This window comes from Falco biarmicus, chromosome 8, assembly GCF_023638135.1.
Source record: "Falco biarmicus isolate bFalBia1 chromosome 8, bFalBia1.pri, whole genome shotgun sequence".
NCBI classification, from domain to species: Eukaryota; Metazoa; Chordata; class Aves; order Falconiformes; family Falconidae; genus Falco; species Falco biarmicus.
The window spans coordinates 21,158,846-21,303,024 of NC_079295.1; the positions used below are offsets into that span (position 1 = coordinate 21,158,846).

Sequence of the window (144,179 nt, forward strand, 5' to 3'; positions counted from 1 at the left end):
TTCACAACACACCACTATGTGATGCCTTCCCATCGTCTGACTGAGATCATAGGCTGGTGCATGCAAGGTCTTACTCAACGTCAATCAGAATATCAAAATATAGCTTTTTCTTCTGACATCTGTCCTCACATTACAGGCTTTCTTTCCACATTTGTACCAGTACTATAAATTAAATAATTCCATGCCATTCAAATATGCTAATTTTTATGTGAATTCAGATATTCAGATCAAAATATTCCAATATGAGCTTGAAATGGCCTCTAATAAATACTTCTATAATAAACCTATGACGAAATACTAGCTGTATAACCTGTAATAGTAAATCCATTACCTGTACTATGCTTGGGAAGTATGACTTGGCCTGGCTTACCCTCATGTTTGAGGATGTTCTAACAACATTTGAGCTGAACTGAGTTGCAGACACACTAACCCAAGCAAGGTTAACAGATGGTGTGATGATGACCTCACATTGTGGTCTAGACAGGCTAATGAAATGATTGCATAACAGAAAGAAGCCTCCAGAATAGGATAAAATACAGATTTTGGTAAACAATAAAGCTATGGGGTATATAATAAATTTACACAATAAATTTAAGTATGTTCTCTGGAATGGTAGTTTTCATTGAGATGTAATGAGGCCACTTGGATGGCTGCATCTGCTGGAGGGCTGAGTAGGTTTTCAGACTTACTATCTACACAAACCATAAATCTTCTCCATAGTCCATAAACCCAGCAAAGACAAGCCAGATACACCTATTGACTTTAAATCTAGCCTGTGTCTAAGTGACTTCCTTTGCAGGGGTATTTTCTAAGACTGTTTTTCCCCTAAGTAGCAAAATCATGGATAGAAATAACTGCCATGGGAAGATGATAATTTTGGTTCTTTTGATGATTAAAGTTCTTCTTAACAGTTAATCATCAAAAAATTCAGCTCATTCTGAACTGAAATGTTCTTATTTTCTGTCTCTAATTCAATTAATTTTGAAGTAAGAAGAAAAATATTTTCTGATTGCTTTTGTCCTGTTGCCTAGCTCACGGCTTGAAGCATGAGAAGCATGAGAGAGGTGAGGTTAGTGGGCAGCTTACAAGGTGCAGAAAACATAGCAAAGGCTATGGCTGTGATTGATCACAAATTTTTTCCACATGAACATCATCATGAAGAATGGGTGACTAAGTATTTTTGCCCTGATTTGAAGGAGCTTTGAGTCACAGTATCCTATTTTAAAGAGGAGATGACACAAAGACTTCCTCTTTTTTTATATAGGCAGGCTGCATAAGTCTGCATTAAAGTACAAAAGAAACTTTGTGATGCAGCACAATACCAACTTTTTATGACTATAAGCTTTTATTACCTAGGAATAAGCTAAGGAGAACAATGAAGAAGCTATGTAGCTCTCACTGAGTGACATCTAATAAAGGCTTTATATCTCACTATGATAGCAATCAGGCAGGTTTAAAGAGAACACTTTACTCTCGCACTCACATCCTGTACTTTTTCTATACTTCCCTATACCACAGAAAGGAAGGGTCACATTTCTCCCTGATAGCTATGAGTGTGGTTCCAGTCTCTTGGCAGAGCCATGCTCATTCCCATCACCTGAGATGGGTGTGAAGGAAACTACCTACACCAAGGGCAACCAGCACAAAACTTCTGCCTCAGTTTGTGGAATGTGAGCTAAGCTTTTGTGGCAAATAGAAGAGTACTACTGCATGGTGAGGCCAAATCTGCGGAGCAATTCTAGTAGAGTTAACTTGCTCATATTATGAACATCTGCGAAATCTGAATGTTAAGCAAATCAACTTAGTTTATTAGTAGAGCATGGCATATTTCCATTTATTTCAATTCAACTTATTTTCCATATCACATGCCTTTTGTTTATTTCATACATGCTTGAAAGATACTATTTTTAAAATAGTTTTCAAGGGGCTTGCTATGTTTAAGGGACTGATCCCTCTCTTTTTCCTGAAAATGTGGCTAGTTAGACCTTCGTGTGCAAAACTTTCACAACAAAGAAAAAAGATCAAATCAATGAGAGTAAAACAATCCAGAAATTACCCTGCATGCATTTTATTAATTTAAAATTCTAACTTTAGCCTGTACTGGAGAGCCTTTTGGGTCAGAAAATAAATGCTGAAAAATAACAGTAAGAAAAAACTCCTGTTTCTCAAACAATTAAAGCAGAAGTAGACACATTACTGAGCTTTTATTACTGCAGAGCTGAACACTGCCTAGTCTGCATCTCAGAAGTAATTTCAGGAAGAAACTTAGGAGCTAGGAAGCAAGAAATATTTTCTGACTATTACTGATACTAAGAAATGGGCATCTGCTTAAAAACGCTCAGTGGTTTGGAATGTCAGCACGAGCACTGCAGAATGACTTGGTGGAAATGTTCACAGCCAAAATCATCCAGTGCACATCCATGCTTCCAAACCAGGCCTTCCAAAGGCATGCTAGGTTGTTGTGTGACCTGGAAATGAGACACATTAGCAGCATACTAGGACTTGGTTTTTGGTTGTAGGTCCAAGTGTGTAGACAGATACTTCCAAAATCTCATTAGGATACCAGTCTTTGGAAAGATGTAATTATAAACACGGCGTAGTTTACCTTGCTGGCACACTTTACTACGAGGCTGTGATCTCCAGCTCTCTGGTGTTTGGTATATGAATATACACCTAGAGCTATAGGTACAATAAATATATCAGAGATAGATTGTCCCTCAAGGCAAATATTCTGTTGATACTACTGACCTTCCTGCTACGCCTCGTGATGTTTTGCCATACCAATAAACTCACCCCATAAGACATCCATGTGAGCAGCTCTGTGGTTTTATTTTCATTTTTAAACCAAGTTGCCATAATCAGCTTTTCTGTAACTTAAACTGCAGTTGTTATGACCATATTAAAGTACAACTTTGCAGGCTAAATCTGTAACTCTGCTATGAGAGGTTTAAACCTCAGTATAGAGAAAGTTTATAATGAAAGTGTAGTTCTCTTTCACTTCCTATGATTCAGTATAGCTGTACTTCAGAATCACCTGATTTTGCTTCCCATGCTGTGACACTTGAGACCTGTCCTCTGAGCGCTGGTGGAAGGCTGCAGACTCTCCAGCTCAGCATTACAGATGATATCGCAGTGATGGTAATCCACGGCCTCAGTGCTGGCTTGGAGGCAAAGATACATCAAATGGGTGTGTGTGGCACTTTAATTTCAGAGGGAAGGTGGTTTTCCAATTATTTCAGTGTACTTTAGATTAATCCCCAAGACATTCTTCTTGTTTAAAATGTTAATTAAAATATTAAGGATCATGGTATAAGGAGGTACTAAATGCAGGAACAGAATCTTTTGAAGGCAGTAACTTGCTTTATGGCCACTAGTAGTACTACATTACTATTTAAATAAAGATACAGGAACAAATGTTTTATCCCTTATATGAGTACATCCCCACTGAATTTTGCTGTAAGAATAACACTAAGCATGATATAGGAGTGATCTTTTTAACAGTTTGTTTCTAAAGCACATTTAGTGGAGGTTCGCTCAGTTTAGTAGTTACCTCTCAAGGGTTTCCTACATTAAAAAGTCACTGTGAAGAGCCTCTCACCCTTCTGCTCCAAAAATAAGAAGTGCAAAACAAGCTGGCAGCTTTGCAGTCAGAAAGCTTAGGAAGCAAGTTGTGAAACAGCTCCAGTCATGATGCCTAGGAAATCAGCCAGTCTGGTTTCAACTCCTGTGAAATTAGAAACCTCATTCTACCAATAAAAGGAATGGACACTTTGTTTATCTTCCCAGAGAGTACTGATACTCATCTTAAATATGTCTAATTGAATCAGTATACTGTCAAAGTGAATCCCTTAGTAGTAGTTTTGCTGAAACAGTGACAATCCACCAGTTGCTAATGACGTTCTTGAAGTTATTCTATAAGTAACACTTGAAGGCAAAGGTCTGATGGCAGTTTTCAAATTAGATCAGATTTAACAGGCAATTGGCAGGTCTTTCTCCTATGCAGACGGAGTTAATGCCTTCTGTTCACCAGGCACTATTTTTTCAGTCCTCTTAGAGTAGCATGAAACTTGGTGATTGTTTCTGATAGATCGCTTCTTTTCTTGTATTTGGGGAATTTAGGTTTCTTTTTTCCACCTGCTTTAGGGTTTATGGTAGGAAAGACTCCAGTCATAAGTTTGCTATTTCTTGGTACATCTGGACAACATATTATTGGATTCAAAAGCTAAATTAAAAATGAGGGGGGAAAAAGGTTCTGTTCAAGTGAAATGCAGTTTTTTCTATTTTTCTAAAAAAGAAAATAAAAATCAGTCTCTGTTAATGCAAAATATTTTCTTTAGCCTAAATGTTTCACTTTATAGTTACTTTGTCCTCTAAAGTATTTTTAAATGAGAACTTTATTTTCAAAGTACACACTGAATGTTTTGATTACAATTCAGATCAGGGATTGCACTTTTATTCTATCGAAACCCTTTGGGTTTTGTATAAAACTGCTTGGTCGTACAGAAGCTAGTACATCAGAATAAGAAATTGTGCTGTGAACTACATAATTAAAGAAGCCAGTTACCCTCCCAATATGTGTTTCTTGGTTGACTGACTGTTTTTAAAAAGATGCGACTTCAAAATAAGGCTTTCCTTGTGACTAATACAGCCATCAGGTTTCAGTCTTGTGTGGCTTATACAGGATTCTCTAGTGGCTAATAGAGGGTGATCTCTTACTGTAACCTTTCCCTCAACTGATCTTGCAAGGTCTTTCTTTCTCCTCTCTCTCTCCGGCTGCCTGTTTTTACAAAATTGGTAGGAACATAATTATTGTTGAAAACTCTTATCCTGTGTCAAATCTGGTCAAACCAGTTGGCCAGTTTTCAAAAGTCCTTGCAGAGCAAGAGACAGAGCACACAGAGACAGTACAACAGCATAAGCCTTCTTGCATTGGAAATCAGTAAAATCAACAATAGCCACAAACTTTATTTCCTAAAATCCTGTAAATTTTATAAAGCTGTGTCAAGCATACTCCAGTTATCAGGCTGGAAAATGCAGTGACGGACGGACCTTTAGTACCGACAGCTTTCGGTGGGGTGCTCTTATTAAGACCTCCTGCCTCTTTGTCACACCAACAATTGCTTATTGTGCAGGGTCTTGAACCAGTTTCACAGAATTCTACAATGTGGTCATTTCTTTCCTGCCCTGTTCTTTTTCTTCCATGAATTTGCCCATGTGCCAAATGACTGATGGTTTGGACACTTCAGGAGTGGGGCTTGTAAGGTGAGGAAAGTCTCAAGTGTCTTCTGTTCAGCCTTCCTGGCAATAAAGATTTATTTCTTTTAATGCAGCTCTGAAATTCAACTGCCAATATTTTACCTTGAGGTTCAGGAGATTCTGGAGACTCAAGACTCAAGAGAGTCTTCTAATTTTATCTCTACATATCTTAGACCTGTAATGTAAGGAACCCTCCTTAGTTCACAAGGACCATTGGTAATGTGCTGGCAGGCCAGCTGCGCTCAGTGCAGGTTTCGGTGATGTTCCACCAATCTTCATTTAATGTTTGTGGTTCTGTGGCCAGAATATGTGGTCATGGTATTAATTCACAGCATTTCTGGGGAACAGCATCCTGGGTGGGCTGTAGAAGTAAGTAATGGAACTAGTCGTTAATTAAATTCACCCTTCTACAGACAGCCCTATCCTTGAAGGACCTGACTCTTAGTGAACAAGCAGCAAAGAAAATACTGATTTATGAAAGTTAATTCAGCAAGATAGACACTGGTGTGTTATACACCAGAATGGCCCCTCCCTGGAGCTTTGCATGACAGACATGTTTAGGAACAAGAGAGGGCAACCCTCCTTTGCTGGAGCTGCTTCTGTTTCTAAAATTCTACTTAATAACCCATGTTTAATGTCTGCTGTGGTGTAAATATTACTGCAATGAGAGAGAACCAGGCAAGCTGAGGGTGTGAGTCCTGAGTATCGATGCCTTGTTAACAGCACTGCTTGGTATGATAGTTTCCTAACTAAAGTTTGCTTGCAACAGTGCAGGTTTTTTTACTTACTTGCGCTAAAATTAAATCTTGTTAAGGTTTGTACTAACAGTAAATTTTTTTCTTGATCAAAGTGCTAGTTATAGGATATGTATTTCATATTAGGCCTGTAAAATACGTCATCCTCCACAAAGCACCGCTCTATTCAATAGGCCTTTTCTTTATAACTTGGCTCAGCTGACCATGGAAGGGGAGAATGGGGGAGGCTGAGAGGTGGCAATAGCAGGATAAACCAAAAATAAAGCTGCAGGATTACAGCATTGCTATTAGCCATTGCAACTTTAACTACTGTATTTTACCAATGGCTTCTTGAATGTTCTGGGGACCAGTTTGAGGAAAGGCTAACAAAACCTGGCACAAGCACTAACTTACCCAAAAAACTGTGGCTCTAATTTTAGAAATTAAAATAAATATTGAACATATACATCCTCATATACAATGGCAAAGATAAACACAATGATGTCTCAGGCTTTCTCTGTGGCACTGCTGGCATGCAGTAGAGTAATTGCCACATTATTCGGCACAATTTGAATGGAACTGAGTCAAATTTAATTAGCTCCTGTCTTTAAAACATTTTTTCATTCACAGCGTTTGCAGTCTTTAGGGTCCTGCTGTGCAACTGTAGTGTTCTACACAAAACACAAGCTGTTAGGGGAATCCCATTCTGAAATCTGCCCTAGTTTACCATTACATACTGTAAATCCTGCTCTAGTGGTGGTCCTTTTCAGATACCTTTCTTCTAAGGTATCTGAACATCTTTATTTCACACAGTGCTGTATGGCAGCCTGGCTGGGCCTGCCCTTAAGCCTTGGAAAAGTCCTTCATAGATTTTACCATATTTAGACCCTGAGCGTTCTTCTTGCAGATTTTTGTTCCATATTTGTCCAGTTACTGCCACACTGCCTTGACCAAATGACTTGTACCTTCATCTGCTCTGAAACTTTTTGCTTTTCCTTCATTGATTAAGCGCTATTGACTATTAAATACCAATTTGGATTTTAGTTCTGCTTTATTTTTGTGAAGAAGTGCTAGAAAGTAATGAGTTTAAAATGCTACTTTATTATTTCAGTTTTGTATTGAACATAAGTACAGTCTTCTAAAATTACAGATTGCTTTCTTAATTCTAATGATAGACATTGCAAAATTGCCCACCAAGCTTATAGAAGGTGCTCTATTTCAAATTCAAAATTACTGTTCAAATTATACTGCATACAACTGAAATACTTCCAGAACATTTTAATTACTCCTAAATGATAGAAAAATATCTTCTTAAAATACAACTTTAAAAAATCTACAGAAATAATTGTGGAACTCTAATGCTTAATTATTCTGTCTATTCCTGGCTTTCTGCAAAAGTGTAAAAAGACCCACTGACTTGTTCTACTTAAAACTGCTGACATAACTCATGTTAAACAGATTAAACACAAATTTGGTGAGACTGCATTTCAAAATACATGATAAAACTAAAATGTGGGTAAAGCAGATAACTTTTAAAGAGTAGAAGTCCAGAGAATTAAGTTTTGCAATGAATGGTAGAGATGTGGTTTTGTCTCACAGAGGTTTCCTCGGCTCAGCTGATCACCAGCTTTAACAACATTCAGCTGTTTCACAGGCTGTTGAGCTCTCCTCGCCTTGGGAGGCACTTACTCCTCCTCAGCTGCGTTCTGACCAGGTAGTTGTAGGGATCAGTAAAGCAGCAATGGAGAGAGAAGGAGCTTGACCATCCAGCCCCCAGCCAAAGCTTTGCTTGCTCAGGTGTTTTGCTTTCTAAAGACTTGACCAACATTTTCATGAGTTGATTAAAGTATGTTAATGGGGTGATGATACCAGTTTCAAAGTTGTTTGGCATAGAACATGTGCTTAATGGTTTCTTATGCTTATCTTCAATAAACAGCAGCAATTGAATCCACCAGTATCAATAAATAGTAACCCAGACCACTGAATACATGCCCCATTTTAGCTATATTAGTCATTCAACTGAAGTCTAAAAGAATGCCTGTCCTTAGAAGCTGAAAGAATATAAACCATTTAAGGAATGGGTTTATCTGAGCTTGTATATTTACGTATTTATTAGATCTTTCTTAGAGGGTAATCTCACACCAATAACAGAATATCACTCTCATCCAGACCTCCTGAGAGTCTCTTTCCTTGCTTAGTTCTGCTTTAGACACTCTTCTGATCTTCTCATAGGGAACGTCTGTTGTTCCTCTGTCAACATCTCCCCCCAAATCATAAGCACAGGCATGTGTGTGCAATAGGGGAGGGATTTTGAAACGGTTGAGACAAGTAGTCACAGGAATACTATTCCATTCAGAATATGCTTGATCGCTTTCTGATGACCATCAGAATGGATCCCTTTTGTGCATATACGCCTCATAATTCAGAGCACGTACTAAGATAAAAACACTGTACCTCAGTAGCTGATTGAACAACTGAGTTTGCAGAAGTGTCCTCAATTTTATTTTTTTTCTTCTTCTTCTACTTACTTTTCTCTTTGTCTGTCTTCACTAGATTCATGCGTTCATATACTGCTACACTTTTTTCCTTTTTCCCCAAAAAGGTTTTGAGTTGCTAAGGTCCCACATGAAGCTGCTGTTTTTGAAATAAGCTTAAAGGACAACATATAGATGCTTCTTGCTCAATGCAAACCATCTGCTTACTCACTGTTGTTTCACCACCTTTCAAGGAAAACACCACGGCCTGAATGCGTAAGAGACACTTCCCAGGTTTTATTGCAGTTATTTGCTATGAGAAATCATAAACTACGTCACCTTCCTAGACTTTTTGCTCAAGTTCCAGAGGTCCTTACCTTGAATTCTTCTGATCTTTTAAATCATTGTTTCTGTAAACAATTCTATTATTTCTTTCCTATCAGTTCACCTAGAATGCAATTCAGAGTCTTTCCTCACTGGAAACTAATCAACCCTGATAAATATTGTCCTTCCTAAGCAGCATGGCTAGCCAAAATAACCTATATGTTTTCCTAGCTAGGATAGGAAATTGTAAGGAAATGAGTACTTTGATGAAATTAAACCGTTTTCAGGATCTGTAATTACAATTCCTGCTTCCTCAAGCATGGGACAATTCAAAACACAAGAATATCTTCCTGCGCCATCTTCTTTTGGCCAGTAAAAAGGGCTCTGACTTTCCTGGATGTGTTTAGAGATGCTTTGGGCTTTGTTATTACGTTGTTCCTGAGCTCTGACTAGGTTTTTTTGGAACCCTCTTCTAGGCACTGCCAGGCTCCCTGAGCGGTATGCAGAACATTCTCTGCCCGCAGTGTCCAAACTGCTGAGCAACCTTGTATTTTGGTCTGTGAAAGAAACTTTTGCTTACTATTTCTTGCAGCCCTGTTCATTGAAAAGTGGTGGTAAAGTCCTGCAATTTCAACCCAAATTACAAACACTATACGAAGGACTATCTCAGGAGCACGTGGGAGAGAGATCACCACTGCTTGTTCCAGGTAAGTCCTATGTGTTATTAAAATAAGAAGCATTTGTTGCTCTTACAGTGAAACAATCTGTATTAAGATTTCATTCAAAATGGTGTTTCCAACTGTATCCAAGACTAGCGGCAGGTCTCAGTGAAATGCTGTTGTCCCTGAGATGTTTGAAAACCCACAAGAAAGTCCCAACAAGTTTGTCCCTGCTTTGTATTAGAAAAACAAAGCATTAGAAAAATGTATCTATAACAAGATTTTATTTTTATTGCAAAATCATAATTAAGACTAATTTGAAACTGTATCATAGATTTTGAATCAAGCTGTGAAATATTCCAGGTATTGCGATTCCCAGTTAAGCCAAAGTCAATTGGGATGTCTCAGAGAATGCGTAAATATCACCATTGATTTGAGTAATAAACCAGTGAAACAATTATTTTCAAAGAGTTAAGTATTTAGACTTCTGAATAATTGTTACACAACCTGGTAATAACAGTTGCCTAATAACTGGTAACTACCAGTGCTCTTTAGCGCTCTCCTAATTATTTTGTGTGGTTTTCACGTACGCTCTGTGGGAATAGCTACACTGGAAGCCAGACGGTCACGCCAACCCTGCCTTGAACCGATCGATAGGCTGAAGCCAGCTCGTTATTTGGAGCGGCGAAGCAGACGCGCGCAGCCCTGCTTGTGGAGCCGCAGCTCCTGCTGCCCGAGGCTACCGACCGCGGGTGCGCGGTCAGCCGGCAGCGGCCCGGGCCGCGTGCCCGTGCTTGGGGTCGATGCCGGCCGGCGCCGGGGGCGTAGGAACGACGTGATTTTTCAAAGGAAGAGGAGGCGAAAGGCGCGCTCGGCGCTGCTGTGGCTCCCGCCTGTCAGAGCCTCGGCCGCGGCAGCCGCCGCTTTCCCTCCACGCGGGAGCCACGGCTGAGCCGGGGCTTTGAAAATGGCGCGCAGCTCCCCAACGCCGGCAGCTCGGTGCCCGCCGCCACCCCTCGGCGCCCAACATCCCCCGGCGGCGGGGCCGCTGAGCGGCGCCGCCCCGCCCCGCGCTGACGGCCGCCAGGGGGGCCCGGGCAGCCGCGGGCGGCCCCGCGCCCGCTCGCCTCCCCGACATGGTATCACCCGAAACCCGCATCCCGCCGCGGCGTGGTACGTCCCGGCGCGGGAGGCGCTTCCCCGGGGCCGGGCGCGCCCGCCGCCCCCCCCCGGCCCCGCGCTTCCCTCACGCGGCGAGGGACAAGGGCGCGCCCGCCGCTCCCTCCCTTTGTGTGCGAGCGAGGGAGCGCGCGCGGGCGGGCCCGGCACACAGCGCGCGGAGGGCGCCGAGCGGTGTGAGAGCCCCGGGCGGGCGGCGGCGGGAGCGCCGGGGGCGGGGGGGGTGGAGGTGGAGTGAGGAGCGCGGGGCGGCGGCGGCGGGGCGGGAGTGGGAGGGAGAGGGAGGGAAGGAAGGAGGGCGGCTGGCGGCGGCGGGTAACGATGGCGTGGTGTGCGCGGCCGCTGGGCGGCCGGGAGCGCTGAGGGGAAGGAGCCGGCGGGACCCCCGCCCCCAGGTAGGCTGGCTCGGAAAGTTTGGGGCGAGGTGCCGGGGCGGCTCCGCTGCGCGCCCCTCGGGGCCCGCCGCGCAGGGGCGCCGCCGCGGGGAAGCCCCAACTTGCGGCCGAAACTTGCGGCTCCCCCCTTCCGGGCAGCGGGGCCGCGCCCGGGCGCCTCCGTCCCGCCGAGCCGCGGCGCGGTCCGGCCCGGGCCCAGCCTCCCGCGGGCGGCAGGAAGGGCCGGGCGCTGCCCCCTCCCCCGCCGCCCGGCCCGGCCCGGGACGGCCGTTGGCGGGAGGGAGGGAGGGAGGGAGGGAGCGGCGGGGGGGGGCTGTCCGCCGCCGCCGCCGCATCCCCGCTGCAGCCGCCAGGTCGGTGCCGGGCGGGAGCAGCCGGGTCCCGGCGGACACAATGGGCTGTATCCCGCGGGGCGGCGGCGGGCGGCGTCTCCCTCCCCGAGTTTCGGATTCGTGTCACAGCCGGCTAGGCCCCGAGTGAACGCGGGCTGTGTCTCTCCGCAGATGGCTTCCCGCACGCCGCGGGCCGCGCTGGGATAACGCCCGATGCGGCCGCTGTCGCGCCGTGATTCCCCCCGCTCCCCGCGCACTGCCCTGCGCTCCGTTCCGGCGCCAGCGCGGCGGCTGGCCGAGTGAGAGCCTGCGCCTGGGATCCTCGGCGGGATCTGCTCTGCCTGCTGCTGGAGGGTGGAGGCTTTGTGCCTCGCCGTCGTCCTTCCCATTCTTCTTCAGGAGTCGAGGGGGCTTTCTCTCCGACGATGATGAAAACCGAAGGCAAAGGGGAAAGGACTTTAAGAAGTGCTTCTCCACACCGAAATGCCTACAAATCCGATTTCCATGCCATCAAATGCTCTTTCGATGGCGTAAACAATCCTGAATACACTTCCAACAAAACGGGCTTGCATCAGAAGCTGAGCACCTCTTCCAATGGAGGGGGAAACGACCCCCACAGTCGAGGCAGAGCTGCCACTTATGGCAATAGAGTACACAAGATCAAAAATATGTTTCTGCAAATGGGAGGCTCTTCTTCCACAGCATCTTGTGAAAGCAGCCCACCTGCTGAGACCAAATTAATCAGCCGGACCACAGCAGCAGAGTACGGACCTTCTCCAGGTAGCCCATCTTTCCTCATTGTCCAGAAAAACAATCTTCTCAATACCAGCACCAGCCCCTGCAGCAGTCCTGCAGATTCATTGTCAGTGCCTTCTGCTGCCGACAAGGTCATCCGTAGCAGTGATGAGGCAGACTTGGACAAAGTTGCCCTGGCGGAAAAGTTTTCGGAGACCAGGAAGCTATTTGAGCGAAATATAAAACAACGCAGCTCAGTAGACAGATACTCCCCCAGCAAATGTGAAAGAAGTGACGATAAGAGGAGACGCAGTTCAGCTTCTGATTGCAGCAGTGTGGTGGACCACTGCAGTTTTAATACAGAAGCGAGTCTTCCAATTGCGCTGGAGAAGGTTGAAAATCAAGGTGAGGAGTTAAAGCAGCAACATCCCAACAGTGGTTCCAAATCCTCCTTCCTGAATGCAGGGCCCATTTCTAGAAGGCTGGAAAGCTTTCTGGGTGACAGTGATACTGAAGAATCCAAAGAAATGTCCAAAAATTATAGTCCTCTGAATCAGGACCCTTTGAGAGGCCACCACAGTTTGGGTTCATCTGCTGTTGCTGAAGGATGTCCAGAGAAGGCTGCATCCACCAAAGTGCCTATGATTCTCAGAGACGAGATGAGCGAGGTGCTTGGGAAAGACAGAAGCGAGCAACTGGTACTTGAGAGAAGCCTGTGGGGTATGGGCACAGCAGAGGCTCAGCAGAGATCAGACAGTGTTCTCTCCCAGGTTTCCCCCACAGAGAGGAGCTGTGCAGAGCTGGTTGCACAAGATGAAACCTCAGGGCATGAAAAAGGTTTGGAGAAAGTTCGTGTTGGTCAAAAGGATCAGCCACTCAGATGTCAAGTACAGGAAGAGAAGAGGAGCGACTACTCTTTGGAAGTGGTAGAAGAGTTTACGGAAGGCGGTGAGACCAGTTGGGAGGAAGAAGGAGATGGGATGTCTGTGGAAGATGGTCCAGTTACACGAGCTTATGATGTAGAGCAAGAAGGGGATACTGAAGAGGAGCAAGTGGTGGAAAAGCGAAGCGGGAACTTCAGTGCTTTTGGAATAGAGAATGTAGCTTTTGATGATGGCAAGGATACAGAGCCAGAAAACCAAGGGCCTGAAGGCAAAGAAATTTTGGAGGGAGAGGAGGATGAGGATGATGAATATATGTATGACAGTGAATATGAGGAGTTTCCTGGACTTTCTGAAGAGGAAGATCCTGAGCCAGACCGAAAAGTTAAGTTCTCAACAGCCCCTATCAAGGTAAGTACATTTGAATTTTCTTTATTTTGTTGTTTTGCTGTGAAAAATACCCAGGAAATATATTCCTGTGGTGTTTTTTTTCAAAGCTTTAAAAACCATTAAAGTGTATGTTTATGGCTTATTTTCAAAACTGAGTAGAGATAAAATTTCTCTCTTGTTCAGAACATTTATAAATTACAAGTGATTTCTGAACCACAGCAGCTTCATAAGATAGCATAGTGAAACACGTGAGATTTTATTTTACTTACTGGACATTTTCAGGAGCAATAAGCTTTTAGTAATAGATATAAACGCATGACCTTTAATACTTGCCTTCATTTCTTTAAAATTGAGGCATTGCATTAGGAAGGATTTTTTCAGTTTTACTTTTTGTACAAAAGTTTTAAAAAAACCCAAATGAAACAAAACTGCCAATAACAAACCTTCAAATTCAACTCCAGATTTGTTTTCAGAATTGATTGAGAGAAAATACTAAATGACTGGTTGCTGTTGTTTGAGATTTTTTTTAATTCTGTCTAATGAATAACCATATACATGTTGTCAGGAGGGTTTTTATCTACTGGCTTGGTGAATGAGCTGTAGGAGCATTAACATGAGCGTTTTGGAGTTATGAAGTTGCAAAAGTAGAAGTTACAGGGCAGACTGGATAATGAGGAGTACTGTCAGTTACAGCACTAACAAACTAAAAAGGTTTAGGTGTCTGAATTTCCCTTGCCAAAGATACAAAGTCAGTCATTCCACAACTCGGACTGTGTTTCCTGTAGTCTCATTGCAGACTTAAGTGATTCTAGTCGCTCTTAAAGTTTGGGAGGAGAACTGGGAGATGCAGACCAGGACGGAATGGGAAACTGTCCAGGATTTCTCAAGCATACTTCTGTTCTTTTACTATTACATGAATGAAAAACATAATCTTCAATAAAGAGTTTTTATACTTTGATCATACAGAGTCAGGACTCACTTTTACAGATCAGAGGGATGTAAAAAAAATATGTTGACTCCTGTGCTTCCTGCAGCAGAGAGCTGCAAATTCCCAGTTTGCTAAATGCACACCAGTGCTGTACCCCAAAAATATTTTGGGTGTGGCAAAATACACGTTTTGTTGCATATGGGGGTTTTGTAGTCTCTCCTGACTTTATATGGCTTTCTTGTAGTTGATGCTGCTTTAGTGGTGTCCTGGAGCACTGAAAGCAAGAGTGCCACTGTTGGAAATTGCGTAATGAGCCTTGTGAGGCTGAGAGAGGGCCCGAGGGGCATCTGTCCATTTCCCCTTTCATTTGTGCACTGGGTATCTGAGGAAAGTGCCCTGTAGTGTCTCCTGTAAATGTGTGTTTGATTGAGTGATTGCTGGTTTCCTGCTGTAGGTAGGGTTTTACTGATCATTGCTGAAATCCTACTGAAGCAGTGGCCATAACAGACTTTTCCTGCCTTGTCTGTTACATCTATGCCAGACTTAGTTGAAATAATGAGTAGAAATCTGTGCCACCTGTGATGGAAGCTCTTGCTAGACGAAACTCACGTTTTGGTAACTAGCACTGTTTAGTTACAGCTGCTTCTCTGAAAGCCATGGAAACCAACCTGTACCAGATTATCAATTACACAATCAAGAGATGGACCATTAGTAGCAACTGTTAGTGGTTTTCCATTAGAAATAACATAGCTCTTGCCATAATGCTTCACTTGGATTGGCAGAATAAACTGTACTTCACAGTAGTATGGTCAGTGAACTTTCTTTTTAAGCCCCTAAAATTAAAGCTTGTGATACTTCCCTTTCTTTATCCCTTTTCAGTGAAACTTAGGACTTATCTTTCCTATAATGGGTATAGGATCTCTTTCTGTATGTCATTTTCAATAGCTTTTCCCCCTCTGTTCCTCGTGCATAAGCAATGATTTCTTTCTGCTTGTTTGCCTTTTTGTTTCATATTTTCTATGGTACTTGGTGGGAATTAGTCCTGGTAGATGGGTTTCAGCTTTTGTGCTCTGTACAATAAAGAATTCAAACATTTTTTGCACTTCCCCAATATCTTTTTTTAGTAATGTACCTTTAATATCTCATTAACTTTTTAGAAAGTCTCACTTTCACCTCACAGGAGGAAATACCCCTTTTGATTTCATGTGTAGATTTTAGTACATCTTAAATTGGAAAAGAAAAATCCTTAGTGGCAGCAAAAGAATATTCTTGGTCCTTACCGCATTTTAGAGTGGTGCCATAGTAGTGAGAAATGTATCCTAGTAGCTTGTTTTTTCAGCTTTATTTAGACTAGTAAGTTGGGCTGAAATGTGAGTGCCATTCCAGGCATCCACAGCCACTAGAGGAGATCTGTGTTTCTCCTCCTCTTAGATGCTCCAGAGAGAGGCCAGGCTGACCTTGGCATTCTTGCTGTTTTCCTGCTGCACCTCTCTAGGGATTATGAAGAAACCATCTCTGTCTTTTGCAGCTGCTGTTTAGCGGGTGTCTGGTAAGACTGGAAGAACTCAAAACATTCGGAAGGTGTTCTCAGGGTTCTGCAGTGATGGAACTCTGACCATTGTACTTGATATACCCAAAAGGGAAGTTGGATATATGAGTAGGTGATGGATATAACGTACACATGGGCACCCTAAAAAGTGTATTTGCGCTGTAGCTGCAAGGAGAACTTCAAAGTTTCTAGTCAGCTGTAAAATTGCCAAGGCTTTTGAGTAAAAGGAGGCTGTGGAGCTTCCAGGGATGTATAAGGTAGCTGACACTGTTAGTACCCCATCTGACCTGTGCTAGAGATCTGTAATTAATGGCTGACATCTGTAGCAGGGTTTAGGAACATAATTTCATCTGATAATCTCAAGAAAGATGGAACATAATTATGCAGATACTCCATTATTTTTTGTTGCCCTGTGCCTGTGAAAATAAGCTTTGATGAGACTTTTTAAAATAAATATTTCAATTCTGTAGAATCTGGTGATAAATGATGTGTGGGAAGATTTCTTACTTGCTGTGGGTGACCTGACTCTGTAAGTCCTGCTGCTGCTAGATCTCTGCAGACCTTAAGGAACATTGTGTTTCAGTTGCTTGTTTTCCCTACAGTAGTGAAGAGTGGTACTGTAGAGTTATTAGCAGAACTTCGTAGACTGGGTTTGTGTTATGTTACATGAGCTATTTTTAGTCTCTTGTTGCCATATATGAAGCCTGTAAGGAATGTAAAGCACACTCAGCTGTCCAAGGTATTTGCAAGGGAACTGAATTAGTCTGTCTTGAAGTTTTCTCAATAAACTGTGTAAACAATCAATATTACAGACAGTACAGATAACATCAGGTAACTGTGCTGTCATCCCTTTATATTTCACTTTGCTTTTGTAACCTAAAGATTGAACTCGCTTTCAATTATGTGATTACCTTGAAAGGCTTTAATTAACATAAATGTAATGACTGAGTACTGTTTGACATCTGTGATTTTGAAACTTTCCATTGGGAAAACAAATGCCTGTTTCCAAATTGACTTCTTGAGATGCTTTTACCTCAGACTGTGTCAAACTTTGTCTTCAAAACCTTTAATAGCATTGTGACTAACTTCTGCAATGATTTATGATCCTTAGAAATTCTGCAGCTCAGGTAAACTGAAAAGATAGTGCAGCTATTTGCTCCTCTAAGTCTGTTTAATTAGTAGTTACCAAGTTTATGTTGCGTGGGAGTGTCTGTTCCCAGCTTTTTGTGAATAATACTTCTTTTAAGATGATTAAGTCAAGAACACAGGTAAAAAAAAAAAAAAAAAAAAAAACAAAACAAACCCAAACCCAAACCTTCATAAAGGCTTTACTTTTATATTTGTCACAGTCAAGCAGAAGTTTTAACTTATTCTTAAATAAGGAAACTGAAAGCAGTTTCACGGCTTGTGTGTTGTCCTAACCAGCCAAGTATCAGCTGCTTCTGTCTTGCACAGCAGAATAGAGCTCTTTTATGTATAGCTGGGGCACTGTTCAGGCTGGCATACTCTTCAATCTTTTTAGTACAGAACTGCTTACTGTGGAAGTTAATGAAGCAGTAAATGAAGATATACTTGAATTGATCTCCTGTATAACAGCGTATCTGTAAATGCTGACCACTTCTAGGAGATGCACAATTTTTCTAGGTCAATGTGTAGTCTCCTGAACACTGTTTTAACAAAATGTTGCAGAGTAGTGCTTCAGCTTCATACATCTTCTCATTTTTGAACTGTAACTTGTAGACTTAGAATGTCAGACATGGAAAGAGATAGAAGATACACTAACTGATGGAAGATACCCAAACCCTGGAGTTTCTTCAGTAATTAAGGGAATTGATGACTGCATAAACGGACAATTGTTTTTCAGCCATTGGTCAAGCACTTCAGTAAAATACTGTTGTAGCATTAAGAAAGAAGTACGTGACACGGATGCAGGTTGATCTGGGAAAACAAGAGATCTATGTGAGAGTAGATTTAAGCAGAATTGACTTGTATGTGAGAAGTCATCTGCCTTTGTTTTTCTTGACCCAAATAATGTAAGTGTATTTCCATCCTGCTTTGTTTGGTATCTTTTGCGATGGCAATTTATTTGTTTATAACGCATAGATTTTAATTGTTTTGAAGCTCTGTTTATCACTTGCATCAACATTAAAACATTCTTATCTCAAATTTTCCACGGTACTTTTACTGAGTTTTCACAAAAAGTAACCCTGTTGTGTTCTGTCCGCATCTGAGAGTATGGCATTTCCAGCTGGTTAATTTCACAGTATGAGATGTTACATTAACTGAAGGAAGAAGGTACATATTTTCACACATGCTTTGTTATTTGTGGTTGGTTGGGGTTTTTTTGAGGAAATGCAATCTTTAAACTCTTACTAAAATTTCTTTCAGTATTCAGAATATTCAGAATATGAATATTTTCAGTAATTGATATTATTCAGACAATTCTCAAAACAATATTCAGACATGCCTTTCTGGTTTTTGTTATATTTTGATTCCGTGACCTTTGTTCCGTCCAGAAAGAAGCACTTTCAGCTCTAGATTTTTTGGCTTTTTTTTATCGTACATCTTCTGTTGTGATTCTTAGGAAATATTTGGTATGTGAGTTTTACAATGGTAGATTGTTTTGGTGCTTCAAGAGTCTTTGGATGAGAGTCCAGTGCCAGGATATGGGGCTTTAGAGCAGAAAGCTAAACCAGATCAGAAAAAGCAAATAATTTCTTTTTATATCCTGGCTCACTGCTGGAGCAGCTTGACTCTTTACGTTAAGATATTAACGTATTTCTTACGGAATTATTCCCTGGATGCAGTTATGTAACACAGTGGTTGCCCTGTTTGATGTACTTGATGATGCTGTCAAACTATAGATAAATAAGAGAACACGGAGGTTATGGATGTCAGGTGAGGTGACAGTGAGGATGACAGGCTATCACCTATCCATCCTCACTCCTTTTTCAGCCCCTCCAATTTCTAACTTCCTATCAGTTTCACCCAGATTTGACAGGAAGGGAGATAGATACTTTTCTAAAGGTATTTTCAGAATACTATTGGGCTTGGAAAAAAAATAGCACTTCTATCAGAGTTGCAGATTCATGCCCTTGTTAGTGGCAGGGCTGCAGCTTTAACTTAAGTTACTTCTTCTTTTTGACTTAATGTTAGCTGGTCTCTATGCATGTCCAAACTGTGCTGTATTGCTCTGAGAATAGCTATGGGGAACAGGAGGGAGGAAAGGGGCTGAATAGGAGGCACTTGAGGGTTTCATGGGAGATGTAGTCAGAACGAACACTGAGGAAGTGGCAAGGGTCAGCAAAGATAAGCAAGTTTGTAGGAGAGTTCATTAACTCAACAGTTAAACTGCTGAAAGATTCAGCATCTTTGTGATGATGATTCCTGTTATGAGCACTTGGGAATACTTAACCTAGGTTGATAAAGAATGAACAGGCAGTAGCTGAAACTTGTTTGTAGTTTACTTTTTGAGAAATGGAATAAATAAATTTTCCCTTTTCATATAATTCTAACATAGAAGGTGAACACTCAGAAGGACATCAGTAAAAAGGAGTGTGCATCTGTTCTACTTAGTTTGCAGTCTTGAGATCATGAAGGTGCAGTGTAGCAGAGGTTTTTTACAGGGTTCTTAGATCTTTATTGAGTAGTAAAGTATTATTCCAAAAGGCAACATGCAAATCCTTTAGGTTTATTTCTCAATCCCTTTTGCTCCATCACCCTCTGATGTGTCTTGATATAGTGAGATGATCCTCCTTTTCAGACCTGGGGTATTGATCATTGCTAGTGGCAGTATTACTGCAGGTTAGTTAATTGAGTTAGTCTGGTATGGCAAGGTTATTTTCTTGTTTCTTCTTACGGCCTTTAGAAAACAGCCAGGTGGGCTATTTTTGTGTTCGTTGTTACTCTTTTGAAGTTACTCATACCAGTTTGCTTGCTATTTAGATATGGTCAGGTCAAGATTTTTGTTTTGGTGAATACTAAAGAACTACGCCTATCTAATTCTTCTGGGTTGCCAGGCTTAAATTGGTGGTACCAAGACACTGTGAAGCTTATGTATGTTCATAATTGAATTTCTTTATATACAGTGTCTTTCAGGAGCCAAGATTTTTGCAGGTCCCCCTCTTAAGTGGTTTTGTGAGTAGTTTTTGCCTCTTCTATTTGGGATCCCTTTGTCAGTCAGAGAGCAGTGCCACTTCAGCTGAGAATGGTGGTGGAGTACAACCAGGTCACAGTGGAGCTCCAGTTCCATGGAGTGGATCAGCTGTCAACTTCTGCTCTGAAAGTTTGATATTTAATAAGATCAGTGTACCGAATCTGAATAGGTGCTTTTCTCTGTCTTCAGTATTTCTTTCACTGGTATTTAAAAGTAAAATACCTGATAGTGAAAGAGTGTTTCGTCTTCTGGAGCAGGTAGCTTAACCTGACTGAATCAGGTACCATGTTGTCTTGGCTTTCTAGCTAGCTCCAGTGCCTTTGCTGCTGCAGTGAAATACAGAACCAGAGAAAAAAATTATTGGTTTTATTGAGAATGAAGTAGAGAGTAGTGAGACTGGTAAAAGACCTGGTTGATGTGTGATGGAATTACCTGTATAAAGTTTTCTGTACTGTAGATACGAAGCAAGGTTGCACTGCCTTTGTGAACTGACTTGGTTGGGCGTTTTGATAAGCCATGCAAAGCTACAGGATGAAGTCCGTAAGTGTGCACAGCCTGCCTGTCCACCTGTTTGCTAACCAAAACGGCTCTATTGAGTGTAATGGCTTGTAATATTAACCTGTTTAACAGTTACTAACATTCTGTTATGGAATGTTAGTTATAAAGGATACTTTTCGAAGAAGACTGAAAGTGTAAGTGTTTAAAAAAAAAAAAAAACCCACCAAAACAACAACAAAACCCCCCTAAAACAACAACAACCAATGACGACGACAACAAAAAACCACACCAAAAAGCAAGGTGTTTCTGTTTGCTGATTAGAGGATTTTATAACATGAATTGACTTAAATCAGGTATAGTCACTTTTCACTTAAAATATAATAAGTAGTGGTAATAAAATAGTAACCATGTAGATCTCGGAAACAGAGGGAAGAGTGAGTAATGGTAACAAGATACCTACTTTAACTGGAGAGTACTATGAAGTGTACATTATACTTCAGTCCTACTGTGTGAAATGATTATTCATGTTTGCTTAGGCATTTCACAATTTGCCAGGCATTGCAAAGGCGATCAATTTGAAAAGCAGAAACTTTTCACTACTAGATAATTTCCCCTGAGCTGTAACCTGTGTTCTGAATATTTGGCGTGTTCAAAGTAAGAATTGTTTCAGAAGAAACGTGAACCAGCTGGTATAGTCCTTGCTGGGTGTCAGTAACACTGCAGTCCCTCTCTCAAGCTGCAAGGTGTTACTTCAGCTGCCTGTGCGAAGGGTTGTGAGGCTTTCCAGCCAAAACTGTGGTATTACATGAGAATTTTAAAGGGATGTTGATATTGCTTCCGTTCCAATTAGTTGGGAGCCTTTCTGGGCAGTTATTGATTCCTTAATCTTACTGTTTAATGACTTCTGTAATGTTCTGCTCTCGATCAGAGACAAACAAATCTGTCTACTAGAAATGAGTATGGGAGTGGAGGTCTTTGTGTCTTATGACTGTAGCAGTTTTATGTAAACACGTGGTAAATTAGTTGTTACCCTCTAACAAAATTAACATTCTGCTAAAACTAGCATAGTTCTTAAGTAGACCTTTTTATGTACTGCTAAGAGTTTGGATTAAGCAAGGTCATTGGTTTTCTGTGATAATGCTGTTTTCTGTGATAGCACTAAGTTGATACAATGGAGATATTTAATTCTGTATGGTAACAGGAACTAAGCGGTGGGATCTTTTAGACAGTAGGCTTTGTTGGTTTTTTTGGAGTGCTGATTCTGATAATGTTGATATTAGCATCTTCATAGAAGGAGGCAAACTGACTTTTGCATTCAAAAAGTGATTAATTTTCATGGTGCAGAGAGTGCTGTGTTTTTCTGTCTCCAAATAAATACATTTGCTGTCCAAGGACTGAGAATATATTTGAAAATTAACAGTTTAATGAAAATAATCCTTAAAAATTCAGCACTCTCTTATAACTTTTTTTGGATTCAAGTTATTTTTATTCATTCTGAAGAAAAGAGATCTTGAGCATAAAAATAAATTAGTTTTTCATAGCTTGACAGGGTCCAGAAGTTATTAATGCTAGATTAACCACCTAGATACATAGCAAGCTGTGGTAAAAAGCTTGTAAAACTCACATGGTTTCCACAGCAGAATTAATCTTGTTTCTCCTATGTTGAGACAATTAATTTGTGTTTGCTAAAGCATATCTTTCAAAAATATCACTTGCACACTAATAATTTTATGACCTCTGGCTAGCAGTGGCCTCGAAATAGTAAGATTAGAATTTCTTTTGTCCCTAGTGTGATTCAATGACTAAACCCCAGCAGACACAGCACAGGGATGAACTGTTTAGCTTTCTCATCAATCTTCTAAACTGTGTAACTTGTAACTTACATTATTTATTATCCACATTTTAACTGTGTTTAATGTTACTTTTGCTACTTGGCAAGAACAACTTGCTGAGCAGTTCTGTGTTTTCTGTATTAGTAGCAACAATTTTACTGTTTCAGTCTCAAAAAATGAATAGCACGTTAGGATTCCTGTACACATTGTGTACATGTACACAATGAAAATTTCTGTCTTTTGCCCTTGACTCTTTGGCCGTATTTTTTTTAGTGTGCTCTTGCTTTTCTTTTTGTTATAGCAGTGTTTGGCTTCTGGTTATATATCAGTTTTGCTTTTCCTCTTTTCTTTGTAAATATGTGTTTTTCCTCAAAATTAGGGGTTTTTTTTGGGGGGGGGGGGGGTGGGCGGAGGAGTGGTCTTACTATTTCAAAGTGGATCTGTCTTGTCTTAATTGTGAGGTTATGGTTTTTAGAATATTACCTGAATGTTCTCACACACTTGCCATCTGTCACTTTAAGAGAAAAGTATGTATTTATTCCCTTAGTGGATTAGTCAGAATTGATTTCAGGTAGGTTTTTCTTAAAAAGTTAGTGTGCACAAATATTAGCAGTCTTCATTTGCATAGATATGTTTATGCTGTTGTTTTATGAATAACAATTATAAACATCACTGGAATCTAAGCCACCACTAGTTTTAAATTCTGTGATCCACTCCCAGCAGATGATCAATTCCTGTGATCAGTTTTGTGTCAAAATGGGCAAATTCCACGAGACTCTCAAGTACAATGCTATTACTTCCAAGCTGGAAAACTATTGAATAATTTTTAGACATTCCAGAAGTATTATATTGCTGGCAGCCTAAGATTTGAAGTATATGTAACGATGGTATGATGGTGCAACTTTGCTTCCCCAAAATTTCCAGCACTTTATAAACGGTTGTATAAGGAACTGGTCATCCCTTTGCTGATGTAATTCTTCAGTAGATAGTGACTATTTGCATAATCTTCTGCTTGGTGAGTTAGACCACTGAGTTAAGAATCAGGAAAATACAGTTGTTGGTGTCTCCAAAATGAACTGCTACCATCTTCCACATTTTGTTCATTCAGCTGTTAGATAGTTAGTGATCTTTAACATTTTAGTTGTATTATTAACACTAGATCATATGCACACTTATAAATAAGCAAACTTCTTTTTTTTCATGCCAGTATTTTATTTGTTCTCCAGAACTCAAATAGTCTCATTAACAAGTTATCATTTGTCCGTTCGTGAACTTCCTTTTTATTATTACTATTAAATTATACTTATTATAACTTGACTATATTTTTAGAGAGATTGATTTTTTTGTTGGGATGGAAAGGAACCGAACTAGACTGGTCTTGTTCCAAAGGGAGAATAGTGCTTCATTAAATGCTTCGGCTTCATATCCTATTTACTGTTTTGGCCGGGTAGGGACGGAGATTAATTTGAAGAACTTGGCCACCTTTTTTCTGATATTGATAAAGTAAGGGTACTTGAGACCATTTGGTTAGCTTTTTTTGTCTATATTTTTCTGTAAAGTTTATGGAAGGCAGATACTGTAAGTGCAGCCCTTGTTGTCTTTGTGTCCATTTGTTGCCTACTGGTATCTGCATGATAGTCCAAAGGAGTTTATTTACCTTTATGCAAGACATAGGAAGAGAAAATTTTCAGAAAGGTTCTTTTATTGGGAGAAATATAAGACTTCTGAGAGTGGGTTTCTTCCTTCCCTTTCAGCCCAGTGGATCTAATCTTCTTTACTTACTAGACTGCTGTATGGCCATGCCATGTTTCTGGAGTAGTTGTTTTGCAAGATTTGGCAAAGAGTTTGTGAAACTGTTCTTCAGCTATAGCCTGGAGGTGAAGCAGTAAGCTCCCCATGGGAAATACTGAGTTATATTAATTGCTTTTTGGTAATCTGTGTCAATAACCATTTTCCTGTGTCTGAGGCTACTGCCATGCAGAGCTAACACCATATACTAGTGGATGTAAATTCACTGGGAAATTTTTTATTACATCTGGTTACAGTTCTGTCTTACTTAAATGATTGCAGTTACCTGTCTAGGATGTCTTAGTGGGAAAATGCAAAAGTTGCAAAAATTTAGTAGGCCAGTGTAAGTTAACTTTGTGTTCTTGATAAGGGAGACGGCTGCTGCAGCTGCAGTCCATAACTGTTTTCTCTCTTACAGCGATGTTGAGTAAAACACTCAGTGCCTGCAAAAACTAAAGCAGATAAACCTTGTTTTTCAGATAAATGGGGATGTGTGTGTATATTATTCTTTCTTTTTTTTTCTAACTTATGAATTTAAGTACCATTAATGAACATGATGATAAGGGAAATTACTGTTATATGTAGCACATTTTTTCTTTCTAGATTTCTGTCTTAATTCATGTTGTTTGTTTATCTTTTTATTTTTAACAATTCAGAAAATCAGCTGGAGTGATTACTAAAAATAGTAATGTATGTAACAAGGCATTTCCTTTTCCTGGGAAACTGTCTGATTCCCTTGCAAAATCAGAAAACTACATCTGTTTGAAGCACTGGGATTGGCAGATGGTGTGGGGGGAGGGAAGAAGAGAGGAGGAAGGATTTGGGGGAATGTAGTCCTTAAAAAAAAAAAAAAAAAAAAAAAAAAGTCACTATATCAAAGAGATGATGAGTGATTTCCTTGACTGATTTTTTTAACTATTTGGTGCATTTACAACACAAAAAATCTTGAAGGAATTGTTTTGAAGCTTTTATAACAGTACTTCTGTGCAAGTTGGAAACTGTCTTACAGCAGCAGTATTTATTAAATTGATGGTTGTTCATAAACAGGATCTCTAAAAATACCACTTCAATTTCCGTACTGATTTTCTTTCAATTATATCGTGTTTGGAAGGGGGTGGGAAAGCACTAAAAAAAGTCTTCTGTTACCTTTCTTAGGTCTTCAGTACTTACTCAAATGAAGACTATGATAGACGTAATGAAGAAGTTGACCCTGTGGCAGCCTCAGCTGAGTATGAACTTGAGAAAAGGGTGGAAAAAATGGAAGTGTTTCCTGTGGAAATTGAAAAAGGTGCAAATCAAACCTTGAACATTTGCAAGAGATACTATGCAGAGAAAAGATAAAACAATTTTAAACTGTGATTTCCCTGAACTTAGGTCTTAAATTTTTGAATGTGTGTTCAGGCTTCCATTTGTGGCTAGTTCTGTTGAATTCAGTGAACGTTAACTGGATAGGACTCTACCAAGTGCAAATTGTCATACTTAATTGAAGTTAGGAAGACTGCAATACTGAGTGACAGTCTCCACGAAAATATATGCAATGCATGCATCATACTGACTCCTCCAGATAGCATGAAGCTTTGAATCTAATGGGCAGTCATAACTACAGAACAAAAAGGCTTTAAGTAGTATCTAGAGAACATGTTGTCATCTTTTTTTTTTAAAGTGAATTTTCCCATCTTTTGTGTGGAAGGACTTGGAATGCTTTGAAACTGCTCACTAAAGTGTTACGTCTTGTGTTATACAGCTAATGTTAGATTTTTGAATCCCTTAGGTGACAGTGGTCTGGGCATCAGTATTATTGGAATGGGAGTTGGTGCTGATCAGGGACTGGAAAAACTAGGTATTTTTGTAAAAACAATAACAGATGGTGGAGCTGCTCAGAGAGATGGACGGTGAGTTTTTCATTGAATTGAATTTGCTTTTCACAAATTTCTAACTGAGCCAAATTGTTTTCATTGAATATGCTAAATAAAAAGTACAAAAGCTGAATGCAGTGAATAAATATTACATTACTGCTTTATGTTAATTTTTCATGAAACAGGATTTTATTTAATATAGGACATTTTTTCAAAATAAGCATACAGCATATATGAGAAAAGCTTAGAATGTGCCCATGTGTAAAAGTGCCACAAAATCATGTTGACACCCCAGGACGCGAATCACTGCAAATAGTATGCAAAATACTAAGGCAAATACTGTGTAAATTTTATTTGGTGATCTGTGTAGTAACAGAGCAAGAGATTGTTTCTAAGCAATTATTTCTTGGGACTCAGAATTTCTCTTTATAAATTGTAGTGAGTTTTAAGTGATACTTCCTGTGTCAAAAATCTGTCAAGCCAAAGTGTCTGTTGACCAGATAGTTAAGCATTTATTTGTTTTGCAGAATTCAAGTAAATGATCAGATTGTTGAGGTTGATGGCATAAGTCTAGTGGGAGTTACTCAGTTCTTTGCAGCCACTGTATTAAAAAACACCAAAGGAACAGTGAGGTATGTATGTCCTCTACAAAATAATACTTTATTTTTGTCTTTTTTCATTAATGGAGAATACAAAACCATAATATGGAAGTTTCACAAAGATGTTGTTAAAGGCAACAGGATGGTAAACTTAATTTCTTAAGAATATCTTGAGCTTTTTGCTGCAGGGTAATTTCTTTTTCTTCTGTAGGTTTCTAATTGGGAGAGAGAAGCCAGGGACTCAGAGTGAAGTAGCCCGCCTCATTAGTGAGACTTTAGAGCAAGAGAGATGTCTGTATGAGCAGCACTATGGTCATGATGATACAGAGCAGGTAAAACGTCATACATACTTAAATATTTTTAAAATAATGTGATTACCATTACATGTAATAACTTCTGCAAATGGAATAAATGTGTTTTGAATCAAATGGAAGCAAAAAAAGGGTAAAAAGGGCAGCTTGCTAAAAAGAGAAAATGAAAACTTCATACACTACTGTACTCTTATCAAGGCATATGATTATCACTACTACTATACTTCCAATTTATCAATAATCCAAAAGACGTTTTAAAGTATCGGCTGTGCATGATTGTTTTGTATATGGCTTACTTGGCTCTCTTTTGTGTAACTTTGATGACAGTGTTTGCAAGTCATCTTTGAAACTTAGTGTAGGTATGAGAAACTAAAAAGGAGTAGTAAGTGGTGGACAAGTTTTGCAACAGTTTGGATTCCTTGATTATGTGCTTTTGTTATTACTGCTACCATAATGCAAAGTATGTGTGTTACAGAAAGTCATTATTTTCCCATCTTGTCAGGATGATGACTATGATGATGATGATGATACATATGAGTCGCATTTACATGGAAAATCTGTAGAAGTTTTTGATCTTCCTGAAAATGAAGATATTGGTTTACCATTGGATATGGATTCAGCACAATCTCTTCTTAAATTTAAAGAGGTATGATAGCAGTTTCTTAAATATTTTTTGTGGTGCACTAGGGAGCATCTGAACCTTATAAGATTGAAATATAATCTCCTTCATGTCCCCCTCACTGTGGTTTTGGGTTTGTTTTCCCAGCATCGCCAATAAATATATCTGGTAAATGTCCCTTGAATTGTAGGTCGTCTTTAATTTTCTGATCCCAGCCTCCCTGTGCATATTTATAATATCTGGCCCTTTGATTTAAATTAAATTAAAAAAAAAGCCCTTGATATTAGAACCCAACACCACCTCCCTCCTTGTGATGTCTGAACATTGCATTAAATAGATGTGATGCTTCTCTTCATTGTCTTTGGCCCATTGGACTTTGCATTTATTTGTTGCATAGTAGAATGGCTTTAGCTGGGAGGGGGAGCATGGGAGAACAGGTATGCCCATTCTGAATGGTCTTGAGTGTTGTGGTTAGATCTTCTTCAGGAAGACAAGAAAAACACATCTAATCTTCTACTCTGTTTCTTGCCCTGAGGTCTTCTGGAAAATGTCTGTGTATATAAAAGCACTTGATCTGTAGATAGGCAAGTTTTTGGCTTGGAGGTTTTTTTTCAGGTGGTCCCTTCTGGAGTTTGTTATGGTGTACTTCTTGGAAGTAATGAATTCGTAAACCCAATAGGCCGTTCCAGACTGTGAATCCCAAATTAATATAATTGGAAAATCTGGTTCCCTTTCCCCAAGGTTTTTTATGAAGTAATAGTTTGCGTTATACAGGTCTGTGGAATTTAGTCAGGGATTTAAGTGGTGCAGTCTTTGGCCTTTAGGGGTCTGGGCAGCTTTGGTAGATTTAAGTCCCTGTTAGTTTCACTCTGGAGGAGAGAAATACACTGCAAAGAAACTGTTTCATCAGATGCCATTTGTGCATACATCAGCTTATTTTTGTAAAGGATCAGTATTCTGTGGACCTCCTTAAGTTTGCTCTCTTGATAACACTGATGATGTCCTTGAGAAAGTTGAAATTTCAGGCTGTTGATCACTAGAGAACATTTATGGTTTCTCTAGGTTAGGAAGCATAGCAGCAGGCTACAGCATCTCGTAAGTGCTGTGTTTACTTGGGATACAATTAAATTCTCAGCTAGAATCATTACTATACTGTTACTAACATAATCTAAACAAAGGATAGTAATGAATTCATTTGTTTTAATGTGTTTGGTGCACTATGCCTTGCCAAAAAAAAAAAAATAATCCCCCTAGGGTTGCAGATGGAAAGTGAGATACAAGAAATAACTATAGTTGTCAAAAATTGTGCTTTTGCACTCATGTTCTGTTTTCTTAATATATGTTAACGATTATCTTTGCATTTGACTAGGATATAGCTTTTATGCATTTCTAATAATCCTCTGAAAATATATGGTGTAAACTACAAGGCTTAATTTTAAAACAAAGCCAGTACATTTATTTGTAAGTTCCAATAAGTAAAAATATTTAGCACTGTTAAATTTTTACTTGATTCTGTGTACCAGTTGTCATCGTAAGTGCATTGCTGTCTTTTCATGTTCGTGACATGTTGAAACATTTGTTTTAACCTACTCACTTTTCTGAATGCATAGACAACAATGGGGGATTTTTAACTATAGGTGGTTGTGTACTGATTTTTGTAACAAATAGAATACTGTGGAACTTCTGGGGGGTTTAATTTGAATTCAGCTTTTTTTTAAAAAAAAAGCTCATGATCAGTTCTTCTGTAATTGACAAATAAGTTGACTATGCTACTGTAAAAATGGTTTGAGGAAGAAGGGAATCGTGGACAAATAATTCAAACTACTGTTTCAAGTGACATTTTGTGTATGCTCATACAATTTTTTGTTGCAGCTGCAATTAAAGCATGCAGTAACAATAGCTGAAGTGAATCAACTGAAGGAGAAAGTAAGTTTTCAAAGAATCTTATAATTTGGTGATGTGGGGTTTGTTTGGGGTTTTTCGTTATTTTTTTTATTTCTAACTATGAATTTTACCAAGAATAGGCAGAATGCAGAAGGCATCAATCTGATTTAGGCCTCAGGCTCTATGTACTCTGTGCTATGCTAGACAGGCATCTCTGAACTGAAGAGCTGTGCTCAAATTAAACAAACAAACAAAAAACCCCACCACAGAACAAATAAAGCCCCAACCCCAAAATCCCCCCTGTGCCATTATAAAATGAATGCTTCAATATTACTGCTTAGAGTAGAAGTGAATATAGCGGAGTATTGTATGAAACAAGCTCCTGAACAAATAAGAGAACGTTTTCAGCAGACAGAACTTGTCTTACTTGAATGTAGATTTAGCCCTTACAGACAGTGGTTAGTGGTTGACTTTCTGTTAGCAGAAAGTTATTTCTGTTACCTTGTTTCCCCTCTTTCTCTCCTCAAATTTCTGACCTGCTTTGGGGAGAGCATGATTTCCAGTTGGGGGTTTTGGTTTTTTGTCTTGTTTTTTTTTTGTTGGCTTTTTTTTTTTTAATTGTTCAACACTTCTATTTTCTCTGAGAAAGGATTTCTTGTTCTTTTTGCTGCTTTTTTCCACTGATGGAGATCTGTGCATGGCCTTTTTCTGGAAATATTTGTTGTAGGTGAGCAGCTTCTTCTATTCCATTGCCCTTCTGTGTTGCCTTGCTGAGAAATGCGTACCCTAGGCCATGTTGCAGCGGATTGCTGGAGGCAGGTAGCAAGTGGTGAGGAGATAGTGCTTCAGACTGCAGTAATCTTGAATAACAGTATCTGTTGGGGTTTATTCTTGCACTCTGCAAATGTTCAGAGCCTCAGGTGTAGAGAGGCAAGGCAGCCAACATGATCTTATGATAGCTTTGCTTTTGGTCTCTGACAGTGCCCCTCCTCCTTGCAGTATTCTTGAAATTTGGCCCAACTGGATTGCTAAAAAAAATGATGTTCAAAATGTTGGTGTCCCATCTTGGTGCCCCATTTACAATTCAAGAAATTCTTGGTCCTTTCAACGTCTCTGTTCCATCAGCAGATGATGTTAACTGGCTTCAAAAGCAGTGATTTCCTCAGTGTAAATGGTGTCCCCAAAGAAGGAGACGTGGACAAACTAAGTGGTATTCTGCCTTCTTGCTCCTCCAAGGCCTGGAGAACTTCATATGTTAACATTCCCTTTTATAATGTGGCTGCTGTCAAACTGAAGGGGCCCCATCCCTTTCTTCTGTTGAGGGAATGTTTGGCATTTTTATACATTAGCCCCAGAAGAGCAAACCATAGGTACGTCATAATTTATTGGAAAGACCAGTGCCTTATAAAGTAGCAGGGGAAGATCAACTCATTAGCTTTATTCAAAAAGCTATTGGTAACATAGTGGTAGGACAGTGAGCTTGTCTTATACAGGTTAAGATTCTGTATCTCTGGTTGCTTTTGAAGGTAAACAAAATAGGTCCCTCCAGAGGTATTAAGATCTTGAACAAGTCAACATAAGCTAACAATAAAGGTCTTATTCATTTTATCTCTTTAAAAAGAAGTAGTACAAATGAGGAAGTAGTAAAAGACTCTTAGGTTTGAGTTCTAAACCTGCTTGGACTAGCAAGGGTTCAAAGAGTTGATAAGATTTCTTTAAAAGTTTGGTGTCTTGTTTTAATATTACTGATAAGTATTTAATTGTTATGAGCTATTCTTTACTTAAACATGTATAAACAGCTGGGTTTTATTTCATCTTTTATTTTAATTGCTTAAGTATTAATCTTTTCAGTTAAAAATCGTTGAAGCAGAAAAAAATGAATGGAAACTGAGTCGAGCCCAACTTCAGCAAAACTTAGATGAAAGCAAAGAGAAAATTAAAAAGTTAGAGATGTACTGGTTAGAGGCACAGAGTTTATGCAAAACAGTAAACGAGCGTCTTAAAGAAACTCAAGAACAATGTGATGCCCTTGAAAAGAAATACAACAAGGCCAAGAAATTGCTTAAAGATTACCAACAAAAGTAAGTACCCCAAAGTACCAGGTCTGTATTTCTTGCTTGTATGTTTTGTACATTATGGGGAAAACTGACAACAGTACCTAGGGTTAGGATTTGCTTAACACCCTTTTTTCGTTTGTCAGAGCTTAGGGAAGCAGTGGGCTATACATGCTGAATTCTTCCATACCGTAAGTGACCAGCTTCTGGAAAGGTTCTTCAAAAATTTTGCTGCTGCTTTTGTTTCTAAGCTTAGGAAAAATATCTAATATTTCAATAAAAAATTTTAAAAATAACTCAGTTAAGAAACTGTAATGCATCTATACTTTCAGAATGTCTGCTTGCAGTTTGGCAATGTTGCTGTTTGTGAAAAACCCACTTAACAGGCTTAAATGTTCCAGATAGGGTAGGCATCAAAGGATATATAATGAGCCAGATACACTGAGTTAGGAGTTATATCTTTTAGGGGGAGTAAAAGGAATTCTGAGAAAAATTGGAGTTTGGGATATGTATCTAGCACATCAAAATGTCAGCACAAAACCAGTATCTTCAATCTGTTAACAGGTTTGGGTTTTTGGTAGGGGTAATGCTGCTTATTAGATATACTTGTGTAAGCCTTGCACACTGGTGTCATGCGATTGTGTCTGTTTGTCCTGCCTTCTTTCTTCTTGGCTAAACAAGAGCTAATTGCTAAATACTTGTATAAGTGTCTTGATATTGCGAACCCAACGGTTACTTTTGATAGTTACTGTAAGTGTATACATTTCTTGTCCCCTATTTCTATTTATGCTACTTACTGTTAGACAGTTAGCATGATTTTTTGCTTTGTAGTCCACATCCAGAAATATTACTATTCACAAGGCAATTTTGTGCTGTTTGGTGAGCTTTGTAAAGGTCTTGTTTTCCCTCTCCTCCCAAGCTTATCTGCATGGAAGTCCACTGCATGGAAGATGACTGCTAACACTAGTTTCCATTTCCTCACTGTTTAGCAAGTTCTCATTACTCCTTTGACTGTCCCTGAAGATTTTGCGTTTTGTGTAGATGTACACATTTCTGGTCCCGTATCTGACTTGCAGGAAAAGCAGCTTCTGTTTTTGTTTCCTCCTTGTAAGTGTTTCTTGTAAAACCCAACCGTTGCAGTTTCTGTGGGATGAACCAAGCAGAAACTTGAAATGCAATTTACTTTCCTACAAAGTGTTTTACCGTAGCTTTTGGAAGGAGAATACTGTTCGTGCACGTATCTTTGTGGAAGAGAGTAAGATGTAATGACTGGTGTTGTGTGTATGTCTCATGCTTTTCAGCTCAGAGTAAAATATAGTATCATATGTATTTCTTTTTGAGGACCATAGAAGCATAAAAAATACATAGGTTGTTTTGTGATGTTACAAGATTAATGAATCAATTATACCTTACAGACTGATATTTTTTGATGTTTACTAACAGAATGCTTTTTAGTAAATGTAACTGTGCATATTTCTATTCTATGTGATTTTCTACATTTCTATATATTACTGTTTCATATATACAAATATATTTCACCAGAGAAATAGAATTCATGAAAAAAGAGGAGAATCATTCGAGGCTGCTTGAAGAGAGAGACCAGGAATATGCAGGACAGCTGAAAATACATCAGGAAAAAGTAAAGTAGTGTTATATTTTTGAAATAAACTCCTGCATTCTTGGAGAGTTGTATCTCAATTCTGAATTTTAATTCTTGCAGATTTCAGAGCTTGAAAGTAAATTAAAAGTATATGAGAGAATGCCATATATGTTTGGAGGTGGCAGTTTATTGGAAGATGGTTATCAAAGTCCAGGCCAATATAATGAACAGTCAAAGATAAGAGAAGAAAATGAGAAAGAAACTGAATCAACAGAAGAAAGACTAAATTCTTCAGATATGTTGATTTCTGGTAAGTAGGTTGTAGGATTTTTGATTTGCATTTAACAAAAATTAGGAGTAGTTATGTGTAGTGGCTTTTTCACTGTTAGAAGTAGTTAAGTGTTTGCTGTTTCCTGCTGACTGGGTAAATGTTTGACCTGAGCCAGTGTGGATTTTGTTGTTCAGGTCCCTGCATGTTTTCAGTATTGTAATAGTGTATTTCTGAAGTGCTGTAGGGAAGAAGTAGTAAATGGAGAGACATCCATCTTCACTGTTCCTCAGATTATTTAATAATGAAAACGATAATGTTAGTGGGACCAAAACACTGAGATACGTCAGACTTACACCAGAGCTTGCTATGATTTTTTTTATTTGTCTTGTGATTTTATGCCCAGATACAAAATATCAGATGGTGTTTCAGTTAAGAAGCATACTCTAAAAAGTTTTGGTAGATGTTTATGTACTTCGTAAAAAGTTTCTATCTTAAAGAACAAATATAGGAACAAATATAGGGCACAAATTCTTATCTATTTGAGAATAAAACTCAGTTTTCAAGCCATAATACAATTATTTCCTGATGGATTTTTTTTTTTTAATTGAATAAATCGGGTAGAAATTAGAAATTGCTGTCACAGTATGTTAAAATATTGTTGTATTATATAAACCTGTATTTTTCATATAGTAATGATTAACAGGTAGAATAATTCTGATTTAACTTCTGAATATTCTTCTAGACCTTGCATATCAAGCTTTTTTTGTTTAAAAGTACATACTTGTTGCAGATTTTGATGCTTTTGTTGGGGATACTCCCAGATTAGACACCAGTGCCCACAAAGCAAAAGCTCAGCTTGCTTTGAAAGTAAAACGCCAGCCACCTTCTCGATCGAAGCTGAAAGAATCTCTTGGAGCTGGACAACAGACTGCAAATCTACAGGTACTGATATTGGTAGATAATTACACATTCAGGAGCCTGAATGTATGTTCGGTTTTATCTGTGTTTGCAATTGCAATTGTTGTCCATGCTTCGTTCAGACTGTGCCAAAGCATCATATTTTTATGCTGTATCAAGTGAAAAAAAAGTGTTCGGGTTCATACCACATATGTGACCTCTGACATGTTCTTTGTGGCACAGTTTATCTGAAGTTAGCAAAATAGTATGCAAGCTTGTTGTATTCTACTTGCTGAAAGATTTTGATATGGTGACAGTGGTATGTTGTAAAATGTGCTTACCTATCTTAGAATTCCTTAATCTGAAACAAGTTACCATATTTCTTCAAAGACTAAACGCTTCTGAAATGCTTCATTATTCCATAAATAATCATTTAAGTCCACGAAAAGTATACCAGTATAATGTTCTAGCATATTTCTGGAAAACAGTTGAAGAATTGAGGTGTATGTAGTTTGGTATGTGGGAGAACCTGTCATAGAGGGAGAAGATTGAACTACTTCAGTCAGACTGAATTGCATTGAATTGGAATGGCTAAGATGTACCAGAAGGTTTCTGACTTGGCTAGAGAAAGATGATTTGGGATGTGCAGAAAGATCTGTATAGGGGTGGGTAAAGGAAAGCCTGTAAAATCAGCTTCATGTGATTTAGGTGGTGTCTACACGTGGTTAAGTTAAAATTTTCTAAACTGAGGAAGTTTGTGTGTAGCATAGCATATTCTTATATCCTGGTAAAAGATCAGATAGTAAATTATTTTATGTCATGTTTATCATAAAATAACTTTTGACTTTGTTGAAGGATGAGGATTCAGAAGATACTGTTCTCAACAGAGAACTTTCCACTGTGTACCTAACCAAGGCCTTAGAAACAAGTGAAAAATTAACTTTCCCACGCCTGGATGACATAGATCGAAAGAGTGAAAAGCCTGAACAAACAGAAAACACAGAAAGTCCTCTAGAGTCAAGTCCTTCTGCTTCCACACACTCTTCTCCAGTACACAAACCAAACAACGAAAATAGCACAACCACTACTCGTTCACCTCCTCCCGAAGAGATGGCTCCAAATTCTCCTCAAGGGTATCCCAAGAATGTTAAGCAAAGAGAAACAAAAGGGAAAGGGGCCAAGGGTAAGACTTAAGGGTGTATTACTATTTTAATCCTTCAGGGTTAAAGTATTAAGAGATTTTAGATATAAATGAATATTGAACAATAAACTTAGAGGGAAAATTAATTGACTACAAACTAGTTTCCTGTTCTAAAACCACTTGTTAACTCTTAAAAAAAGTATGCAAGTTCATTGTATTCTATTTTTACTTACTGAAAGATTTTGGTACAACAGTAGTATGTTCTAGAAATACTTACCTATCTTTTAATTCCTTCCTTTGCAACAAGCTAGTTCTCAAATTTCTACAAAATCTCAACATTTCTAAATTAATTTATAGTGCCAAGAATCTAAAAGGTGCCTGCAGAATAAATGCTGTTTCAATTAAGCAGTTGTGGGAAGGAATCGGTCCAAGTCAGTTTGGTAAAAGCTCAGACCTGTAAATCAGTCTGAATGGTTGCCTTGACACAAGCTAGAGGGGAGCTGAGTCATTGACTGTGGATAATCAGCAAAGGTCCTAACACATTTCTGTAAAACACTAGCCTCATATGTAGCAATGTATCGGAGAGTAAGTTTCACTGATTTCCTGATTCGCAGAATAATTCATTGTTGGCTTTGAGCTGCCAGAACTTATCCAGGTGTTCAAACAAGATACAGATTCTGAATGTTATGGGAATTACTGCATTATTTATTAGGCTTAGGGTATTTCTCACTAAGAAAAGGTTAAAGGTTTTATAATCAGCCTAGTCACTACTAATCATTATTTGCTAAAATATTTGGCTTTTTTTCTTACGAATAACAGAAAAGGGATCATATAAAATATTTCAAATGCTTTGTAATTCCTTTAGTCACCTAGCACAATATATAAAGGCAGATTATACTTGCTGTCTTTTCTGTACAGCCTGGACAAAACCTTTCTTTCAATACCCTGAAAACAGAAGCCGTTATATACTGTTCTGATTCTATTTGTTTGTTTTAAAAAATCTTATCAAAACAAGTACCTAATATACAAGTGATAATGCTTTCTTTTCTACAATTTTTTTGTGGTGGTTGAAGCATTGCGAACATTTTCTTAGAACTGGCAATCACTGAAAGAGCTAATTAATGCAGTACATCAAAAATGAGGATTAGTATTGAAAGCTTGCGCTTTGTATGCAGAATGACACTAAGTGCTACTTTCTGCTAGATTGTTGCTTTCTAACTGTATCGAAATGTCTACCTGTTATTCCACTGAAATAATCCTTTCTATTACCTTTCCATCCACTCGTATCAGTCTGTGATTTAACCTATTGTACTGTGTTTTAGGAATTACCTCTTTTCTTAAAATATTACCTCTGGAGAGAAAGGTGGAAACAAATGTCAATATTAATTCTTCTGGGTTTATGCTTAAGCTGACAGGAAAAATAACCTGTTTGGCTGGTAGTTATAATTTATTGGATGTTACATGTTTAGAAAGAGTGGTTAACTAATTAGATAACAGAGATAACCATTATATGTTTCAGGAAGGATTATTAGCTGATGTGGGTGGTGGGGAGTTGTCCTGAGTTTTGCATAGTAAACGTGATTTCTGGGTTTTACCATCCTTGAAGGCATCTGTGTACATAAGTTCATGTCAGGAGTTGTCTTGAAGGCAGAGCTTAAAACCTGCTTTGTCTCACAAAAATCAGGCTGCGTCTCTTTCATAGGCAGCTTAGCTGTGAAACACCCGATTTGCAATACGAAAAGTATTTCAATTATTAAAAAAAAAATCTAGTAGCCTGAGAATTTAAAAGGAATTACATTCAGGAGTTGCAGTAATCTGTCACAATCCATTAGGAAGAGGTAGTGTGATGCTTAAGTCTGTCACTTAATTTCACTTAACTGAGCAGTTTGCATTGAACATACTTCCTCCGGTGAAAAGTAGGATCCTAGCACATTGTAATCCTATTTTGAAAATACAACAGTCTTGGAGGAGCTTCAGAGTCGCAATTATTTCTTTAGAATAGTCACAGTTGATACACTGTTCCCAAGAAACTCAGCTTGTTAGGATCTGTCTGCTCTCCAGGTACTGGCTATCATGTTGGTTAGGTGCACTCTCTGGAGCTAGCAGCTTGCGTACGTAGCTTGTGTTCCACGTAGGTAGCCTGGACTAGCTACTGAACCAGAAAAAACGCAAAAGGAGCATCTTTCTTCAAGCATAATAAAGAACGATTAAATGCTGTATTTAACTGTTGCTTTAAAACTGAGTTTCATTCATGCATCTTATACTAGTTATCTAGTTAATGTATTTTGAAGTTGACACTTTGCAAAAGAAAGGTAGAAAGAGGTACTTTTTTCTAAAGCTGTCTTAAACTATCCTTTGGTTGTATTTCCCTAAAGCAAAATACTGTGGTAAGCTTTAGCTTTCTGTAGACAGTATAGAATTCCTGGTTATCAAAAGCAGTATATTTGAGCAGTCATAAGCAACTGTTGCTTATGTGTTGCCATTTCTCAATGGCACGGCACAGCCAGAATGATGGGAAGATGCCATAGAGAGTAACTTAAGCTGATACTACTGTAGTATTTTCAGCTGGTATCTGCATGTGTGAATGTGAATTTTAACACTGTTACTGAGGGTTTAGTATCTTATTTACTTACAAACGTCATCATAAGTACTTGAAACTTGCAAGTATTTTTAGAATAACATTTTTATTTTTCATCCCTCTGTGAAAAGCAGAAGAAAAGAAAAATGAAGACAGGACTGTAGAAACAAATGAAGGAACGTCATCAGGGAAGTCCAAAAGGAGATTTCCAGATTTTGGGTAAGCGTTTACTCGTGTTTATTTGGAAAGAAATAATTTTCAGTGTTACTTTTGGAGAATATAATGTTCTCTATAAACAAAAAAATGTTGAGGAAATCAGTAATGCTACTTCATAGCAACACTATGGGGCAGAGTCTTTTTCATCTTGCATTTGTAATGTTTTATTCATGTTTCTACCACATCTCGATTTTATTTTTCTGGGCTTTTCTTCCCCTCAAAGAATTTCTTGGGGTTCTTCAGTTTTTATCTGAACACACATTTTCTCTATGAATTACATTGCAAATCTGTAAGTAGTTTTATGCCAAAATATTGTTGGAGCCTAGGCTCTAATGTTATGTCCTGCTGTTGTTATAGTCTAAAATAGATACCTGTCTTGCCTTAATTTCTTCTACAGTAGAGGTGTCGTTACAGAAGGTTTGGCTATAGTAGCTGCTTACTGAACTGTTCCTTGTAGGCAGGCAGCAGTGACTAATGGATTTCTGAATTTCATTTAAAAGACGAGATTGCAAGCAGGGGTAAAAAAAAAAGTGCAAGCTGCATATTGTCTGGAAATGAAGTGTGGCACCTGAACTCTGGAGATTTCAGAGAAGAGTTGCTACATTTTGCAATAAGCCTTGCTCCTTTGGAGCTACGTGTAAAACTTGTTGAAGCAAGCCAACATCAAAGACTCAGATTGGTACTGCAACAAATAAATCATAATACGTAATGTAAAAATGATAACTTATTTCACACACAAAGAATGTAGGTAGTGACTTAGTTCAAGTCACTCTGCATTGCATATGGACAGCTATATAGTAGTAAAACTCTGTTCTTCCTCTTGGTTGTACACTATATGCTAAGTTTCTTTGGGCATTTTCTGTTTATTTTGATTACATGTGGTCTTTGAAAGCTACTTTCATAATTCTGTCATGGTTCTTTAATAAAATATGAATGACAGTACTTCTTTAATTGCATGCATAATCTGCAAAATCTTGCTCTAACAACATAAATGTGGCTTTTTGTAACTGTTAAAATCAATGTAAACACTAGCATGCTGAATAAAAAAAAAGTTGCACTGTGTAAACAAATGCTTTATGAAAACTGTGTTTTCATTTCAGTGGATTACGGAAATCTGGAGGCAAGGGCAAGAAACAAGAAAAAGAAAATCTAAGAGGTTCTCTGGATAGCAGGTAGTTGTTTTGTTTGTTTAATATGTACATGCTGCATTCCTAAAATTTTTAACAGGTTCTTTAAAACTATCATTACTATTTGACCTTAAAGTACATTCAAGTATAACAGTGGCAAAATTCTGTGATGTTTAATATAATGATGTGGAGATGAGCTTCTAATCTCATGAAATAAGAATAGAATAGTATAGAGGAAACAGTAAAGCAGGATTACGTTTTAAAGTGGCTCATAAAATTAACACATTGTACCCTATCTTAAATATAAAACCTGTATTTTGCTTAGGAATGTTGAGTAAATTAGCAAATTATTTGAAATTATTAAATTGTTCGGCGAAATACTGCAAAAGCTCTTAAATTTGAGTTATTCAATAACTCAGATTATTTTGCATGGATACTTAAAGGCAAGTATCAGTTTACATTTTAAATATTTTGCTGTGAAATGGGTAAAAATGAGTGGTGTGTGTTTTGAGTTTGTTGGTTTGCGGGGTGAGGTGGGTGGTTTTGCTGTTGTTTAAAAACAATTTAACCTACTTATTTCAGAGGTTCCCGAGAACTGTTGGATGACTCTGGCAACAATCTATCTGCATCAGATTCAGATTCCCCTGTTCCTACTTGTATGCCTTTCTCTTGGTTTGGAGACAGCCACAAAGAGCCTCAGATTTCTAGCAGCAGCCTGCATATTACTCAGAGCGGGCAGGACAGTGGTGAACATGGTCAAGAGAAGAACAGAAGCAAGGTAAAGATGATTAATTTGTGCTCTGAATATTCAAGCATTGCATCTTGATAAAGTAAAAACATCAGTACTTAGTATATGGAAGCTTGATCACTTAGTCCTTGACCACATTGCCTCTTACAAATGTTGCTGCAGAAGTTTGACGCTTCACAGCCCTCACAAGTAGAAACTGTGTGAGTGTTCCCGTTCCCTCCTGTTCAGTTGAAGTATCAGTGGAGGCTATGCAGGCTAGAGTAGAATCTAAGGAACAATCACAGGGTATGTTTTTTCACGGGTTTATAATGCTGAAAGTAACGCCAGCCTTAGGACAGTAAAAAAAGTAAAAAGTAAAAACAGTAAAAGGCAGATCTGTTTCCCTGTCTAATACAGTCTCACACTTGGAGGAAGGAGTACATAAATAGAGGTCAGCTCCCCAGGCAGCTGGCCAACTAGTTCTTACCATACTGGTATGTAGGGGTTCAGTACCAGAGAGGTGGATGAAGATAGCATCCTGGTTTTCATTAATGAATTTAATATTGAAAGCCAAGAGACACATCTGTAGAACACACTCTCTTCTAGGAAACTGCTTCCGAGTAACTGATAATATTCTAATAATTTAAAGCCTTTTAACTAGATCTTAAGAGTAAGGCTACACAGTTCGGTCTATAACAATAAAATTACTATCTTTACAGTTCAAACTATTTGAAAGAAATGGCTATAAAAAGTACGAAGCTTAATGTGAGTGCTGTCTAAATATTTTGTTAAAATCTATTTCAATGTAAGACTGTTATTAACAATCTTATTAACTTACCTTAATTTTTTTATTTCCTTTGGATTTTGTCAGATTCAAAGTTGTAGCTATTTGAGTAACCTCTTAAGTTTGATTGTTCTTGAGTTTCATACTTCTTTTCACTTTAGTTGTCTAAAATACCCTTTCACTTTTACCTTTTCCTCTATGTTATTAGAAATGAGTTACGAATCAAGGAGAGAAACTCGCTGGGTAGTAGTCCATGAAGTCACTGTCATCTTGCATAGATTACAGAAAACAAGTTGGCTTTCCATGTTTCTAGATGCTGATTGCACTAAAATGCTGTTATAATATTTTTATTTTTTTTACAACTACCTTCTGTTTTCTTAGTGTCCCTGTGACAGGAATAAGCTGTTTGCATACATAGGTCATAAAAAATACAGAAAGTGGTTTTAGAACCATAAAATACCCTACTATTAACACAGGAATTTGAGTAGGAACTTTTTAATCTCTGAAGTAGAGCAACACTTCACAGAGTAATGTCCAGTATGTGTTAGTCTCATGTATTTACAGCTTCTGCACTGTTTACTTCTGTTGAAGCATGCAGTGCCCAAAAGATGTTTCTGTAAATAACCTGAGGATGTTGGAACTGCAAGATCCATGTTGAAGGGGATATGCATACACTTTGATACATTTTTTTTATTAAATAGGAGTGCATAGGCTGTAGCAAAACTATCTAGACGTGTTTTCTGTATAGATAAACATTCAGTGGTTTAGCTTTCAAAAGTCATTGGTTCAGAAGAACCCATTCATTCCTCCTTTCTGTCTCAAATAATTTTTCTGAGTGTAGTAGAAGTCCCACTGCTGCATTACTACTATAAGGACCCATAATATGCTGAAGCACCCCTTAATGTGCTTACATAGACACTTCTTTTGGCAATCAAAAAGGTATAGATCTTAGCAGATCAGGTGTTCTCTTCCTTTCCACATTGCCCTGAAATAATAGCTTTTTCTTCTCATTGTTGTATACTTTATTGAAGTTGATTATCACTTTAACCTTCCTGCTGGTTTCCTGCCTACTGTTTTTGTTTCCTTCTCATGCTCCAGTATGTAATTGCTGCTTGCTGTTCTTTTCCTTAGTGCCAGTTGCAAACCAGCAGCTGGAAGAATATACAAGTCTTCAGCTATATTTCTGCTTTGTGAAATGGTAGAAAGCTGACCCTGTTAAAGAACAGATTCTTATATATTAATTGATCCCAAAATCATGCTCAGCCTCTCTGAAGTCAGGCTGGTTTTACTTTGCAACTTTGGGGTCAGGGTCTTCTATAAAGATGTAACATGACAGTTTTTTGGTTTTATGTTAGTCGTATCCCATATGATCAGGTGAAAGCCCTTCTTGAAGAGCAAGTAAAAGTAGGAACCTTAAAAATCTTTGTCACATAAGAGTCTCTGTTGTACTGAGTCTTTCACATTGTGTATAATTTCTGTAGTTGTGTTTTTAGTATGGATGGTGTAAGGATTGTAATTATATTTTAACTGTTTTCTGTTTATGCAGAATTTGCCTCTTAAAATTACTGACCTGGAAGGATTTTGTTTTCTTAAAACTGAAGTTAGTCTTAAACTTACAATTTGGCAAAGTAACGAATCAACTTGCTGTTGCTTGTGAAAACTAGAAACACAAGAAATCAAATCCTGTGATCCAAGTGTTTGCAGACTGTTTAGCCTTACGAGATTACCAAATTGCAGTTCTTAAATTAGTCCCTTTACATAATCTGCCCCTTAATTTAGTCCCATTCTCTGATACAATAGAAACACATACATGCTGTTCACAGTCATTATTTTTCCAGAGTGTTATTTAGCTTCTGTAAGTTTGTATGCACTGTTTTATTTTCGTTGCAAGGAACAACACTGGTGTAAACTCTTTATATCCTAGTACCTTAAGCTGTAGGAAGCATACCTATAAAACCATTTCTATCTAAATTCTGTGCTCTTTAAGAATCAAAAATCTTTGCAACTGGCTCTAAACCCTTAAAAGAAAATTACCTCTTTAAAACAAATGGTAGCAGGGGGAGGAGAAAACATTACAACTGGTGCTGAGATGCTTTACTTCTGGCTATGTGTTCTTCGTATTTTTTTTTAAAGTCTCATTAAATATTTTGCTGCAGTATCATCCTGTCTTTGTTTTTGGGTTTTTGGGGGTTTTGGCATTTTGTTTTGGTTTTTGACAGTTTTGTTTCTGAATTGTTCTCAATTGCTCTGCAAAGATAGGAAGAGTGAACCCAGGGGTGGCTAAAATAAGAGCTCCTAAATAAATTTTCAGTTTGAGTTGAAATGAATTTGAGAATAGGTTGATGGACAAAGTGTTCTGTTGTTTCTGGTAATACTTTTACATCTAAAAGACTGAAGAAGTCTGTAAAATATAATGTAATTAATAAAATAATCTACATGCTAAATAGAACACCATTTCCTGTCATATACAGTACCACACTCCATGGAAAGGTAGCAGGAAAACTCAAGTTGTGGTTTGGGGTTTTTTTGTTTGTTGGATTGTGGTGGTATTTGGTAGTTGGTTTTGTTCTTTTTCTTGGTGTGTTTTTCTTTTTTCTTATTTGTTTTTTTTAATACTGGAAATGTGTATCAGTAATTTAGGGTCAAAGGGGGAGTGCAAAGGTCAAGTATCTGCCCCCAAAACAAAACCAGAATAATCTAGAAAATTTAGAGTTCAGGTTAAACTGAAATCAGAACACAAATACAGAAGTGCTCAATGAAGACAACTGCAAAAACATAGTTCTCTTATAGGAGCATAAGTTACTGAAGAAAAATGTCTTTTAACATCAGCTAATTTAGGATCTTGGGTTATTCATGCATATAGGGGTATGGTATGGCATCCTTACAATGTATAGTTAGTTGATTAGACACTTAGAGAGAAACAGAGAAAATAAAGCTAAATAATTGCTTGCTCTTCTGTGGGCAGCAGAGTAATGCTGAGAAATTGTAGAAAGGCAAGATTAGAAGGCTTGGTTTTGGCAGAATTATTTTTTACTTGCTAAAGAAAAATAATGTAAAAGTCTGGATCAGAGTTGGAAATTCAGGTGATGAAACTAGAAAATATTCTGGGAAATGCATACATTAGTATTCTTTAGAAGGATTATCTTACAAACCTGCTGTGAAGTTTTCAGGTGTAGCATCTGGGGTTTTTTCATAGTCTTCAGCTTGAATCAGAGACTGCTCAGGTAACCTGCCTGAGTTGTACAAGTACTGGCTGCTGGATAAGTTTGAACCTAGATCCTGCTGCTTTTAGATGCTAAGGCAGGCATACAGATCCAAAAGCTTCCTTTAAACACAGACTATAATAACTGAATGTAAACAGTAAATACTATGAAGATTTTACTTTTTTTCAATATGATAGTTCTTACAGTAGTCATATATCTAACCTGAAATTTACTGTTACTTTGTCATAGTAATTTATTAAAAGAATCAATTTGCCAAAGTCTTTTAGAAGAATTTTCTGTTTTGAAAATAACATTCAGGCTGTCATACTGCATAATTACTGTATTTACAGTGTTAAACCATTTTTTCTGTAAAGACATCTGAGTAATTGTTTAACTTCTAAAATGGTCAGCTTTGTTACAGTGTTTTTATGCTATGGTACTTTAAAGAAGATTTTTGCATAGCTTGATACAATCCATTTATTATAAAAATTCTTTTAAAGATCTAAAATCTTAAAGATTTAAATCTAGGTGGTACTCATCATATCAAAGTAATTTTTAGATTACATGATTCTGTGCCTCAAATGCAGCCATCTCAAAATTGAGTCATAGAATAGTTTGGGTTGGAAGGGACCTTTTAAAGGCCATCTAGTCCAACCCCCCTGCAATGAGCAGGGACATCCTCAGCTAGATCAGGTTGCTCAGAGCCCCATCCAGCCTGACCTTGGATGTTTCCAGGGTTGGCGAATATACCACCCCTTTGGGCAACCTGTGCCAGTGTTTCACCACCTTCATCAAAGCTGTTAAAATGAACAGCAATATAATACAGTACCTTAAATCAGAATTTAGAGTTTTGGGAAAGTTTGTCCTTAAGCAAGCTCTGTATTCTCTGTTCATTAACTAATTTAAACTCTGATCTGCAAGCTGCCAAAAGCTCCTCACTGTTCCAGTTTTCAATGTATGTCAAGGAAGAGCCTATTTGTTTCACTGTCAACTACAGTGGTTCAATAGTGGGCAACTAAGAAGTCTAAACCTATTTCTCGTTTTCAGAAACTTTGTAAATTATGGGGCGCTTCTGTGCCATGGGAATCCTAATGACTATAAACAATTAGAATTGATTTTTATGTTGCTAGCAGAACAACACCTTCTCGAGCACATTGATAGGTTTGTGTAGGTTTCAGTTGAATACAAAGTCCATATGAATAATTCCACCAAATTAATCTTAAATTGCCTCTCCCCGAGTTTGGTATGCTTGCTGAAAAAGTAACTGCCTGTATTTCCTTGTGTACTTTAACACAGTTTCAGGTTATGGACCGATAGTCCACACAAGGTGCTTTCATTGGGGATATTGCTTTAAATTTGTTACTGTGTTGTTGAATTCAGAAGTTTAACAAAAACAAGTCAGATGCTTGATGTAGTGAGTATATGTGATCTAAAGATAACTGATAGTATATTTTTTTTTTTACCAAAAATCAAAATTACTAGAATGTCACCTTATGATCTGCTTTTCCAAGGAGTGAGTTAATAAAACGTTATTTCCACTTGTTTGCAGAGTAGAATTGTCATAGATGATACATACCATAGCAAGCCAAGTTGTGAACTTTCAGGTTTAGTGACAGAACCAAATCTGTCAGGTCGTTCACACACTTTAACCTTCTCTTCAAATGAGGTGAGTTTCAAAGTGTGTATATGTGTCTTGTTGATGTTGTTGTTCACACTACAGCATGTTTAATAGAAACAGATTTGTGTAATGTGAAACTAGATGGCTGTTTCCATATTTGAATGCTGAAGAACACTGTAAAGAATTGTAAGCTGTTACTGAACTAAGGACACAGACCAGTGTATCAGCCTTTGTGTTCTGATCCTAGTTATATTATTAAAATTGGAATTAACTCTGTCTGATCAAATTGCAGGTTTTAATTTTAAATGTGACACCTTTCTGTTCCACTAATTTTAAAGCAACTTCCTGGGTGAATGAAAACTGCAGCATTTCTGACCTTGCCTTCACATCTGTGCAGGTTTGGTTTACCGTAAAATTCCATCTAAATAAAAACAAACAAAAGAGGAAAAAAAAAAAGGCAGAATACGGTGGTTCTGATATATGGGTAGAAACTAGTTACCTGGAAGTCAGTGTTCATTCCCCTGGAGAACTAACTCCTTTGGCTACAGCTGAAACCTGAAGCCTACACTTCAGTAACATTCTGACATACAGTCTCATTTGATGTTTGACTGATGTGAGTCTTTGTAAATTATATATCCTGTATAGACTGGGAGTCGTCATTAAAAGCTGAACACAGTCATCTTCCAGATATGAGTTAGAGGACTTGCCAAACTGGTGGTTATAATGACTGAAGAAAAAAACTAAATGGTGTTTCATGAATGTGGGGGGGTTTGTTGTCAGCTATGTTAGACCAGGCTTCAGCGAAGTTTTTGTAGAAAGTCAGAACAGTCTTAAAAACAATGTTATAAATATGAAATCACTTAACATAAAAATCAGGGGCTACAAAAATCATATAACTAGTTCATAGGTTTTCACTAGTGGATTAATTTCTTGCAGATTTTTATCAGAGATGACAGTCATAGATTAATGAAAACCAGAGGAACTTCAGTTCATATCTATCATTGCATGTGCTCCCTGCTTTTTTTTGAATGGAGTGGTTCATGAATGGAGTATGTGTTCCTAAAACTTTCAAGCACTATCAATTGTAAGATTAACAAAGCTAAAGAGCTTCTTGAATATTGTTCTTTGATCAGTGTTACAACTTTCAGTAAACTTCTGGTTCTAAAACTCAAACAGTTGTGCATGTATAAAGTGATGATTTAAGCCTCTTTTTGTTATAGATTATTCTGATTCTAGTGGTCTCTAGTTCATATGTTGCTTATGTGTATGACCAATTGTCATGGTTTAATCCCAGCCAGCAACTAAGTACCACGCAGCTGCTCGCTCACTCCCCCCAGCCCCCAGTGGGGCGGGGAAGAAAATCAGGGAAAAAGGTAAAACTTATGGGTTGACATAAGAACAATTTAATAATTGAAATAAAATAAAATACAGTAGTAGTAATAATAATTTTAATGAAAAGGAGAGCAGGGTAAAACCCAAAGGGGGTGGGGTAAAGGGGTGTGTGTGTGGGGGGGAACAACCACACCAAAAACAAGCGATGCATAATAGAGCTGCTCACCACCTGCTGACCGAAGCCCAGCCAGTCCGAGAGCAGTGATCAGCCGGCCCTGGCCAACCCCTCCCAGTTTACTTGCTGAGCATGATGCTCCACGGTGCGGAATATCCCTTTGGCTAGTTCAGGTGAGCTGCCCTGGCTCTGCTCCCTCCCAGCTCCCTGTGCACCTGCTCGCTGGCAGAGCACGGGGAAATGAAAGTCCTTGACTTAGAGCAAGCACTACTTAGCAGCAACTAAAACATCAGTGTGTTACCAACATCATTCTCATACTAAATCCAAAACACAGCACTGCTCCAGCTACTAGGAAGAAGATTAACTATTCCAGCTGAAACCAGTTAAAAGGTGTTTTGTACCTTTTCAGTAATTATATTGATTACCAGGGTTTGTTCTGAGAATGATAAATAAGTTCTGAGTTGGTTTCTCTTTTGGAAAGCAGTATGTGTGAAGAAAAATAGGTAGTTCTGTTCTTGGGGGGCTTTAATTAGTAGTACAATACATCATGGTTTAGGAAAAAATCAGTAACCGATCTTTTAGAACAATTTTGGATATTTCGAATCCTTAACTTAAGCCCTTCACAAGTAGAATTTATGCCTGGTGATTGTTGTTCAGATGGTTTCATAAATATCCAGTAGGAATCATGCTAGCCAGTATAACAACCCCTGCTTTCAGAGGAATGGGCTACTGCATGCTGCCCAACGAATCCTGGAATTGTTAGTAGACAGGAGATGGAAATACTTTGAAATCTACATGACAGCAGCACTGCAGAATCTGCCTCTGCTGTGCAGGTACTCACAGGCAGTTTGGAGAAGTGACTGCATGGTGAGAGTCAGGTTGTTTAGCACCCAGCTAGTTACAGCAAGCTAGCTGATAATTCCTCCTACCCTTCTAATGTTTTTAATCTCTTAAATGCTATAATGGCACTTGGGTTTGTATTTTTTATCTTTAGAGCTTTCAGTATTTCTGTACTTGCCTTCTGAATCATCTGCATTTTTGCGCAGCAGCACATGGTTTTCTTGTGCTTCCATACCTTATAGTTTTAGTTCTGCTTTCTGAATTTACAGCTGATCTAGTGTGTGTGTGGCGGCTGCTTTGGGGACTATAACTGTGATGTAAAAGTCTGGGACAGACCTTCTGCTTCTGGAAGGACAGTAAACAACTGGGGGGAAAAATGATGTAGAGGTGTTACTTAATGATTCATAAGCATTGCTCAAAAATCAGTGTTCTTCATCTTATTCCTCTCTACTTTTCACTTTCCTATTCATTTTCTGAAAAAATAGTCACAGATGTGCTTTTCTCTTTTGCAGTAGTGAAAAAATCAAATTATACAGGATTAAATATCTTCCTGTTTACTTTCACTTCTGTGAGATGATGTCTTAAGTGTTCTAACACAGATTCAGGTTTTGGTACAACTTGTTCTGTTTTAGGGTTGTGTCTTTACTGAATGAAGTAGGAGGAGTTTGTTAGCAACTGATGATGCTGAAAACCTAGATTGGAATTAGTAGCTCAGTCTGGAAGACTCCTCCATGGGACAGTCTGTTAGCTGCTCTAATCTGTGCTGCTTGGAGGAACTTGTGGAGAGAGCCCCTGAGATTCGGTTGGGGGACTGCATTCCCCTGGAGAAATGAATGAATCTGGGCTTCAGTTTGACAGGAGTACACTTTCTTCAAGTACTTACACTCTGAAATTACAGAAGCAAAGGTTTTTCATGGCTGGCACAGATTAAATAAAACTAGTGAGTGTGTTCCAACTGGAATAAAACATTTTACATGTTTCTCAGTGTGAAGGAGATACAGGTAGATAGAAATACACACACACCCTTAAAGGATAAAAGCAGATAATCTATTAAAAGTGGCAATATCTATGTTAGTATTTAGACTGAGATACAGGTCAAATTTGAAACTTATAGTGTTTCCCCTTTTTTGTGTATTTTTCATAAACACTTGCTAATATGAGACAAAATAAAAAGTTATCTATATTTTTTGTATTACAGTTTTAGGTTGAGGAGTACTGTTGTCTAAAATGATTTCAAATAAACAAACATTTTGAATTTCCTTTAATAATTTATGCAGTGAATCTTCTTTCCTTAACAAAGCATCTCAAGCTTGATAGCTTGGATAGAAAACTCATTGTGCCCCAGTTGTCTTGATACAGATGCTGTATAGAACACTCCAAGCAAAACCACTTCTAGAGCCCTGTGCTGCTGTTTTATGAAAATTGCTGTTCTTTTGCATGTCAGGAAAGTGGATGTGTTCACACTTGATACATCTATATTAGCATTTTAATTTGGATTAGTAGTTTATTGTTGAAGTAAATCTCCCGATTGTCCCCACTTGCCTTACTTTATCTTGGAAATGAAATCAGATCTGCTCCAACAGTGTTCCTGGTGCATTCCAGCTGCTAGTGGCTGTTGAGTCTGTGTGACCAGACTAGAGCTATTTGGAAATGAAAATCCTTTGAAATGCTTCTAGTACCTCAGCACAAACTGTTCTGCTCTACAAACTTGTTCCTATGTATCTGCACTACCTCCTAATGTAACTACTGCCCTTTGTTTCACAGACCAGGTAAAGCAAAACTGTCTCTAATTACATGTAGTCCTCTGATATATTGGAAATTTAAAATTGTATTTGTTTCACCTTAGACATGTTCCATGTTGTGCTTTCAGATCCAGTTTACTGTATGGTCGGATCGTGTGGCAGGGCTTACTATCACTTGCAATTGCCAGAATTGTTTTGTTACATTCAAACAACTCTCCCAAATTTTCCATCAAGGGAGCTGGATTTTGTGAGATCACTGCAGTTGGGAGTTGTAGTTGTACACCTGGAACTTAACAGGGTCATGTCTCAAATCAATCACTAGAAGGATGCTTATTTCCACATTTTCCGTTTACAAATGGCATGTGTAAGGCTCCCTGGAAAATGTGGGTGTACTGTCTGCATAGTGGAAGCTGCCTAGTGGAGCAGTCTGCAAGTCTAATGCAGCCCGTACTCGATGATGAGCTAGTGAGAGATCATTTTGGGTAGTTAATAAAACTTCAGGTAGCTCTGACGTTCCTGATTCAAGTATTGCACTAGAGTTTCTTCTGTACAGACAGTGAGCTCTGTTTTATGTAGCTTTTCTTTTGTGATGAAGTAATAGAGTGCTTCAGGACAAACAGCAGTACCTTTTTCCCCTCAGAAGCCAAGTGAAATTGGAGCAGGGAACTTAAAAAGCTCTGTGAGCTGGCAAAGTGTATTTTCACTCAGTGAAAGGCTGCAAGCTTTTATGCTTCCTTAACCAACTAACTGAGGAATTCATTGTTAGGATACATCAAATTTAAGCCAGTGCTTTGCTATAGAATTTCTTAGAGAAAACCATTTATGTTCTCCATTTCTGACTTTGTTTTGAATGTTGTAGTGTCTTTTTGTTTATAGGAAACTCCTAGGCAAAGTAACTATAAACTGTGATTTCAAGAACTTAAGTTCTTTTGGGGCTAGAGTATGTTTAAAAATGCATTTTGTTAATCAAACTCATTTGGCAACTGGAATTCAACATTACTTACAGTGACTTTTCTCAATTGGTTAGGCATTAGATGATGAACTTACAACAACAGGAAAGCAAAATCAATGGCACAGCAGACCTATTTCTGAATGGACCACCCAGCAAGTGTGCCACTGGTTAATGGGAATGAACATGGAGCAGTATATCGCAGAGTTCACAGCTATGAACATAGATGGACAGCAGTTAATGCAGCTCGACAGTGAGAAGTTAAAGGTATGTGAATAGCCCAGGGTAATTTGTAAGTGTATAAATGTCACTGCTTATTCAGACATATTTTTAATGTACAAAGTCTATTTTCCTGTTTTCGTGGCTTTTTAAGGTATGGAGTTTTGCTTCTGAAACACTTGGAGACTGTACAGTTAGATGAGAATTTAGTAACTGATTGCACAATTAAAGACCAGTCATTTTTAATCAGAAAAATACCAAGTATTTCTTCCTTGTTTGCATCTTGAGGAAATGAAAGTAAACATAATTCCTCAAAGGATCTTGATATGTCTATCATCAATCTCAGCCTAAGGTCATATCAAAATAAGGTCCAGCCAATTCAGATGCATGGAACTGCAGGATCATGTTATAGAATCGGTTTCTTCCACATCCCCTCTTCGAATGGGAAGGCTAAAATCCTATTTGACCTTCTAAATGTTTTGGGTTTTACTTCTGAGCCTTTTCTTGCCATTTGACCTCTGGAACCTCTATGGTATGGATCCTTTAGAGTTCTCGTAAACTTCTGAGTCTTTCTTTCTCAGATTATCAGACTGCATTTTGGACCCGCAAGGTGTGTGACCAAAGTGAGGCTCACTAGGCTATTCGGGCATAAGGCAAATTATTCTTAATGATCCATAGTAGGACCTGTGTGTTTTAGGGAGGGGAAAAAAAAGGTGTCTAACTTCAATCTCAAAAATATACCTGCATTTTAGAACAGGCATGCAACACTGCATGTCCTGTATTTTTTTTAAAAATAAGTATTTCCTTGGACACAGAGGAAGTACCTGTTACTGGTCTGTCAAATGACTGCCTCTATTTGGAGAACTTTGGATGTTGATGCTGGAAGTTTCATTAATGCCTAAAGCCATTCGGAGTTCCATAGTGTACGCCTGTAACTTGGAATCGGGTACTGCCACCTGCTGATCAAAATCAAACTGTACTGTTTGCTTACTGAATACACTTTTTAATAATGCATTTAATAATTTAAAATCCTTCATGTTAAGAATTTAAGAGTAGTTACTGAACATAAAGTCCTCTTGTATAAAAAGAGCTAGAATAATATTTTGAGACTATTATTTATGCTGGTTTTTGGAAATTCTCAGGCGACTACATGTTTGTAAAATGCAACAAGAAGCTGTTACAATCAAACAAGAGTAGTTCCTTGTTTCCTTACTTACCTTATTATCCAGATTATCATTTACAGTGCTCTTGAGGACTTGGGTCCTTATTTTTCAGATAAACAGGCTATTTTGCAGCAAAATTAATAACACGTTCTTAAGCTGTTCTGAACTGACAGTGCTGTTGATAAAATTAATGAATTGGTTTTCTCTCCCTGCCCCCCCCTCCCCAGGCTTTGGGAGTTTCCAGTCAAAATGACCGATCAACAATAAAGAAAAAAATCAAGGATATTAGAAAAACACAAGAAAAACTGGAAAAGCAGAAGGAAAAGGTTCAAAAGAAGGAGAGAGAAGTTCGCAAGACTGGCAGAGTGGTAGCCACTCTTGAATCAAGCTGCTAAAATGACCCTGTTTTATGTTAGTGCTTCATCTTGAGGAAGTTCATCAGACTTGTATATAACTGTACAATTGAGGGAGGAGGGAAAGTGCAACAGTTTAACATGGTAGGTGGTTTTTTTACTTTTTAATTATGGGCCCTCCCCATTACAACTCAATACAATGAAATTGTTTTCAGTATTTTAATTCCTAGTTGACTCTGCCTGTATTAAAATAGACAATAACTTAACTTCCTGTCTTAAGTAATATTTGTGCTTCTAAAACCTCATATGCCCTTTTCATTGAAATTGATGTTTGTGAAAAGTAGAATACGGTATTTAAAATTCATTCCAATATTAGTCAACTAGCATTTGGTAAGAGTTGCATCTGATAGAGGGACAATAGAAAAATCCTGCCAACAAATTCAGTCTGTGACAGTCTTTATCTGTTGCCACTAAAGATGTATAGTAAAAATTAAGTTTAAGAAAATGGTAATGTCAAATTAATTTAAAAAGAAAGCATGTATTTCAAATTTATGGATTATTTTGTTTAAATTCTTGTATTTCTGGGATTTTCATTCAAAGTTCACTGTTTTTGAACTCTGTGTTAATTGTTTTTGAATTCTATGTGTTGCAATTTACTGAGAAAGTAACAAGAAATATTAAGTAGTTTTCACAAACTACATATACTAGGCATAACAAGTTTTCTGTACACTACCCGTATGGTGTTGGGACAAGGTTTAAACCTATAAATAAGATCTTTTTTAACCTATTTTTCCTAAATAATACATAGTTTTATAGATTTATGCTATGAGTAAGATCAATTTGCAATACATGTATTTCTCTTTTCTACCTGCTACAAGATTTTTGCGGACCAAATTTATATATTTGCTAATTTTAAACTATACTGTTTTTCAAACTTAAAATTATGAGGGAAGAATTGCAGGAAAAATTAATCACTGAAGCACTGGGTTTCTGCATTGTATTTAAATGTTCAATTGTAATTGTAGACTACAGATTATTTCTCTTTAAAGGAGGATTTGATTCTCAGAATAGTTTAGAACATGAATTGGTGTTTTGTATATTTACATACTATTTTCTAGAGATACTACAACAGCACTTCCTTTAATTAGATTATTCCAGAAACATAGACTAGTTTAAATATCAATTCCACCATAGAATGGACTAGAACAAAACTTACATAATTGCTTTGTGGACCAAGTTCTCCTTTAAATCTATGGGCTGTTTTTCATTTTAATTAAATGAATGAACTTCACTGTTGGTGTTTCACAGTTATTACCTTTTTGTATAAATGTCTTATGAATTTCAGCAAAAGAACCATGTGGAAATGCTTCTGCACATTGTGCATTTCCAAAATAAAGTTTGAAAATCTTGGTAATAATTACTTCTAAAGAGAGGTTCAATTTTCAGGTTTGTGCATTAAGAAACAGTTCTTTGGTCACGATTTAACTTATTTACTTTGTTTCCAGTAGCTTTGAGTTTGTACTCCAAACTTACAGACTTTAGGGCAGCATTCCTCTCTGACTTAGAGAGGGTAATCAGAAGTACAGAATAATCAGATGCTTAGGATCACAAAACAAAAACGACCCTTGGATTAATTCAGTCACGTAAGTTTATTTCTTAGTAAGTGCTTTCAGCTAGAACAGAGAGCATTGAGATAATCATGTATTACCTCTTTCCTTTAAACCTACTGAACTGAATGCTGCACTCTGTGATGGAGGAGTTTGTTTCTCAGGAAGGAGACTAGTGGAAATAATGGCTTTGCAGGTTTGCCTGTGTGCAGAGCTGTTGTAGTTAAACAGGGACCACAACAGGGATGATAAACTCACCTGGCACCTGAGCATAAGAACATTGATTATCACAGACAACAGCATTTAATATCTGTGAGATGCTAAATAAGAAGGCTGGGTCCGCAGAACTAGCTTAGTACTAAGCCACAAAAACACCCCACTGGAAGTTTTAATTTTTAAAACAGTTTTAATGAATAAATGTAGTGATTCTTTCAAAAAATTAAGTTAACACAAACCAAGATCAATTTTACAGTGCAAGACTGAGCTCATTTGTATACAAGACTATTAATCTCAGCGTTTTGATAGCTGAGTTAACATACTGATTTTCTACATTGATTCATTTCAACTTAAACCAGTGTGCTAGCAGTGACTTCAGTACAGTAATGAAAATATTAAACACAAAAATTATCTTCTGAGCTTCTATTTAAATCAAAAGTAATCAAAGATCAAACTTGTAAGTAGGGTTAAACATTGTAAACCAAAATATCATTTTGCACAAAAAACATTTGTGTTTTCACCACAAGCATTTGGAGTGGTGGGTGAGGAGATAGATACAAATACAGTTACACAGCAAGCTGTTCTAATAATCAGAATTCAGTCAGTAGCTAGCTGAGAATATGAAGGAGGTTTTATTTCAATAATACCATATGAAAGACTGCAATAGACTTTTCTAGAAAAGTTAGCTTTTTTCTTCAGAATAATCTCTTGTAGCTCTCAGACTTACTAAAATCGGTTCAATTAAGTTGTTAAAACATTTAAACTTTGTGTAAAAGCTAGGATGTTCAGCTTCAGAGCTGAGTTTTTAAAATCCCTTGCTGTAACTTTCAGCTTTAGTTTAGCAAAAGCACTAGCTGCAAGCATTCCCTCTAACTGTTGTACAGGCGCCGTTTTACAGGATGTGGAATTTCTCACGTCCTCTTGGAGGGCTGAAGAAGAGAACAGCTGTAGCTTCTCCTCATGTGTAGCCATGCCCATTGAAACATACGCCAGTCACCACCTCGCATCCTTATAAAGAACTAAAATGGTGGCCGCTCAAAGTGCCCACAGGCTTGAGTGGAGCAGGTAACGGTACTGTTCTGGTGGTGACAGAAGTAGAATAATCCTCCCTCAGAGGGTCAGTTTAACTGTGTATATAGTCAATTCTGTAAATCACTCCTGTTAAAGTGACTGATGTTAGCTTGTACCAGGGTATAAAACCATTTTATTGTTTTGCAGACCTAGGCTAGGGAGGTAGCAGGTGGTAATCTTTCACCTGGCTCAGTTACAACTAGAATAGCATGACTTCAATTTCTAACCTACCACCTGTTCCCTTCACTTGTATCTCACCTTCTGCTCTGAGCAGAACTCGTAAACTAGCAAAATTAAGGCTTATTCTTTCTGAGAGGGATTATGTGTGTCTGCTGCAAAATAAAGATCACAGGATTACATGCAATGAATTGACTAAGAGAAAAGGATTAGTTCTCAGTGTCTTTAACTGCATCACTCCTAAAATGTTCAGGAGTGACAGGGATCAAGGTGCAATGTAGATGTGTATTATTTGAACAAAGATGGCACAATAGGTATTAAAGGAAGTTGAATCTTTTATTTAAAGGACTTTGTACCTGAAATGCAATACTCATTCCCCTCTCTATCTTCCCCAGTGTGTTCTGACAGTTTGCCTTTGATAAACACATTCTGCTTGCCTTATTTATGCTATAGTGCAGGGGTCCTCAAACTTCTTAACCAGGGGGCCGGCGCGCGGATGCAGTGGCAGGCAGTCATCTGCGGCTGCTTGGTTTTCCCCCCAACCCCCGGCGGGGGGGGTGGGGGGTTCTGTAAATACCGGGGGCCGGACTGAGGACCCTGGGGGGCTGTATCCAGCCCGCAGGCCATAGTTTGAGGACCCCTGCTATACTGTGACTTGCAGTTACTACATAAACGAGGCACATCGCAAATACAAAGGTATTTTCAAAACCTGCTAATTCCACTTTTTTTAAAATACTCCTGAGAAGATAACTATTGTTTAAGTAATAGAAATGCCCCATTAAAGGCAAGCATTAAAAATCTGTTTATTAAAATAGTTTCCATTTACAGCTGCAATCTGACATACCCGAGTCTGAGATCTTACTAGGGCTAGACACTGATACTGCATTTTGGCATGGCATTACCTACAGAATTATAAGCAAATGCAAGACAGCGTATCTTTACTGTACATAAGCCAACACTATCTGCTAATTCACAATGATCACGGTAAGGTAAGTTTTTCACATGTATTAAATATTCACATTACAACCAAAGAAATATGACTGATACCACATACCTGAGATACATTATACCAGTGGTAGCAGCTAGAATTGGTTTTTTTAATCCCTACAGACTGAAGTGTGATTTCTACAGCTGCAAAAAACCTTGATGTAGACAAGATGTATAGGTAACCTCTGTAACTTTGCAACATTAGACTTCAGCATGCTTAAGATAAAAGAAAGTGTCATACAGGTGCAAAGGTATAGCAGTGAGGTCCTCAGTATTTCTTACGTGAGTTTTTTTGTTAATCTGTAATATTGTATAATGGAAATAATGCTCTGGTGAGCTTTTTCAATAGTTGTTTCATTAAAACAATTTTGTAATTATATGAATTAATACATTTCTCACTAGATGTGATACAGATTGCATTAATCCCTATAAAACCTGAAGTTACTGCTCCTTTGACTTACCTACTGAAAGTAGTCATAAATAGAAAGTGGAACAAATTGTGACCTTCTCACTTAAAATCTAAAAGTATGTACAGGTTTGGGGGTTTTCTTGGGTTTGGGTTTGTTTGAGGTTTTTTGTTTGTTTGGGGAGGTGGGGGTGGTGGTGGGTTTTTTTAATTCCAGAAAAGAGTAACTACATTACAAACCTTCTGTTACTCCACTTAAAATTACTTTCACATATCAAATGTAGCCCAGCATCTTGGTGTAAACCAGGTCTTTTAAATTCCTTTTACAGACACCTACTTGTGAACTGTTGAGGGAAAAACTATGTACTGCGAAAAGTGGTCATGTCCTTTGGCTCACTGCTTGGCACGCACCAATCATCTGCTTCATGGTTTGCTTTATAATGTTTCCAGGCTGCTTTGTTATATACAGGGAGTCTTTCAATTGATTCCGTTGATAAGGCCTGTTAGGTAGAGAAGACTGTAGCTGATGATTCTCTTTAATCAAAGTTAAAGAGAACAATGAGTTCCATTAGCAGATCAGAGCTGCTGCTAACTTTAAAATGGTAGTGTTACATCATACCTTTATGTAAATAACTGCATCTGTACCATAGCCTTCTAAGGAATACAGTTTCAGGTCTCCTTGGAAGTACTGTGCATACAGACGTGATATGGGTAAGCCATAACCAAATCCAGCCTAATCCAAGAGAAAAAGTGTATTTTCATTAATTGCATCGATCAGTGGTATTTTCTGTTTTAACCCAACAGGTAAATAGACAAACTAAGCATGATGTTTGACAGTAAGAGGAGTTCAAATATTAACTATTATGCCTCCCCCCCTCCCCGAACTAATATACACCCCAAAACCAGAAGAATGCATGGATAATTGTGATTATGAGAAAACTTTCATTCCTTTGTCAGACAGGGCTGCTAGATAACGCTTCTTGTATTATGGTAGCTTTTTTCAAGAAGAGATGACACCATTAGAGAAAACTGTACTGAATCTGTCGCCTCATGGAGCTGCTCATCTTAAGAACACGGAGTACTTAAGTCAGATACATTTCATCATCGATATATACAAAAAAGGTCCAAGCAGCAATGCCGGTGAATTCATAGCTTATACTAAAATTCTGTCAAGCCCTGTCTGTAGTAGCAGGACATAGCCCTGAAGCGTAAGTATAAATTTTTTATCTACTGAATTTCAGACAATCTTGAACATACAGAATACATCTCTGTAATGATCTAGTGTTGTTGCACAGTCATCTAGATGCACTTTAAAAACACATCTTAAATGATGCAGTGTGAGACAATAAATTCAAGAAAGCTGTTCAGAGCTTCTTACTGAGACCTAAAGCTTTTAATTATTTTGCATCTGTTAAGTTCACACAAGACCAAAGTAGATTCTTCATATGCCCTGTCACATCTAAGTACCTTCGTCCTTGCTGGGGGATGATACCACTGACTATACAGTATAAATGAAACTACGGACTTGATCCAAAATCATTGCTATAATTATTTTTCCCTTCATTCAGTGGCCACACAATTCACTCCTGTCCTTACTGCAGTAAATGCAGCATAGCTAAGTTTTCTGCTTGAGGTAACTGATCTTTGTATTTGGTAGAGAAAACCAGAATCCTGAGTAAGTTTAAATAATTTTCAGTATTTTAGGATTTTATGCAATTTTGCGGTTATTTTCAGAAAAATAATTAAGCTGTAACATTCAAATAGTGATACTCATTGCATCTATAAAATCAGTACTTCATAGCTTTAGCTAGATGGTTTCTTTTGTGACAATGTAATGTATTCAAGATGACAAGGTATAGAAGATTTGCATACCAAAGGTGTAGCTCGTGACGTCTCAACACGTGGACGTGGTGCTGTTGAATACATGTAGTTGAACAATCTGTCAATTTTTCTCATAGGAACACCTCCACCACGATCACTCATCTGGAACAAGAAGGAGCATGTAGCATTATGTCCCTGAATGCATTTTTATAAAACACAGCTTCTCTCAAACAATGATCCAGAGAAAGTTCAGGTAAAACATAATATAAAGTTTTCCCTGTTAAATTATGGGTTTTCTTAAGTTTTCATCTCAGCTACAGCAGTGACCAGAGAGAGGATGAATCCTTCCCTTTCATCCCTTATCCAAACCATTTAAATAAAATACTACCATAAGCAGCATTCATAATCTCATGGAAGCAAGAAAATTCTACTCAAATTATGCATTGTTCTTATCTTGTTCATAACTCAATTTTGTCTGATGTCAGTATATATACCTTTTAGCAAATGTCAGGTTCTGTCTGGTTTTATCTTTATTCCTGAAGAATACTGCCAGTTAAATACTACTTATTAAAATCTATTACTGAAGGAGTAACTCAGAAGAGTTCTTTTACTGCAGTTTAGGTATAGCTATGAAAAAGCCAGTGCTTTTCTGGTCTTTGAAAAGAAGAAATTACTCTGCCAACTGTACTTCAGGGAGGTTTGAATTGCATGGAATATACAGTGTTTATTTTGCTTTTTCCGGCTGTTTCACACTTGTATAGCTCTATCATTGTCACTTAGAAAATGCTGGTATCACAATGATGTAAAGATGCTACTTCATGTTTAGTTATGGCTGCTTATAAACTAGACATAGAATTCTACTGCAGAGCCTGCAGCGTGACTGCGCAAACCTGTTCGTGAATTTCCTGGTGACACAGTATGAGAAATTCCATAATGGTCCTGTTACTTACATACTACAGCATAACAGACAATCTATTGTTGGAATGAGACCACCAACTGAAGTTAGTAATATGCTACCTATAACAGAGGGAAAAAAACCTAATCAAAATAATTCAAAACGATAAAAAAAGTGGGTACCTTCACAGTTAAATCCTCATTTCCCAATGTGACGTGTACATGAATTGGAGGATAAATGCATCGATCAGCATTATGTTCCATGGTGGCTCTCATTGCATTCTGCAATTTTCAAGTACAACTTAAACCCTGTTCTTACCACTTTGTATATTACCTTAAAACATTCAACTTAGGAAAGTTGTTTTTAGCACATATTTCAGAATCAGGACATATATAGTTTTAGAACAGTTTTCTAAAACATTTCTGCTTTATTCAGTATAAGTATATTGTTTATTAGAGTACACAGACTTCAAACATTTAATTTTTTTAGAACAAATATCTGAATATTTTAATGTACAGTTTTATTTGTAGAATTCTTTATAATGCATAGTACATGCAACATGACACAAAGGTCAAGAGAAGTCTAGGACCGAACTGCTTGAGGAGAGTTCTATAGGACCTGTTACACAGTATACCAGATTTGAAGAAGTCCTAACGTATGTCTTATTCTCACTTGCTTTATTAATTAATGTCTTTACACTTTTTTTAAGACTTTCTAGCAGTCTACTCCAAAGGTGTTGGATGTATTCAGTGTCTAGGTAAAGGAGATACATCTTCTGAAGCTGTTCATTTTCTATGCAGTTAACTGTTTGTCTAAACAGTACAATTTAGGTACCTTCCTGCAATCAAATAGCAAGGGCTTTGCACTTGCAAATACACACTGCTATCTAGAATTGGTTCAAGAAGTCAAGCAAATACAAACAATTACAAACACTAAACAAAGATGTATAAAAGAATTGTGTAATGGTAAGTGCACAGACCTTGAAAAGTTCAAAAACCATGTGATAGAGGTGTGATGGCACATACACCACTTGCATGGGCTGTCCTGGTGATTTAGCTGGAGGAAAGACAGTCTAAATAAATAAAAGAGCAAACTCGGTATCTTTTATTCATTCCTGCAGTAGTTTAAAATGTTTATTTGCATTGTTGAGATGATTTACAAGAGAAGGAAAATTTGAACAGAAGTATTTTGAAAAGTTGTATGTTAGAAGTGATTCTCAAAATTTTCAAATGTGCTTGCTGCTTTAGAACTTAAAGCCCCCTGTGGCACCACTGATTAAGACATATAATAGTTGCTTTCTAATACCTATGAGGAAGTTATAATGAAGACAGTCAGGCTCTTCAGATGGTAAGAGAACAAGAAATAGTGAGTGTAAGATGAAATAACAGATTCAGACTGGATATAGAGAAAAACTTTCTCACCATGTCAGTTAAACATTGAAACAGGTTACCCAGAGATGTTACATAGTCACCATCCTTACAGGATTTGTAAGACCAAACTGGATAAAACTCTGAGCAACCTGATCTGACCTCGCAGCTGTCCCTGCTTTGAGCCAGTCAGGCTAGAAACCTCCTGAGGTTTGTCCCAACCTGAATTTCTTTTATCTATAATGCACAAAATAGTAACTACAGCACAGCCTATTCTTGGATCCACTTAGAAATCAGCTGCTTTCTAACAAGAAACTAACAAAAACTATATAGACAATTCTGTCTATAAAACTGGTACAGTTTTCAAACTTCTTTAAAGAACAAATTCTAGAAAATGTATCACAGGAACATGTTCATTATATCAAAAAATAAGGAAAGGTCACTTAGAAAATTCTGCTAGTTCTTAATATGGTTTAATAATTTCTCACCAAAATGTTAGTGACCAGTGCTTTATGAACATAAGTGTTGAAGACTGATGATGCCAAAAGATCTAGAACAAATTATGTACCCAGCAAAAATAAAAAGGAGGTGGGGGGTGGAAACTGCACTTTCAAAATATGTCAGGTTCCTGTCCTCAAGTTAACAGTCTCCCTCCACACCTCTACTCCATAATTCCATGCCTGAGGTTTAAATAATGGTCTCCATTCTCAGCTGCAGGCAAGGAATGTGTATTTGGCCTGGGTCAGGTTTAATTCACCTTCGCAATTCACTGAGCAAAAGGTCACTCCTCCTGTAAAAACTGCGCTATTTGTTCTGGCTTCTGGAACACATACACTATTAAGCGACCCTTCAGTACAGAGAATCAGTTAGCATGACCAACAGTTTCCTAACAAATGTTTTTAGTATCAGGCTCTAAAGATGGAGAGAGGTAAACCCTTTAACCTAGATACAGAATGACAGGTTTCATAGAATAGGGAGAAAAGATCTGGAATGTGTAGTCAAGTCAGACTTTCTTTGCTTTCAGCTACATAGGCCAAGTTACCATGGTTGTACTTTGGCTTTCGCAACTACCTGTAGAAACAATTTTGAGCACTTGTTTTTGTAGGTCTGTCCGAATTTGATGTTTAGTGTCTGGAAAAGTGCTCTAGTGAGCAGTGTCAGAAAGGCTTTTCAGCATTCAGCAGGACTATGAGGACAGTCACTGAGTTCACAGTAACACAGGTGTAAACTGTCGAATTTTCAAGCCAATGGGTTCAAATAATTTGTACCATGACTTGAGCATACTCTATCTAATTACAACTACAAGAACATGATAGCTGAATAAGCAAGAGAAATTGGAATGGAATGTTTAGTATAAATCTTGGTGACACAAGAAGGGCAGAGAGGGTGACATGCAACAGACTGTAGGGTGAAGACGTTCAAGAAGCCTTAGGGAGGAAAGGTGGCTGCTAAAATCTGTTACATCAAGAGCTGTAGTGTCAATAACTTTTCTACTGATTTCAGTTTTGTAATTAAAGGGAGGAACAGGGAAAGTCTTCTGCCAGATTTTAAAAAAACCCAATCACCACCCCGACACTATTTATGACAGTAGATATAGATAACATATAAACGACACAAAAGGTAAAAGGAGAACATTTCACCACCAGCTACTTTAGAAGAAGCCCTCACTACATTCAAGAGTGCCTCATCCCATATTCACTTACCGTTCATCTCTTGAAGGATTAGTTCTGGAGAGCTCACATAATATAAATCACAGAGTCTCTTGGCACTTTCATAGCCATCTATAATAACAACACAGAAAGTTACATTTCCAACTCTACCTTTTTCTTTTTGTCAAAATGTAAAGGAGAAATAAAAAAAATGGAAAACATGCTGCACTGTCAGGGACTTTGTATTTTCTTAGAAAAACCAGGTTAATACGGAAAAGTGACAAAACTGTGTTACACTTTAAATGAAACTTCTGCTCCAGACAGGAAAGAACTAAACAGTGTATGAATATCAAAGTGTGTATCGGCTCTCAGTATAGACATCCATGTAAGTTTTCAGGATTCTTGTTCCTAGCTGCTGAATTTACCTCTAATAACTTCAACAACGCTGCAGCTAGGATCGATGCTTCCAATGTGTTTTGGATGAGCTGGATTAATTTTCCCACCAAAGAGTAAAGCTGCCAAAAAATAAAGTATTATTTAATACCCAATATATTTTTAGTTTGTCTTCAGTTTTCCTAAATAGAAATTTATAGGCAATCTATTAATTCCAATCTTCACTGGAAAGCCTACTATTAATAAATACTTTAATTATGTATTAATGAGTTTATAAAATAGCAAGACAAATAGTGTACTCCTGAGAAGCATATAAGTACATATTAAGCCCTTAAAAATGAAAGGAAAATATATTGACATAGTACAGGTATCATTTCCCCTCCTTTCAACAATGGCACTTACAGTGTTGATTAAGGAGCATTCTAATTGAAATGCGACTCATGTAGAAACGGTCTAAAAAATACTGCACATTCTGTGAGGTCACTGGATCGATGCCAAAGCTTTCCTTGTACTCTATTACTCCTTGAGCCATCGTAGGAATCACATCATTGTGTCGATTACGGATTTTTATCACAGTATCTGTAAAACTGAAATTAATACATTGTTTAATGTTTCACTTTTAAGTGAATTTAATACTCTGGCAAACAGTATTCACCTACAAAAATTAAGACCATTACATATAGCAATATAACAGGTCTGCCTACAGCATTAAGAAGACAGGTCAGTCTTTACAGTGTATTTCAAGTGACTAGCATTGAAACAGTATTCAACCATTACTGGTTATTTATAAAATTATTAATTTATGTATTATCTTGGTTACTGCCAAGGAAAAGAGAAAACTGTCAACCATTTTCATGGAGATCATCCCATGCCTGTCAAACGGCAGCAATGGTCAGCCAACAATGACTAAACTTACTCTACAGGTGAAAAGTTACATACATCAGTTCCAGCATTTTAAGTAAGGCATTTGTAAACATTTGATCAAGTCTAACGTATTCATAGCTTCTTCAGCGTAACAAAAAAAGCCCTGATCAGTATGATATGGCATAGAAGTACTTTGTTTCATGTTTTAATGTACCCTCCTTTTACAGACAGGGGGTAACATTACTGCAGTTCTTATGTAAAGATTGAAAATAGCTGAAATTTTTCTTAAGTTACCACTTTCTTGCCAGTCCTACATAATATTAACATATGTGACAGAAAATCCTTACCTATGAATAGCCCCTGAATCTTCCGAGCTTTTGTCTTTAAAGTCAAGGATCTCCTGAAGACTTTGGACATACCTTTAAATGAAAGAAACATGACATAGACCAATTCCAGTATGCCTACCTAGATCCCCTTTGCTTAGCAATTTATGCTTTTCCAAGATGGCTTGTTTCCAAATCATTGTATATGATATATACCATTGACCTATTCTCTGTGAATTTTGTTAGATCCTTTTGAATCTATTCATGATTTTTCTTCCAATATTTCCAGAGCACTGAATTCTACAATTTAATTAGAATGCATAAAAGATCTTCATTGTGTTTTAAACCCAGTAGGTGATCACTTATTTGCAGCCCCAGCAAGTTCCTGTTATTAGAAAATCTTCCCAGCTTGTTCATGATTTGAGTATTTCTGCCACTTCTTTCCTGAGATGTGTAGTTTCCAAGCTGAAGAATTCTATTTGGTTTCTCCTCACGTAGAAATTGTTCCAACCCTCTGATTATCCCTCTTGGTCTTTTCTGTTCAGGATGGAGTGACTAAAACTGCATGCATTTTAGAGGAATAATGGGCAAACACAGTGCCACAATTATTTTCCTCCCCACTTGTTACTTAGCTTGTAATGCTATTTGCCTTCTTGCCCATCAACTGACATATTCAGAAAAATATCCCCAGTAGCGTCAATTTTTTTTCCATTGTAAGCAAACAAGCATACAGGGAGAGGAGGTCCCTCTCTGTGCTCTACTTTCCATTTGTCCAAGTGGAATTCATTTCCCATTTGATCAATGTCATTTAGTACCATGAGAATTTAAGCGTTCTCATTTCATCAAGAGCCTTCATCTTCATTGATAGCTCCTTTTATATTCAGTCATCTAATCAATCCCACTTCTTCACTGGCAGATTTTCTGTTCTCTTAACTTTAAAAGCCTTTCTAAATAGCCATGTGCCTTTACCAGTTGCCAGGCAATCTCTGGTTTGCTTTTATTTTACAAAAGTTTATGCTTATGTGTTAAGTTCCTTATTTGAAAACAAATTTTACTTTTCAAAGGATGCCTTCTTTTAATTCTAATAGCCTCATATTATTTCTGTTTACATATTTTGGCTTTGGGAGCTTCCTATTGCTCTTTCTTCATATTTTCTATACCTTTACTCTCAGTCTGCAATAACCTGTCTTTTAGATGGCTTCTACTACCTTTTGCAAACATTTTGTGCGTTAGCCTGCCTCTGTTGGTTTCTTCAGCTAGCTTCTTCATTTTAGTAAGTCCCCCATTCAGCATTGTTCTGGTGGATTTTTGTTTGGTGGATTATCTGCAATACTTAATGATTTGTAATTCCCTTGTGGGTTCTCTACTTGCTTTTATAGGGTTTCTTCCAACTCTGTAAATTTAGTTTCTGATTTATGTCACATTGAAGTATTTACTTAGTCTAAATAAGTGATGTTCGTGTTACAAACACATGAAATTTTCTTTCTCTACAAAAGGATTTGTTCCTCCAACCTGTGTGTATGCAGAAGGCCACTCTTAAAGGCATGAAATGACACTGTTCTCACCAGCTCTGCACCAGCTGAACTGAAGGTGTTCTTAGGAGGTTGTCTGGAAGCAGACTTATTTCCTTCATTATGTTTGCCAATCTGACAGGCAACTCTTGTCGCAGAAACATAAATGAAGTCTTCTCACAAGCATTTTCAGATCCTAAGACCAAAATAAATTTATGACACCATCAGAATAAAGTCAGTACTTATGGTAGAGAACTACAAGAACTCTTACGTTGTTGCATAAGAGGTCTGCAGTTTGGTTTTTCAAGTTGACTAGGCCAGTCTGGTAAGCATGTTTCCTTCACGGTAGCAGCCCATTTATATTTCAAAATGTAAACACCTATTGAAACCTGCCAGCCCTATTGGAATAACAAGAATCTTCAATATATAAACTACTTACAGACCCATACTATTCAACTTTAAGTATTGTTTCTATCCATGTAAATTATTAATTTTATTTGCAGCAAACACTGACTCTAACTAGCACTGATCAAACAGTATGTCATTCTAAGCATGTCAGAGACGCAAATGAAACCAATACAGGAAACTATTTATGAGGGGGATGCTTGAGAAAGTATCATGGTCCCATATACCTTGCTTTATCACTGATGTTCCTGAACTACCATATTGGTGTGAACTACCATATTGAACATAACTCATATTGGAATACATTCAGAAAATAAATTCTGTAATATTTATCTCACTTTCAGGTGCATCTGTTGTAGTTTAAATTCACTGTCTTACAAGAAAAGAAGACAGATGAATGAATTCACATGAACACTGAAAGATAAAATAGGACAACTACTCTGCTTAGTCATTATGGCAGTAGTTCTCCCATACATTTACCTTTTTAATTTTTTTACATTTTTAAAAGCTAGAAGCTAAGTTACTGCACCTGTTGATAACTGACCTGTCCTGTCATGTGTGGGTGGCAATTAAATGTGGTTATTAAGATCAAGACCTAAATTTTGTCCCACAACGCTTGTTTTACTAGGCAAGAAGGGAGAGTGCAGAGTGGGGAAGAGGCTAAGAAATCCTCTACCTAATTTTCAGCCAGACTTCTTTCTAGACTTCAAGAGTGTCATGCAAACAGCATCTGAACTTACTATCCTGCTCATCTGCTGCAGTGAAGTACATACCTCAGGCTAACTCCTAAAAATTAACTCTGGTGTTTCTGCTTAGTTCACTCCTTCCATTTGGCAGGAGGAGTTGTGGAAGATGGAAGAATGGGACATGAGAAAAGACGAAGCCGGGAGTATCTTAAACTAAAAACCTTGACCAAATTGAAATCGAGTAGCTTAGTTTAATGCATCCAGACTGAGATACATCATAAACTACACTGATGAGAGAATGTCAGTTAACTTAATAAAAAAGTTAATAGCTTAGAAGAAATTCCTCCCCAGTGACACTTATACGCATTGTCTACATATGACCTCTGCCCAGAAACCTTGCATTCTTCTCCCTAGTGAGACTGCATTTCAGGCATGACTGTTACTGGCCTTGCCCTTTTCTCAAGTAAAATTCCATGAACAAGTCTGGTTGAAGGCATTAGAATGTAAAGACAATCTTCAAATGCCTCATATACTCCACGAATGACATTCTACAAATTAGTTTTCTATCTGGAGGCCGTATCTTTGCAATCTTGGGTCAAATAGGGAAGACAGCTTAGGGTAAGCAAGCCTTCAGTGAAATGGGCAAATGACTTTGTTTCCCTGTGCAACTGTGAACGGGTAAGATTCCTGCAGAAAATACTGTGCACTTTTAATCCAAGGTATGAGTGATGTATATGACCCAGACCTAAATTTGCTTATGGAATATTTTATTTGCTAAGTAGAAACCTGGATGAACTAGAAGTAGACTACTTTTTTTTTTTTTAAAGTCAGCATTACCAGATTTTATGATTTCCTATTCCGCTGCTCTCACTCTAGCAAAAGGAGCCAAAAAAATCCCCAATGAAAACACCATCAGATTATAGCAGCTACAGAATGTCCTACAAATACTGTCTTCGTCTTGCACTCTGCTCTTTTCTTGCCTTTGTCATTGGTTTTTACTGTTATTAAATCCTTCAGCAAAAGAGAGAAGAAAGTATTTTAAGCAAAAGTTTACAAGATTTTCTTTACCTTATGTTCAGGTACTAACAGCAAAAAAGTGGCCTAACTTTTGACATGAGGAAATACCGTGCCTTGAAAATAAACACTGATTTGAAGGTAAGCATTATTTTATATGTATTTTAGTGATAAAATACAGGTCAAAGTGAACTCTGAATTGCACAATTGTTTGCTTTAAAGTATGGGAGCAACAAAATATATGGTGGGGTTGCTGTACAAATCTGGAGTTTTAAATAGTGAATGTGTTTCATTGCAGTGTATGAAACATTGAAGAGATGGATGAAGTAACAGCGGAGAGTTAAGAGAAACTTGTCAGTGTAAGTCCTCCTACTTACACAAAGTCCAGGGTTCTAGAATTAGCCCTCAGATATGTTTTACTTAGAAAACCATAAAAAGCAATGCAACTAGTTAAATGTTTATCTACAACATTTACGTAAACATTTATGCACGTGAGAGTGCCTTGGGTACTGAAACAGAATGTGTTACACCATGGCTCCATCCCCAAGCTTTGAGAAGGTTTCTCGATGTGACTTACAAGACCGTTCTCTGCATAGTCTTTGCTTTGAAGCAGAACAATTCCTGTGATCCCTTTTGTTTCCGAGCAGCCAGCCAAACCTCGGAGCCTTACGGAGTGGTTTTAGTGCAGACTGTAAGACTGGGATACTATTACCGATTTACTCATTTTCGAGGCTGGATTCCCAGAGCTCCGGGGTGGCTCTTGGTGTCTGCGTCCCGCTCCTTCTCTCACACGTCTAAACCCGCAACGTTTGGGTATGGTGTTTGTGTAGGGCACAGACACCTGGCAGAGGAGGGGCAGCGACTGTGTCCCAGCGGCTGGGCACCAGCCGAGGTTGATCGTTCCTGGGGTTCGGTACAGCTTCAAGGGCTGCCTGCTACCAGCTTGCAAAAGGCGTTAACAAGTGTCACCTGTCTGAGTCACTCCTCTAACATTACCAATCGTCAGAACTGGCCCCACCTTCTCCCCGACACTGCAGGTTTTGCAAAATCCAAACTACTTTTGCCATCCCAGAAAACGGGAGTTTTCAGCTGAATTTCAACCTTGCCACAGTTCCAGCTCTCCGGGGAAGGAGCTAACTGGGCTCCTTACTCCCGGAAGGAAGCAGAGCCTTGTTCTGCCAAGGAGGACAGCGCCAAGAAGCGGTAAGCAACAGCAGGGGACCGCGGCGGTAACGGGGGGGCGGGGGCGCTGTGACCGCGGCGGAGCCGCCCCTGCTCCGCTCCTGCGGGCACCGGCGGGGGCACTGCCCGGCGGGGACTCACCGAAGTCCAGGAACTGCTTCATGGAGAGCGGCGAGGGAGAGAAGCGCGAGTAGAAGTCCACCTGCTGCGGGATGCTGCCCGGGGAGGCGCCGCGCAGCAGGGCGCGCAGCAGCCTCATGGCGCGGCTCTCGTCCCCGCTCGCCTCACCTCAGCGCGGCGCGGCCCGGCCCGGCCGCCATTTCCCGCCACGCCAGCGGTCGCGGCCCCAGCGCAGCCCGCGGCCTCCTCCGCCGCGCGGCCGGGGGGCGGGGCCCGACGGGGCGGGTGTCTCCTGCCGGCCCGGCCCCACGCAGCGGCGGGGCGGGGGAGAGGGCGGCGACGGCGGGCAGGGTCGCAGCGCTGCGGGCGGTCGCTCCGCTGTCCCGGGGCCTGGGCGCTGCTCTGGAAGAAGGCGGCGGAGGGGCCTAGCCTCGGACAGGTACGGTGGTGCTGCTGGCGGGGCCGGGGCGGGAAACCGTGAGGCGGGTGGAAACCGTGAGGGGGCCGGAGGTGGCGGCCGGTGGGTGTGAGGAGGTGGCGGCTGGGGCCGCGAGCGCCCTTGCGGCGGGTGCGATCCCGCAGCAAGGCCGACAGGTGCCCACGCGTGGGTGCCGGCGCTCCGCCGCGGGAGGGGTGCCCGGGAGGTTGCTCGTTCGGTGGGCAGCGCTCGGCAAGGGAGGGCGGGCGGCGCCCTGCTCAGCCGTGCCGCCGCTTCCCCTCGCCGGGGGCCGGGGCGGGGGCCGGGCCAGGCGGGCGAGGGGCGCTTTCATGGCTGCGGACACTCGGCTCCCGGCCTCGGTAGCCGGCGGGGCCAGAACCCCGTGAAAGCCGCCGGCGGCCGGCGTGAGGGCAGGCCCGGCTGAGGGCGGTAAGCCGTTACCGCACAGCCGTGCGCCTCGGGTCCGCTCGGGGCGGGGGGCGCTGTGCCGCCCTGCGCCGGGCTGCAGCGCGCCAGCGAGCGACACCGGGCCGGGGCCGGGGTGCAAGGTTTGTTTCAGTTGTCGGAAAAAAGAGAAAAAATACAGAGGAACAAATAGGGCTTCTCTCTTTGGAGATATACTCCCGACCATGAGTGGAATGCGTGGATTTGTTGGTTAAAAAGTACTTGGACTGTATGTCACACTAAATGACTTTACTAGTTGTTAGGATGCTAATGCAACATGTGAGGTACCAAACAGTGGTATTTAATAGTTTCTTGTCCTGCTCTGGTAGAACTATCCAGAACACTAACAAAAAAGGTAGTTAAGAGGGATTATAAGCATTTCTGGAAAAACTTACTGCAGTGTAGGTATTGGATCCTGTAATTCAAAATTGATACAATACAGTACAATAGTGGATCTGGCGCTATAGGATTTGTGTCTTTTATTGTGGATGCCTGTATTTGCCACATACATTTATCTTCTGACACCAACTCTTAAATATTGCTTGGTTTCCTTTAAATGTGCCATGTACCCATGACTTGTCCGTGACCTGATAGCGGGGATGGATATCCAGTGGCCTCTGCTAGAGCAGGAATCGTTTTGCTGTTTGTCATACTAATCTGTTCAGTGCTTTGTTGGATTGCTTGGAGCCTCCTATTAGAGAGATGAAGATACTATAATGGTTTTGTTGTTGTTGTTTTATTGAAATACAGAAAACATTGATTCATTCTACCTCTAGAGGCAGTTTTCTGAGCAGTGACATAATATAAGGACCAATAATAGGTAAGAATGAAACTGTGTTTCAGGATTAGACTGCGTCATCTGGTTTGTAATCAGGCTGTACCTGCATCTTGTGTCAAAAAATTGTCCTGTTTTTTGGCTTGTTCTGTTCTGATCAGGGAATGGTGGCCAATGGGGTGAACTAACAGCTTATCTGGCTCTGCAAGTCTACAAATACAGTTTACAGACAATTTTTGCTTTATTGCTGCTTGTATGCCACTCCCAGAAGCACCAAGTAGTAGCTTACGCTGCTCAAGTTTGTAATAGTTTGGGACTCCTACTTAAGAACTGCTGTGCATAAAACCAGTTGTGAACCAGCACTAGTTTAAAGCACTGCCTACAAGCAGTAAGTTGGGTGTTTGTAAGTTGTTGCAATTTCTTACAATGGCTCGGGATTGGCTTCATATTTTATGCTTGTACATTACTGTCTCATTGCCTGATGTTTCAACTTACAGGCATGCCTTGAAAACTGGCCTACTGCCTAGTTATTTTTGGACAGCAGTCCTCAGCCAGATGTAGCAAAGGCTTTCAGAGGCTAGATAAGTCACAGCACTTTGTAAGCTAGAGCCCATTCTCAATAATGTAAATGGCGAGCACTTTTAGGGAAAGTCATGCAGGATGAGCAGTCACAGAAGCAACTGTGGATAAAGAATTGTGGATAATTATTTAAATGTTGTGTTCTGAGCAGAACAAACCCTCTTTGTTTACCTAAAGGCATTTTCGTGGTCTTGTTTAAACTACTGATCAGATACTGATCTATGTTAAAATATTGGAGAGTGTTTTGAATTCTCTTTCTCTCTTCCCTTCTCCCCTTCCTTTTTAAAACCTGTTTCTGTCATTGATGATCTTCTGGGGGCTTACTCTGATCTGATCCAGTGTGATGGTAGCTGGAATTCTGATGTGCCAATTTGTGTAAATTCTTACGCAAAGCAAAAAGGAGAACTGTATTATTTTTGTCACTTGGCATTTTTCTACTCATATTCCTGCTTATTGGTGTTCCTGAAATTATAACACACTGGATCCACAATTTAAACGGGACAAATCAGACTTTGAGATAATTGAAAACATAGCATTTAACCTAAGTTTTAACCTAAGCAATTACTACTTTTTTTTTCTTTTCCCCCCAATTTAAGATTTAACAAGATAATTGGAAGCATAGCATTCTTGCAGGGTGTTCCATAGAAAGACTTCTTGGTTTGTTAAGGTGATACATAATAACCCCTTACTGGAAGTCACCATTCTTGCTTGCTGCGGGTACTCATGCTTTTTTTCTTTTCCTCCCTTTCCTCCAAAATAGGTGCATCATAGATTAGGAAGAAAACCTAGGTTGCCAGGTACTGATATCTGTAGACTGTCTCTTCTTTTTTTTTAGTGGCTTATATGCTTTGCTATGATGCCTCCACAGTCATCTGGTCCATCTATCTGTGTCTCTTTTCAGCTTGTATACTTACTCAGCACAAAGGCTTTTCATTGTTCTTGGGTTTTTGTCAGCAAGTTCAGCTGCTTTTACTATGCTGGAAAATTCTCAGGGCTACATTGGTTTGATGTGGCTTTGGTCTCTTTTGCAGGAGTAGAAATAAAAAGGGCAACAAAGTTGGTAAAAAATATGGAGGGGGTTCTGTAAGAGTTAATGAAATTGTAGTTATTTCAACATACAGATGGGTAATTAAACTTTGGAGTTTGTGTATTTTTGCCATGTACAACTTTGTGACTCAAGATCAGAAGGCAGTGGAAGACATTTAATGATTACCATGGATGGTTTTTTCTTCCATAGGAAAAATACACTTAGCTACTGAAGTTGAGCACCAACTTTTTGTGGGAACAGGAACAGCAGAGGATCACCATCATGCCACTTAACTGTTGGCCATTGTCGGAGGTGGGATGCTGATTCAGGTGGAACTGTGGTCTGGTCCAGGATGGCTGGTTTTAAGTTGTTCTTCCTCGCTAAGCTAGAATCAGTCACAGGCTGTCCTGTAAGCTGGTTGGCAATGATATGCTTCTTGGCTCTGTAATGTTAATTGTTGGTCCCCTCTGCTTCAAGAAAACAAGTAATATCCCACAAACATTTATTTTAATCAATTTAGCAGTTGTATTATTTCACATGCTTCTGGCAACATTATTTGACTCTTTTTGTCCTTTCCTTCCCTATCCTCTGAAGACACTGAGATAGATAAGAGGAAATGAAGGGCTGGCACTGTACATCAATGGCGAGCAGCAGGGGTATATATGTTGTTCTGCCATAGTTAGGTAAGCAGCAGCACAGACACCTCAGCTTGTTAAAAACTCAGTTCTCTGGTTTCTAGGCTCTTTGAGGCAGGTATGGCCCTGAAAAGGTGCTGCTTGCAAACAACCATTCTGCGGAGCTAAAAATTGAAGGACAAAAGGTGACTGTCTTCAAGTATGGAAAACACAAACTGCCAGTCCCCCACCCCCACCACAGTATCACACAGGCTGGGGATTAAGGCCAATTTCTGTGGTGGTATCTCAGAGTGAGGAGTTGCAGTGTTTTTCTCACAAGGATCACGGTTAAGACTCCAGCAAAGTTTACAAGGTTATAAAGGTGTATGGTATTACTTATGAATCCAGGGCCTGGGAAGACAAATGGAGATTTAAAGATGCCAGAGTGCTGGGATAAAAACCGAACCAACTGCTTACACAGCCAACACAGGGAAATACGCTGCCTGCATTCTTCTCGTCACACAGCGACATGCTGCCAGGCAGGCCACCCAAAGCATGTGCATGAGCCTCTGCTGGCTCAGAGCACTGGGTCCAGCTGCCTCCTGACACTCACCTACTCTGTGCTGGGAGAAGTCACTTCAGTTGTTTGTACCTAGGCAGCTTTCTGGTTCTGTGTGTGTTTATTTTGGTTAAGGCATGCTGCTGCAGTGACTGTGTTAGCATTGTAATGTGGCCGCTCTGAATGCGGACTGGCGTTTCAGTGCCACTATCATCTTCCGTGTTGATTCCTGACATATACATCAAGGCAACCTGCGCGGTCTCTTCTTCCTTCCACATATCACTTCTGCACAGGTTAGTGAAGCTATGCCGTGATGGTCCCTTATATTGAAAGTTTCTCTCCTAAGATCTCTCTCCGGTGCTGTGACAGTTAAACGTATATGCAGGTATTGCAGTTTACTAGCATTCCATTTATGTACGTTAGGTTATATAGTTTGTCTGTGTAGATTATATATATACACGCACTGCATATAGCAAATACGGTATGTTAATATGTATATGTACATATATAAAACATATACTGTTATGTATAGTACTGTACTACTGTGTATATAGTATATACAACATCTCATACTAACTAGGTGTGTATAGTAATATGAGCATATATAAAACCTAACATACTATATTGTACTATGCTTCTTCTGATCAGCTATTTTTCTCCCAGTCCCTACTTTGTCTTGTGGTGGGCAAATGTTTGTGGGTGTAGCTATGCAAGTTAGTGTAACTGTTTAATAAATGCAGGTTGAGTCCACATCTTTGACGTGCTCTGCAAGATCTAGCAGCATCTTCTGGTTCTAGCCCTACAAGCTGCTCAGCTGCAACAGCAAACACTGGTCTAAGCATGTGTCCAGTCAACCCTTACCTTCAGGCTTCGTTGTAGCAAAAGGTCTTCCCTTTCAGCAAAGGCAAGCAAAGCATCCTGTGAAGGTCAACATCTTAAAAATGGAGATAAGCCACAAGTTTTCACTGTTGGGTCGTCCCGCCCCCTGGAAATCTTTTTGCCTTTTGGTTTGGGTTTTTTTAATGGACTTGAAGCTGGACCCTGCAATAATGTAATTGACTGTCAGTATCAAACTTGCACCGCTAACTATAGATAGATATGTGAAGCCCTTGACTAATTATGGGGGCTGCATCCATCTTCCCTAGTTCCAGGCACACCTGTCTGGCAGGGGGGGCCTTTTAGAAGACTGCTTGCATTGAAGGGAGCCTGCAGTGTGAGTGAAGTGTGGAGGGAGAGGGTAGCTCTGCCCCACGGCAGGAGCTGACACTTGGTTTGCCAGAGCCTGCTCTGCCATACTCCGTGCCTGACTTACCAACACTGGAAACTGCAACAAGCAGCCAAGAGCCTGCTCAGTGAGGTGGCACATCAGCTCCTGCAGCTGCCTTACCTACCTTTGCATGGCAGAGGACACCAAGAGTTATGGCAGCATTGAGAATGAGACAATTTGTTAAAGCTTGCAACTTTCAGCTTACTCTTCTAGTGAACTTAGCTCAGTTAATTATGATAAATCACTATTACCAAACCAATGTTTAATTAAAAAAAGAATTTATTTCACACTTCTATACAAATATCCACAGGTAATTTCTAATCATGGAATGATGTAGCATTGCTAGCTGATATAAAAAAAAAAGATAAAAGTATACCAGTGACATGACTTATTTTTCAAGAACTTTCAGTTTAAAACTGTTAAGATGTTCATCTTCTTAGGCGAAGGCCAAAACCTGCTTTTAAATCCAAGGCTATTTGTCAAACTAGTCTTAGCCCCTGATTAGCCTGGCTTCTGAAGCTGCTGAACCTTTCAGCAAGTAAGACAGAATTCTAAAATCTCAAAAACTGAGTAACAGCTAAATACGTGTGTAAGTGTTCATAAAATCAGGGTCACAGCATACTAAGATTATTTAGCAGACAGATGAGTCATTAAATTAATGCACTTTCTATAATGATAACATTTTAGGTGACCACGCCTTCCAAGAAGGTATGTTCAAAGTTAGTAGTAAAAACAGTTGCCAACTGCCCTCGTAGCAGGTTTTTACCCTATGGGGGGGAAAAAGTACCAAGAGGTTTTTGCATAGTTCAAATTACTAGCAATTAATGTGCATACTTTTTGAGCAGAATTTTGTTTTACATGGAATAAACAATTGTGAACTAAGTCTTTGTTCTTAAATAGTACCAACACTTTAGAACATGGGTGAAAAAGTAAACTCTTTAAATAGTTTTATCAGATGTGTTTATCAGTAATGTAACTATTGTAACATAACATTATGGTTCTACTTTTATCAACATTCAGGTATTCAAGAGGATTCAGTAGTCTCAACATGGATCAACTCCGCTCCCCATCATTAAGGTAAGTTAGGCATTTAGAGCCTCCTTCAAGTGCTATGTAACAGTTGCAGTAGTCAATGCCTTTTGCCAAACAGTAAGTCCTTATGAACCTGGAGAGCTGTTTCCAGAGAACCTCTCACTTTCTTGCAGTGAGGTTAAAACTGTATAAAAATCCTACTTCTGTATGGTGTCCAAATCGTTAAATAGTCTGAAGTAATATACAAATTGTGTTACAAGACCTGATAATTTCTATTATATAAAGTTACAAGTACGAGGAATAAAAAGCCCACATACACATCACTGGAATAAATATTTACATTTTTAGAACGCATTGGCACCTTCAGTGACTTATTAAAATGCAGTGAAAGCCTCAGGTCTTATACTCTTAAGTTCAAAAACACAGTGGATTTGAAAGTTCAGTTAAGTCTTTGGCCTAACAGCTAGTCAAAGACAGTGATTTATAACAAAAATAAATACAAAAATGACTAAAATGTATATATACAAAAAGTACATCTAATATTCAAGCCTCTCTTAAAAAAAACACCTGTGTATATTTGCTGTGAACAAGAATCACACAGTCTGATCCTGGAAAAAAAAGTAATATTGAGCAACATGACCTATTGCACATGTAATTTAAGATGATGCTTCTCGTTAAGCCCTAACTACTGCAGCAGGCAAAGTTCATGACTAAAGTAGATTTGCAGGTCTTCAGATTTACTTGAACAAAGTGTTAAGTTAAGGCCACTGTGTGTTTATAATGGATTGAGGGAAGGATGGAGAACCTGTCTTGACCTTAGTCATGCATTCCTTGCATACCTGTGAAGAGGGTTAGGATCACTGAAAAGGTCTGCTGTAGTGGTTTTGCAGAAAAGACCCCATATCAACAGAGTATCTTATGAAGCGTGAGCTAGATTTGAAGGTGGAAAGAGGCAGTCTGGCAATTAAATAATGCAAATAAAGTCTGTTGAAGCAATTTTAACTGTGCAAACAAAAGCCGCAATACAAGTAGTAATATCTACAATCAAATGCTCAATGTCCATAGTGTTCATAGGTTTAACTCCATCGGTATTCCAGTAATGAAAACCTGGACGTTTATCTGAACTGTGTGGATGAAAAGAATTTTTCCCTAAGAATAACTTTCGTTTTCATTCCATTTTGTGAACCATTGTTTTGTCTCGAGGTCTTTGCATTTCCCATCTTTGAGCTGTCGCTCTTCTTTTCGAATTCTTACAGCATGATACCGGGGGACACTGTCTTCGTACCTAGAACGCTGGAAGAACCCGCACTGGGGCAAAGAAGAAAAAGAACAGTTTAGGTTCAGTTTGCTGCCAAAGTGCTGCTACAATTATGGGAGGCAGTAAATTCTTCCTTTGCACAGACAGATGTACAAGTAAGCAAACCGAAGACAAAAATAACATAGGCCAAAAACGTAGCCTGTGTAGCTGTAAAAATGTGAGTCAGCAGGTCTACATTAGTTGTTCCAGCAGCCAATAAAGACAAATGGCACAGTCTGACAATCTGGTGGTAATCTAATACCTTAAAAATATTCCCTCCACCAACTTTTCTAAATTTGTTTTACAAGTCTTTTAAGTCTTCTTACAAAGCTATTAATTCACATAATAAGAGAATTTAATGCTACACAGACAAGTAGGTACAGTTCAGAAAAGCTTGCTTCTCCTCAATCAGTCTTCCTGTATGGCAACGTGATTTAGCTAAGATTTCCAGGACCTTCAAGAAAAGTTACAGTAGGGCTTTGTTTTTCAAAGCACCAACTCCACTACTGTCACCTGAACTAACTACACATGCAGCGTTAGAACATGAGTCTTCCTTAGTTTGCTGTAGGATAAAAACCAGACCTAATTTGAAAGTTGTGTAATGTCCCATGACACAAGTCTCCCTACGTGAAATCTAGTACAGCTTATCTGTGCCCTGCAATTTTTTTATCGAAAGCTACTGTAAAAACTGATTTTAAATATTGAGGAATGGACTGACATTAATTTTAAAACAAAAATGGAGTTATGGCCACAGCGTTACAAAGAGGATGACTGGTAGACACTCCAGTTTACATGCTTATTATTGTGCCATCCAGCTGTCATTAGATACTGCTAGAAAAAAAAAAAAAAGAGGCTGAAATGGCAAGGTTTTGTTCATAGTATTTGGGGTGGTGGGATTTTTGTGTTTGGTTGGTCAGGGTTGGTTTTTTTAAATATAATTTTTAAAAAATTACATCAAGGCATAGACCAAATCTTTAGCCATCTCTTAGTTAAGATTTCATTAAACACTGTTTTGACATGTTTTAGTTAAGAATTCTTCCCCACTCCCTCGTCCCAAGCATCACTTATTAATAGAATGTACATGCATGTAGTAACTTGAATAAAGGTTGCTAGGAACATAAATCATCATGCATCTAGTAGCTTCAGCAGAGGAAAGTCTGTTCCTAGAAAAGTAATACCTTAGAATTGAAGGAAAACAGATGTTTCCACAGCAATTAAATTCTCATTATGAAAACCCCTTTCATTAGAAGCAACATGTACCTTTTAGCATGCACCGAAGGTTAGTAAAGCAAGTTTACCGTCCATGTAGTCTTAGCTTTAAATCTTAACTCTGCAGTGTTGATTACCATCTCTCAAGCTTAAAACCTTACTTGTACTATTAAAACATAAATCAAAAAAAAGACCAAAAACCATTGCAACAGATCAACATGTCTTCTAAAGAAATAGACAAGAAGCTTTTTAGACCAAGGTAAATGCGTCTGTGTTTGTTCTCGTGCACCAAAAGCTAAAAATCTATCGACAGAATGAGCAAGCAAGTATGATAGTTTGGAATCCAAATGTTAATAGAACATATGCAGTAAAAGCTGCTTCATTAGCCACCGCAACCATAGCATGTGCCACAGCTAAAAATTAAAAAAAAATCATCAATTACCAATTACAGCAGTAGATCAATACTATGCATCAGAAGTAAGCCTCTCTTTATCAGATGGCTGAGCATGGATCTCAGCCTTGTGATATGTGGCATCGTAATGATCTTTCTTATTTCTCTTGAAGAAACCACACTACAAGGAAGCAAGGTATTTAGTCAATTTTTCTGGACTGGAAGAAGTCAAACCTATTAAAACTGACTTAAGTCTGTGAACTGTCTTCCCATTATCCCTTCACAGGGAAAAAAAAAAAAAATCACAAGAACTCAGCTGTTTCTAGATCTGAGAACTTCTTGGACTAACTCAATCTGTAAAATAATAGAGTAACCTGAGGTAAATGATACTATTTTAGAGGCGTTTTGATAAAATTTTAATAAATCTTTTAAAGAAAAGTTACTATCAAGTATGTACACAGGAATTAAAGCTGGCTGTGAAGAGCAAAAAGAAGTCTAAAAGGAATCCTGTTTGTGGAGTGGTGCACAGGATAGACAAAAACATAGGGTAGAACCAAAATTAGTACTGCTTTGACATGTACAACACACGCATTTGTCTTAAACCGATCATTTAACTGATGTTGAAGTACTGTATTTGTCCTTTGTAAGATGGCACAGTGTTTGTCATCAAAAGAAGCATTTTACACACATTTTACATGTGCGAAAAATGTATTTTCATGTGCAGTAAAACAGCAGCAGTTATATAACCTACGAGCCCACCTGAAGTATTTATTAATCAAGGAAGATCTGCAGCAGGGGCTGGGCATTTATTAGAAAATAAGTCTGAACTATCCTGTGAAAAGTCACCTGCAGCAAATAGTAGCTCCTCAGCAAAGCTAACTGCTGTCCTTTCGCCAGAAGAAAGTGCTAGATAGGATATTCTTCTTCACCTCTTCCTTCTTACTAACGTTCTGCTATCCCATAACAGCAAATACTAACTGCCTATGCCTGTAAAAACTAAGACTAAAAGGACTGCCCTGTTATACTTGGAACCATAATTAGTTGTAAAAATGCCAACAAAAGTAGTTAGAAAAATAGGTACTTGATTATTTTTTTTTTTCCCTTTTGGAAATTGCTAACCTTTTGTTATACACACATACTCCTTTAGGGTTTCTAAGATAGAAAGCCGATGCTACAGAAATTCACCAAGACACCTGGCTACATATTATTTCTGCACCTTCTGGTTATTTTACTTAATCTACTGTCAGCTTAATGGTATTCCTATTGTTATGAGAACAAAGCCCTGCTAACATTTGTAGATATTTCACGTGAAGTTTTACACCTAACTGCAGAAGCCCGTTAGCTGTACTCATCTGTATCAAATTAACTATGGTCTCCACACACTTGTCCTGAGTTTTGCTCGGAGCTCAAGTACTTCCTTTTTAGGATGTGAAAACAGAAAAATTTCGTAACAAGTCTTCCCATATAACCATTTTCATTCCAAATGTTGCAAAACTGAGAAACAGATAAAGGTAACGTATGGCTTGGGCAAATTTGCTCTATTTTTAGTCCCAAATACAAACCAAAATAAATAATTGGCTTAATTAGTCTGCTGTCTTGTCAGTTGTAGACAAGGAAATAAAAAATAGCCAGACAAATAAAAGCTCACCTTCCATAGTAAGAACACCAACAGTGCAAGCATCAGTATTCCAGCAAAAATAGCCACCGAGATGATCCACCAAGGTACTCCTGTATAAAGTGCTACTGGTTTTGCAGGAAAGACAGTAACACGCACCTAAAGGAGAGAAGATACATGAGGATGGGAGGAGCACTTCAGAGGCATCCGTGTTTAATAGGAAGGACAATTTATACAATCTTAATCTCTTATCTAACAACATGTCTTCTCTCATCTACAGTATGTTTTTGAAGAAAAAGTTCCTACTGGTATCATTTCAATATGGCAGTGAATTTTCCCAACCCAATTGAAAGGTAAAAATAATAATTCAAAACTCAGCTAAACATTTAGCTACTGTTGTTTTAAAATGTTTTGGGTTCCCTTCCCCCCACCACCCTTTGAGATAAGCTGGAAACATCACACCCACAACATGGTTAGCATTAAACGTTCAACTTACCTGAGCAGCTTCATTTGTGAGTTTAACATTCTTAGCTGCAGCAGGAACACTAATCGAAGCCCTAACAACAACGTCCAGGTAGTTCATTTTGGAGTATTCCTGTTCCAAAATAAGATACGGACATTAGACACAGAACAGGAAAGAACTCCAACCTTCCAAAAATGGCGGGTAAGAGGACTTACTTCTAAGAAAGTACTGTTCCACAGCCTGGAACGCAGCACGATAGATGCCTTGCTGTCTAAACCCTTCAGGGGACATTTTATGTCCACACAGCGTGCATTCACATTGCAGTCCTGCAATTACAATTTTCTACATGTAAATAAAAGCACATCCTCACAAACCGTTTTTTAAAACACTGAGATTAAAAACTGGGTTATATGCGTCACATTTACGTGCAAGAACCAACATCTGTTCCTGCTGACAGCAATAGGAAAATTTTATGTAGGTAACGATACATAAATTCTTTCCTATTTCTCTCTTACCAGTAGATACTCTAAGCGGTCAAATTTTAGAAGTGTCGATACTTGAATTTAAGATGAAAACAAAGCAGAGAGATACCTTCTTGCACCCTGTCAAACTGAGAAAAGCCCTCTTACAAGTGCAGTGGGAGGTATCTGACGAGACTACTCAGTGTAATACGCTTACCAAGGTTTTGTATTTCCTTTCTGAGAATAAAGAAAATGTCTTGCCATCTGTAATCTGCCTCTCTGCAACCTCACGCTTCCTTCTTGAATTATGGGATTCCTAAAAAGAAGAAAAAAGTAAGAGTAAGAAGAGTTTTAGTAGTTTATCGTAAGTATCTCTTCATTCTTACCCCTTGCAAGCACAGATATCAGCAGTGTTTTCTTGTTCCGTGATCAGCACATGAGTGCCATCATTCTATATCCATACTTGTCTACATTCACTTCTAATGGTATATTCAGGACAATTACTAGAATTTGAGATTACCTAAAGAAAGGTCAACTGACTACGTTCTTTAATAGGTCAAGAAGGTTTTAGATTTATAAAGCTTTCAATGTTATTTCCACTGTTGTTCTATATAAAGGTTATTAATGTTACTGTGCTATAAGTAAGATTGTGCTGAGATATGTGCATGTTTTTTTAACATTTAATTACACTTGCTGAAAATTTTTCTAACTAATGCAGTGATCTAACAAGAATGGGTTTGTGTGCCTGCAGTTTTAATGGTGAAAATCATAATCTTAACATTATATGAAGGAAAAAAAAAAAGACAAGAAAGGCTTAGGGCAGGGGTCCTCAAACCTTTTAACCAGGGGGCCGGCGCGCGGACGCAGTGGCAGGCAGTCATCTGCGGCTGCTTGGTTTCCCCCCCAACCCCCGGCGGGGGGGGGTGGGGGGTTCTGTCAATACCGGGGGCCGGACTGAGGACCCTGGGGGGCCGTATCGGGCCCGTGGGCCGTACTTTGAGGACCCCTGGCTTAGGGTTTAGGAAAAAAAATTTGCTAGATAGGCACAATGAAGGGCTATGAAACTTGCTTCAGAAATTCCTTTTCTTGTATTTGTTATAAATAAGTAAATTTAAGTGCAAGCCCCTTCTCTTCAAAAAAGTACATGGAATTCACCCAGGCTGGGGAGATGTTTACTGTTGTTCATTGTCTTCTGTGTAAGAATTCGATCAGATTTCAATAATGCTGATGAAATTTGTTAAAGCAATCAGCAGCGTCATCCTGTAAGAGCATATGACAGCAGTGCCCACTGCAAAAAGAGTCACCATGATACAGCACCTCCATTTCAGCATATTACCTTCATTAACTGTTACTAAGTCTCCTGATAAGTTTAACACTTGACACATTGCTCATGTATTGAGCTTATGAGCTGCTTAAGACAAAAAATCAAAAAAAAACCCAAAACCCAACTGGAGGCAAGCTCTTCCACCCTGCTATCCCATGCTGCAGTGCCTTCATGTTGTACTAATTCATAAACAGAAGAGAGGGTAACGTACCGCAACACGCAAACTATTGATTTCCTTCTCGGGTTGACAGGAGACTTTTTCCAAGCCTTTGGAATCTATTTTCATCAAATAGAGCAGCCATTTGCCATTACTAATTTCTTTTGGCCACTGGATGTCCAGGGAAGCAGTACCAAATGTTTTCAGTGGTCTGCCCAAGTTAGTTACCTGTTAAAACAAACATTCTTTAAACTCTGAAATACTTTTTAAAGATAATCTCTTCTTGATTGAAACGGTTACTGACTTGGGCAAGTTTTAAGCCCACACTGGTAACAGGCAGATGAAAGACAGCTGACGGAGTATAAAGCAAAGCATATACTGGAACTAGCACACTTGGGTAGCAAGTAAGTAGAGTTTAAACATGCAAGTATTAAAATTGTCTAACGTGAACTTTCTAAGCTGTTGATTTTTAGAAATGTATCTTAATGTGAAACAACAACTCCAATTTAGAGTTAACAAATAATTCTGTTACAGAGGCAAATTGCAAGTTTATGAGGAACTCTGCACAGAAAGATAACCAGCTCTTGCTCTTCTAAAGCGCGGGAGTTATTTCCCAACCTATTTTTTTGCTTTCTTAGCATTACCATTTATGACAGCAAGTTCTAAAACAGATGTTCTATCTGCGTCTACTTTAATACACGCATGCAGGTAACAGAAGGAAGTGAAGGACTGAAAGAGATGGACATGAATCCTGACAAGCTACAATGTACAAAGACAGCAGGGCTTGCGTGAGTGATGCAGAAAAAGCAACTCTCTTGCTGATAAACAGTTTTTGCAGAACCAAAACCGTCTCTCTCAGCCTTCTTGATTTATTTGTGAGGCGGAAGACCAAAAGAGTGCAACAGACCTACACATTCACAGTGGCTCCTGCAGTGTCATCTTGTACCTGCTCAGTCCTGCATGCAGTAAGCACGTACACTCCCTGCCTGTGTGCATCAGCTCACACCAGGACATGCCACAGACAGGCTTCTGGGTTGAAGTTTTGTTCCCTGCCTGCACGGGGGTTTGTGCTGCATGGCTGAGTGCACGAACTGCTCTGGAAAAATGCGTACAGCCAGCCTCAGGACACTTCCTCAACACAGGACTGGAAAACATCAAGGCCTAAAGAAGCTCTGTTCTGCAGTTAGACTACATATTCTGATCAGGAAGTCAGGATTTGGGGACAAGAAAAGCCAATTTCAAATCCAGCAACTTTTCCAAGTATTTGTATGCCTAAAGAGAGAAGCTGTTCATTTGATTAAAAGCAGCTGTTGACATTAATCTAGACTACTCACTCTGAATTCATACTCTATGAGGTTTCCAATATTATCTTCAGATTTCATAGCACTCTCACCAACGATGTCACCTCCAAAATATACCTGAGAAGGCTTAGCCACTCTTTTCCGTTGGGGGTGGGGAAGGAGAAAAATCAGATTTTAATGAAATCTGCAGTAAAACTGTCATCCCCAGCCCCCCCCCGTTTGTTACGCTATCAACACTTACCCAGCAAGTGATAAAAGCAATTCAAGAACCACTTTAGCACTAGCTGTAATTGGAGTTGAATTAACTTGAGTGCTTGTTCTACAAGGAAAAGGAAACAATGCTGTTTATTTTACAAATTCAGCAGTTTCCACTTTACCGTGAAATTGCTTTTGCGAACCAAACATGGTAATTCAAAATGTGTACAACTGTATATAAAAACGTAGCGTGCACACACAAAGAAAACTTACGTTTCCAACTTCAAATTAATGTCCAAGTCTGTTGTATCAACATTAACTTTACTGGTACTTAAGATCAGATAAAAGGTTACCTAGACAAGAAAGAATATCCATGAAATATGTAAAAATTTTATAAAATATATTAATACATGCAATACTGTAAGAAATACACCATCAAGCTCTAGAGTTAAAAGGACATATCCAAATCAAATTTCCAGGTATGACACACAGAAACTTTGGACACATGCAATCAGGATTGTATAGCTTGAGTAAAACAGGTGCAACTTACATTGGAATTTCTTTTGAAAGGATTTCCAAGTTCACACTCTGCTTGAGAACCATTCTGGTTAGCACCACATGTTAGCTGTTTCTCCTGATTAAACAGAATACATTTAGAAGTAAAAATATGCTGAAAATATTTTAAAAATTGAACCTCTTTTCTCTTAAAAATACTTACAGGATAACCTCTCATCTCCCTGAATGCAGAATATGTCAGACTGTCTGGAAAAGTTGCAATTAGTTTAGCTTCATACGCATCTTCACCATCTTTTTGTGGATTCTTTGCATCAGATGGACTGTTTGTCACCGTTATTTCCAGGGCGATATCCTTCTGATCTTTCAGCACGAGCACTGGCATGCCGTTTTCACTGCAGAAATGGAGTATACAAGGTTGCGTGCATTAGGAAAACAAACACGTATGAAAGTTTGCTTCTCACTATGGTTTATCCAAATACAATTCCCTCTATGAGGGAAGAGCTACTGTAAGACCACAAACACATGAATGGTCATAGGGTTTTTTTCCCAGACCAGTATTTTGTCTCTGAAAGTGACCCGAAGTTGACAGGATGGAACAAACTGGTACACTCCTCGAGTAATCAAGAGTTCATAGTGTTTCTGAAAGGCCACTTGCATCTGACTTATGTTTAATAGCATGAATTTTCTCTGAATAAATCTACTGATCTACTTTTTCTTGTAAGGTATACGTGGTTTTGGCTTCCGAGTCAGGTTGTGGCACTCACTGCTAAAGGTGACCGTCAACAGTCAGTCACCTCACTTCCTTTTGTTTGTTTTACACCTCTTTTCTCATTTCACTAGCCATCCGGGGGGAGGGATGCAGCAGGGTGTTAGGTGTGCATTATGATGAATTGATTTCTCTGTTCCCTTCTCTGTAACTGCTTGTCTCAGGCTACCAGACTATAAGTATATCATGTTGTCATACAATCGAATTTCATCTCGAAAATAGTTAACAGTATTGCAGACAGACTACTTGCAAGGCTGGTTTAGAATCTTATTTTTCCAGCGGTTAGAAACCTTTTTTCTAACTTTTAGCCCACAGCTGCACAGTTGTGCCAACTTTGTATCCCTTTGACTCTTAGCCACCAAGCTCATCCCCATTCCCCCACCCTCCTCACCCTGACAGACCAGCACTACTACTACACAGGGCTGTGTTTGCCAGACTAACGGAACAAAGCTGCTCTACCTCCCAAAATCCTCTCCTAAAAGTTCTTTTAGGCACTTGTTCATAACTGGAATTTTAGCAATGCATTAATCAAGGCTTACATCGGTAAATAAGTAAACCTGTCTTCGTTTCCTTCTCTAGCGCAAAACCGGTACTGAAGTTTCAGATTGCTGTGACATTCATTGTCTTCTCCACATCCTTCTTTTAAGAACTCCACCTAAATAAAACCAAAGGACTTTTACTGCATGCCACATGATACTAGCTTAGAACAAGATTTCTGATGTGCACTGCATAAAGCATCTACAGGGAACCGGGAGATGCTTTCCTGGGTAGAGTAAGATTTTAACCTGACTCTACTTCTTGACTGTCAATAGAGTTTTCCTTTGTAAGACACAGCCCTTGAAGCTGGTAATTTAGAACTTTAAATGTGACTCAAGGGCAAAGTTAGATAATTCTAAGTGAGAGGTACACTTCTAATGAGGAAAAACATCCTTAAGGCTGATTCTTCAATGAGCATTGAGGAAATGAGATCTTTTACCTGAGATATTCCTTCTCTTTTACTTCACTGCTGCAGAGCTCTAACACTGTTACGCAGCATCCTAAGCATGGAAGAATTAGACTGTGCATTATTTTGTCATGTGGGGCAAGTGTTCACAGCAGGAGATGATGGCCAAAGTCCATTCCCTCCTAAACTTGTTGGGCAGAGGAAAAAAAAACTAGCAGCTATACCATCTTCACTTTTGTTGCAAAAGAAACAGGATCTAGTTCCTAAAATTTTGTAACAAGTTCCTAAACAAAATACAAAATCTAAGCCAGTAGTTACAAGTCCAGCGCCACCCCAGGTATTTCCTTCGGTCATAATTTAGCTTTCTACAGTCTTTAAAATTCAGTGATGTAACAACGTGCAGATTTATGGGAAAATGTGATATCAAAGGCTTACTTTTGTGGTCTTTGTTTCAGATTCATTTGAATTTAGAATTGGTATAAGATCCGGAAGGGCTCTCTCTTTTCGTGTGGAAGGTGAGCTAGACTCCAGGCCAGCAACTTTAACACTGACTGATACTGGAATAGGGCGTAGCTTATCTTTAATTTTTTCCTGTTAAAATATTTTAAATGACACAGTTAGTGTACAGTCCAGAGAAGAAAAACAGCACAAAGACTAGCTTTTGATACAGATTTTAGAACAAGCAATAAAGCAAAAAGTCTTTTTTGCTACATTTTGCAGTATTAAAACCATTCACTATATAGAAATGCAGCATTTTCTAGAAACATGCAAGAACACAAGGAGCCCAGCCCTACTGGTGTTTTGGGGTTTTTTTAAATGGCTTCCCAACCTCATGATTTCCGTCACCCTCAAGAATTCCTAGGAGCAACAGATAGTAACTCGGGCAAGTGAAATTCACACTACAACAATAAAATCACACACTGCAACAGGCTGCCCAGAGAAGTTGTGGATGCCCCATCCCTGAAAGTGTTCAAGGCCAGGCTGGATGGGGCTTTGAGCAACCTATCTCATGAAAGGTGTCCCTGCCCACAGCAGCGGCTGGAATGAGACGATCTTTAAGATCCCTTCCAACCCAAACAATTCTATGATCCTATTGCATAATTTCAAGCTCTTTAATTGGCTGTGGTCAAAAGCAAGCGTGGAGGCTGGCTCGCTCATTAGTGCAGAGCCACAGATAGAGAATTTGTTCAGCAGCTGCTGGAATGCCACTCTGAAGGGCCAGTGCAGCACATAGCAAGCTTTCTTGCCCTGCCCATTTATCCCCTCTGAAACCCATGGATTAAAATTCTTTTCCTAGCCAGTCACACTGTTAAATTCTATAAGTTACTTCTGTTGGAAACAGCTCTCCATTTTTGGCATTTATTCCATCTCTGTTGTTCTAAATTAGTTCAGCTCTATTGACCTCCAGAGCATGCTGCAGTGGCTACAGCTTTTATTCACACTTTGTGAGAAAGGCAACAGGAAGCAGCATGTGTGCAGGGAGTAGTAAGGTGCTACTTAACTACAGCTGTTTTCTAGTTTTGAAGCTTTTATTTCATGTGACTTTTGAGTTACATACAAAGGTACCATGAGGCTGAAAAAAAAAAAGAGCATGGTTTTGGTTTAAGTATATCTAAATGGAATAAAAATAAAATACGCTGCCTTACCTGCAGTACAAGCTTGGTTGTCACACACTCTTTTGAGTTCTGCCCCCTTAGGGTTGTACTTGCAGTAAACTGATCGGAGAGGTGGTCCTTAAACCGTACCCTGGACGGCAGGCCTAACTGCCTCCTCTCGTTTTCTGCTTCAAATGTATAGTTGATCTCTATATGAAGAAATAAAGTAGGTCAGTATACAAAACAACCCTTACCTTATCAAAAAGAACTTTTAATCCCCCCCCCAGGTATTATCTTACAACGTTATTCTAGGACTGTTTCAGCCAGTGCTGGGCTTCACAAGCTGTTTTCATTATTTACAAAACCTTCTCCACCTGTCAGTTTTGTCCCTCTCCAGGTGAGGGTACCCTGTGCGTGTGTCTGAAGGGAACTTTGAGCCAAATGCTTTCACCCCAGGAGAACCCACCCCTGGAGCTGGAATGGCTGCTGCGGAGCCAGCAGAGGGCAGAGACACGGACCTCGGTACCCATGCCTGGTTTGTCCCAAAGGGCACCTACGCAGCCAGCAGGGTTTTGAGGTCAAGGTGCGCTGTTAATTTTAATACTGAAAGCAGAAGTGTGACTAGAGCTTTCTAGTTGTATGCCGAGGCATGTTTTGATAGATCTGAGCTCTGTGCCTCTTCTCATCATCTCTGTATTCAGTGCAATGTTGCAAGGATGGGAACAGCACCAAGCGTGCCAGGGCTCAGGAGCACGCAGACAGGCACAGGTGAGCTGCCTGCCAAGAGCTGGAAGCACTGGACCTGTTGAAGGACCAGGACCTTATTCAGGCACATCCTATGGATTTTAAAAGTAAGTGAGAACATCAAGACCAGAGGAGAAGGAGGTTTGGGCTTAAAATTCTTCTCATTTCATCTCAAAATCTTACAGTTTTCTAATGTGTAGTAACAGCAACATTGTAACTAGAAAAACAGGAGACATGAGAAACGAACACTTTACATTTGTAACTATATTTATGGCACAGTCTTCCAGGCTTCTGTTAATAAAAAGATTTTTTTTATTTCGGTTACTGATTTCTACAAAACCATTTTCATGAATACAGAATGCTGTTTTCTAGGGTAAGACTCTAGTAAGAAATAATGTTTACTAATGATACTTAAAATGGGCTTTTAGAACTGTTTTCTTCAGCTGCAGTAACCTAGAGAGGCAAAATGGTTTTGGTCTGTGTGGCAGCTGTTCGCTGGCAGTTGTATTACCTGTAAAACTTCAGCCTGTCCCCCACAGAGCTTCCTAACACACCAGAATGACTCTAAATATACATTACTCTAAATACAGATAGCGTGATAGCTGACTGACCTTAGTAGTGAGTCACAGTTTAAACTTGACAGCCACAGTCCCAGACAAGCCACTATAATTTCAGTTCTATTCTTCCATGAGGAAGAAAACAAAAAACAAACCATGTGATAAACAGATGAAAAATATTTCTCTTCAAAACTTACTTATTCTTGGATTCAAATCACTGGGGTTTGCAGTATATTGAAAACATGCTTTCACATCCATCCTGTAAAAATCGTCAAGAAATTAGTATCCACTTCAATACAGCATGGTCTGACAGACTGAAAAGTTTTAATAGTCCACCGTCTGATACTGTCAGTCTTACGACTGTGGTTTTCATGCTAGAACAGTAATTTGCTGCTTACTAAACTGAATTACAAAGCAAGAAAAAATGGTTGATAAGCTATAAGAAAAAAGTATTTTCTGGCATTTGCTCTTGCATCTACTCATGAGAAAGCTGTTCAAGTTAAGATACTTTTAAGTGTTAAAAGTACTAAAGTTTGTCACTTAAGTGGCAAAGTGACATTCATTTTCAAAAATGGACATTATGAACAGAATATATTCCACACCTTGTCTTTCGCACAGTAGTCATAGCAAATTGAGGAAGTCAGTATGATCACATGCAGATACATTTGCTTAACCTGCAAGACTGTCATATCCCTGTCACTTTAACATCATCACTAACTGAAATACACCGAGGATTCTGATATTGTTTTGTTGGTTTGGGTTTTTTTAATTTACCATATTTCACTAGGGTCCTCAGGGTTCTTTTTCTTTAGATCAATTCTGTCAGGCTGTACTGTAATGCTTCTTCTAATGCTTATCACAGGCCGAGATCTTCATTTGAGGAAAAAACGGGGAATGAAAAGAAGGGGTGAAAGAAGAAGGAAAAGTTTCTGTTAAGGTTAATGAAATAATTCATGTGAATCCCAGATGCCCTCCATGCCTGCGCTGATTTGCAGCAAAGACACCCCAAGAAACATAGTTTAGCTTTTATAATGGTTAGAAACAAAATTAAACTACTTATAGCTAAGCAAAGAAAGTCACAAAACACAATTGTATTAAATGCCTGACAGGGAAGCAGGGTATGTTAATGTCATGTTGCGGCTGTCATTTTATACACATTAAAAAAACAGAAAATTCAAAGTCATGGTTCCCACCACAATGGTAATTCGGCCCCTGTGAACAACTGTAGTACTAAAGTTCATTCAGATTAATGTTTGCAACAACTTTAATGTGGAGCCTGGGTTGCTGTGGGCAATGTTTTCATTTCCTGACTCCTCTGTAAGTAGGGCTGTATCCACAGTGCAGCCCCACAGCTTCTCCCTTCTCTTCCCTCTTGGAAAGGACAAGAAACCACAGTTCACACCAACAAATGAATGAGCTGATCCCACCCTCATCAAAGCATCTAAGGCTTGTTTAAAGTGGCCAGTTAAGCCACCTCCTCCTTTTCTAGCAAATTTCTTTTAACTGGGCCCACCCACCCTTTTCACTGTTTGGCACCGTCACGCCACCATAAAGGTTTTTGTTCTCACCTCTGTAGAAGTTTTTGTACTGCCCTTATCAAGAAATTATTAAAGCTCCTTTTGAGTAAGCAGAACACTTAAACTAACCGACTTTCCTTCCACCTACTCTGTTCTCTTCCACAAGCAATGTGAGTTGTTTTTGTTGTTGGGTGTTGTCTCAGAGTTATCTAAGAACGGTTCAGTTATGTACACAGATAGAATACACCCTTGGAGATGGGATCATCAAAGAAATTGGAGGAAAGGTCGTTCTGCTTGAAAGGCAGTTGTTTGCATCCCCAGAGTTGAGATAAGCAGTTTGGAGTTTCTGCCTCTCCTCCTTTGGGACTGACAGCAACCACCGAAGACCTGAACTTGATGCAGCACTCACAGCTCTGAGGAGGAGACAGTCCTCTTCCTGCTCGTTACTAGTGATTCAGCTTAACAGTACATTAAACTGGAAACAAAGCAGAGGTCTGCAAAAGGCTGTGACCTCATCTCCAATTAAGGCATGTGCTACAGAAATCCAAAAGGACCCTATCTGCAGGGCTTCCTCAGAACTGTTTCTTGGACCCCACTGCAACCTCAGCAAGACTGTATGCCTCACTGCTTTTGGATCCTCAGCTACAAAAAGAGGGGTTTGGTTTGGTTTTATTCTATTTTCAGTAGAGCAGAATTAGATTTATGTAACAGCAGGGGACAAAAAGCTCTAACAAATGTATCAGTTAACTTCTTCCTTAAGGCAAAAGAATTACTTATCACCCTTAATCCCATCCAAAGACATGGGCATCCGAGTACCCGACCACAGGACAAAGCTGGGGTACAGATGCACTGCACACATCAGCGCTCCACAGTGACTGTTCACATTCACCCCCTCACCCTGCACTGCCTGTAAGGCAGCTTCTCAATAAGAGGAGGGGGATAAAGTAACAAAGTAATTTATGGAACCTCCAACTTCTAGAAGGAAAAATACACCCAGGCCAAGCACCTTTTTGCTACTTCTAAGCAGTTTGGTTTTAAAAACTAAAACTAAAACCAAAACTTTGGTGTAATTAGTTATAGTTCTGAATATAATACCTGAACACAGATACAGAATCTGAAAGGGAACCAACAGCAATATCAGGGTAGGAATTTTTATCCAGGTCCATGTTTCCAGCAATAGAGTAACCAAAGAATCTGGTGCCTGTTTTTTCACCATCGAGAATCTAAAGAGCAAACAGATTGAGGGAATTCAGACATTTAAAAGCTATAAAAATGAAGTAAGTGAACATCGTTGTCTTATTGCCAGAAAAAAACCAAAAGAGAGACCTCTGTGTTCAGGTAAATGACACCGAAGTGCCAAGATGATTTGCTTTTCTTCCAAGAAGTTACTTTGCGATAGCAACGAGTACCAGAAACGACTGTTTTGCATAGAAATGTTGCCTAGCTTATCTTTACTCATAGTATTTGTGCAGTATAGGCACCTGAAACTGAAAAAGCATTCTAGAAAGTATTCTAGGAAGTGTAATCAAGTTCCATTCTCACCTTGCCAACTGAACACAGTGGTCCTCAAGAAAAAAAGAAAAAGGCATAAACATTTCTTATTAAAAAAGAAAGTGAAGTAGTAGTTGTGAAAAGAGAAAATAAAGAAGCTAATTATTTTCCAGTCCTCAAATGTCTTTCAAAAAAACAAACCTTACTTATCTACATGCCTTTTTCCTTCTCTACATATTACTGGTGCCAAAGGACTGCCCCAGAAAGAAAAATGTGTATTAAAATGAAGAATTCCTAATTTTTCTGGTCAACAGTGCAATCTTGGAAGGGTCCTGTGCCTTTTCTGCATACCCACCACCCCACTTCATAGTAATGGCAAGGGAGAAGATGGATAGCTCAGTCATTCCTTTAATTTTGTGAAAGACTGATGATATGTAGTAAAGGTTATTTTGTTACCTGTGCTGGTTTTGTATTTATTCCATTCTTGGATCCGTGATAAATGTACACTTTGCCAAAACCATCATACGGAGCACCCACTGCAATATCTGTTGAAAATAAGTTGCAATTATTTCAAATCATTCTTAATCTCTCTGCAGCTTGCAATGAAAATAAGGGTAGGGTGTTCCAAGTCTGGCATTAGCAAAAAGTCACACACATTTTTATTGTAATAATTTTTCACTCACCGGGATATCCATCCTGATTAATGTCCCCAACATTTTCAACTGCAAGACCAAACATGGAGTCAGTGGTTCCATTTAAGCGGATAGGTTTCACTCCTTCCCATCTGCCTTGCTGGTTAATGTACACGTACACAGCGCCGCCAATATCTCCGCTTCTGTCAAAATACTGCGGAGCTCCGACAACAATGTCCTGCCATCTTAAAAGGGAAAAAACCCACAGTGCTTTTACAGAAGAATGGTGGAAAATAACTGCTCAGATTGTGGTCTCGAGGTCAGATAGCCAAGAAGCTGCTGGACAAAGACTAAAAAGTACATTAAACTGGTTAGGCAACAACAGCTCTGCTGATAGCACAAGGCGATTATCAGAGGTTGCCCTTTGAAACATGCAAGGATCTTCTAGGGCCGCCTTTGCGTATGAGATTTGTTTCCTCTTTCTTTGTTTACACTATTTGTTTAAATTTAAATAAAACTCTTTTCTATAATTAGAAACACAGACTATGTCCTGACTGGTTCTCTGCAATGCTCGTCATTCCCTCCAGCAAAACAAGGAAGATGGGATTTGGCATTCCTTGTATTGCTACTGTGGGAAACCAAAGCAGAAATAAACCAGATCGCCATCCTTCATTATAAAGGCAGCACGAGTTAACCAAGGCCATACCCATCATTGTTGAGATCCACAACAGCAACATCATAGCCAAAAGAAGAGGCCAGCCCTTCTCCTTCAAACATGTGCTCAAGGGAAAGTGCTCTCTGATTCTTCTCTTTTTTCAGTAAAACAACTGCTCCGCTGTGGTTGGCTCTTGGGGCACCAGACACAAAAGTCATCTCATCTTGGGAGACAATTCCTTTACCAGAGTCCAAAGAGAAACCTTTAACAGAGAAAGAAAGAAAAAAAAAAATAAAAAAACCCAAACTAACAGCTTGTATTGTTAATAGGAAAAATAAATTCCCCTAACTATATTAAAGTGGTATATCGAATGGAAGCTTTGTCTAAAACTGACTGTGATATACTGGGAATTCTCCATTTCTGTTTGGACCGGTGGATGCACTTTTACAAGCTGACCCTCCTCCATACATTACATTTAAGTATTTCCCCCACAAAATCTGTTATTTCATTACTCACTCAGGTCTACTTTTCACAAAGACTACATACAAGACCATTTTTAAACACAGCAGTTTAGAAATGACTACATCTTACCACTTGAATATAGCTCGAGTATTTCACCTCTGACAAAATTATTGTAAAACTTCCTCAGTACAAGTTGGTATCACTCTATTGCAAACATGCAAAATGCACCGCGCACGCACAGTATTTTACATGGTGATGTAGACAGTATTTGAGAATCACCTTACACAGTAATGGTGAAATTGGCATTTTGATTTAATGCAGCCCTAAAGGACACGTTCAAATCAATTTAGTCTTATGCATTCTTTATGAAACCAACACATCTTAAAATAGATGAAAAACTGAGTTGAAAGAATATATTGCATATACCAACATATCCAATAAAGGTCAAAGTAGAAACTTACACACATTGCACGGAAGACAGACACTAGCCAGCAGACAGAAATCTCCCTTCTGAAACACTTCACCACTACTATGAAAATTCTCAATTACAGCAATTCACCATGAGGCGGTTTCAGAAAAATTCAGGGAGTCCCATCCGGGGGATGGATGAGAGGGTTTGCAGTAATGCATGGCAAATCAGCCGTGTTATTTTTCAAGCTCCTCTTCATCCAAACCCCTGTTTTTACATGCTTTTACTTGTGGTGTATTTGAGATGAGGGGGGATGGAGGGGAGAGGATCATGTCAAAGGTCTGGAGATTATGTCTGACCAGATGCTGCCACCTCCGGTGGTCACAAACCTAAGTAGCTATTCATCATTACATCCACCGGTCTGTCCACCTGTATGCCGGGAGGCAATGTTTTGTATACAAACTGATCTGGATGAGTATCAGATACAGCTGTCAAAAATAGAAGACCTGTAAACACGAGTGAAAGATTGAAGAGAAAAAAACAGCAGTTAAGCAAAGCAGCTATAACCATGTTTATTTACTGTCTAAACAGAGGGAACAGCGATGCCAGGGAACAGCAGGCATGCCTGGAAGTGGTTTTGATTGTGACAAATCAAGGGCAGCACTTACGTTCAGGAGATAAATGCATTTGTCATGAAACTGCAAAAAGTCAGTATTGCTGTGTTCGCAGGAAAAGACACCTCCGCAGCACTCCTCACCTTGCCAATTCTTACTTCACCAGAAGAGGCTATCAGCTTGTCTTTCTAACATAAGCTCTTAGGGGTTTTTTTGGGTTTGGTTTCTTGTGATGCTTTGGTTTTTGTTTTGGGTTTTTTACACCCAGTAAATACTATTTCCTCTAACAGATAGCTCTAAAGTTGGCTCTTTTCTTGACTTGCTTTTACCTTTTATATTAGCAATACCCTTCCCATCTGTTCAGCTTTCCACCACCCACACAGAAATACCAGTTTCAAGTTACCAGAACTGTATTTGTGCACGTGCCAAAAGCAGTGGATCAGTACACCACAGAAATCTGCATAGAACAGAAAGGTTCTTTACACTTTAGACTTGAGGCCTTTCCAAAAGTGCAGCGTAGCCTTTTCTCTGCACCAACGTGTCTCACTGTTGTACAGTAACATCCACCGGCCTAAGGACATGGCTTTGCTTTGGTGTGCACACAAAGTGCAGGAGAGTCGCCTCCTGCAACACACACACACACTTAAAATAAAAGCACTACTCATACTATGCTGTTTTAAAGGCCTGTAAAAAGGCCAGGAAGTTTTTAAAAAAACTAGTAGAATAAACAAACTGCACTCACCTACCAGGAGAGAGAAACTGCAGTCTTAGCAGTTACATCCAGAAACTCAAATTTTGATAAAACTTTCCAATACCACATGGTAGTACTTAACCATCAGAGCGATTAAAATCACCCCCTGAGAATCTCTAGGTCCTCATCACAGCTCTTAAACCTCTCATTACATTAGCAGCTCTTCTAGCTACCTCAGCAGACTATCATCCTGGCCCATAAACACAGAGGGAGATGGGAATTAACCAAAATGTTTAACACGTTACAGAGTCCACAAATGAAGGATTTTCTCCTCCCATTTCATACCATTGCACCAGGGCTGGGATCACAAACGTTTAGGAAGCCTAAAGAAATTTACCATATGTACTTAATCCTACCTAAGTAACTGTTAGCTGGAACAGGAACTAGATTCTTATCTTGGCGGCTCTCATCACCAACTTCGTAAGGCCCATCATCAAAGATACCCAGATCATAAAATGTCTGGTTCTTTTGCTCTGCACGAACCACCCCTGAAGAAATGAAATGATAAAATAAAAGCAAATGAATGGTAAGGGAGAAAAATAACAGATAAATGGTTCCAAACTAACATTTAACTACAATGAATGAGATAGTGACTGCTGTTTAAATGGGACAAACACAGAACAGTGCACTGGGTGAAAGGGTTTTCCAAAGGCGATGAATTTCTGTGTGCCAGAATCTCACACTGCTCTACAGAGAGGTCATGCAGTGATCTGAAAAACACGGGATACTAAGAAAATTCTCAACAAAAACATGGGACTGGCTTAGTCAGGAACCGCCCTCATCCCACAGTTTGTAAGTTCATAAAGCCTCTCTTAAAAGGAAGGTAAGTACATAGGAATACACACACACACACACACACAAATTACTGTTCAGCTATGACAAACACCAGTGATATATTTCAAAAACATTATTTAAGGGGAAAAGAGTTCTTGTTCAATAAAACGTGTGCTTCCCTTTTATAACAGGTGTACTTAACATGTTGGCGAGCACAAACGTGTTTTCCCATGATACAAAAGAGTACTCTTATGATTGATACACTGTCATAGCACTTCTCTGCAATTGAAGTAAAGCAGCATCTGAACTCAATATGCTGTTTCAACCTGGTTAGATTTTGTTGACAGATACGTGCAAGATTAAGTTTCCAGTAAAGTACACCTTGTGCCAGAGCTTAAAGATTTTGCATGGTTCATATAGCAGGCACAGGTGTACAAGGGGGAAAAAAACCCATAATAATTTGAGATCAGATGTTCTAAAGGGGGAAGTACTTGCAGCTGTTGGTGTAACGAAGTGCAACAGGAAAAAAACACTTTAAGAAAAAGAGACAGAGCTGGCTGTTCAGATGCTTCTCAATATAAACTAACAGAGAAAATCTATGGGGGTTTTTCCCCTTAAATTTCAGAGTATCTCCTAGATGATACAGAGTGCTTAGCTCTTAGGCAGAGAGATGATCCATGAAATTTTACATGGATATCCATGGATTTAGATACAAATACATGTTGTATTGCTCTGTTACCTTCCTGCAATCCTCCAGTATTTAATTTGGGAAGAACTACTTTCCATAGACTTCAAAAGTGGAGAATACTGCAGGATAAACAAAGATCTCAGTGTAGCTATCTAATATTTGCTCAAATGCAGGAAAAAAGATGGGACAAATAACTTCAAATTTATTTAGTATTTTGTTCCAGTATGGAAGGCTCAAAACAAGCACTCAATCCCACCGTAAGATTAAGACTAGTAAGGGAAAATTTTGCTGTACATATGTGCAATGTTCCATTATCCATTCATAAGTACTCCCTCAAAAATAGTTAAAGGAACTTCAGTAAATACTTTTGGTATAGCAGCATAGCATTTTGTGAAAACAAAGTAAAAATCATTATATCCTATCATCCCCCCGCCTCAAAAAAAAAAAAAAAACAAACCAAACAACACCCAAAAAAAACCCCATAGGATGCAACCCTTGTGAGCAACCTCAGAGGAAATGGGAAGGGTAGGCAGGAAGGAAGCCAGGTCGTACCTTTCCAATTGTAAGTGCCTGGGGCACCAAACACGATATAATGATAGTCTCTAGTAAAAGTAGCAGCAACACCTTGCTGACAGGAACCAAACTTCTCATGGCCTCTCAAACGGCCATCACAAAAACTCCACACTCCGTTATCCATATCATCCTTAATAGTAAGATCCTGGCTCAGCACATAGCACCTTCCAATGATATCCCGGGTTTCCTGCACTGTGTTTACATACTGCCTTTTCTCATAGCGATGTGCGCATGTCTGCAAGATAGAAGAAATAGTAAGTGATGCTTTCTGTATGTTTGTATGCGAGTCATCGAGGAAGGCTGGTCCATTAGCAATACTTCATGCTAGCAGCGCTGTAAGTCGCCTTGTAGACACATCTGTGTTGCAACGCAGAATGTCCACCGTTCCCTATGGGCAACATATGGGAAAAACTGGGCATCTATGGATACAAATCAGAGCAACTAGCTTCATGGTCACGGAAGGCCGCACGGTTAAATCCCTTCTTCTCTGTAGGAATTAGGCTTTTTAGCCCTAAAGCCTTCCCTGATACCTAATCCCTCTCTTTCAGGAAGTAAGGAGAGAACCACCCTATGTCTTGTAAAGGAAGAAGTGGCTGCATTTCCCCATGACTGTCAAGAGTTAAGTGACTTACACGCCTGTGCAGGACATGAGAAGCTGGTTCACCTACCATCTACCTGAGACTATTCAGAACTCACCCCTTCCAGAAGACTGCCACGAAGCAGAGGCTGAATGCTCTTCCAGTGAAGGGGAGGGAAGTTGTTCCTACTTCCTATGCTGAATGTTCCACTTAGGGGATAACTGTCGCTGGGACAGAGCAGCAGCGCCGAGAACAACCTGCTCCTTAACCTAGCAGCTGTTCAGCCTCTGTGTTAAATATTTGATTAGAATTCTGTTCCCTGGTGAAGAGTCTAAAAGGTTAAGTGGTGTAACCCCCAAAACACCAAACCATTGTAAAAAGAAATGGAGCAATCAAACCCCTTTGCCAGCAGTAGTTTTTGCAGAACCAGTTGTACTAGGAGTGTGAAGAGCACAAGCGAGCCAGGTTTCTCAGCTGGCATACTTTTCCTATGCTTCCTATCAAGGCTTAAATATTAAGCAAACATCCAGCTGCTCCACACTTCGAGCACTGCAGTACTGCCCGGCCGCACAGTGACCTTCAGGCTGCCCACACCTCATCTGCATAAGAACATTTACTACTTACCGCTTACAAATAAAAGTTTCTTCTCAGAAAAGACAAGACAGCATTAGTTGATGATTCAATGACCAGGCCTTTTTCTGCCTGCTCTTTCCCCCTTTGGGTTCTGAGGCAGACTGAAACAAGTTATTACTGCCTCTATATCCTTAAAAAATTCCAGAATCACACCCTGAAGTCACCTGCCTCCAGTTTTGGAAGTGAAAAGTAACCTGCAAGAATACAGTTAAATGGGGAAGCTTCACTGCACACCCATTTTATGATGCAGCTGGTATCCTGCAGCACCATGGGAGGTTTATTTAACTAAAAAAGAGCTTAAAAAGTAACATTCTCTGGTAACTGCTGAGAACTTTTTCTCTCTGTACTGTACAAAATAAAGAATACCTCGTAGCCTTACTGCAGTGCAATGGCCACATTAATTCATAGGAGCAACCTGGCCAAAGTCTCTTCTGAAAGCTGAAGTGATGCTGATCATCTTGAAAACCGGCTGATGATAACCTGCTACTTTTACAGCCTCATCATACTATTTTTCCCTATTTCTGTAGTCAGTTGTATTTAAAAGAAACAATGTGTGTTATCACCAAAAAAGTAAGCGGACAACCTGAAAATGAACTGTCCATCCTAGACTGTTACAAAGGCTATTAAAAAGGCTAATGCGTAGTTAGAAAAATAAGGTAATTTAAAGCTTTTACAATCTCAGGTGCCTTAATTTGCTAGGGAGACATTTAAGTCCTTACAATAAATCACAGGAGTAAACATCGGAAAGTTACCATTCAGAAAGCTGCATAGAAACACAAACCATTTACTGTAGACCCAAAATGTTGTTTTTTTTTAAGTTAGTCCTTTACACTTACCACCACATTTCCTCCTGGCCCCTGACTTTGGACAGTTACACCCATCCATTGGTCTTCTTTACTCTCCATCTTCGGGTCAGCTGCAGAGTATCATAATACAGCTTCAAATATTAACATCTAACTACTTTTTCTTTTTCTTTTTTTTTAAAGGCACTTCATACAGTACATGAGACAGTCTGCAGGTGGCAGCGTCTGTACAGTTTATCACTGACAACATCCATTTTATTAAACACTTCCAGCATGTTACTTCACGTCACATCAATTTATTAAAGAATAAGAACATCCAAATCCACCAAGATCTAACCATCTTACATTATCTTAGCAGTTAAGCTACAACTTACTCTGATGCAAAAATAATTACGTATAAATTCACAGAAGCAACTGCCTGATACACTGCCTCTGGAAAGGACTGTATCAAGTAAGAAAAATCAGACAACCACTTCAATCCCAAACAAAAGCACTGAAGAACTTACTCTCCTCATCAAATATGACACGTGTGCAGTGTGCATTCAGAGATGTGATGTCACAGCTGTACAACCCTCCTGTTCTGTTGGCTTGTTGGGATGGAAAGGCCTTTTCCCGAGGAGCTCCAACCAGCAATCTGCAGGGAAAGAGAAATAATTTCAAGGGATCTGTAGACAGAATATTAGAAAAGAAGAAGCCAAAAGAATCAGGAAGTGTTTTCACCATGTTGCTAGAGGTGTGACATGCAAACATTTGAAGATGGATGAAAAGCTACATCACAGCACTGTTCTTAAAAAAAAAAAAGGGGGGGGGGGGGGGGGGGGAAGGGCTGTAAAGCAGTAATAGGTCCTGCAATTATTGGCCCTGCAAACCAGTAAATGTATTGTTACTGGCTATTATTGTTGCAATGTTTCCTGAGAGACGTTGATAAAAATCAGAAGTGTCTGGCAGTTTTGCAAAAAACGTCTTCTATCAGGAAGTCATGTAGGGTATTTGTTACCTTACTAGAAATTTTTGGTAAGGGTGGGAGAAGTATTTTTACTAAAATGACCACAAACCCACTAACAGTGAACACAAGTGCTTTCAGGCTGTCTTCTGGTTTTATGCCAGTCCTGTGCCACTGTTCAGCTGAATTTATGGGCACCTTAGTATCTCCAACCCACGAAGCAAAGCAAGATCCCTCCTGGACCAAGGAAGTGTGCACTGAACTATTCCCAGTTCTGTGCAAACGTGCGATACTTCACTCCTCTGGCCAGATACCTCACTTTGAAGCTGCAAATGTTTTTCTCCAACAAATCTCTGACCAACAACAGGCCTCTCCCACAAAGGACTTATTTCTCCTATAAAAAGGCCACTGTAACAATCCCTCCTTAGATATTGTTCTGGTAACCAAATGTGATGGTTCTTCTTTTAAAAACTGAATAAAAGCAAATTTTCTTCCTGTATCAACTGTCCCCCACCATGAGTATCATCAGAAAATAACCAGTAGACATATTTACTTGCAAAATAAGGGGTTTCAGCCAAAAAAACGTATCTTACGTTGTCTATGTTTCTTTGAAGTGTCACAGACACACACCAAGGCACAGCTGCCTCTCAAGCAGCTAACTGAAACTAGTTACAACCAGTATGTAAGTTCGTGGAAGAAACAAGAAACATGACACTCAGCTGATAAACGAGAGAACAGCGTGCGGATAGGTGCGACACAGAGGTGTGATGGGTGGATGCCGAACCAGACTCCATGTGTTTCCTGACCCTGGTACAAAAGAGCTGAGAGAAGAGATCCCTGAAGTTACAGTGTCAAGGAGGCAAAGCTGGGACTGTAGTTGGATCCACAAGGCTCAGAGGAACTCAGACCCTCCTTTAAGGCTTCCGCTGCAGAGTTTTGCTTGAGAAAAAAGCTCTTCTGCCTGCTTTGTTGTGACAGTTGGACAAAGCACACTGCAGTCCCTCAGAATGCTTTTCTTACTAAGAACGAGCCTCACCTTTACTCATGCCTAACAGTTAAGACTGTATCAGTTAAGATCAATACCTAATTTCTGTTATTAAGAAAATGCTTATTCACCACCACTAACGAGACACAAAACGAAACTGATATGAGAAAACACACTTTGTCCAGAACAGAGAATTACATCTGCATTGTGTAACAGCCACATTTTCACTACTTCTTCAGAAATAAATTCCCCCACAATACATAATTTGCCCTCACAAAGGTAACCTCCTCAACAGTAAAACCTTCAAGTAAAGATGAGGACACACAGTGTGGGTGGGTTTTGGTTTAAAGTGTTTCCTTCTTTTCTCCCAACATACATCTGGCATCTTTTTTCAAAGATTTGTTCAGAAACACGGTAGTCATCACAAGAGTTTGTAATCTAAACAACCACGCTTTTAGAAAGGCCGTTAATAACTTCATTTTCTAATTTTGGCAACAATGCATTTAACTGTAACAAAAAAAGTAATTCTTTTGCAAATTATCTGTTTCTGAGCTATACCTAACGTTTGCACAGATACAATTTCTTCTCAGTTACACCCCATAATTGAAACATGCACCTTCCAATTTAAACCAAAATTCTAATTTCAAACCAAATACATCAGTTTTGTTGCTCTGTTGGTTAGAATTAGATTAATTATTGCTTTCTCTTGATTACCTCTTGGAGAAATGCAATGACTGAAGCTCCATTGCCAATTATCAGCATCTGCAGGGACAGATTTACTCCCTTACAACCTCAGGTTCATGGCCAAACTTCAGATAATCCTACAGGATTAGAGCTCCGTATTGGCACGCAATGCCAGTTTAACTAACTGGCCTCACCGAATCGCAGTCCTGGCCCAGGTGGATGGTGCCTGCATTGCACAGGTGCCGGTGACCCCACTGTACCTCCATGTGCAAGGTGCAGCCGCCACGTGTAACAGGGACAGGCACAAGCCCTCCCTCTCAAGAGAGGGACCAGCGCAACACCCATCCCTCCGTGCAAGCCTCGAGCACCTACACCGACCCTACCTCACTGCAATACTATGGTACACCTGAACGCAACGGCTGAGGCAAGAAAAACTCCATCTCATCAGTTACGCTGAGCACTACTCAAGCCTCAAAAAGGCATCAAGAGATCTTACTGACTTGATCCAGGTCTGGACCAGCCCTTTCAATAACTGTATGTAGAAAATATGGCTTATAAACCCACACATTCCCAAAAAGCGAAAGGAGGTGGGAACTCACTGCCCGCAGGCAGGCAGGCACCAGGACTCCCTTTGTCGGCTGCTACTGACTGGTGTTCAGCAACAACAGCTGGGTAAACGTCAAGTAGAATGGCTGTAACTTAATTTAATCAAAAGTAGCCCAAAGAGTTATTAAGATCCAAAGCAAAATACATCAGAAAAAGCTTTCTGTTTTAACAGAATATTAAGCAGTAAGGTGCAGATTTTAAAACCCTCCCTACTTTCGCTTGTAATTCTTGAGAAGTTTGGTAGGTGGCTGTGGCTCCTTCTCGGCTAATGGCAACAACAGTGAGAACTGGGAGTAGTTCCTGCTCACAGCTATCTGAACGCCCTCCAATATGGCTCATGAAACTACCCGGGTCGCTTCCAAAAGGGAAGCTGCAGTTAAAATGAGAAAACCTTATCATAAGAAATTCAGAAAACCTCCAAGCTCCTGGATGCATTCCCTCACTCCACACTGAAATTCTTTTCCTTCCTTATAGACTGGAACTGTTAAGGGCAACATACAATTTTCACAACATATTTTTTCTTCTCTGAAGTATCAGCAATTCATTACAGTTCTGTTTTGGAATAAACACTCACTCAAAAGAAATCAAGTCAAAGGATGGAGAGTATCTTCAACTCTTTTTGAAAGCGAATCCTGTTCATCAAAGAGGGTTCCATTGAGTAAATTACATTTTTATTTAAACAAATACAAAAAATACCACAGCCTGCACTGAGCTCTGATACCCCGCTACCTCCCAAAGCTTTCTTCATTCCTCAAATTCTTTACTTTTCCACATATCTTCTACCCCAAACAAGGCACCATGTCTTTGCCATCCTTTCTTTAAAAGTAACAGCATCACATCACTAATGCCAGCTCTGAGCTTTAACAGATTGGCACAGAAATCACTGAAAGTGTTTCTGGGTAACAAACCACTAGCCGTTTCCACATACAGGCAGAATAAAATAGTGGTGTAAATAAATTCCAACTTTGCAAACTTCATTGAGCACAAATTTTCAATTCAGGGTTCCTGTTCTCAGGTAACAATGCTGCCACTGCAGATTGTACGCTTCACTCTGTTTTCAGAAAGACCCCATACACACATGGGGAGCAAATCTGGAAAGTGATAAAGCTAAATGCTATGAAACTTCTTCTACCCCTGACCTGACAGATAGATAGACCCCTGTATCCTTTTCTCCTCACACTCCCAGTACCTGCTTGCAAAGATTTTCAATGGATTAACAAAATGAAGAAATGAGAGTAACTACCACTAACTCATATTTAGATCAAATTTTACTACCAAATCACCCGTCACTAATTGTCTATTAAATGTTTTAAACCTTCAGGCACAGACCCCTGATCTCAACGTGGACATCTAGAGCCCTCCGTTTGAGCTGTATTTTCAGTCCTCTGCACTGGTTTGGTCTCAACAGTTTTTAAACTTGACCAATGGGGAGGACAGGAACACCTTAATCCCCACAATATCTAAACATAACTGAAGGTGGTCAATGGGACAGACGCTCTGTTTGAATACTGCTGGCACCACCTCTGCTTCATGCCTGGATTTAGCTTCTCAAAAGAGAAGCAAGTCACAGGACAAGGAACACCACGGACTAATTAGCACAGAGAGATTGTTCCGTACACTTGGGCTGCTAATGGAAACAGGAGCTAAACCATGGGACTGGAATTCTCAAAAAAAAAAAAAAAAAAAAAAAAACTCCCAGAAAAATACAGGCAGTAACTGTGTCAGCAGGGGACTTGTCTGTGACACTTTTTACAGAGATACCCATCACTGCCAGCCTGTTAACAGCTATTTTAAGGTGATTCTCCTTATCTGCTACTCCATAGTTACATTTTCCAACTACCAGTCCAAAGCCATGGCCAAGTACACCACTAATCTCTGTTGCCTGGAGGCTTGGCACTTGAAGGATTATGATTTTCATTTTATTTGTTCTGCCTTATTTAGGAAAGGGATTATGACAGAGGCTGGGAAAAGAAGTCAAAAGCAGCATAAGGATGAGGGGCAAGGTACTACAAAGCAAAACTGGAACTACAAAGATACCTGTTGTTCTGGAAAGGCCACTTATAACTGACTTTCTGAAAGTCACATGGAAAAATAAACCCTTTCCCCTAACAGTCCAGAGCCCAGCCTCCAAGGATTTCAAATAGGTTTTGCAGATCTCATCTTCATTAGCAGAAAGCACTTTTCTTACAAGAAGTGGTACAGTCTGCTCCAAAGTCATGTTTCAAAAATACAGTTTCCATTTCAGATGCCACTCTCTGGCTATAACCAGGAGATAACTCACATTTTTCATACTGTCAAATAGCAAGTGAAACCTGTATAATACAGTTTTAATTTCTCCCTTACACACTATACATTCCTTCAGATTTAAAAGAAGGAACCACATCCGTGCCAGAAACAGACTTCAGCATGAAGTGATACTGTAAAACATGTATTAGGCAGTTTTATAATTAATCTACAATAAACTTATGGAAGAAATAATGTCAAAGGGATTTCCACTCAGCTCTTCTAACACAGCAGTGCCTGTTACTACATGAAATCCTCTTATAACAACATGGGGTTTAACTAAAGGAACGACAAGCGCACCATTTCACGGAACAAACTGGAGAGCAGAGGCCCCAGCCCCTCTGGCCCACAGCTGCCATGCCTGCCTCAGGCTCGCTGCCACTGCGCGGGTCCCGCCACACCAGCTGGGCACAGCCCTGCCACTGCCCAGCGGGCAGCAGCGGCAGTCGGGTGCCAGCCCAGGCAGGCAGGACAAGCGAGCAAGGGCAGCTGCAACAAAGCAGAGGTGACCCTGCAGTCCCTGGCTACCTGCAAAGAAAGAATAACTGCCCGTCCCTGCTGCCCCCATACCGCAATCTTGCTCTCACGCCACAGCCCGCACACACCATGGCCCTGGCCCACCACCGCTGCCCCAGCTCTGGCCACAGAACAGGCTGTGACGAAGTGGATGCTGGCACTGACCATACAGGTGAGTTAGCGCTGTGGTTCTGTGGACACGCTCACTCTGCAGGCTCAAGTAAGCAAGCACATGACAGAAATCAGGAATTCCTGCCTCCTGCACCTGGGCTGCTGGCCATTCATGCCACAGAAAACCTCTGAATTCAAATTTGAACTTCTTCACATTTGCAGGTCTCTGTACCCCCACTACACATGCCATCTCCATTGAAAGTTCATGGAAAACAAAAGGAGTATCACATCATCTACCAGCTGCATGTTACATGTTTTAGAAAACAAACATGGAAGTCATCAAAATATGGAAACAGTTGCTCAGACTTTTTTCCTTCTCCAAAAAAGCCATCTGAAAGCGCAGTGCTCCCAGTCAGTATTTGAAGGTACTACTTGTTAGAGGTAACAACCGTAACAGGCATATACTGTTCACCAACATACCAAACGCCATTTAAAAAACCCTACAGTTTTAATACAGTGCAAAACAAATATTTGGGTTGAAATGTCATTCCCGTTTCCTTCACTGAAAGAAGTGCATCTATTTCATTTATGACCATAATTAAACCATTAAAAGGCATGAAAGAAGTACAGTAAGAGGGACAGACATTCCACAGTGGAATCTATGAGCAATACAACATGCTACAGCAACTAATCCCACAGTCCCACAGTGCATCCCATTTATGAGACTCCTCCTGCTCCTTCTCTTCCAGATGCTTAACCGCCTTCTCCCTCTGAACTCAGGGGGAAAACAAGACAGGTACAAATCTCCTGCACTAGATACACAACCACAGAAATGGTAATACGTGACTTTGGCAGATTCACCATCTGAGCAAAAGTAGTTCATCGCATTCAACTAAAACTTGCCAGCCAGAGCCCCAGTGAAAAGCGCGCTCCCACCACGCTCTGAGCTAAGCTGTGCCCTCACAGCTGCCAACACAAGCCCATGGCACCACAGAGACACAGCCTGCAGGAACAAGCTAAAGAACTCCACACGTGTAGGAAAGGCACGTAGCTTCCTGAAACGTAATCCCTAATAAACGTTTCCGAGAATGAGTACACAAATAGCCAGCAAACACACACTTCAACAGTCGACCAAGTCATTTGCATGCTAAAGCACCGTTCAAATTATTCTTTCAGTCTTAAAGCCATCACAGCCCTGGGTTAAATGCCTATAACAGGATCCACAGTTTGAGTAAGGCTTTTCTTCAAGCCATGAACTTAATGACAAAGGCAGATGTGTCACTGGGTACATGTACTGACACACAGTCCCACCGCTGCTTCAAATTAACTGAAAACACAGGCATTCAAACCACTTGGGAGAACATCACTCCGATAAGGTACTGTCTTAGGAGAATCAAGTCATACAAATGCCCATGCAATTGGGACACTTATGGAGTCTTTTTACATTCCATGAAGACATCAAAATAGTGATCAAATACATGAACAGAAATATATCATATATTCACAAGAAACTTTTCCACATTTGTGGAAGAAGTAGCAATTATATTTTACCATGAGCAGGAATGTACAAACTGAGAATTTCAACCAGCCTGCAAAACCTAAGAACAAGATTCTTCTGTTTGCAAAATAGCTTGAATTTGAGACTATGCCAAAAACCCCACTGCATTCTCTTCCACTATATACCACTCCCCCTCCACATGCACACATGCTTAATTTTTACATGCTTCCCCTCACACGTACTTTTTTTTTTTTTTCCATTTTTCACCACTGCCTACATTCTCACTTGAGCAGAACCTGGAATTAATTGTTTTCAAGTAATTTTAACACCCTGTGTTCCTGTAGGCTGAGAGTTGTGCCAACGGTATTGCAGCTATTACTAGGACTGCATCTGATCTGAAAACAACAAAAGTATTCTTCTACTATAGGCAGGAACATAGCTTGGCTAGGAAGAGGGAAGAAACCTACTTCTTCAGCAATATTCTGGGGCCATACCACATAATTATCAAACATTCCTCTAGCAGAAAAATAAGTTGAATAGATGAAAAGTTTACAGGGGCTTGCATAATTATGCCGTATTTGTAAGTAGCAGCTACAGGAGTTGGCTATATAAGAAAAAATACCAAATTTATTTCAGCATATTTGGCCAAGAAAATACTGTGGGTTTCACTTAAGGTTTTTTTCACACTAAACAAACATAGATAATTAGACATGAGCTGTGATCTCTTTTCATACACTCCGCTAGACATTGCTAAGGTCTAAGACCCAGCAGGTTTAACCACTGTGCAGCTTCAGTAGCACCAATGACAAAGTGCAAGGGTAAGCAATCTTTGTAACTCTCTTGTAAGAGTGACGTGAAAAGAGCTATGAGAAAAGAGGACACAGAAAATTCAGCTACCCACAATGATAATGTGCCTGCTGCTATCAGCAACAGCTGGCTGCCACTTCTGAGCACTTCCAGGATAAACATGAATTTCCCTCAGACCTTTGACCCAGGCATGTGCTGCTGAGCAAACAACCTCAGGCATTACAGGGGTGAGTTGTTCCCAGCATATATGCAATCCTGTTTTGCTTTGTTTTTTAAAGATATATTTAATAGACCTGCTTTTGAGGACAGTAACAATGCCCACTGAAAACTGCAGATGCTAAGCACATTTAGCTCCATTTGGAAAACTGTCATCTTCACTAAATAGGAAACGACACTCAAGTCTCTGTAAGAAAGTCTGTTGTTCTGTGAACACTATCAACAGACAACAACAATGCTGATCATTCGTATTTGCTAATCCTTATTTCTTAAAAGATCTCCAAAGTCCTTGAAAGTAGAAAACAAATGCGAAGAATACAGTGGTAAAGTAACCTAGAAGCAACCTAGCTGCCAGTGAAATCCAGTGCAGGATCTGTACGTGTTACCCTGGAGGGCCTCCAGTACACTTTTATGCTGTAGACAGCATCTGGACAGGGAGCATCCCACGAACGCCTCTTGCTTTTATTCTTGATACTGCAGAACTTCTCCCTTCCAAACACAGCCAAAACACCTTCCCGCACATTAGTACAACTGCTTAAAGGAAATCAGTATTAGGAAATTACATATTTTTGGATACAAGGATGTAAGAGGAAATGAGAAAAACAGCCAATGCTCCAACAGGAGCCAAAAACAGTCAGTCCATACTAGCAAATACTCCAAAAATCACAATGCAAGAACGAGTACTTTTTGCTGCCGTTTTCATACAAAAGTCTAATCTCAGGTACTTCACGGCAGAACACATTTGGCCCGCTCTTTAAACTAAACCAACAAAACTGCAATTCTCTTTTCCAAAGCAACAGTTGTGGAATTCTCAAAATAGTCTTAGAAAATGCGATATTCGCGATACCTTAAAAGCAAAGGAAGTGCATTTTCCCAAGAATAAAATATATCTTATGCTAAGATTGCAAAATGAGCTTTATTAACCTATGGTTTGGTTCATTTACTTTTAATACACCAAATAATTCCCTTAAAAATGGAAGGGAGACTTTTTTTCCACATTCACATAGCTTTTCTAGGCTATATTCTTCTGCTATTACTTTCAAAGCAGCAACTTGCTTACATATATCACAATCAACAATATCCAATGCTAATAAATGAATTATTCAATTTTCCAGACCATCCTGTATAGTTCTCTCTTCAAATATTCTTATGCCTCTTATTGTACCTACCCTTGTTAAATACCACTGAGGTGTTAATTTTCCAGCTCAAGTTTCACAGTACAGACCACCATCTGCTCATTCAATAATATGGATTTTTGCGTACTTGTTTTTAAATAGCCATTTGCCCAACACCCTACCTCATTCTTGACCTTTCTGCAGAGTGTGTCCCCAAAACATGCCATTTTTACAGTTTGGCTAGAATGATTCATCCAGCCCCAGGCTACTTCTGAAACACTGAACAACAGCTGATTTTGAACAGCAGTTCTTCTGAAAATGGATGAGGTCTCTCCTATGAAAACTTACCAGATTGCATTCCTTACAAAACTGAGTTACTCTGGCACACGGAAAAGGTTTTGAGTAGTTTTAGCAGAGGAGAAAAGAATGGCCCCTGCCCATGCCCTGCCAGGCAACCCAATTGTGGAGAACCCAGACAGCAACAAATTAGATCAGTAAACCATTCCTCTCTGCTTGTTATCCTTTTAGACAAAAACATTGAGACATGAAGCCAACCTACCTGTCCTGCCTCTGCTTACGTTTTTCGTTGTTATTTACAAATTAACATTAGCAGCATTAGCAACATATACTACACAGAAAACTGCATTTATCTTAGCAAGCATCGTAATAGTGATTTTGTGCTTCTCTTCATTTCTATTTTACCGTTAAGTAAATAAGATAATTTGGATGAAAGAGCATACACAACTGCAGAATATTTATTAAAGGGCAGTCAATATAAAGAGACTTCTCAGAAACTTAAAAAAACAAAATGTTTAATTAAATAGAAACACTTAATTTGACAGTCACACCACAAAGATTTACATTTCTCTTGCACAGTTACAGATCAGATCCATCAAATAGTCCCGATGCAGACTGATGGGGTTAGCCAGTATTTCTGAAGAAGATAAAACACACACTACTATTTCCTGCCAGAGTACAAGCCACTTTTCTACTAGATTGTAACAAAACAAGGGATTAATTCTGACTCTGCACAGGTGAATGGTATTTTCAACAGCGGACAGTGCAGTACCTGAAGCTCCACACCTGGATGAAGATGTATCCATACCTGATGGTAGCATTGCCTTACAGTTTATTCTTTAAGTATATGCCAGCTTAAAGAGTCTTATTCACCATCAAAGTAGCCACGCACAAGAGTGAAACTCATACAGAAATTGTAGCATATCTTCCCTTAATAATTCCAATGCAGCTGTGCCTCTGTGCCCAATACTACAGGCACGTATCTGTCTGCACACACCTGTCTGAAAGCTCTTCACTGCTCTCAAGACCTCAGAAAATTTGGAAAACAAAAACAGAAACCGAAGGAAAACTATGTCCTCAATAAAAACGCTAAATTTTAAGATTCTAACTCATAAATAATGTTAACGATACAGTGGTCCCTTTAGTGTCCCTGTTGCAGAAGGACTGCTAGCACATCTGTTCAAAATCCTGCTGCTCTGGAAGAGAGCAGCACACAGAAAGCAGGCCTTATGTGGTGTATGAGATACTTGAACGGTTCACTCGACACCTCTGCACCTTGATCAATATTCAGTCTCCCTCACTTTCTACCCTTCTGTAGCTGATGGGGTCACATTTTAAGTCTAAAGAGCACTATAAATTTTCTTGTGCCAGTCAGTCCATAGTATCAGGACAGCAATGAGCTTCACACAGCTGTCTGCCAGCTGAAGCTTTCGGGATGCCAGCGACAGAGAGCCTCGATTCTTCGCTCAGCTTCAGCCCACACTGCTGAGAACCAGGGCAGAGCACACACACAGCAGACTCACCCCACCCCTCACTGCACGAAGGGAACTGCAGAAAACGCTTCTCCAGCTCCCTCCCACCTCAGGTTTTCGATGGCAAGTGTTTATGCTCTTCAAACACATTTTAGCCCATCCAACTTTGAACTACAGTTCTCAAATCCAACTACAGGTCAGACTAAGAGGGTGTAAGATGACTTCTACTTCCTCAATATTTAGAGCAAACACTGACTACAAGTCCTTTTCACAATGGAACACCTCGCAGTTTCATTGAAGGCTTTATGTCAGACATACACACGGACATGTCCACTTTGCCCATCTGCGTGTGTCTGCATCAGCTTAGTTCAAAAAGCAAGAGAATAGGTGCTGGTCTTTCCAGCTGTGAGCCCTCCACCCAACACTTTTCTGCCCAGCCTTCAGGCGTCATTAAGCAGAGTTGTCAGGACCCACAGCCCGTGCTGAAGAACGCAACTTGTAAGAAGAATGCTTTTCCTTTGTCCTTAACTCATACTTTATGTAGTTCACTAGTTTTCATTCACTTCAGTAATGAGAAAAAAGCCTTTCTCCTCCTTCCTGAGATCAAGGTCCGTCCTTGCCTGCATTGTGTTATTTTGTTCCAGTTACACTGTTTTAACCTTGCTAGTTTTAGAGAATGCAAGATTAAGTTTTTGAACTATTTCCAAGATGTGTCTAATACTTTGAGCTCACTGGGCTTGCATATGCTGTGTTCATCAGGGTTGATTTACACCCTAATATTTAAGAACTACCTGGTATAAATTCCATCCTTTTACAGGGATGAGTACAACAGACTTGGACTAGATGAATTCAAAGCAATTTTGGTTAATTGAGCCATCACTTATACTTTAATGTTCTTGGAATGGCTTGGTAGGTCCATGTTTTACACAGAGTAGCAGCTTACTGAATACCCTTCTCTTTCCAAATGCACAGCCTGAAGAGAGAAGAATTTATGCCTCCATGAATTTCCATTCATATCTATTGAGACATTTAAAAATAAGAAAGCATAAGCCAAAATGCTTCTCAACTTGTCATCACCTCTACCCTGGAAATGTAAATGCAAAGACATGGTACCTCTTACATTAGAAACTGATTTAGTGATGAGACTCGGCATAGGTAAAAACAAAAAGCTATGAAACCAAGGAGCTGTATCAAGTACAAGCATCTTCCAGTAAAAGCATAACAATTTTATGAGCTGTAATTGAAGCTGATAGCCTAGGCTGCTTCTCAAAGCTGGAGTCTGCACATAAGGCCATTTATCATCACTGCTGACAAAAGACATATGCTACACTCCTTACTCATCGAAAGCTCCCACTAGCATAGCAATTACTTTTCTTATGCTGGTGTTATTAACAAAATTAACACATCTACCACAGCATGATTTAAGATTCTTATGAACTTACAGGTGACCATAGAAAAAAAGTTACCTGAAAAGCATAAGACCTCTTGGAAAACAAGTTTCTCAAGAGGATGGAGGACTGGGACAAGAGGTTTGCGACTTACTGTGTGGGAAGGATAGCTTTACACTATGAACATCTGTCACACCAGTTGATGCTACAGTGAAGCTGAACCTGTGAACCCACAGAGCCAACAGCACTGTACTGTAGCATATCTTTCCTGCCTTTTTACAGCCACCTGCACTAAACTGTCCTAGCAGATGCATGTTTTTGCTGTACAACCTGTGACTTCACTAGTGCTTTGCAGGGTGCGCTCTTTTTCTACACTGATGGAAGTGGTTACACTAGTGCAACTTCCTAGTCCATATCTGAGCTGATGATGAGCTCCATTTCATCCTTCTTGCCTTAGCAGAGTTCTGCAGGATGAAGCGCACAATTCTTTCCTGTTCCTTTGAGGAAAACAAAAAAAAAAACCCAAAACCATCCAAAGATAAAGATGTTGACTTTTTCCACCTGCAAGAATGGGAGTCAGTGACAATTAGGTGAGAGAGTTTCCAATCTTTTGTATACCTGACCTGTAAACCTGTCAGCTGTGTCTCTGCCGCAGATAACCCACAGCACAACTCAGACTTAGCATTGGGAAAAAGCTTGCCTTCTGCAGTTTGACTCCACCTATAGCAATTCCATAATCTTCCCTCTCATGCAACGTGAATTTATCTTCTCACTTCTTTCACCCATAGTATTAGTATGATGGATCTACTTTTCAAAAATCTTAAACTACTCCTCCCTCCTCATTCCCAACTTCATTTGATCCTGACCTTTGCCACAGGACATCTATCTTGAACATAGACAAACTCCTCTACTATCACAAACTGAGAAAGCAATCAAGCATGCTAAGCAGGTTATCCAAGAATAGCTTGCATAAACAAAAACAGGCACTCAAGGGGCGGGGGGGTGGAAAGCTAAGTGCAATGAGACGGTAAGGACAGTCTTAAAAAAAAAAGAAAAGTAATAATAAATCCTTAGTTAGTGCTTTTGTCAATTAGACAAAAAGACCAGCATTATTATTAAATCCCGAAGATGTACATATGCACTTTATTCATTCAGTCTACCTGAACCTTGAATTACACTACACCACCCCTGCAAGCAGAAATTGTCATTTTCCACTGCAGACCAGCATAATCCAGCTCTTTTGCTGCTGGAGCAGTGTCTAAGAGCACAAGCCCTCAGTCGACACAGAAATACTGGCTAAATGCCACTGAGGATGCACTGCAGCAGCCGAGCAATGTCAGCAGCCTGGCTGACCTAAGGCAACTCTGTGGCATATTGATACAACAGCTCACAGCAGAGATATGCAGTATCAGCAAAACCTGTCACAACTAAAAATTTCAGTAGATACTGCAATTTTTAGGACTTTACTGCTGCTAATGGTCAGCACAGTCCTGACGTAAAGCGCCCATCCACAGCTTTCAACCACACAGCTTTTCAGCTGATGAGAAGACCTTGAATGTTGATTACTACACTCTCATTCTTTTTTGCCTGAAATAGTAACAAGATGCCTATGTGAATTCAGCCCCATACTTCTGCTGAAAATAATATCAGAATTACTTGCAAGTAAAGTTATACACAAAGTCAGATATTCTTGGGGTTTGTGTTCTAATTCAAGGTATTTGCTTAAATCATTGTGAATTACAAGCAAAAAGGACTGGAATGGACCTGCCGGACAACTTACATGGAGTATGTACACATATGTATCAGTTTTATATATATATTCTGTATATATAAAATTACGCATATGTACAGTACTCACTATAGTGAGTAGCTAGTAATATTTATTATCATATTTATCATACCTAGTAGTTTTTATATATATATACACACATACACATAGTGTGCAAGTGTAGTCCCCATTTACAGATGCTAGATATGCTTGCATCCTCCATCATAGGATTACTTACACTTTAACCACACTCCTATAGCCGTGCTGTCCCTGAGTCTTGGGCCCCTCCAAGTTACAAACCTTCTTCCAGTCTGCAGACAAAACACACTGCTGTTGTGCCACCATTTCGGTGCAGAACTAGAAATCCGTTATTTTCATCATATCGACAGAATAAAAACAGAACAATCTTACAGAGTAACAAGCCCAGCTCTCTTAGAGCTCCGTTAGCCTCTTCTGCTACCTGATTCACTGTGCTTGACAATAAATCAGAACCGTACACAGAAATCCAGGCAGGCTGCCCTAGTACCTCCAAAGTTAATGCTCCCTCAATGCACATAAAGATTGCATTTGGCTTCTTTCACACCTGCATGCCATTAGCAGTCCACTTTCAGTCACTGTGAATTAATAAAGGTTTTTTCTTCTCTCCAACTGACAAACATTCCAACTTTTCTCACCTGAAGACATTCACAAAGAAAAATGAAATCCTGCTACTAGTCCACAGTACCACTTACAATTGAAGTTAAAGCAGCTGAACAGTCATCTACCCATACTATTGGGAATTAAGTAATTTCCTCATTAGCAAACATGGCATTAGTAGCTAACACTAACAAATGAAAAGACTGCCATTCAAAGCCAACATGCAATCTACAGTATCCTGTGACTAAGAAAAAAGGTGATCAAAAGCAAATACCATGTTTAACCAAAGGCTTCAGCTGTACCTTTATTTGTCACACTTCCTAGACATTCTCCACCTCTGTCTTTAACACTGAATCATCCAGTGTGAGGAAGGGGGAACCATTTCACTTAAGAACCACTTAAGTGAGGCAAGAGAAAAATTACACATCATTTATTTTGTTTTACCAAGTCTTGCTCCAAGCCACAGACTAAAAGAACCCTTGAATAGAATTTGCATATTTTGCTTTCCCTCTTTTGCTTCTTTTTCCAAGGATTGACTGATCTTGCACGTCTGTTACAATCCACTTCTAATTTTGTAAAATTAGAGAGGTGAGGGAATGCTCAGGTTGGCAGGGTTTTTTTTGAATGGGGGGTCCCTGCCAGATGAGAGGTGTGCTCGGGTTGGCAGGGTTTTTTTGAATGGGGGGGGCCCTGCCAGATGAGAACCCAAGTGTCACTTTTAATTAAGTTTCAATTATGAAATCGGGTTTGTGTATTTTTGGCAACTACTTAACAGTGTTCACACTCAAACTGTAACTGAGCTTTGAAGCTGGTATCCATTTGAGAAGAGGGAGTAAATTAAATACTTTATCTGACTAAGATAGCTGCACATAAAACAACTTTTGCGGTAGAGGTATGACACAGACAAAAACGCAGTGGGGAATGCAGAGGTATTGCACCCCTGAAAACAAACTACTAAAATTCCTGCTGTTACAGATAACGGGCAGCATACAGGCATTAGACATACTCATTTCTCAGGAGACCACAGTACAACATCCATTCCCACAACTTTTCACCTTCACCAAGTATCTGCACAGCAGACACCATTTTTTCCACCTATAAAGAGTCAAGCTATTCAGAAACTGCTTCTGTGGAACAGATTACACAAATCATTCAGTATTAGTTCAATGTTGTTCATCTAATAGACACATGCAGCCTAGCATGAGAGGCTTCACTTCAAGTTTCCCCACCCCAACTCCCATCTGTTTCATGGGACAGAACTTAGAGCAAGCTGAACCCATTTCCATCCCTATGAAAGATAGTTAACAGTTCAACGCATTTCATGTCTCATTCTCTTATAGCCACACATTCCTCTCAGACGGAAAAATTATGCTCAAAGCGACTACAACATGCTTGCGTGATTTTTCATTCCATGAGTACTACCCAGGGCAGCACTCAAATTCTTTATGCTAAAACTCACGAATAGAGTTTAAAATGGCGAAGACATCTCGTACTCAGAAACGTATACATCACCATAAAATGCAGTCTGGTTTGGCCTCTGTTAGAGATACTTGCTGCTCATGAAAGCCTGGATTCAGAAAGCCATGTCAAGGCAGATAGCATCTGGCTCTGCTCTGTCCCCAGATTTGGATAGCCTGAGGAAGCACTTACTATACATACAATACAGAACTTTCATGCTAATAATGTCTGAAGCATTTCAGCCCAAAATTGCAGACCGGCTTGAATACTGTGACCGCTCTTGTGTTTCTACTGATTTCCCAGTAACTGGCTTTCTGTCTCTGCATATTCTGCCACACTCACCCAACCAGTGACAATACAACGGGAAGCTAACCAGCTTCAGGGGATGCTGTCTTAGCAAACTAAAACAAGACCGATGCAAGAGTAATCCTGTCAAGAATTAAGATAAAGAACTCCGAAAAGGAGCTCACAGGTTTGTATTTTGTTCTGCGGGATACCATGGGTCGTTTTGTCTACTCCATGGCAGGCGGAATGTGTGCATTTATGATTTATGCTCTTTACATGGTGCAGCTTCTATGAAATCACACAAAACGCAAGCGTGGGCAAAATGGGCCCACGGGACTTGTAAGTTTGCCAGCTAACTTTCTGAAGGATAACATTTCTTTCCAGCCTCCTTCTCCCATTAACTCTGGACGGATTATGGGCCTATCTTCCCTTGAATTAAAGCTGTTTGGGGAAGGAACGTTTATTTAATAGCAATACCTTACGTAAAACAGGCTCCATCTAGCACTGCTGGACAGGGTGGGGCGAAGCACGGCTCAGACACGGTCGCGAAGAGGCAAGGATCCTGACAGGAGCCCTGCTTTGCTTCCCAAGGGACGTTCCCAGCGTTCACCTACCTACACGCCACCAACATCGACTTGTTTTTCCCGATTTCCTCGCACCACCTCCCTCCCGCGCTGCCGGGCAGGTTCCGCCTCGAGCAGCGCAGCCCCGCGTTACCCGGGGCGGGGGGGCACGGGGAGAGCAACCCCCAGAGCCCGGGCACGCACCGGGGCTGCCCTGGGGCACCGGCGGAGCCCCCCCGCGCCCCCGGGGCACGGGCGCGGCGGCCGAGGCGGGAGGGTGCCCCACCGCGGCTGTCGCTCGCTGCCCCCCGCAGGCCACCGAGCAGGGCGCGGCAGCACCCCGCTCCCCCGCACGTCCTGCGGGCGGCCTGCGGCTCCGCAGCACCCCGCGGGCCGCGGCAGGTGCCGCCCCGTCCCTCCGAGGGCCCCCCGACCCCTCCCCGCGGGGCGGCTCGCCGCCCGGCCCCGCTCCCCGCCGCCAGGTGCGGGCCGGCGGCCCCAGCCCGCGTCCCGCGGCGGCGGAAGGGAGGAGAGTCCCCGCGGGCGGCTCGGGACGGCGCCAGGCGGGGCGCGGGAGCACTTACAGCCGTTTCTCCTGCGGCTGCAGCTGCCGGTGCATGGCCAGGGAGAAGCCGAAGAGGCTGCCCGCCTCCCCGCTCCAGCTGATCACGTTGTCCGTGTCCAGGTTGAAGGCGCCGGCCAGCCCGGGCAGGAGGGGCAGGTAGAGGAGCAGCGCGGCCGCCATCTGCTCTCGCCGGCCACGGGAACCCGCCGCCGCTCCCCGCGCTGAGGGCGCCCGTTGTGCCGCGCCGGCCCCGCGCGCCGTGACGGAGCCCGCCCCGCCCCGCCCTCCGCGGGCTGCCCGGCCCCCGAGCGGCGGCGCCCCGCCGAGGAGCCCCGGCGCCCACGCCGCGGGGGCGGCACAAAATGCCCCCGGGGCGCGGCCCCCTGTCCCCCGGGAAGGGCCGCCGAGGGCGCCGCCCCGCCCGGGGGTCGCCGACCGCCTCCCGCGGCCCGCGGGGGAAAGCCCGCCTCGCGTGGCTTCGCGCTGCCCTCAGGCAAGGCCGGTAGGCGCAGCCGTGCGGGGGCGGGCCGCGGCCGCAGGTGAGGGCCGGGTCCAGCCTGCGGCACCGGGAGCGGGGGCACGGCCAGAGGAGCGGTGGGCACAGGGCACAGGTGCTTCGCGTACGCGTTCCCAAACACCGCATCCAGGAGAAAAAGGAAAAAAAGTGCGTGCGTGTCTCTGTTTTGCAGAGTCTTCAGACAGCACACAAGGACAGAGGCTCTGGTCTACATAAGTCTTCTCCAGCGCCTCCCTCCAGCATCTCCTGTCTCTGGACAGATCGGAGAATTTCTTACCCCTACCTTTTAATTGTTTGGAAACAATGTGTGGGTTTGGATCCCAGATCATTTTATCTCACGCATCCACCCGTAACTCCAAAAGAGTATTTGCAAGCATGCCTTAACACACACCATCCACCCCAGAGAGAGGTTTTGCTGTCTGTAACAGGGTCTTGGTTTAGTGCTCTGGTTTAGGGAAGCGGATGCGAGGTTTTTAAAACCACGTGAATGCCAAGTAGCATGGCGAGACTCTGTTCTTTCCTACCAATACCCAGGATATGAAGAGAGAAGCTTTGCTTCTCACACAGATTCCAGAGTAAGTGAGAAAAGAGCAATCCAGACAGCACTCAAATATGTTGATACTCGAAATAACTGCTGCTGGAACAATACTCTGCTCCCATGGAGTTAATCCAGGCTACTTTCTCCAGAGTAATTACTCTAGGATAGCTCGGTGTATAGACAAGTCTTTGGCTCAAGTCCAAAACACCCTTGATCAAAAGCAAGGGGAAAATGCACCAGAAACGTGCATCTAATGTGGAAACAAAACATTTTGTTAAATTAAACTCCCAGATATTTATTGCTAAGAGTCCTTTCCCTGCTTGCTCTTCATGCCCAACTCGTTCAAAGTCTTAATCCAGTGTTCAATCATTTCACAGTCACTGCCACAGCAGAAAACTGTACTGGCATAAACAGTTTCACTAAAGGACCCATAAGAGGGAGCAGTCCCAGACTAATTACAAGTAGGCTTACTACAATCCACATTTCACAGTAATTAGTAAAGATTTGAAAACAAGTCTTTTAAAACAGCTTCGAGGTCTGTACCAAACTCTTAGCAGTTTGCCCTTCAGGACCATTTAAATTTGCATGCTTATAATACTCCCATAATAACTATAGTTACTTTTTAAGTCATGCTTGTACTCAACAACTTGTGTAAGGAGTCACAGAAATACTTTCATCCAGAGCCATCAGAATGATACTGGTGCATTAGGTTCATGTGATTTCTCCCTCCCTCCAGCCAGCACTGCCTGGGCATGCTGTACCTGTTTGTTGTTATCCACAGAGGCTGCTGAAGGGAGAGTTTTCTCATCTCCAGATGCAGTAACAAGCATTCCAAGACATAGTTGTATTAAAACCTGTCTCAAGTGACCACAGCAGGAACAACAAAAATAGACAGTATACAGGGTGGAGCAGAACTGCACACAAACAGCTTAGAGTTACCTTGGATGGTCTCTCATCATTTTGTACTATTTTCATTTGGTCTGGATGAGGAGAGAAAAAAAAAAAAAAAAAAAGGTTTTTTTTTTAAAAAAAGTCAGTTTCCTTCCTTTGCTCTTCCTCCAAAACAAACACACTGTGGGTTATCTATAACTAACACATACTTCAGGAATTCCTCTTTTGTACCATTCCCTGTATAAAAAGGGACCAAGATTAGGTACGATGACCAATTAAGCGTGAGCACTCTGCTATGCATAATAACGAGGCTATTCCAAGAAAGGCAATGGCCAGATGAAAGCTGTCTCTCTCTGCTATTGCAGAGTTTCAAGCTGTATGCTTATTAAAGGTGGGTTGATACTCAGCCAAAGGGCTACAACGTGTTTGCCTCCTGTGTCTACATACTGAGCAAGCCTTACTACTGCCAGCAGTACTTTCCTCCTCCATACAACCATATAGTTAATTACACTGGGGGGCGGGGGGGGCCGCGGGGGGCAGGAATTTCTCGAGAACAGAAAACGTGGGATGGAAAAGCTAGAGCTTGGCAAGACATTTTAGGCTTTCTTTAGAAGGAAGGCAAGGCACAATGCTTTACATTTCTGAACTTTTATCATTTATATGAACAAAACATACTACGCAAAGAAATAACATGCAACTTGTGGATACTCAGCTGTGCAGCTTTAATGCAGCACATCAAATGGTCCTGAAAAGTTGGAAGTATGTAAACCTCCTTCCCATTTCATTTAAAAAAAAAAAGGGCTTGATTTTATATTTGATGTAATTCCAGATTGAAAAAATTATACAGGCCAAAAAGGTTTGGTTCACTGTGCAAATTCTAAAACTACAGAGCTCTTTCAGTTCAGAAACATAAGCTCGTTCTAAGTGTCAGTAGCCTGGATCAACCTTCTGGATGGTTTCTCCTAAACACAATACACATACCATTTTTAGAACTGCATGTCCTCCAAATTATTTACATTTATAGAACGGATGCATTTCAACAGCTACAATAAACAGTTGAATTTTTACACAGCCAGGCTATCAGACTATTTTTGCAGTATATCCTCTATGGCCGTTCTCATATCCTCTTATCTCTTTCTAGGGCTAGCAAACAGCAGCACAGGAGATAAAGGTGCTTACAGTGGTGAGGGAGACAAACTGGTCAACACCATGTAAGCAAAATGTTTTCCTCCAAACAGTCTAGAAACCAGAGCATTAAAATAGTTTTATTTACGTGCTTGGTATTTTGAATTATACAGAACTGACACTTATTTATATATTTTTATATATGTATTTATATAATTTATAACTGAATGAAGAATGCCTCAATCTCTCATGCTCTCTAGTATCTTTTCAGAAAGATTTCCAAGATGTAGCTTTTTTAGTTGATACTACATTTAAATCAGATTAACTACGGTTGCAGATTAAGATGTTGGTATGTTCTTGTAACTTTCTCATTCTGCCATTCTTTACTGGCTTGCCAAATAAAAATATTCTACCTCTGTAGACAAATTGTTTGGAATTTGACATGATACTCCATAAAGACAGGTTTAAAGTCTTTAAGTCTGAGTTTTTAACATTTAGTGTCATGGCTTTAACTTCATTTTTCTATACAATATACAAAGTAATAGAATTTTATTACAAAGCAATATACAAATAAAAACATGAGCTGAAAAAATGTTTCAGTCCAGACTCAGACTTTTCCATGAACACTGCAACCACTGTTATATAGCAGTTCTTTAGGTCTTTTACATTGGGAGAATATTTTTCCACCCAAGTTGTTGGGTACATTCCTTAAGTAGTTTCAGAATGACCAGGCTGAACTGTTTGGAGAGTAAACATCTTTGTAAACATACTTGGAGGCACTTTATGAGCGTAGCTAGGGAGAGATCAGACAAATGCTGGTGACAAATGGGAACCAAACACCCATAGTTTGGACTGCTGTGGAAAAAATTAAGGGCGTTCCTTCAAAATTACTGATAACTAAGACCTAAAACTGCAGTAATTTTGAATGTATGCCTGTATCTGATACACTAGTTGCATACACCACTATGTAAGGTTCCCCCGAGTAAGGGCAGCCTAAGCTTAAAACATCATTATAACACATCATAGGCCCCTTTGCAGCGCCGTTTTGTAGCTCTCAGCCAGACATATATGTCCCCAAATCTCTTACATCACCACAGGTGAAATCTGTAGCACTGACTGTTTCCTAGATTTATCTATACTATGCATGCCTCTTGATCTACAACGTGTCTTGCATGTGAAACTTTGCTTGTCCTGTACCACTGTTCATCAGGGCAGAGAAACAGCCTGACACCAGATGCAAACTTTTGGGCAGTTCTAGCCAAGTCTCCCTCAATATCTGTCTATATATGCATCTTCCAGACAATTTGGGACAAAGCAGCCAACCATTGCTCTTAGGCTAGAAGAGGAGATTAAAAAATATAAGCAAGGTATTTCTTGGGTAGCTGCTGGCAGGGAGCAGGGGAGGAAGAGAGAAGGTTTACTAGCAAGATATTCGTAGGATCTCCCTGGAGATTCTCCCCAAGAACTCAGGAAGCAAGATGAACTGTCATGGTACACATTTTAACTCCACCAGGAGCTGAAAATAATCATTGCTCAGTACAAAACACCTTTGTTCTCGTAGCTCACACAGACCCTAACTAAAGCATCTTTGGCAATCACCCAAAGCACAGCTTCACACAACCTTGACAGCACTTACCTCCAAGGGCTGCACTGGGTACAGGACACACAGGACCCAGCCCTCAGACAGTCTGCAAAGCACAAGACCAGGAATTGCAGTCACTTAAGGAATCTGGTCTCTAGGTCACTATCTAGCTTATTGTAACAGCACAGCATAGCTAAGACCCCCAAACTGCCCCTGCAGCAAATTAGTGGAAGCAGCTGCTTGGTCATTGCCACACTCATTACACCTGCTCCCCACATCAGGTCCTGGAGCAGACCCAGCTGTGAGGGCAGCCAGCTGGCCAGCTGGCTTCCAGGGCGGTGGTAAAGCCCAGTCTATTTGCACAGAGGTTTCCAGTGATTGACAAGAACCATGCAAAGAAAATCTATTTAAAGAAAAAAAAAAGGCAGATTAAGTTTTTTGATAGTCATTGTCTATAACAATTTTACAGCTTTGGTATTAACAGCCCTCTCATTCGCATGTGCCAACCAAACTGTGTCTGCCACTGATTCAAAAGGACCCATGTTCAGGACATGTTTAAACATGGCTTTCAGACCACTGCAAACAAAACCAGTAGGGGCTGCTTCTCTGGTTAAGGTCTAAAGCTAGCAGCCTCCAAAAGATGCTTCCTCTACTTTCTTTGCTTTTTCTTTGTTAAGTCTTTTTGCTTTTAAAATAAAAAAAAAATCTAACAAATTTATTCACCTGTCTCTTTAGATTAACATCGTGATTTCTGAAGAAAAAATTGGACAAGGTAGAACTGAGCACCACAATCATCATCTTTACTTCGTTTGGATCGTCATTTAAAAATATTTCTTTTCTGGACAATATATAGTTTTAATTCATTTTAGTCTTTGAAATCAATCCATAATGAACAAATCCAATCTTTTGTTATATTAAAACTCACTTGCTAATGTGTTCACTAACAATGATGAAAGTGTTAATTATGCAAGAGCTGATAAAAAAATATATATCCTAAATAAAGTCTGTAAAGGCCCAGTCCACTCAGGATTTGACCTGCTGTCTGAATGAAAATCAGGTTGTTCTCTTTCCCTGCTTTGCCTGGATGTGAATAGCAGTTACGGGAAGGCTGGAGGACACACTGTAGTTTTCACAAGCTCCATGCAAACCAATGCAACCTTTAGTTTCTGGAGCTTTCTAAGTTACTATACAGAAACAAAGGATTCTTCTACCTTCATGCCAATCTACCTGTACTGCTATTTTACATGCAGAAACTATCAGATACTTTCACTTTCTCATTTAGTCCAACAAATTAAGAAAAAAAACCCCAACAAATTAAGAAAATCTGTTATCCAAGGAAGAATTTTTAAAAATACCACTTCTTTATCCAACCACTAACCATTTACATCCTCCAAAGGAAAAATATACACAGTATTTTCCAATTAACTGCTTCTGTTTAATTATTAAACAACTACATTAAGCTTAACAGGAAGATTTTTTTTTATTATTACAGAAAAAGACTGCTCACACATGAGATAATCAGGAGCAATTTCATGTTTAAACAAGCACCACAGAAGTATTCATACAAAAAAAATTAGTTCCTCTGCAATTCCAGTTTTATTCAATGAAAAGATTCATTGCATGATGCTGCCATGACCAGGCAGGCTTAGTGAGTGAATAGCAAATCTAATCAGTTTGGCAAAGGGTTTATGGAAGCTGCTGTGTTGGCTTCGCTGACTTCAAGGGATTTGTTCTTTTGTTCATTTGTTGCAAACAACTAAAAACTGGGGCAAGGAAGGAAAGGTCATTCAGTAATTATGGAAGTGCACATTTTTATATGGTATTGGAAAGGTTTCAAATGCGGTTCTGAATTCTGTATTCATTGTGTATTTAGTTTTCTCATTATTTTTTCCCCATCTTTCTACACAACTAAATTTCAAATGCCCTTCCTATGAAAAGACAAAATTACTTGTGCCTTGTAGGCAATCAAGATTTAAGGCACCGAGTTTTAAGCAATTATTCCAATAACATTATAAATTGGTTAAAGATTTATGGCACAAACACATTTCCACATTTCTATACACTGTAACTACTCTAATGTTTATTTGCAGACCATCACTTGCTTGGTCATTCTCTCCAGATTAATTCTGTCAGGAGAAGTGTTTTTCCAAGAGTTCTAAAAATCAGGTTTTGAACTTTTGTATGTCATTCACGTTTAAACAAGCCCAGTCCTACTTTATGTGATAAGAGGAACTATTCTAAAATACACATTATAATAACTACAACAAATATATTTTCTTCAACTGCAGTTAACAGTCCCTGTGTGTGGGTGTGCTGGGAGTCCTCTGCCTTGCTTATTTATGCATGTGCCACACCAGCATTCTCCAAGAGAACAGCCCATATCCAAGCTCATTCCATACGTCTGGGAACACTGAGGAAGGTAAGATGATACAGTCAGAGAGGTGTGTTCTCTGTTTTCACTAGGGCTGCAACCTTTCCTATCATTTCTCGCATGGCGCACATACCGCTTTCTTTACTTGTGCCGTGTGTGGGTTTTTAGTATGTACCAGGTAAATAGTATGTTTTCCAGCATACAAGCAACCAAACTTCTGTGAATTTCTGACCACATTCAGTGAAATGCATGCATCAGTTATTACTGAACTTTTTCTAAAGTCAATCACCATCTCCAAGGATCAAGGTCCACTTTCAAACAATTCAGCGACCTAACTGGCAGTTAGATCAAGGCATGATTATTTGCTTCTTGAGTGCAAATAAAGGTACACTGACTCATTTTACTGTGCATCTGTTCATAACACTAATCAAATAAAATGCAGTTATTCTACAGTAATGATGTGATTTCCCTGCAGAACATAAAGGTCTATCTCAAAGCATTTTCATTCTTCCCCTGTGAGGTATAGTAGTAGTATAACCTCCAAGTCAAAGAGATTGATAGTCTACTTAAGGGCAAGAGAATGCCCTAGTATCACAGAGGAAAACTACAGCAGAACCCACAGCCAGATCTGGTTTCTGGATTCTGTCTCCTCTTCCCCTTCCTTGTTATAAATGCCTCGTCAAAATCTGAACACAAGTTTGCTTCTGCAGTTACTGGCTGCTGAGCTGGGATACCAGAACATATGCACAGTTGGCCGACAGTCCCCATCCTTGGAGTAACATGCTGTATTAGTAACAAGTATGCTTCGCTGTAAGCAAGTGCTAATGTCCCTCATGATGCTTTCTGACACTGTCTCTGGGAATTTTTTGCAGTACAGCGTGGGTTGCAGCTGTACTTACCAGAGAATAAGTGTTCAGTGTCAAAAAATTCCTTCTGTTCCACTTCATTGCTTCATTTTCACATAATATTTAAAGACTCCAGGAATTTTCTATGTTCCACTCCAACCTTCAACATGTCAGTTCTCAAGCCCTTCACTGTCACCCCTGGAGCCGACCAACCACTGCTGGGAGAAGGAACTGATTTGTCTGTATTTGTGGAAATAAAACTACCAGATCCGGCAGGTGTGCAGCAGTTAGAAAAGAAATCTGAACAGATGAGTGTTCTGTAGACAATAAACAACAATCAACAGATGTTACAAGCACTTGCTGACCACCTGCACATGGCAGGGCAATCACCATGCAGTGGGATCAGGTCATAGCACAAGCCTGTGCCTGTCAGCAGTGACTGCAAGCCCTTCGATCCTGTGTTCCTGAGGCTGCACGCCAAGTTTATTTCAGCCTCAGGATACCAAAATGACAGCTGCATACAGAGGGAAGAATCAGGGTATCAATCTTACAGGGAAAGTCTGCATCACTCAGCAATCTGGTGTTAGAAAAAGAAGCTCTTACAGGAGGTAGTCACTTTGCAGATAATGCGTAAGCATTAACCATAGCCTGCATGCTATGCACAAGTATGGATAAAGCACAGGAATTAATACTTAAGTCAATTAAGAAGGCTTCCCTAGATGTGTAGGTAACAGACTAGCCCTATCTTGAAGCTAAAATATTGTGGCAAAACAGGAACACAAAAATACCCTATTGTAGATAAAAATATTTTATGTACATTTGAAGTAATAGTCCTATAGCATTATGTAGTCTTAATATCAAATTGCCACTTTGCTTAGCAGCAGTTTTACTACTTAGCAATAAATTTGTGGCACATGCTTAGTATTGCTGGGTGCGTAGCCTTAGTCCCATTTTGTTTTCATCGTAATGGAAAACATATTTGTGATTTACTTCAATTTGAACAGCAGCCTTTTGCTAAAGTTTACAACAGGGAATACTGCATAGTTTCAGAGTATTCTTTCTGTTATTTTGTAATTCTTGCTGCATATATATATAATCATAAAGTGATCTGCTACTTTGAACTACAGTGTCCTGCTCCCTGTCTGCATGTAGTCTGTTGCTATTTGAGGTACAAAGGAGAAAAGAAAGCAGCATGCTGCAGTCCACTGGGAAGAGTTATTTTATCACACACTTGATTTGTGAAGTACCTGGGTTCTTTCATCTTTTGTAGATAATGTCGCACAATGTATTGAAATGATGTGGGTACCTAAAAATAGTCCAACTGTAGCAATATATATGTATGTATCTTTACAGATGCCAGGGTGAGCCTGCATTCCAGTACCTCAAGCTAGGTCATGAAGGTATGGTTAATATCTATGCCCTACCACAAACCTCCCCTCTGTGAATCCCTCAAAAGCTTTTCCTTGCTTTGCTAACCAAAGGTGCATTTTTTAAGGGGCATGGGAACACACTGTCCGCTGAACACTGCTGGTGTGCCCCAGACAGGAGAAGCAGCAGCTCTGACAAAGCTGCTGCAGCTCTTACTGCATTTCCTGACATTTTTTCTTTATCCAACACTTCCTCATCCTTTCTGGAACATCTGAATAACCTTTATTTCTACAGAATATGTACATCTTGGCCTTGGATAGACCCACACTGCAATGCTGATAACAGGGTGCTTGCAAGATAAGTACTTTCAAACACTATAAAAGCCAAAAGTCCAAATGTTGCAACTCAGAGCACTCCAGGGCTCCAAAACGTAACCAGACTGGGCCATGTCAGTGGCATTATGGAATAGCTGCTGGAGAGCTTTTGCAGTGTCATCATGATATCACAGTGATATAACAACATCGAGGTAATGGAGCAGAAACACCTGCAGACTGGAAGCATTATTTTGTCAGTTACAACTAGGAGTTGTATCAGCAGGACATAAAATGTAATGTGAACACATTCAACAGAAATAAACAACTAGTAAGACTCTGTTGTAGACCAAGTGCAACACTCCTTTGAAAAGGCATTTGATTTCTTCCTCATCATTGTTAATAGCAATAGAAGAAGAATTTTTTGCAATGACACTTTGTTGGGGGAGGCAAGGGGGAGAAAAGTAAAAAAAAACAAAACCAACAAATTTAGTCTAACAATAGCCTCCTGGACAAAATACTTTAAGACAACCACATCTGTCAATTTTTACTTTAAAGGGATCCTAAGTCAGGGAAAAATTAAAATAAAATAAGTATCAAGCCTCTTTATTATTCTAGCATCAAGAAACACAAGACTTCCCATTCTCAGTACAAGCAATGTTTTTCTCTGGTTATCATGAGGTTGATACCTAGCCAGATCTTTCTTTTTTCATTATTATTAGTAACTCAACAGCAGCTTTTACTATCTTGCAAAACAAGTTTCAACAAAGCTGCAGTATGACTTTTTTCTGTGATTAGTAAATCAAGGCTAGAACATATGCCCACACACATCCTACACAATCAATTCACAAGAGAAGGAAGATGTTAACAATCTCTGTTGCACCATTCTTTATTTTTATCCCAAAGATCAAGATCCATTGAGAAAGAGGGGGGCACGGCCTGTGAAGAAACTAAGATAAGGTTACTAGATTAACCCCAAAAAAAGACAGACTGCGTTACCTTTCCCACAAATGACCCTCTGCAGGGATTTTCCCAGCATGGAGGCATTCAGGAGGGAGCCACAGCCGGGTAGTTCTCATTAATAGCAACATAGCTTCAGTGGCAACACAGCTCCAGAGGTGCAACGTCAGGAGGCACCGCAATGTTTTAGGAACTCACAGGTGGACTCTAGGCCCTCTCCAAATCTTGAAATCTGTGAAGTTCAAAGTTAGGGCTGTGCTTTATTGGAGGGACAGGGCAAGTGTTCTGTTTTCTTAATAGACCAAGACTGAGGAAAACTCTCAGTAGGCCCCTGGCAGAGTTTCAGCCACTGCCACTCCCTCCTTCCCCAGCAATCGTAATTATAAAATTATAATTTTGTAATTTTATGAAATAACAGACATACTGACTCAGAGGAAAGTTCATCTAGCTCAATAACCTGCCTAACAGCTGTCAGGAGTAGTCTCCTGCAATAGTGTGTAATAGAGTGCTCTTTCTCTTTCCTGCTGGTACCCTGCAGATTACAGACTTTGTCCATGGGTTCATTCAAACCACTGTATTTATGACAGTTCCTAATTTATAGAATGTAATGTATAGTTATTATTGTATTATTGGCTTCTACTGCAACTGTGAAAGTAAGATATGTGATTAAGTTGTGCATAGTGTGAAAAGGGACTTTCTGTTTCAAACTCCCCTGCCAAACAACTTCACTGTCTGCCCACTGTATTATAAGTGAATGAACATTCCTTAGCCATCTTCTTCATGATTTTATAAACTTCTGGCATATCCCACTTCAATCATCTCTTTTCACACAGAAGACTCCTTGTCCAATGCATATCTCAAACAGAAATCATTACATGTTTCTAAACACTTTGGGCATTCTCTGTACTTTTGTCATTTCACTATATGCCTTTTCAGACAGAATTGCCAGCACATCACACCACATTCAAAATGCAGAAAAGATATGGACTTACAGCAGTAACATAATTTTACATTCTGTTTCATTGGGTGTTCCAGTCGGAATTCCTATTTTTCCTAATCCCCTTTTTTACTGCAACTAGGCACTGAGATGACAGCAAACTTACTACAGGAAAACAAAGATCCTGAATGGAACAAATTAATTCGGAGTCCATTTTTTAATTCAAGCATATTACTTTGTACAGTATAAACCTTAGTCGTGCTATTTTATTTCCAGTCATTTATACAGCAAAACCTTTTCTTTAAAGCCAGCTTTAGTTTTGACTCACAAATCATGGTTGCTGCCTCTATAAAACTATCTCCCCAATATTCACATCCCTTCTTAGTTCTTTAAACATGGCAAACAGCATACATCCCTCTGGCATATCTCCTCTGAAAAATATGTATTCCTCCCATTTTCTCCCTTTTCTTCAGCCAGCTCTTAATCTACAATAGGATCTTCTCTATTGCATACCAGTTTAGGTTCTCAAGGGCTCAAAGCAACTTGCAAAATCTAAGGAGGTTGTGACAACTGACTCATCTTTTTATCTACAGGCTCGTTGCCCGCTTGAAAGAATTCCAAGAGGCATGATGTCCCTTTGCAAACTCCATATTTTCCATCTATCTGCTAATACTGTTCTCATTGTAATTCCTATCATGTTCCTGGCTTAGAAGTCAGCTTATTTCTATAATTCTCCCAAGCACCCTATTTCAAACTGTTCTCAAATGTGCTCCCCTTTAGTCCTCTGGCATTATGATGGTAAACGACAGTTAAAACTCCATTTTGGGGGAGTTCAGCCATTTCATACCTGCATCCCTTCAATCTCAAGAACAGTAAATCCATATAAAACTCACAATTAAGAAAATACTGAATCAGCTCATGATGCACCAAACAAACAGGGTTAACATATACACAGAGAATCATTATTTCCATGCTCATAATTATGCATTATGTTCTGTTGGAACATGTGTAATTGCCAAACCAGAGCCTAAAAACAGCAGGCTGCTATCTGTTCCTTATCCCCAGTCTTCACAAGTTGTGACCTCAGGAACCAAAGAAGCATCATGAACCAGAAGTCATGTCTGCCCTTCAAAAGGTTACAGCTATCTCCTCCTTGCCTAACCCCCCAAATTACCAGCCAGATGTAAGCCTCCTCGTATAAATAATGCCAAATGCACATACTCTTTTGAAGCAGGCTGCCAGCAGCAACTGCCTCATTTTTACAATTCAACTGGCAGCATCAAAATCCTCTTAGAAAGCAGGAATCCATGACACACTCTCATTTCCTTGGGTCCCTGCTCATCTTCCAGCAATGACATCAGTAAAAGTAATTTTTCAAGCAACACCAATTTTCTGAATTCTCCATAGTTTTTCATAGCTTAGCTCTACTGTCTTTTCATTTCCTATTTCATGATGAGGACTTGCGATACCCCTGCGCGCTTTTTTTTCTTATCCGCATAACACCTCAGAAGAAAAGCACTTCTAAAATATTTTATGAAAAGACATGTGTCTCTTTCCTGTTAAAGAAGATGCATGACTACAGTAAGCCAACACCTAAATATTTGTGTGCCTTGTCTCCACATGCCTTCATTAGCAAGACATAACCTCAGGTGTTATTGGTATGAATGCACATTCATAGCTATAAAATTCTTGGCAGTTCCATATTATCATACTTACGAACTGCGTAGATGACTGCAGACTCCTGGTTGAGCAATAATCTTCCAATGGCTCAGGCTCTGTCACCACAACAGAAGGGGGCTCCCAGGACAGATTGTTAACCTCTACATAAGCAGATAGGGCTCTATGCTTTTTCTAAGACAAGGCAGGTATCTCCCTTGCACCAAAAAGAATGGCATTTAACCGCTGAGGTTTCACAATCTAGGCAACCTCCTTCTCCTACTAATCTACAACATCCAACACAACATTTAATCATAATCCATAACGTTCAGAAACTGCATCCAACAGAATGAATCTGTACTTTAAGCAGCAGTTCCATTTACTCACAACTTATTGCTTTTCCACACACTGCATATTTGACCCTTTTAAACTTTATAGTATTCAAAAACACATCGTGCAGAACAGAAGCTCATTGTTCAAAGGTATAAAAAATTATTTTAAAATCTGTACCTCAGAAATGTTTTTAACTGTAGAAATAGTAAAGATTTTTTCCACAAACTACTAGCGGAAATAAAAGCAGTGAGGATGCTTATATGTTTCTTAGGAATAGGAATAACAAGAAAGATGAGGTAGGACAGAGGCAACAGAAAGTACTTTAAAAAGCAGGGTTTTTTGCACTGGTTGCTGCAAATAATTAATTTTCCTAAAAACTGCAGTTCTAGAACATCTAAAAAAATTAAGAATTTTTAAAGGGAAAATACAACCACCTTTTCTTCTAAAACCTGTTTCAAGAGTTGCATTTATCAAAATCAGAAAAGGCACATTAGGCACATCTAGAAAAATGAAACTAGCAGTGGCAGCAGCACCATGGTTATAGGTTTTTGTATCAGCAACTAAATTTCCTCCCGCTTCCCCCCACCCACCCCCTTTCCTTTTCCTCCTCTACAAAAAAAACCCTGGTGTGATTCTTCTTAGAAAACTTAATGTCTTTACTATTTTTTTCTACTCATTCATATTATTTAGATCGGATAATGAGGGAACAGTTGGGAAGAGAAATAATCAACTTAGTGATATTTAAGCTTTAATCGTGAATATGCTCATATACTAACTTTATTACATGAGTACTTCCAATAATTGTAAAGGAAGTAAATATTGGAATATAATTAGGCATGTGAATAAATACATGGAAAACAGAGGGCCTAGTCAGCTGCTAAATATAGGAATTTACTCACTTTCTTATTTAAAACAAGCATGTTTGAGAGCTCTGGAGATCTCATTTTGAACAAGGCCTGTGGATGCCTGACAATGCCTGTCTTCTGGACAACATAGTCCAAAATGTTCTTTCCAGAGGGACAGTTTGACATGCTGAGCGATGTGGACGCAATCTCAACTCCTGCCCAGAGCCCATCATCTCTTTTGCATAGAAGGAACACAGAACATACAGCTGCATCTCCCTCCCCTGCTCCTGCCCTTTCCCAAAACACAAGTATCCAGTGGGAAACCACACAAATCGGGTGCTCAGTGGACACCCCAGCCAGCACCACCACTCTGCTGTCACCTTTTGTGGTTCTTGATGTGTAACTGCCACTCAGCAGCTGCAGAGCACAGCCTGTGCCCAGGGTGATGAGCAGAAGACCAGAACTTAGGGCTTTAAAGCCTTTGCAGTTGGGACTTTGGTTTATGCCATTATCTTTCTGTTGCCCACCCACACAGATATAGTTATTTTCTTAACATCCGTTGTTACTCACTAGACACAAGTGAGGCTCAGTGACCTCCCCTGAACAGAGTAGTGCACTGGCCCTTTGGTATTTGAACTATACTGACCCCTTTTCAGAGCAGCAGAGTGCAGGAACCACAGATGCTTATCACCTAAGGATGAAAGAGGCCCTGGTTCTCCAGTGCCCAGTTGCACCTGCAGATACTTATGTCTCTGAAAGTGTAGTCTAAAATTATATCATAATGACTGTCATTCCAAACAGGCATTACAGTGAAAACCCCTCAAATGTTAGTCTGTTAGTAACGGCACATTATAGAACAACTTCTTGATCAGAACACAATGCATCCTTCTGCCTCTCTAATTTGACCCTACTGACCTCCGTTGTCTGATTGATTTTGGATTTACAGGAGTAAAACATTTTTGCATTTTTGTCAACTGATGTCTCTAGAATAGTGTCTGCATGATTGTCCTTTGGTTTCCACAACTCCATCTGAAAGTCACATTAATGCATTTGAGGAGCTTTTAAAACTATCTATCTTGCACTTGGAATGCAAAGCTAAAAAGTAACACATTATACAAAAAACAACTGTGAAAAGTGATCATGGTTTGTTGTTTCTTTACTTTTCTGTCCTGAACATACAGAAATACTGTGAACACCAAATGCCACTGTAAAATAAGAACCTTTTCAGAAATTAGATCTCATCCTTCCCCTTAAGTCTAAAGGGTATTATTTCACCTGCAGCTAGAATGAGAGCTATAACAAATAAAACCTGTTTATAATTCTGCAAAAGGCAGAAATTAGAACAAAGTTTTCAAGTGCCATAAAATAGAATTACCAAGTGTAAAGTAGCACACTATTTTGATTGCTGTGAATTGGGACTAAATATGATTTCAGCTTTCACATAACAGAAACAAGAAATCAGGTCCCTTGTTTCAACTGGAGAAGCATTCAGTTGTAGTGAAGGATTGCTCTGAGGTGATTTTTGAAGTGAGAATTTTCTAACTTGCCCTAAAGCCTTATCTTGAAAGCCCATTGCCTGTAATCAGCCTGCATGTGAGCAACTCCTTCAATTTGTTAAGTTTGTCTTCATCTCTATTTTTGCCTTTTAGGCTATATCTGTCCAAATGCACATCTCCCTGGTGTATTTTATAAGTTACTTGTGAAATAAAATATTGAAAGCTATATGAAGATTTCCCTCATGGGTTAGGAAGTCAAAACCTGATCCTTAGCCTGAAACTTTCCATTTCCTCAATTCAGCTTTGCAATGAAGGCATGATTTCTCCCCTGGAATCCATCCTCGAATCCATCATGAAACGCCAACTTGTTAACGTCATTGCTTAACAAATCCTAACAACTTCTTAAAAATACAAACATACTGAAATAATCAAAATGTTAACTCAAACTGATTTTAGCCTGTAGGGATCAGATCTATATGGGACCATCATTATTTAGCAGCAACAACAAAAATTAATTTCCTGTTAAGCTATGATAAAATTTTAGTCATACCGGATCAACTTCAGTCTGATACGTATTTCAACGACAAACTGTGGCAGACGTACCTACACAAATATGTCTTTCCTGCCCACTGCAGGATTGTGCTGGGATATCTAGGTTAAATCAAGAGCAGTTAATCTGTCCATGCAGCACTCACTAGCCCAAATACTGCGTAATACCCTCCCCCTCAGCAGGGGTGATGAGATGGAGACTAGAAGGGAACTAAAAAAGTTGTACCTGATGCCCAGCCCAGCGCCTTTGATGCAAATGCACCATAATGTGCATTAAACCCTGGGATATTTCAACTAGGAGATAAAGCAGGTACCAGCTTCTGGGTCACCTGCTTGATGATGCTGGTGGCACCATAGAAGCCACCCCTCACTGCTCCAGCCTTCTTCCAGCAAAGGAGGCTGCAACACACTAAGACAGATTTTTTTTCCTCCCCCAAATAACATGCCCTATCATGAACCACAGAAACACAACTTACTGAAGAGGAACAAACCCCACTTTGTTTCCTAGCAAGCAGCAGCAGTCTCTTCTTTCTATTGTATCTGACATACCAAAGCTTTGCTTATGGCCATATTAAAATGCATAGACAGTTTTGCATCCACTGTTCTGTTCTTTCTGGGAGGGTATGTTTGTTTTGTATCTTGTCCTCCTTTCCTCCTCACTATTCTGATAACTCAGCTTTTTAGGTGGTAGTTGCAGATACCTGGCAAGTTTTACCATCTTTACGTATAGCATAAAACTGCTTTCATCTTCTATTTAACCTTGGACAAGTCTACACAAAAGAATGAAACCAAAGACCCAATTTCAGGGTGACACATGTAGCTCAAGTCCTACAATATTTCTATTCTGTGAGGTTAGCTTTCAGGCACTTTTGTAAGCTTTGAATTTCATATGCAGAGCAGAAACAAATGAACTGTCATGATGCATCTAATTTCTAAGCCATATCATATAATCCATGAGAAGAATTAATAGAAAGAAAGATGTGTTTCAGTATTATTATGGGCTCACCCCCATCTGTTTCACAGAAATAGAGGCAGGTTTTGAATGAAAATGTGTGAAGAATGTGCACCACTCTTGTGATGGATATGGCATTTCAGTATCTAATTTTAAAAGAAACTAAGTAAATGAAATGTAGAGAAGAACAAACCTGAAGATAATTTCACCAAAGCACAATTTTAAAAGGAGAGCTCTACAGTTTACTTTGAAAAAAAATCCATTATGGTACAATTTTCAAGCTGCTTTCCCTATAATTTTCAGTTTGAATGAGAAGTTACTATGCTACATTATTGTTTGAGAACATCTATTCTGTGCTAGAAAAGTAAGGAAAAGTAAACCGAAATTATCTATTGAAGACTGTCACAGCCCTCAGATCTCAGCAATACATACCAGGAGATACCCACATGCTCCCAGACCCAAAATCCTTTTCATCATTTTCAGCAGAACACTTCAGGTTTGTTGTTTGGTTTTTTCTCTTCATCACTTATTCCTGAAATTCCCAAGGTTGAATGGGATGATTTTTTATCTGGCCTGCGCAATGGTATGGAGCACACAAAAAAATTTGGCTGGAAGCCTCTGGCAAAGATCATCTCTGACAAAGAAGTGGGGGACTATGCCATTCCTAAAAGAGTACACAGGGACTTTGTTACTGAATAGCTCAAGTAGCAGCATGAAAAGGCTTTTAAAAATTAGCCTTACGACATATGGAGAAATTCTGGAATATTTATTTTAATCTTATTCTGCATTTTAATCTTAGAAATGTAAGAGTGGCAGGCCCCAGCTTCCCTGGGGATAGCACAGGGACTTCTCAGGAAGTTTTACATATTTGCTGTGTCAAATTTTTTTTAAATTACACATCTTTTTTCTCCTCCAGAAGGTAATTTTAATGTACTGGAGTTAATTTCCGTTCTGTTTATTCTTAAACTCTTAATATTTGAAACACCGAAAATTGCAAATCTAAGTTAAAACACACCAACAGCCCACCAGTCCATAAACAACAAGCATAGACTACCTCAGACCTTCTCAAGCACACCTGAAAAAGGAACACTTTCCAGGCTTGGCTAAGAAAACCTGTGAAATAAAATAAGCAGGATGAGTGAAAAACAAAGTTATGACACCCGTTGGCACTCAACGGAGAAGCGAGTGGGGAGATAACACGCAGCCACCCCTCCTCTCCGCGCTTCTTAGTCAGCATCCATTTACAGCCATCATGCCCTAATCGCAGGCAGTGGGAGGTTCCCGCACTGTCCTCTTACAGCAAACTGAGAAGGCAACAAGGTTTTCAGGTGTTTTCACCCCTCCTACTTACAGCCTCAACCAATCCATGCCCCAACTCGCATGAGAAACCTCTTCCCTGCAGCTGCTCTGCATCCTCCCACACAAGCACTGCTTCCCAGAGGGGACCACCAGCTCTTGCTTTTCCCCTCTCACTTTTGTGATTACTGGGGCATGGGTCTCCACTTCTTTTACTAATGTAATTGAAGGCTTCTTCCTTATCTGTCCTTCTCCGGGGTGGCAAACATGCTGGGGACTCTCCTGCAGCTGCTAAACACCCCTGGCCTCCGAGCGGGCTGGATCCAGGAGCCAGCGGCCCCCAGCATGAGGGCACTCCTCATGCAGCACCGAACTTCTCTCCGCACTTACCCCAGTGCCATCAGCACATACCAACAGCATGTTGCTGGCCTTCCCCACGCTGTGCCTTTGGGTCAGGGTGCCCAACGCATGCATCTCCTCCCAAGGCAGAGCAATGCATGTGAGGAACAGAGCATCTGGTGCTCTGCCCTAGTCCCAGCAGGAGACATGAGGGAGCCACCTCCATGGCTGTTCCCCAGGTACCACCCCCCCACCCCCGAGCACTGGGAGACAGGAGGAGGGCAGTGGGACAGCAACTGGTGTAAAGGTCGACTTCACGGTCTACAAAGTCAGGGGGAGAGCAGGGGATAAGGGAAAAGGAGAGCAACACAGACAAGACCAAGCAGCCTTGAGGTCTGAAAAAGCCACTTCAGAGCCATTTCTCAATTCCCCCTCCCCACTGCTGGGGGTCCTGCTTGCCGTTAAGAGGTGACAGCAGTCTCTTCCGAACCGGGGAACTGCTCCTCTCTGAACCCTCCAGCTATGCCAGCTGTGGAGGAGGAACCTGCAGGAACCGGGTGCTTTGGCTGGGACCCCACAGCTGCCGCACCAGCAGCTGCGAAAGGCACACAAGCAACGCCTACTGGCCCCGGGCTGCCCTGGTGAACTGGACTGCACAGCACCGGCCAGCTATTAATAAATGCAGGAATGAAACCGAATGCCTCTGGTTTGACTACTTTCAAAGCCCAAACTCAGCCTCCGAATGGGTCTATTTCTGGCTGTCCATCCAACCCCTGATCCCTGTGCAGGAGTTTCCCCACCCAGGCACACAATTCCTGCTGACTTAGCACACTCAGTGTTACAGCCACTGCAAGACACGGGATTAGGCAGATCTGAGGAGTGAATTTTGTTGCTGTTCAAGCCATCGTGTAACACATGAAGGGAACCGCACTTGCACAGTAGTACCTTACCCATTAACACATCACAGGTTTTTGCCTCTGTCTGTCCTCCAGTCCTACTCAATAAATGCAGCTTCATATTTGATACTTGCTGAACCCCCTTCTGCATTACAGGAGTCCCTGACCTTCTGACTTATAAAACACAAGGCAACAGACCTCCTCCCTGAGTCCGCACAGAGCACCTCTGCGGTCAGGAAGGGTTTGCATGGACATAGCAGTCTGGCTGCAAGCACATGCACATAATCACAAAGACCATCTTACGTATGCACTAAGCATGCAGCTAAGGCACAGGCCCTTGTCAAGCAACAGACAAATAACCAAACCCCTGAACATAATAAGAATTTAGGGGGAAAGGCTCTATTGTTTGTAAAACAGAAAAATAACATTCTGAAAACCAATGACATTTCCCTGTTTTCTGCAGCATAAGCAGAGTTTCAAGTCTCCTCATAAAACCCTGCAATAAATACTCTTTATTATTTTGCCACTTTATTAGTTATTTTGGGGACTGAATTACATGGAATATTCCACATATAATGTCTTGTTAGGAAATACAAATTTCATAAAGCTCCAGTGCAGTCCACTGCCACATGGAGGTAAACTCTAGGAAACCAAACACAATGGTATTCTGGGATGCAGAAGAATCATCATTCCATCTGATACAAGAGAAACTCTTAAAAAAGCTTTACATGGAGGAGAATCAGGCTTTGTAATTGGTTCACCCTTTAAAGGTTTGGAGCTGCCTTGTTTCCTTTCAAGTACCCAAAACCTCTATAGAGGGGAAGCAGTTGTTTCCTGCATGCCAAAACGCTTTGTCATTTACCAAAAAAACTGCCTGAAATAGTTGCTAACATTTGTTTTTCCCTCTTCTGCAAATAAAGATGTAGATATGTAAAAAAAGTTGGTTAGTCTTCTCCATCCTATCACTCACCTTTGACACTGATCCATCCAATTTCTGCAGGCAGTGCTCCCCTGGACAGCAGAAGGGCAAGGTCCTGAACTGCCAATTCACATTCCAACTGTGAAGTCACTTCCTCCTCCCCCCACTGCGTTTAGCAGGATATGCTTATGGGTCCTTCCAGGAGAGGTGAAGAGCCTCTTTAAGGAGTGTGTCAGGCCACAAGGACACAAATGCCACTGGCAGGAAACTTGTGATGCACAAACTATGCTGTGGGATCTCCAATATGGTATCAGGGGGGTGATGCAACTGGGGCATTCAAGAAACTGCTCAGAGGAGTGGGTCAGTTGATCTCTTCTCAGCAGTCAGTGATCTCCTGGAGCAGTGCATTAGCAGATATGATTGGTTTTTGTAGAGATCAAGAACATGATGGAAAATATCAGTACAAGTTTTTCTTAATCCCTAAGGGCACCTTCTGCACAGTCTATTGTCACAGAGGCAGGAGAGGCTACCTCTCCCTATGGCAGCCCCACACCTTACCACATCCTTGTTTTGTCCTCGCTACTGGTTTTCACTGTTGATACTAGGCACGCTCACCCATTTACACACCTCTGCTAGCACCATGTGGCAAAGCAGATAGAGCCCTTGGAGCTTCAGAGAAAACCCTGAAGAAAATGCAGCAGAAATGGAATAACTGGGCATCTACATATGTCATGATAGACCAGTGAAGCTTCCAGGCACTGCTCTTCCATAGACCTGAGATCTCACCTGAACTATTCTGCTTTTTATTCCTCTGCTCTTTCTCTATAGTCTCACTGTATGCAATGCTTATTCAGTTGCACGCATCCCTCATATTAAAATAAAATCATAGAGCAACGGCATTTGATCAGCAGTCAGCCACTTGGGCACGCAAGCATGCAAATTTCTTGGCAGAGTTTAGATTCTAGCATGCAGCCTTACTAGCACAGAAAGGAATTGTAATAATTCTATAAATTGAGATTTTCCAACAGCTACCGGGAACTGCTGGCTGTCATCTCGGGACAAGGACAAAGACAGCAGCACTTCTTGCGGTGGCCACATACTGCACCATTACGGAGGCTCGGGTGACTTCAGCACACTAATGCCGATAATGAGCTTGCAGCAGCGCAGATGATCACACATGGGTGAGCATTCAATTACTCACCCTGTGGTTAACACACAGTGAAAGCGAAGTATAGCCACACAGGCCTCCACGACTTTCATTTTATAATGCGCCATTAAACCTCCATCAAATAATGACAGCTTTGTCCCACGGCCTGGGGCTGAGCAGGGGGTGGCCCATCTCATTTTGCAGCGCCCGCAGAAACCCAGCTCAGGCCCTTGCCCACTGATGCTGGGGCACCACTGCCTGCCCTGGGCAGGGCCTGAAGGGGCGACTTCAAGATGAAAATATCCCTGCTACATTCCCTGCTCCCGATATCCTCCCAGCCTTACAGAGGAGATGTAATGTAGCTCAGCAGCCTCAGAAATAAAGAAATGCCCCCCTGAAGTCCTGAAGTACATATTTTCAATTTTTTTTTTTTATGTCCTAGTTTGAGGGATTGACATTTTTATCACACAGATGTGAAACATTAAGTGTAGCTGGTGTGGGAAACTTTTTGCAATGGAACAAAACAATTTCTAGTACTCTTGCCACAACCCATGAAGCTACATTAAAAAAAAAAAAAAAAACACTTCAGCGGTTAAATATACCATCAGCAACAGCTTCACCTCCTCGTGAAGACAGTTCCTTCGAAAAATAGTATTTTCACAGATCCTTATGTGTCTAAATAGGCAGATATGTTCTTTGGAGATTTTCCAAATAATATAATAGGGAAATAATTACCATTTAAAACAAGCTAAAGTTAAAATAAAAAATTAGATGCCCAAACACTCAGTTCACTTTGTAAAATTCACTTTTTATCTGTCTGCGTATTTAAACATCTGTATATACTGAAGATATACCATCTCTACAGTGTTACTGTACTATACCTGTGGGCTGTATTCTTAAATAAATTCTTACTGTAGGAAAATCATGAACCTGAAGACTGTGTCCTCACCAAAATTAAGATTACTACTAGAAGTTCAAATACTACTAACTAATAAATCAGATTATTATTTTTTAAAAAAACAGCACTGAAAATAATCTTTTCACTGCTTGAAGAGCAGATTCTTTGATTTCCTAGGATGAAGTTTTCTAAAAGCAAAATCATATTAAAACCAAACCAACAAAAAAAACCACCAGCAAAACGAACCAAACAAAAAACCCAACAAACAAAAAACCCCAGTCCACAGATATTTTTCCTAGGTCAACTCCTTTAGAGTTGGTGCAAGCCATGTCAGAAAAAGTATTTGGGTAGCCAGCAGAATGGGTGAAACTCCCAATTCACTTAACTTCTGGGCAACTTTTGCTCTCTAAACCCTGCACTAAATACAACGTGGAAACAGTTTCCATTTGTTAACCTCACACAGGCTGCCCTTGCTCTGCAGTAGAAATGAATGCAGGCACTACCCAGAACTGTGTTATTCGGAACCAAATTTTGCCCTCCAGGGCTGTTGCTATTTTTTGACCCACAAAAACACAGATGCCTACACAAACGCCTGTGTAACTATTTCAGCATAGTATGTGGAAAGGAGCAAAGTGGTAGATGACAAAACAAAATTAGCATTTCCAGCTTCCTGCCTCCGTCACTTCTGCAACCAAAGTAATTTAACGTAAAAGCTTTCAAGGTACCAAGTTTTTCATAAAGAGTTTACTGGCAGGCCTGCCCAGCTCAGTCCCGGGAGCTACAGGGGGACAAGTGCGGATGGAGATGTAACTTTCACTTCGACTCATTAGGGCCATCATCTATGCGGGAAAAGATTTTCCAGTAATGTACACACAATATGGTGGCACACAAAACCTGTTTTATTTTCCTGACACTTAAACCCCTTCCCAGATGACAGAACCTAAATTGACCCTTATGAAGCTGAGATGTAAGTGCTCACATGCAAGCCCATGTTATAACAAGAGCAAAGCCAGGACTATATTGGAGGAAGGATGTGTACCAGCTGACCTGGGCACATCCACGCAGAACCTGCCCACGAGTTTCTAAATTTTTAAACTTTGAAATACAGAAAAAAAATGAGCGCTGCAACATCAGTTACCATTGGAGAGTAAAATGGTGGCTATATCCAGTTTTAGAGATGAGTAATGTAGACCATAAACACAGCAACATTTCTAGAGAGCAACTATATTGAACTCCAGTTCTCTAACTGAATCTGGGCACCTTTTTTGAAGACAGAAAAGTGCCTGTCCCCCAGCCTGAAGCAGGATCTCAGTTTCCTTAGCAATGGAGACAGCTTTGTGGCTACCAACATTACTAAAAAAAAAAAAATATTATCTTCAGCTATATAGTTAAAATCTGAGCTCCTCAAGTTTTGCTGGACTTCTGATTGGAACCATCCCCACATCTACATGACATATGAAAAAACAAAAGCAGATATAAAAGGGACACAGAAGTCATATGCATGACAATCCAAGCTAGAATCAGCAGCTCCCCCCAACCCCAGTTTCAGCACGAAAAGGGGAAAAAAAAGAAGCATTTGCATAAATACATTTTGTATCTGCTGATGAATCTTTCACAGCTTTGCAGATACTTTTAAGTAATAATATTGTCACAATGGTTGTAGAACAAATTTGTGACTAAACAGATAAAAAAACCCTACATGCCTGTGAAGGACCCAGCAGCAACCATTTAGGGAATGGATTCCTTGGAACTGAGCATTCATAATCCAGTGCCTACTGTGCATTCACTCCCTTCAATGGCTATGGTAATTAGGTTGTCTCATGTTATTGTGACCTACAATCTATCTATGGGGACACTCCAGGGGAGCTCTGGGTCCTAAATCTACTAATTTCACATTTAGAAAGACCCAAGCATTACAACAATGCTGAATTGATATGCAGAACATTCAGATAATTTTAAACACTTGAATCATTGTCCTCAGATGTAAAAAGATCAGGGCTTCCTTCAAGCGCACATTGTGCAAATTCACTGGGTGTGTCACATTACACTGAAGGGATGTTTGCTGAAACGCAACTGGGCCATGGAAGTGGTAGTTGATTAAGTGGAAAAAAAGGAGCCTTGGGCACAATGACCTTTATAAACCATGTATAAAATTTAAGCTGAGATTCACAGCAAACTTCTTTGGTTTTGGTTGGTTTTTTTTCTCTATGCTGAGAGAAGATAAGGTAATAAACCAGAGCATACAGTAAGTTTCTTGCATAAGTTACAACCTTCTTATGAAATTTTGCTCAGTTATCTAGCTTCTGGCTTTAACAGTATATTATCACTTGATCCAATCCTAATAAACAGTCCAGATAAAGTTACAGTCTAGTAATACCATCGTGTTAAATAGCTCCTCAGTGCCTTAACATTTGCAGTCGTGGATGACTTAATAGCATACTCATACATTATAGCTGAATGGGCAATCACACGGAAACCTTGCAAACAAGCTGCCAGTTTAGGACAGAGCATCAACCTAGAGCAGACAACCTACAGTCTATTTCTGTATAAGAGATTTTTGGGATCTTCTTACAGTCTCATTTACTCAAATCTAACCGAAGTGCCATTTCTTAGAGACAAGCAAATGTTCCCTACGAATTTCTGGATGTTGGCAGAAGAGCTCCAGAAAGCCTTGCAGCAGCTGCTCTTTAGGACATTGCTAAGCCCACCTTCCCAGCCCTTCACCCGCAGCTTAAGCAAACGTGGCAGCCTGGGGACTAGAGAAGGGAGGCAGAAGTACACATCTCCCTTGTGCCCTGCCACAGAATGGGAAGAGGAGGGCAGATACCTAGGGAGAAAACGTCAAAGCGCCTCAGCAAGATTTGCCAGATCTTTCAGAGCCCTTACTAATGCAATAAATTCATTTCTGGGACGGTTAAAAAAACCCTCAAATCACTGCCACAGTGAATGGTTAAAATTACATCCTGTAAGTTAGATTGAACACAAAACATGTACAGGTTTTCCACTAAGAAAAATGAATGTATTTATCTTTTTAATTGAATCTAGCCATATAAAATGATCTTGTTAAGTAGATTAGAAATCTTATGAACTGGGCCCCCATGTGGTTTGCCTTTAATATTTGTGCATCCAATCACTGTTTTTGAAAAGCAGGAATTACTCATTGCAACCCTAATGTTATATTTACTCAGGATTTAGGACTATTTTAAGATTAGACTTGACTTAATTGTACCGAAGTATCAGCAACCTTGGAGTCAGACTGCTGAAACTGATTATCATTTACGTACCCGATACCTACATTCT

At 39.9% G+C, this 144,179-nt stretch overlaps 4 protein-coding genes across 27 annotated transcripts; 2 read left to right on the forward strand and 2 right to left on the reverse strand.

Moving 5' to 3' along the window:
- Positions 1 to 10,526: 10,526 nt before the first annotated feature.
- On the forward strand, positions 10,527 to 53,659 carry LOC130154194 (neurabin-1-like). Of its 8 annotated transcripts, none has more exons than XM_056350049.1 (19): positions 10,527 to 10,620; positions 11,525 to 13,380; positions 25,266 to 25,398; positions 25,882 to 26,002; positions 26,494 to 26,598; positions 26,777 to 26,897; positions 27,379 to 27,522; positions 29,368 to 29,421; positions 31,231 to 31,460; positions 32,976 to 33,072; positions 33,154 to 33,343; positions 34,095 to 34,246; positions 35,057 to 35,384; positions 38,052 to 38,139; positions 39,237 to 39,308; positions 39,846 to 40,041; positions 45,527 to 45,643; positions 50,712 to 50,900; positions 52,243 to 53,659. In XM_056350049.1, the coding sequence occupies exons 2-19, from the start codon at positions 11,779 to 11,781 to the stop codon at positions 52,408 to 52,410; spliced, it is 4,107 nt and encodes a 1,368-aa protein (XP_056206024.1). In that variant the 5' UTR covers positions 10,527 to 10,620; positions 11,525 to 11,778; the 3' UTR covers positions 52,411 to 53,659. The 8 variants fall into 8 exon arrangements, with proteins under 8 accessions (XP_056206024.1, XP_056206026.1, XP_056206023.1 ...); XM_056350051.1 differs by having other exon boundaries at positions 38,055 to 38,139; XM_056350048.1 differs by lacking the exon at positions 10,527 to 10,620 and adding an exon at positions 10,667 to 10,802.
- Positions 53,660 to 54,361: 702 nt separating this feature from the next.
- PDK1 (pyruvate dehydrogenase kinase 1) lies at positions 54,362 to 69,202 on the reverse strand. Its single transcript, XM_056350060.1, has 11 exons — positions 69,084 to 69,202; positions 65,710 to 65,851; positions 64,169 to 64,240; positions 63,360 to 63,544; positions 62,990 to 63,079; positions 62,619 to 62,696; positions 60,528 to 60,604; positions 59,731 to 59,829; positions 58,705 to 58,815; positions 57,452 to 57,565; positions 54,362 to 57,332 (listed from the first exon to the last, which is right to left on the reverse strand). The coding sequence occupies exons 1-11, from the start codon at positions 69,199 to 69,201 to the stop codon at positions 57,192 to 57,194; spliced, it is 1,227 nt and encodes a 408-aa protein (XP_056206035.1). The 5' UTR covers position 69,202; the 3' UTR covers positions 54,362 to 57,191.
- On the forward strand, positions 68,697 to 100,412 carry LOC130154198 (translation initiation factor IF-2-like). 12 transcript variants are annotated; one of them, XR_008823629.1, is made up of 6 exons: positions 69,379 to 69,501; positions 72,537 to 72,638; positions 73,635 to 73,792; positions 75,787 to 75,843; positions 77,002 to 77,211; positions 83,424 to 84,035. XR_008823629.1 is itself a non-coding variant. In XM_056350063.1 (2 exons), exons 1-2 carry the CDS (start codon positions 69,200 to 69,202, stop codon positions 75,845 to 75,847), a joined length of 363 nt encoding a protein of 120 aa, XP_056206038.1. In that variant the 3' UTR covers positions 75,848 to 75,925. The 12 variants fall into 12 exon arrangements, 1 of the variants encoding a protein (XP_056206038.1); XR_008823637.1 differs by lacking the exons at positions 72,537 to 72,638; positions 73,635 to 73,792; positions 83,424 to 84,035 and adding exons at positions 88,413 to 88,882; positions 98,447 to 98,516; positions 100,096 to 100,412 and having other exon boundaries at positions 69,388 to 69,501; XR_008823636.1 differs by lacking the exons at positions 72,537 to 72,638; positions 73,635 to 73,792; positions 83,424 to 84,035 and adding exons at positions 88,413 to 88,614; positions 88,733 to 88,882; positions 98,447 to 99,487 and having other exon boundaries at positions 69,388 to 69,501.
- ITGA6 (integrin subunit alpha 6) lies at positions 75,028 to 120,121 on the reverse strand. Of its 6 annotated transcripts, none has more exons than XM_056350059.1 (26): positions 118,128 to 118,357; positions 100,419 to 100,546; positions 99,946 to 100,025; positions 97,878 to 98,133; positions 96,220 to 96,351; positions 94,888 to 95,004; positions 93,679 to 93,889; positions 93,024 to 93,217; positions 92,797 to 92,885; positions 91,945 to 92,072; positions 90,107 to 90,202; positions 89,530 to 89,591; positions 88,083 to 88,240; positions 86,872 to 87,027; positions 86,033 to 86,148; positions 84,930 to 85,119; positions 84,762 to 84,845; positions 84,485 to 84,564; positions 84,258 to 84,335; positions 84,050 to 84,152; positions 82,770 to 82,943; positions 81,452 to 81,550; positions 80,989 to 81,099; positions 80,807 to 80,905; positions 80,344 to 80,469; positions 75,028 to 77,106 (listed from the first exon to the last, which is right to left on the reverse strand). In XM_056350059.1, exons 1-26 carry the CDS (start codon positions 118,286 to 118,288, stop codon positions 76,948 to 76,950), a joined length of 3,387 nt encoding a protein of 1,128 aa, XP_056206034.1. In that variant the 5' UTR covers positions 118,289 to 118,357; the 3' UTR covers positions 75,028 to 76,947. The 6 variants fall into 6 exon arrangements, with proteins under 6 accessions (XP_056206034.1, XP_056206031.1, XP_056206029.1 ...); XM_056350055.1 differs by lacking the exon at positions 94,888 to 95,004 and adding an exon at positions 78,747 to 78,876 and having other exon boundaries at positions 76,968 to 77,106; positions 118,128 to 118,356; XM_056350056.1 differs by lacking the exons at positions 94,888 to 95,004; positions 118,128 to 118,357 and adding an exon at positions 120,103 to 120,121.
- Between the last annotated feature and the right edge of the window lie 24,058 nt (positions 120,122 to 144,179).

What these genes read in the sequence shown, in the direction of transcription:
- LOC130154194 (XM_056350049.1), top strand. Translation starts at nt 11,779, where the DNA reads ATGATGAAAACCGAAGGCAAAGGGGAAAGGACTTTAAGAAGTGCTTCT. An exon ending in TCTCAACAGCCCCTATCAAG is followed by an intron (nt 13,381 to 25,265) that starts GTAAGTACATTT and finishes TACCTTTCTTAG; the next exon opens with GTCTTCAGTACTTACTCAAA. An exon ending in TTCAGATATGTTGATTTCTG is followed by an intron (nt 33,344 to 34,094) that starts GTAAGTAGGTTG and finishes TACTTGTTGCAG; the next exon opens with ATTTTGATGCTTTTGTTGGG.
- LOC130154198 (XM_056350063.1), top strand. Translation starts at nt 69,200, where the DNA reads ATGGCGCGGCTCTCGTCCCCGCTCGCCTCACCTCAGCGCGGCGCGGCC. An exon ending in AGGGGCCTAGCCTCGGACAG is followed by an intron (nt 69,502 to 75,786) that starts GTACGGTGGTGC and finishes ATCAACATTCAG; the next exon opens with GTATTCAAGAGGATTCAGTA.
- PDK1 (XM_056350060.1), bottom strand. Translation starts at nt 69,201, where the DNA reads ATGAGGCTGCTGCGCGCCCTGCTGCGCGGCGCCTCCCCGGGCAGCATC. An exon ending in GTTCAGCTGGTGCAGAGCTG is followed by an intron (nt 64,241 to 65,709) that starts GTGAGAACAGTG and finishes TTTCATTTAAAG; the next exon opens with GTATGTCCAAAGTCTTCAGG. An exon ending in CGTCACGAGCTACACCTTTG is followed by an intron (nt 57,566 to 58,704) that starts GTATGCAAATCT and finishes CTCTTGGATTAG; the next exon opens with GCTGGATTTGGTTATGGCTT.
- ITGA6 (XM_056350059.1), bottom strand. Translation starts at nt 118,288, where the DNA reads ATGGCGGCCGCGCTGCTCCTCTACCTGCCCCTCCTGCCCGGGCTGGCC. An exon ending in TCCAGCTAACAGTTACTTAG is followed by an intron (nt 95,005 to 96,219) that starts GTAGGATTAAGT and finishes TCGTGTTTACAG; the next exon opens with GTCTTCTATTTTTGACAGCT. An exon ending in TTGCTTTTATCACTTGCTGG is followed by an intron (nt 84,153 to 84,257) that starts GTAAGTGTTGAT and finishes CCAACGGAAAAG; the next exon opens with AGTGGCTAAGCCTTCTCAGG.